The following is a 144,179-nucleotide window of genomic DNA, read 5'->3' on the forward strand; positions in this document are numbered from 1 at the left end:
AATTGGACTAAAACACATGCTTTAAATCAAGTCAGAGATATTAATTTTAATCCGAATAAGAACAATGTTAGGAATTATAAAATCCAAAAACAAACTCAACAGCATTTGTGTTTTCGTATCCTTGAATAAATAGTATTACTGTACTACTAATTTCAGTAGTAATGTTAGTACTAAAATCAAAAGAAAGTATAATTATATATATATATAATATATATAAGAAATATATAATCGTAATAAGTATAGGTAAGTAAAACAAGTACTCTTATTTGTTTATAATTCTATAAAATGAATTCGATTTTATTTTCTGGAATGTAATATTAATTTTAATTTAATTAATTCCTTTTTCTTCTTCTTACTTCCTTTATCTCCTGGTGTGGCATAGGGCCTCAATTTAATTTAATTAATTTAATTTAATTTAATTTTTATACATACATAACCTATATCTCATCCTAGTCGTACTTCCATACATTTTAACTTCTTTTAAAGGACTGCATTAAATTCTGTTGGGTTAAATTATTCATTTTTGTTTCTTAATGTCTTTTCTTTCCAAAATGACTCATTGATTTTGAAAAAAAAATACTAAACTGGAAATAAATTTATAATCCATAAAATAATTACATATGATTAAACTTTCCATGACACAAACATGGTCAGCTAATCAAAACAAAATAATTATTCGAAGAGCTTTTGCTTGTCGACCACCACAGACAATGCAATAACAAAAGGGAGCTTTTAAGCTTTTCTTCTTTTCATTGATAATTCTTCTAATCTGATTTACATATGCAAATGGAAAAGCAATTTACCAGCAAAAGCAAGTAAATGCTGTTCTCAAACTTAAAAGCGCTCGGCTTGTTGAATTATTCAAATTATTTTCGAATTAAGCATGTTTAGTATGCAAATTTAATGAATGTAAAAATAGTAAAGCAGCGAGCGAAATTAAATTTACATGCAAAAAATATAAATTAAGGAAACAATAATAAAACATTTTCAAATCAAACAATTTATTTTAGGCAATTATCATTTTACTAATATTGATACTTTTGACATTACATACAAATGTTATCTTATTGCGTTCTTTAAATAAATTAATCATCTGTTCTATTTTACACTACTATTCAAAAGTAATATGTATTGTATATATTCATTTTAGTGTGAATTTTTTGATAATAGAAATATATACGATTTATTTTAAATAAAAAAACTATCTGGAAAGTATTAAAAGTTGAAATAAAGTTAATAAGGAGTTAAATGTTAACCAGACATGAAATCCCCATATTCTTCAAAAAGATTGGAAATTCATTAAAAGAGTTGCAGGGCATCCATTTTAAAATCTGATCAAATGTCTGTTATCAGTCTAACTCTTAGCAGTCTCAACAGTCTTAAGTTAAGCTACATAGCAACTATATAATATGTGCTAACAAATAAAATTATAACTATATATTTAAATCTGAATAAATCCAGAATTTAAAAGAAAATAGATCATAGATCCAGAATTTTCTAGCAATAATAATCAAAATTATAAAATAAGAAACATGGAACAGGTGTTAAGAATCTTTTGAAAAAGCAAGTCATTGCCAACTGTTTGTTTTTATTTTCAGTTTATTTTAATAAATATTACACGATTTTTAGAAAATGCTCGAACACATGAAATACACTAATTAAATTTGTTATATACAGATAATAGCAATGGATTATAAACGAATAATTTAAACTTTTGCTTAAAATATTCAAACTGTGTTTGTGTAAGTACAGCCTTTTTATTTTATTTCTCTGACTTAATAATTGAAAAAGAACATCAAATTAAGTAATCTTTTATTTTGTCTATTGTGCTGATTAAGTAAGAGAAAGTGTGATCACAAAATGGTGTATATTCAGTGATCTCCACATAAAATCAAAAGCGATCAAGCAGAAAAGATCTTTGAGTGTTTGAAGACAAGCCTTTAAAAGACACACTACTATAAGAATGTACATAATATCCAGCTGATCACCACAACACTATAGACTAGTCATTATTTAATTTTTTAAAATTTACGATTATCTATAAAGTCTTACTATAGGATGTCATCCTTCATAGGATGCTATCAAACCTTCAATTATGTCTTACTTTTTCTGCGTGAGTTGTTTCATGTGAGCACAGATTTTTGAAATTATAATTTATTAAAGAATATTAACAATAATAGAAGCTTTTTAATTACGATTAACGATTAAGGATATAAATTGTAATGTAGTGATTAGGAAATTTATGACGCTGACGATCAGTAAAAAAATAAAATACAAATTTTGACTTAACGTCATTATAGTTTTAAATGGCATCAAATAATTTGTTTTTTCTCTTGTCACTTCTATATTGTTGTTATTATATCATATAATATCACATCATATTATATTATATCATATATCATACAATATCAAATCATATATCACATCATATCATATATATCGTCCATACAAATATTGTAAATAATTATAAAATTTAATTTTCAATTAAGTAAATTGAAATAGGTTTTAAATATACAAATTAGTTCCCATAGTACAGAAAAAAATTTTGTTTTGTAAAGTTGTTGTTTTTGTTTTTATGTATATAGTTATTGCATTTGCATTGTTGCTTCGTGTTATTTTGTGTTATTTAAAAATATCATTTCCTCAATTGAACTTAAATGTGAACATTAAGCAACGTATAGAAAACAGAAAGTAAAAGTTAAAGAAGAAAGCAAAAGAAAACAAGAAGTTATACAAAAAGTACAACAAAAAGTAAGAAATAATTTAAAATTAAAGTGGTGCTAAATTTATAATTCTCTGTAGGGTACCTCTTCATAAATATTTTTAAGAGTCGATAAACTATTACATAGTATAGTACAGATATTTTGAGGGTCAGCAAAACCAACTGAATACTGCGATATCGGTACTGGCAAACTACTGCATATTAGGAATGCATTGCAATAAGATTTGGACTACCTTAATGACTTTTGTCAATTTTTTGGTTCTGCGAATAAGGAAACTGTATTTCAACTCATACGTCAGTCTCTATTATTGGCTTAGAGAAGATTCAAAATCTTTCGAAGCTCAACTCTTAAGGATCTGATAGAGTTTTCATTTAATATTAAGGACATAGTTAAGTTTATAGACTTTGCGGTTGGTTGCCTTTTGCTAGAATGGATGCGCGATATTCTCAAAGAGATGTTGATGTTTTTTAGTTGCTTTGAACTTCTACGTTAAGAAGAGTTGTCGGATCTAGGGGCTATGATTTGCATGTGTTTAGTTATTTTTTTGTATGAATTAATTTTGAAATTTGCGAGTATTTTTATTTTATATTAAAAAGATATAACACCAAAGTTACTTCAGGGTAGTTACTTTCACAAAATGTGTTTGTTCCCTTGAAACCAAAATTTCAATGGTAAATTGTTGTTTTTAGAATACAAATTTAAATTTGCAGCTCTCAATTCTTTTAATTCATCTTTTTGTGCTTAAAACCTCTGAATTTTATCTTCGAAATTTTTTTTTGAACGAGCATTGCGAATAATTACTGATAAGAAAAATATATTTTTGCTTTGGCATATATAATGTTATTTATAGATTTGTGTTATTTAAATGTTTTTAATTTAATTGAATATTTTTAATCAACAGAGTTAAAAAATTTATTTAAAGTTAAGTTATTTATTTACAAATACATTAAAAACTGTTCTTAGTTTTTATTTTAAATTATGATTTAATTTATTTAAATATATTATAATATACATATATAAACAGTGCTACGTAAAAGCTTAAGACCATATTAAGAATTCCTAATATATTAATACCGAATGAAATAATATATAGTAATTGAATGCTTTGACTAAATAAATTTATTTTTCAAATAAAGTATACATTTCTAAAATTAAAGAACTTAAGTGTTCTTCTCTATAATTATTAGTTCTTATATCGAACTAATATATTTAAAGTAAAATGCAAAAAAGCACTAATTAAAGACCACTGTACCCCCTTAAATAATACCTTTTAATTTTAATGCAAGTTTAAATTCTGTATAGAATTGATAAAAACATTATGGAGTATATGAATGGAAATATTTCTCTACCTTTTTCGAGTAGCTTATTAACTTATTATTCCATATTTGCTGTTAAAACCAAATCAATGTGAATCAGCAAATATGAGATGTAGCGTAAAAACTAATCTGCATAGTATTATCTTCTCCTCCATAATAGGTATTAAACCAGTCCTAAGAATATCGACGTATTCATAAGATTTAATCGATTATGTTATAATATGATTATTCCAAAATATGGCTTCGCAATCTATCTATTCATACTGTACTTGCGTATGTACGCAGTGCATGTTATATTGTTTAGATGAAAGGCGCTGAATAGTTTTACGACTATTAGGAAGAAATTGAAAACTGCGTTCGTCAGAAAACATAGCATTTTTTCAACAATCAGCAGAAACAAGCAGTAGCTGATACTTTATGATACTTTATGTAGCTTTGTTAGTAGCGGTTTCTTAATAGCATTTCAGAATTTTAATCCCACCTGACAAAGCAACCTGTGAAAATATCAATGGGATATGGATGTATCTGTTGCTCGGTTTAATTTGTCAGCCAGTTTGTTACTGCTAGCTTATCATTAAGTTTGAAAAATCTATATATTATACGTCTTATTTTCGCTAGAACTTTTTGAGTCAATTATTTGGATGCGTTAGGAAAATAGAGTCAGTTTATAAAGCAGGCGTGGTGTATTGAATGCATGATTTGCTGATATGCAATCGGTGTTCAGTGTCGCGTTGATATTATTTATTATTTTTTATTACTAAACAACCGAAAATAATCTACTTTCAACAATATTTCAGCAGAAATAGCGCTTTTTTAAGAAAAAGGAACATGCTTCTTCCTATTTATATGTAACTTTTCTGAGTTCTAGATAACTCAGGATATAACTAAGAACTGTGCTTTAGCTATACGTAACTTTCCACTAATGGTTAAGGCACAATTGTAAGTAATATTAAAGATCAGCATTGTCCAGACCAGATAAGATCGCGGATCAATTTAAATCACTGAAAAAGGTGAGATATTAGATATGTATTAGTCTTTATCAATTAACTAAATTAACGTCAAGTGTGATAAATTATTTAAAATATTTTAATTTATTTATTTGGGATGCCATAAAATAATGTAATATTATCAAAATATAACACAGAAAAATGTGTCTAATTTTGGTAGATTAGAAACACATCACGTGGGCCGCGTTTAGATAGCCGTATTATAGATAATCAAAAAATTCAATAATCGATAAACGAAATTGAAAAATATTCAGGTGTTCCTAAACTTTTGCACCGCACTGTACATCTAAGATTTTAGCTGTTTAAAGAAAAAATTAATTTAAATCACATTGATATGAATTACTTGTTTGATACATTTATCACTCAAGTTAACATATTGTTTCGTGTTGTCACACTTTTAACATTTCTCATATAATAATTAGATATTAATAGTAATTAATAATAAATAAAACAGATTGCAAAGTATAAAACTGAGAATGTTTATTTCCTCGAAGCAATACCCTATCTCCTACTACTAGACATGACACGCACGAGTAATTTATATCAGTAATTTATGTTGTGGAGGTCAATTACACTACGCTGGCGTGCAATGGTCACTTAACAATCAAATAAAATAAACTTTAACCAATTAATTATTACATTAACCAAATATATATACGTGTAATGTCAGAGCATGTGAAATGTTGAGGTGATTGAACGTAGGGTGTTAAAATTAGTGTAACCACTTGTTGCATATTTTACTTAAGAAGTTTCTTCAACATATTTCAAAATCTTGAGTTTATTTTTAAGTTACAGAACACCAAGAATCCATCCCACAACACTTTCGAGAGATTTATCAAAATATTATGAACCATATTCTTTACTTCTTAAAGAAAGCATGCAGACACTGATAAAATTAACCATAGACACGCCGAATGTGTAAATGTAAATACTAGGAATGCCACGGCTAATACAAATAATAGAGCACAGTTTTCGATTTCGATGAGAAAGTCATACCACAGTGCGCTACAAAAACACATATGCGGCCTCCTTGCCGTTCAGTGTTGTCGAATACTTCGTGGCGTCGTGTAATGATCGTGTGTCTGAAGTCAACACGCATTTCGTATGAAAAATTACATTTGTGATATATGATTTTATATATAATTTAAATTTCAAAATTATTTGTTCAAAATTCAAGAGTGTTAAATAAGAATATAATATATTTATGCAAATTAATAAAAAAAAATTTAATGTGAAAATTTAAAAAAAAATTACAAAATTAAAAAAAATTCTAAAATAATCTATAAAGTCTGCAGCTGCAAGTGTGCATATAACAAAATTTATTTTTAAAATTATTATATAAAAAGGTATTACTGCATATAAAATATTGAATAATATTCACAAAAAAATATTATTTTTTTTCAAAATAATTCTTAATATTTCAATTTCTCTACATAGAAAAAAATTAATTATTTATAAAAAAAATTGATGAAATAAATTTTTCTATTCAGAAATCAAAAATAAAAAATTTTCCATTGTATAAATTAAATATTTCCAGTAGCTTGAGAATGTATACTTATATAAATAAAATTCTAAAAATAATGTTTGTACTGAACCAAAAGAAATGTTTTCCTTATCAGTGTTGTTTTTTTAACATGAATTAAAAAAAAATTTTTTTTTACATTTCTTATTTATTATTTATTTTTTATATTGTTTATATATGCACAATTTTTTTTATAAAACGAAATTTAGTTTTCATGTGATTTGACTGGCATTTGTGTACTTCGAAAGAAAACTAAAAAGTGCAAATTGTTTTAAAATGTTCACATATTTCATTGTGGGCATTTTAAGTTTTTGCTTAGGTTTATTTTTATAACTAACATTTTTATTTTCTTAACATTTTCACCTTGACACTGAAACAATTTCTAGTCACTTGCATTTTTAATACATTCGCTATTAGGGCTTGGTTAAATGCCGATAATTCAAATTAGCCTGTTAGGCTAGTCTAATAAAAATTTCGCTACCACGAGAAAAAAATTAGCAATTCAATTAAAATATTAAAAAATAAAAAAATATTAACAAAATGTATATTATTTTATAATTTCACGCTTTTAATTATCGATTGAAGTGGCTATAGCAAATATATATATAATAATAAGAAAGTCAGTTTAATAGGGATTTAGGCTATGAGCGGAGCAGAGTCTACATCAGTTTTTTTAAGTGAATCAGGGTTGTTTGTCGATTATCAAATAGGTATTTTGGCTACTAATGGAGCAGGAACCATAGTAATTCCTTTCTGCTGATTTTTTTATTAAATGATAAAGATCTTGTAATCAAAATATATATATATATATATATATATATATATATATACTGACTGCTTACAAATGATTCTTCTTGGTTTTGTCGTTTGATCAAATTAAATATTTTTTAAAGAATTTTTAAGCTTACAACAGGAACTTCTTCAAGGTTTATAGAAACATTCTCAATGTTCTCCAAAATGCTTTACTCTCTAGTATATTGCTTAATAAAACTTGACATAAAAACTATTTCGAACTTTAAATAAAGATATTTTAAAGACTCAAGATATTTTTTAAGCAGAGGTCATGTAGCTGTATAAGCAAAATATAGTGTCTAGCGTATTTAATATATACATTGTGACCGAAAAGTTTTCGGGAAATTTTAAATAAAACGCAAAATTCTTAACCTTCATCAATATTTATTTTATCTCCTTCAAAATATGCTCCATTAGAAGCGATACACAAATGCCAACGTTTCTTCCAATCATCAAAACATTTTTTATAGGCGCTTTCCGGTATGGCTTTGAGTTCCCTCTGCGAATTCTGTTTTACGTCTTATATGGATTCAAAACGCGTTCCTCTGAGTGGTAATTTGAGTTTGGGAAACAGGAAAAAGTCACACGGTGCAAGATCAGGTGAATACGGTGGCTGTTCGATGGTATTTATTGAATTTTTGGCCTTAAAATCGTTGATAATGTTGGCTCGGTGCGAGGGAGCATTATCGTCATGAAAAATCCATGAATTATCCTTCCACAATTGAGGCCGTTTACGGCGGATAGCTCTCACGACCGATGCCTAGCTCTCGTGCTATCTCTCTAACACTCACATGAGGATTTTGGAACACGATTTCCTTTGCCTTTTCAATGTTTTCGTCGGTGGTAGAGGCCGAAGGTCGTCCAGAACGCGGCATGTCTTCGACGGTCGTACGACCGTCCTGAAAGGCTTTGTACCACTCATAAACTTGAGTTTTCGATAAAACTGATTCCCCATAAGCCTTTTGTAGCATTCGCAACGATTCTGCACACGAAATTTCGTTCGAAACACAAAATTTGATGCAAACTCTTTGTTCAATATTTTTTTCCATTGTTTTTTTCGCAACGCACTACTGAGGGGAACTGGTTTCAACAGCTGCCGTAAACGAACTGTCTGACAGATCGCGCTCATTTTTGGCATAGTAATTAAGGACAGTGCTGCCAAACTACATAAACTTAAAATATCGAAAAATATACAGCGCGCGAATTTTAAATGAGAATTTCCGAAAACCTTTCGGTCTTAATGTAAGTTACATATGCGATGGACAGAAGCTAACAGATGTACAGCTTCACTTTTAATTGATTATAAAATTAAAAGAAGTTATATCCGTTTTTGTGTACCTTCAATGTTCTACACACAGATAGTCTTCTTAAAAATTTATTTTGTAAAATCCATATTCGTTATAATTTGAAATAAAAAAATAAACAAACTAATTTTTAAAAATTTCAAAGAGCAAAACCAATTTAGAGAATAAACTTGATTGATATGAAAATCTCTATTCAAAATATTTTTCGATGATATCAAAAACTTAAGAATTTGCTAAATATATACTCTATCCAAGATATATATAATATACATTAAGATCAGCTTATAGATCAATTTTAAATTATTAGAAATAATATTGCACATATTTTTTCACTCATGAAATTGACAGACAGACTTTAATGTATTTAAAATCGTATATCAAAATTTAATTATCTAATCAAGAATTTTTTGTTTTCTGAAAAGAAATTAATTTCAAATAGAAAATGGGGTAATAGTGAGGACATTTTCAAATCCAATGAACTTCTAGGGGTCATATCTGAAGAGTATGTTGGGTGGAAAAGGGTACCTCATTTAATTTACCCATCATTTTTATCAACTTGTGACTTGTTGTTTGTTGAATTTACAAACCACTTACGCATGCTCAAATTCCGCTTAAAATTAGAAACTCTACTACTACTACTATTGTCCACTTCCACCAGTGGGGCGAAGGGTCTCAATAATTCTTCTAAATCTGGCTCTATTTGGTGCTTCCCTGTTGATGTCATTGCATGTATATCGTGCTTCAGCACCAGGCTATTTAAGCGTTTGCTGGAGTATATCGTTTGTTAGAGCACCAGGCTATCTAATCGTATTGTCTATCCACTTCAATTTTCTCATTTTTATCTCATGGTGTGCTGCTTTTTGCATCGTTTGGTTCAGCAGGTGTTCATTTGATGTTTGAACCTTTCGCTTCACAATTTCCGAAAATTTATTTTCGGGAGCGATCAGAGCGTTTAGCATTATCGATCTTTATACAACCGTGTTATTCATATCGATACGAGCTAACTCTAGTTGGTTTCTTTAGTGGAGGATTTCCATAGAGCTTAACAAGCTACTGTTTTATTTTAACAGTATTTTTTTGAGCAAAAAACAATGTTTAATCCAAATTTTTTATGTGATATTTTTTAAAAATTACAAAACTGCAGTCAATAAAACTACTATTACTCCCAAAACAATTATTAGAATATTGTGAAATTTTGTGAAGAATACTAATCTCCAGAAACCGTTTCGGTTTGTTAACAGTGTTACTATATATGTGTCAGATCGTAGACTTAGTGAGTGATGTTATAAATTTAGAAGTAGAATACTTAATATATTACATATATTTTTTACAGATCTATAAAATATATTAGTTAGTTTTTTAGTCTGTAGAAGATAAAGCAATATTATTTTAGTTTTTAAACTTATTTCTATGTTAAATTTACTAATTTTCTTATAGATATTTTTAAATTTACCGTGTTGTGCTACGCTCCGGCCAGCCGTCTGCTTCTTATATGTGTATTCCCTACGTTTCTTCATTTATAAGTGTTGCAAGTCAATTTGTCATTTGTATCTATTTTTATAATTTGAATTCTCATACATCTTTTGTTTTAGTTTTTCATTTTATCAACAAAATTATTTGTTCATTTAATAGGTATAACCTAAAAAGTTACAAAATGAAAAAATGTTTTGTTATTAGTCTTGTAACATAATTTTTGTATTATAAATTTTTATATAATATAAAATATTTGCTTATATATATTTTTGCATTGAAGTGAAATTTTCAATAAATTAACATATATATGCATTTTGTTTATATCTCATTTAAGCATCAAAAATTTGACTGACTTATACAAGTACATGTCATACTGTCATAGAAAACAATTTTTTAATTTGACTGCAATGGAATATACGTATATGACATCTACCACATTTCACTGAGGGATATTTAGTACACGACAACGACTTCAAAATATGGAGTTTCCCAACCATACCATACTTCCATTATTTAACCAAATCTGTGTTATAAATTTTTATTGATATTGCAAAAATTTGTTTATTTATTTTTGTCGCTTGACATGTCGTTTTTTGATAATCAAACATCAAATTTTTTGACTTCAGTTGATGTGTTTACGTTAAAATTTTGCCAAAAATGTTCAGAGATAAAAAAGTGATAAATAAAATGTTTTTAAAATTATACATAGTGTTATTATATCTTCTCTGTATTTGTTCACATATGTACGTAAACAATCGGTCTTAAAGGTTATTGCTTTCAAGTATATTTTTCATATTAATCCATCAAATTTTGAGTAGTTTTTTGAAAAACGGTAAATAGATAAAGGTACGTTATCGATACCAAATTTAGACAATATTAATATGCATCGCATAGGCAAATTGTTGCTTTAAGTCTAATTCTACTTCACATTTAGTTAATTATTTAGTTTAGTAGCAAACTATTCAGTTTTAAGACTACTCTTAAGACAACCTTAAAGAGCCCAATAGGCCTTTATTTTTTTCAATGATTAAGTAATAAGTAATATTTGATTTTAAATGCATGAACTAGCCGTTCATCCTTTTAATCCTTTTATTCATTGTAATATCTAGAGTTTTCATTTTGCAATCAAAGGTATTAATTATTTCATTGTTTAAAAAAAATATATTTATTCAAATTAAAATATTATTTAAAGTAAAATATGATGAGAAAAACTATTTTCTTGAACAGAAGTGAAGTTCAACATCTCAAATTTTAGTCTTATTTAATTAAATTTTTGGCTGACCATGCAACAGTTTCTAGAATTGTCATATACTCAATACCCATTACCAGTGGTCTTTGGGAATATTTGCAATGGTTGAACTTTAACTCTCTCAAATTTGTAACTAAGAGTCTTTGATTAACTAACTGACCCGAAATTATCATTTATTGTTCAAATTTGTTAATTTATTGTTAATATTTACCAACACATTCACTTGCTATATTATATTAGAATGAAATCTTAAACCAGCCGTACAATAATTGAATTAACTAATTATCATTTTTGGTGTTTGATTTAAGTATTATCTCTCTTCTGCGTCTGATTTTTAAAGAGACATTGTTTATAGCCTTATTTATACTTCTTTCTTATTTGTGTATAGTCGATTTAAAAAAAAATATATATATAAATATATACCTTGCTTTTATTTTTGTTGTGTAATAAGGTTTCGAAAACCTATCTATATAACTATATCTATATTAAAGAAAAAGAATCGTTTTAATGAGGAAAATTGTATCGAACGCATTTATAGAAATACATATATATGAATCTATACAAATCCGTCTATATCTATATTAATCAAAATTTCATATACTTATTATAATGTAATAAAAAAAGTGATTACAATATAAAGATAGAAATATGGTTCTTAAATGTTTTAGAAAGATATTATTTAAAAATTAATACCTTTCCTAGGGCGTTAAATTTGTGTAAATATGACATTTAGTGCTTAATAAGCAAAGCAAAAAGGTTCTTAAAATAGAAAAAAGAAAGACCACTTCGTTTTTAATCACTTACGGACGCATTCTTAGAAGGGCTTTGGATCTATATCTTTTTATATAATACATTACATTACATTTTCTAAAATCACAAAATGTTTCCATAAGCAGTGAGGTTGCCCATTTCCTGGCAAATTTGGTTGCAACCTTTTATCTGATTGTTTTTGCTAAAGAATGTTTAGTTTTTTGAGACTGTATCTCCAGCTCCATCACTAATCCTTAAAATATCTGATAGGAATTGAGTGCATATTAGAAATTAAAACATAACGCGGTGGATATAATATAACTTAATTATTCGGAATTATAATTTAGCAATGATCTTCACACCTTTCTAATGAATAGAAACACTTATAACTAACAATAATAATAAAATTTTATTTAACTTTTCTACAAGCCAAAATCGGAAACGTTTTCCTCAGTTCAATTAAAAAATTCCAAATTTTTGAAATTGAATTTTGTTTTTTCAATTTCAATAAATCCATACCCTACTGGGTCGCCACAATAATATTATAAATCACAAATGATATTATAGGCCGCGGCATGTTATTCTCTCCTCTAACAAAGATATAGCATGATGTATTTTGGCTAGGTATGAATTATTATTTCTTGTGGCAGCCTGTCTAAGAGAAAGAATGGAGAAAGAATGTCCCGATATAAGATCTTTTTTAATTTTTCAACGGTTTTAGGTTAATTGATTGGCAGACTCAAATTAAGTGTCACGCAGTGTTATTATTGCTATATAAAATTTTTATATAATATATGCGTTTTAATATATATATAAAATAGAGTAATGCGTAAGTTAATCAATCTTTTATAAAAAATATATTTCAAATAGAAACAAATGAATTGAAATTGAATTACAATTATCATTAAAGTTTTTTTACGCGATCTGGTTATCACTTCACAAATTAAATTACTCAAAATGATATCATGCAATATTTTTTATAAATACAAAAATAAATTAAAAACAGAAAGTATACTATGCTTAAGTCTACCACAACTGCAAAAAATTGTTTATAGATTTTTATTTATTCGTTTATTTCATTTTGTTTTTTATGTATAATTTTATAAAATTTTTATTTATTCAGATTTTTTTAAATTCTTTATTAAATTGTTCAGCAGAGTGGAACAACGTTTTAAAAAATAATGTAAACGTTTTGTATTTTTGTATGTCAATGAGTCTACAAAACAATCAAATATGTATCTTTTCACAAAAAAGAAAAAACGTAAACAATATTAGATAAAAGTTTTTTTTTTCACAAAAGATTTAAAAATATTGTTAAAAAATTGTTGATGTCGCGTGCGAATAAAACACATAAATATTTTGTTTTTTTTTGAGTGTATTACTGTGTTTCTTATTTGAATGAATTTATTATTAAAATTTGCAACACTAAGCTGTTTATTGTTTACTTTATACTTTTAATAAAGAAATTTTTTTCAATATATATAAAAAATACATATATATGCATAACAGTTCTATAAAAAGAAAACGTAATAATCGCGAACTTCAAATGATTAGAATATTAATTGACAGTGTCTTTGTTAAAAATCTTTTTTAAAAATCAACTATATTTTTTTAATAAAATTGTATTAAAACGTAGTATATCCGCTCCACAAAATTAAAATGGAAATAGATTTTATATATTATTAATACTTATCAGTACATTGCCTTTTTGAAATCTATCGAGTCTTTTAAAATTTAATTATTATGAAGTTTTAAAAAAAATTCAAAAATTCCAAAATCGGCTTAAGAGACAAAAGATATTTCTTTGTCATTCTCAATATCTTTGTTTAGAATACTAAATTATTAAGGTAACGAAAACTACAATTCTACTTTCCTAATTTATCAGAGCTAGTAAAAGACAAATTTTTTGATTGGTTAGCAACAAAATGTTTTGTGTTAGTAATTACTTATATATATAAACATTTATTATATTCATTTAATTATATTAATTATTTATTTTGTCGAAAAATTAAATAGTTGCATACTACATACTTTCAGTTGACAATTTTTTATCAAAATGCAAATACTGATATTATTTACTTTATTTTTAAAATAAAATAATAAAGCAAGTAGTGTATATATATGAAATGGAATTTAAGTATAAATAAATAACATAATCCATAAATTCTAGTTGCTTTTCACATGTGTTTATTTAATTTATATTATTATAGTGAGATATTAACTTCAATACTTTTATAATTATATTTTAAAAGTATATAGTAATACATATTTTTACTCATTTAAATAATATTAAAACAAAAACTAATTTAATCTTCTTTAATACTACCAACTTATAATCCATTTAACACTATTTAACATTAAGTATAAGTAGCGCAATAAATATATCTGATCATAGTATATTTACAGAAGGAACTATATGGTGACGTAGTCACTAATGACCCAAGGAATACCTATATACACATATAAGTAAAATGTTTTGAATTAGCACAAGTTTTATTTATATATATAGCCATATGTATATAATATATATATGTTTTGAGTTAGTACTAGTTTTATTTATATATACAGCGTTATGTTTATAAATATACATATATTTTTATAAAACAAGCTTTATTCTTCTTAGTATTATTTTTAAAAGCTTTATTTAAACACACTCTTTGGTTTAAAACAAAAATCAATTTTTATTATACCCTATACACAAAAAAGTTTAAAAAGTGTATATTAAGTTTGTTAACATTTTTTTGACGTATTGAAGGAAACATCGTAGATCCCACAAAACTAATAAATTCTTGATCAGCTTTGTCCGTCTAGCTGTTTGACTGTTTTATCCCAAACCACTCTATCATCAGTTTTTGAGCTATTTGAATGAAATTTGAATCTCTTGAGCAAATTTTTCACCAGAGAAATTGTTAATTATGAACAGAAACAAATAGTAATCACATGGTGCTAGGTCTGTTACCCAAAAATGAGCCAAAAATGGCAGATTCTGGACGGTTACTTCTTTCAAACGGTGTAATTATTTACAGTACAGTTCAGAATGATTCGACCACAACTGTTTTCGCTTGACATTGTCGAAAGGTTCATCATTAGTCACGAGCCGCTTAAGAAATGGGTCGTTTTTATTGTGATTCGGTAGTGATTCGTAGATGAAAATTTGGTCCACGATATTTTTTTGCGTCAACATGTGTGGCACTTATATATCGAGCTTCTTTTTTGTATTCTGCCTCATTTAAATGGTTCTACATAGTTTTTTGTGCAATCTTTAGCTCTTGGGCAATAGAAATAGTGCTTACATGACGATCGGTTGTCGTACTGGACAATTTCAATGATTTTATCGACATTTTTAACAATTGGGCTTCTAGTGCTTGGTGCATCTTTGACATTGAAATTACCGAAAAGGAATCGACGAAATCAAAATTGCGCATGATTGGCTGTTACAGTATTAGGACCATAAACACTATTCACATTTTTATCCGCCTGAACTGCGTTTACGCCTTTATCAAAGAAAAACTTGCGTGTTTTCTTTTTGCCAGTGTTCATTTTTGATGCTGAGTCAACCAATTACCAAACTGTTAACAGTTTTTCTTTAGTACGAAATCTCATTTTTCTAACGCATTCTAGCGTAATCCGATCGAACTTATACAACACGGTATATAGATAACTAAAGCCATCTATTGAGAAAATAATCGGTTTCTTTTTACTAAACCTAATATTTAAATAAAATTTAGAGCAGAATTCAAATTATTCATATGAATATCCAACATTTTTTTCAATCGGTTTAGATTTAGATATAACTGTCATATATACTACCGAATCAGACACAGGTTTTTGTTAGAAAATCTTTTTTTTAGAACAACATGTAATTTTTGATTGAACGATATAATCCATAGTTGAAAGCTCGTTCAATTTTAATAGCTTTTTAATTTTATAGGTGTGAATAAAAAATTTATAGCAGCTCTTATAAGTTATATTATATGTTATAATATGTATATATATTATCATACATATCAGACATCAATGTAGATTAAAGTTTCTCAAATATCTCTAACGTTTTATTATAAAACATCATAATAAATGTTAAATTATCATTAGAGTATATCGTCAAAGGGAACAAAAAAAATTTTTATTAAAAATTTAATAGCATAATATATATTTATTTGCCTTAATTTTTTTTTTTTGTACTCATTATATGTAAATTTATAATTTTTTTATTTTTCATACCTAATTTTAGATATCACCATGTCTGCAACAGCTAATGAAAGAAGGGCCTGCTTTGCCCGCCGAGCGGAGAGTCTCGTCGAGAGGGTGAGAATATTAAAAACAATAATCGAGGTATCAAATGACCAAGCGTGAGCTAAACTTTTAAATATTAAAATTTATAAAAGTCCTGCTTTTAGCGGCATGAAGTAGTTACTCGCTTCCTTTGCAGCGAATGGGACATTATCATGCATATCATTCGTATGTGAATATGCATTCCGCAGATCATACAGATTAATTATATTTATATTGTGCTATAATTTTATCATTGATAAATTCAGAAAATATATTAGTTTAAGAAGTTCAACTATAATAGCAATTATTTTGTTAATTTATTATACTACAAAATCTTGAAAAGAGTTTTCAGATATGCTATTTTTTTTTAACAGGTGTACATGTATAAATGGAAAAGATAATTACAAAAAAAATTTTGTGAAGCGGAAATATTTACTATTCTGGAGACTGTTGTATTTATCTTATTAATATTTTAAAGTTATATAGATATTATTTAAAAAATTATATCATCCATGATTTAATTAAAAGGGTTAAGGTTAACTTAAAATTTATTGTCTAGTCACGATATCGTTTAGAAAAGATAAAAATGTGATTCAGACATGGATTTCCCTATTGGAAGGAGGAGTTCCATTGGCAGGAAAAATGTCAAGGATATAAAAAATCCTTAGTAGTTCTGTAATGCAAAATAAAAAAAACTAATTTTCGAATTTTAAGCTTTCAAGGATTTTTTGCTTTAGAAAAGCAAAAATTTAAAAGTATAAAGGAATTTCCATCATCTAATAAATAATACCACTCTTAATTTAAAATCAATGTACGAGTAATAACAACATTTGCTGTATAGTCTCATATTTCTAATTACATACAATATCCACGTAGTTAAGAAATACAGATATTCAACTTATTTATATAGTTATTTATATACCATAGTCTATATTATATTAATTATTTTATTTACAAAAATTTCAAAATATAGTTTGTATGTCTAATGAATATATTTACTCAGTGAAATAAATGCTGTATTTGTGCAATTAAAATAATTAAAACTAAGAAGACTGAAAATACATTACTATAGCCAATGCATACTACTCGTACATACATAAAAACACAGTATGACCAATTTCTTTATGGTACTCATCATTAAGACGAGGGTGGTACAAGTATCTCATAAATATTTTGAATCAAATTGAACAATCTAAATTCAGTAGTCTTGTGTCATTATGACCAACCACACTTTTGTTTGTGTGTATCTTGTTAATTCATATAATCAGAAACAAAAGCGGCTACAACGAAAATGTGTAGCTAAGATACATCTGCGCCCAACATTGAAAGTTGTGTACGTGCACATTTGTACGGGTATCTGAGAAATAGATCAATTGTATAATACTTTTAATTAATCGAAATTGTACAAGTTGAAAGAATTATTCATTGCCAATTTATATTCTTATGCTAACGAATAAGTTTCGGTGAGGTCAAGTTTAGTTGAGTTTAAATACCTCAACAAAGTCTTTTAATTAACATTTTCGATTCAATTGTAAGTGAAGTCTTACAATTCTTTATTATCATTTTATTAATTATTTTATTGCATTTACAGTTTATTTGGATTGTTTAAAGTTAGATTGATATTAGATTAGAAATTATTATTTATTCAATTTAAAAGTTTTCTCTTATTTATTCAATTTTATTTCTAATAAATTAATATAAAATGCTTAATGCTACCACATGATAAAGCCATAGCCTTTATTTATAAAATATATATGTTAGATACGTTTATGTATTCGGAGGTAGTTGGGCATTATTGAATCAAATTATTATTGTTAGATAAAATTTTTTATTTATGTAAACTAAGTTGTTTGTTTGCATCAAGAATTTATTTTAAAGCTTTTTATACAAATTTGCTTAAAAAAAAAATAAAGAAAGTTGAACTAGATATATGGTTACATATTTAAAAATAGTGACTCCATATAAAACTTAGATATTAATTATTTACTAGCCAACAGTTTGTTTTACATCGATAGCCAAATTGGTTTGCCAATTCAATACCGTTTAATTAAAACTTGAAAGAAGCTGTCCCTACTAACGTAACTCTGTATTTAATAATAACAGATCTAATATACTACTACTCTTATGATATAAATACAATGCACTGTATGCAGTTTCTTTTGGGTTGCGATAAAGTAGAAAATGTAAGTACGATCTCATGATTATTGATATTATTATTTATCATTTCCTTTATAATTATTACCTCTCTTGATAAGAATAGAAGGCGGAAATCACATTATTATAAAAATTCTATAAAATTATAGAAGAAGAAATTAAGATTAAATTAGTTCACCAAAGAATATTTACAAGAAAACTTATTTTTTTCATTCTCATTGGGTTGACTTAATTATTACACCGAAGATTATAAAATTATAGATGAAGAAATTGGGACGAATTCAGTGCGCTAAAAAATACTTAAAATAAAACTTGCTTTTTTTATTTTCTTGGTTTAAGACTCAATAAGAATATAAATCTATAGAAGAAGAAATAAGAAATAATTATCTCCACTTTTATAAACGTAAAAAGTGATGAACCAGTGGTTTTCCAAAAACAAAATAAACAATTCATACTCCATATTCGATCATACCCCAAGAAAAGATACACGAGGAATAGCTGCTTGAGTCTTAGAATGGAATCCGGCTGGATCAAGATGAAGAGGACATCTAAAGACAACATGGAGGCGAACAGTGTTCACATCACACGTAATAGAGACAACTGGAAACTTTGTAAAAAGACTAGTTCTTAGATATGCAATCAATTTCTAATTGTATGTACTTTTGGAACATGTCCTAATAATATTATGAAAGTTAATCCATATTCGTTTAACTGCAACACGTATAGTGCTGTTCACTCGATTTTCATCCAGTAGTTAACTGAGTTATTTTATTTTTTATGAGTTATTTTTATATTTTTTAATGTATAATTTATTATGTAGTTTGTTTTGTTTAGAAAGGTGGATCTATATTTTGTATTCCAAAAAGTTTGTAGTCTTTCCGTAAATAACATTTTATTATTAAAAAGTTCAGCTATCTATATCTATATCTGATAATTTTAATTTTTTTATTTTTAAAGTAATAAATTTTAATTTTAATTTAGTTCTTTTTTAAATGAAAGTTAGCATTTTTAATCAGTTCTCTAATGAGGTTATTTATACTTTTGCACTGTATTTAATTTTTTTTAACGCATAATGCCATATCGTAACTATAGTTGACTATGTATGTGTGTGTATATAATATAATTATTCTCCACTAAACTTTTATTAATTCTTTTTTTAACACATTTTATGAATTTTCTCACAATTTACATACTTCCTGCCCTAAAATAGACATAAGCTATTTTTATGGTCTGAAAACTTTAGTAATTGAGTTCAACTTCTATTTTTAGCAATTGCAGATGATTTAGATTGCATATTGCACATTCGCATGAGACATGAAGTAATCCCCTTAATACTTCCACTTGTGATTTGTTGCACAGTTTTTATTTTCACAGACACTGCCCAGTTCTCACAGTTTTTCTGCTTTTAATTTTCTGTTGAACTTTTATGTCGGTCTTCCTTCTTAATTGAAGACATCACAACAAGTGAAGGGAATAATTCTTTATTAAAAATTATCGATTCTCGGTTTTTTAACTGACTTCTACACAAAAAATTAATTCATAGATAGTTTTGATGTGGATATAGTACTTTATTGTTAAAGATATATTACAACTATTTACAATTATATAATATATAATTATTTTAATTATACTAGTAAATAAAATGATTTTACATTAATACCTTTTAAATTATACCTATTAATATAATATATAAAAAGTTTTATTTACAATATCAAATTAAAATATAAATATTTGTTAACCTTTTGTATTCGATCTAACGAACATACATATTCTAAATATTAATTTATTACACTATAATAGTGTAAAGTAATCGAAAAGTAGTGAACTACAACAACAAAAATTATTTTTTATAATATTTAATTAAAGTTTTGACTGACCTTTCAGCTGTTTCGAGTATTGCCAAATACCCATTGTCAGTGGTCTTGGAAATATTTTTTCCATATAATAATTCTAAAATATGTTAGGGCTTTGTAAGTGCATCATTTAATCCAATATATATTGTTTTAGAATATTATGAGGCATATAAATCAATTTCTTGTAGATCTACAGGATTCTCTATATAGCTCACACTCTTATTTTGGTTGCATATGCACAATCTCTCTTCTTTTTAATCTAAAATTATCTTCCTCTAGTCATATGTTGTAAAGAAAGATAAGAAACTTGATTTCCTGTTTGTGCCTATTCGGGTTTACCAGATATACCAACCACCCACCACGGAGAAAAACATATATATTTTCTCTGACAGCAAATCAGTACTCTCAGCACTCCGCTCAACTCAAGTGACTTCAAAACTAGTGTGGGAGTAACTTCAACTTTTCAAAGATCTTGATGAAAGGAACAGTGTCTACTTAATATGGATCCTAGAACGTCGTAGGGAGCTACTAGTGCTAAATAGAAAAGGTATTCGACTTTTCACAGAATTCTACTTCTTCTTATAACTTTTTATTATTTCATTGTTTTCGAAAGATTAATAAACAGTCAGATTTATTTAAACTTAGTGTGAGTTGCTTTATTATTTCATTTAATTTATGTTTTTTTAATAGATTTACAGGCATTGTTTGGTAACTAGACGTTAATTGAAATAGTTGCCGTGGTAGATATGTTTTCTTTATGTTGAAATGATATATATACTATTCTATTTACTAATCTTGTTCAAAGTATGTTACATAATTAAGTATTATATGAGTCATTATACAATATATCTGAAACTTATATGCAAAGTCTGGAAAAGATTTTATAAACATGATATTATAACATAAAAGAACATAATTTATAATTTTGTTTTGATTTAATTTTATAAACAAATCGTCGCCCTATATTGTCTGCTCCAATCAGGTGTAGCTATTCACATTTAAAAGAAACTGGCTCAGTTTTGTTATTTTTAGGCACGAATGAGCAATTTTTGGCTGTCTCTAAAATTTTATCTGCAGACTTTTTAATTTGTATTGTGGGAGATAGATGCACAAGTAGTATGTGTATATATATATTATTTTCAAAAAACATATTTTATGTATGTATAAGTCTATAATATATTCAATATGTTCAATATATTATTATATGATAATTATTTTCATTTTACTTAGTATCTATGATAAATAATATAATATAATATTGTTTAAATAAAGTAGCTATGGCCAATATTTTTATCAGTGCGTGCCAAATATTAGAATTTTTTGTTATAAAATTGTTTTCTTATTTTTATTTTACGTGAACAGATTTTGGTATCAATCAAAATTGTAAAAAATCAAAGAATTTTGTTTAACTTTTGATCAATTGTACCATACAGTCATCTGCACTGTACTAATAAAGTGAGCGTATATCTCTGTTATAGACTAAACATCGCTGCTTTAGATTTTGTCTATAACTTAATATCTTTTATATAGATACACAGACACAAATTATCTACTTTTTTATTATTTACTTGTTAAAACTGTTTTGAATCAACTATTACTTTTTAACTAACATTAAAAATATTAAAATATAGTATGGGTGCTTGATTGTACAAGTATCATCAGTCAATATATTCATTCGATATTTGATCTGCGTTAATTCACAAAGAGCCTTTGGGTTATGCTTTATTCGATTAGCTATAAATTGGAGAATTCGTTAGTATATTAACAGAGAAAATTGTAATAGATGTCTAGACAAATAGACAAATGTAACACATCACTGAATAAGTCGTGTGACTAACATACAGATGGTACTGCCATTGTCAAATCCATATGATGTTTATGAAGTACCAACCTTAAAAAGACTGTGTGTAAATTTTCATATTTCGATTAGTCAGAAAAAAAGTGACAGCCATTTAAGTGAAGTTACTTTTGTTATTTTCAAAACAATGGATTCAAAACAATTTCGTGTGTTAATTGATCATTGCTTCTTGATTAAAAAAAGTAGTGTACAAGCTCAGCAATGACTTCAAAAGTGTTATCTGGACTTTGCTCCATCGAAAGGAACCATTTGTTATTGGTTTGCTGAATTTAAACATGGTCGTACAGACACCGATGATGGTAACATTCTGGTCGTTTAATTGAGGTGGCTACTCCAGAAAACTTAAAAAAAGTCCAGAAATTGGTTATATCTGATTGTAAATTGAAATTGCGTGAGATAGCTGAAACCGTAAAGATAACAGAAGGCAGTGTGTTTACAATTATGCATAAAGATTTGACCATGAGAAAACTCTTTTCAAAGTTGGTGCCGCGTTTACGTTTGATTGCATATTATAAATTTATTTAAATATTCTAATTCTGTTTTATAATTAACTGTTCGAGGTTCGAAGCTAGACCCTTAGATAGAAATTATTTTTGCTTGCTTTATTCAGAATATTATGGAGCACTACCAAAAGTTATTAAAAAAGAATCTATCTATAGAGTCTATATTGCGTATTTTTTTAATTTTGCAGTGATGTAATTTTAACAATACGACAACTATGAATATTTATTAAAAATTTTTTATATGTGAAGTAGTTTTTATGTTCAACGGTGCGTATGAAGAATATTTCTAAATAGGTTTGATAAACTCTTACAGATATTTTTTGTTGTATATTTTTGTTTTATGTTAGATATATGACAATGACATTGATTGTTACGCACTATTATCTTAAAGAGAACTTAATTGGAATGACTGTTATACTGTTATTATAAAATTCTAATTTCAATTTTTGATTTGACGAAACTTGTTTAATGCTTTATATATTAAATACAAAGAAATATTAAGAAATGCAGAACATAACTGATAAATTGTTAAATTATTGAATTGAACAGATTGCAAAAAAAAAAAGTTTGCCATGACATTTATCACAATAGATTTCATATGGTAGATTGTAACTAAGAAAATCTTATTATAAGTAGTTAAAAATTATTTAAACGGCACCTCAGAAACACAGTTAATGTGACATTAGTATGGTGTAGTCACACCTATTTAGTATGTGTGAAAAAATTATATAAAAAATAAATATTCGTGAGAAAATTTTGAATCTCCATTCTTTTATAAGATCTCTTTTGGATTGTCGCCTTTAAATACATTAATAATAACACAATATTGTTTAAAAAGCGGTAGTTCCTTGAAGACATTTTTTTTTACTAAAATTTTATTCTTATCTTTAAATATTTTTATATTTTTTTTAATATAAATAAATTGTAACTTTTATTTAATGTATTTATGCTTTTATTGCTTTAATTTAATTTATCCAGTTAAATTTATTCAAATGTTTTAATTTTAATAATATCAGCAAAACAACTTTCATTACAATATGTCATAAAAATTAAGTGAAATCATTTAATTCTAACAAGTCAAGCATTTTTACTCATTAATATTTACTTAATATTTACTCAAAAATTTTTACTGTACTTAATGAGATTATAAATACAAACAACAACTGTTAAAGATTAAAAAAAATTATTATGTACAAATTTATTTTGCAGTGTACTTAATTTTGGCATATGCTTGCTTTTCAATTTAATGATTGACAATAAAAGAAACAAAAGCAGAAATGAATGAGTACGAGTATAAAGTAAAGCTTGCAGGGCTTTTCAGACACATTAAAGCATTGCTAGCACATTTTCGTCAATTTAAGAAAAGACAATAGACAAAACGACGCGAATAGAACGAGCAAAATAAATAATGGCAAAAGCTAAACGTGAGCAATTTAAGCCGAGAAGCAAAAATAAGTGAGAGGTGAAAAGGAGTATGACGCTGAGTGGTATGAGTTGCTATTGAAAAGTGGCGTTGTGATTTTACCTAAAATGCCTTGATATGTTGTTTGAAGTGATGTGGTGTAAATGTTTGGTGTTGTTGTTAGTATAAGTGTCTTATAAAAATACAAACTGAATTGGTCCCTTAGTAGCTTTTGCGCTTTTAACCACAAAAACTGATAAAGTAATTCGATTTGTGTTCATTCAAAAGTATTAAATAAATGCGTTTATTGGCAATTCGTGTAGATGTGTATGTGTGTGATTATCTCAACGTATACATTTAGTGTATTTGTTTACTTTTTTCGAGCATAAACTGAATAGTTTATAGTTTAGTTATTTTTATTTTGCTTGCCCAATTTGTTGCATGCGTGTTTAATGTTCTTCACACATATTTGTGTGTTTGTATGTGTTTTAGATTTTGTTATTCTAATAAAAGTTTGTTTATTTTTTTAGCTTAGCTTTGAACTTATCTGTTCTGACCTTAAGCTATTTTAATTGTGCTTCAGTTAAATCCTGCCATTTATCGTTCACTGCGACCAGAGCACAATAAAAATCACTTCATGTCAGTTACAGGCTCAAGTTGCGCAGAGGCCCAATAGAGCTCAATGATGAATGAATTTGTTACAATGTTTTCTATTTGCATGTATTCAGTTTCTTCTTTTTTAAGTTATTTTTTTCGCAATTTTCTCTTGTTTAAATGTAAATTGTGTGTCTTACGGGATTTTTGCGTTTTATTTTGTACTATCCCCTTCGTTTACTGAAATAACAAAGTAGCTTCAAATATTGAGGCTTAGTCGATTTATAAACTTAAATATTTGCTTTGGAAGAATTTAAAATTTTTTGAAAAGGAATAAAAATTATTTTAAATATTTTTTGTAACTCAATTTTTACTGTTAGTAGGTTTAATAAGAATATAAATTTCTTAAATTCATTTTTAATATCCTAATAAGGGTTTTCAAATTAAATGTTTAATGATGTGTTTACACTATCGTAACTAAATTAATAAATATGTACCAATTAAAGGCATTTCTTATACAAAATTAATATAAAAAATTATAATGAAATTGAAAAAAGTTCGGCAATAGTCATCTAATATAACGAATCTTAAATTCAGTTTTAATATCATATTAAGGGTTTTAAAATTAAATATTTAACCGTGTGTTTACACTAACGTGATTTAATCAATAAATATACAGCAATAAAACACATTTCTTATAATTATGTTAATGTATAACAGTAGTTGTCGAATATAAGGAATAGCTAATTTAACAAAGTGCTGCTATGTTAACCTAAGGACACTGCAACTTTGATATTATTCGTTACAGATAACATTAAGCAATTTATTGATTATTATTGTTTATTATTATTTGGGCAGGCGACTTAATAGTAAATGTCTTAAATAATCTAGAACACAGATTACACATTACTAAAATGTAATATAAGTTAAATGTAAAATCTGCTGTAAATATGTTATAATTTAACAATCGTAAATAAAAGAATTTACTTACTTGATTATTTATTAATTATTTACTGATTATTATTTATTATCATAATTTATTACAGTTTTTATATACTAACGTTTAAGTCTTCATAAAACCAATATTTGGATAAATGCAAAAATTAAATTTTATAAATTGTAAATTGCAGCTTGTCTTTTCCTTAATTTAATTTCTGTTCCGTCATTACGTAAATTTTTAAGTGGAAGAAGTATTTTTCATTATTTTTATCAGAATTAAACGAATTTCGCACAAATAGTACGAATACAATGTCGAATGGAGAGTAACACTCATACGCTACGTGGCGCAAATAGAAAGTTCATTATCATTCAAAAGTTAATGAAACCTATGCATCCTTTTTATTTTTTTTAAATTTTGCTGTTGTTTTTTATGTAAAACACAATTTAGTATTTTTTTTTTTTGTATTATATTTTTACATAATATTTGCACATTGCATTACTTTAGATATATATACTTTTACATATAAACTTTTGTTTTGTTTGGGTTTTTTTTGTACGCTGGGTCTTTGTTATTTTACGCATTATTTACGCCTTTCAAATTCCAAAATCGTTCACAAAGAAAACAAGATTTTCTTTTCTTTTGCAAGATAAAAGACAATAAATTAATGTAGTCGCTTTTCAATTTTGGGGATTCTTCCTGAAAGGTACAATAAAAAATAAAAATATATTCTCAGACAATAAAATAAAAGCGAAAATGTTTCTGGTCAGGTGCAATCGTCTTAAACCTTTTTTGTGTTATTTTATTTTTCTTTATTGTATTTTTGGCATAAAATAAAAATTTATTTTTAAAAATAAACCAAAAAGAAACTTAAGCGAAAGTACAGATAATTTATTTTTGTTGCTTAAAAACAAAAACATTTTAATACTAAATCCGATTGTCTTGTAGAAAATACACAAGACATTTTAATGTAAACAACTGCTGTAAATAAATTTATTTTAAAATTTAAAAAGAATTTTAGTGCAATCATTAAATTAAAAAGATTAGTTGTTTACATATATTTTAAAAATATTTTGAACAATTTTTTATCTCAGGCAAAATATACAACTATCGAGATTAATACATAACATTCCAGATACTTTTCCAGGTTAATTATATTACCCTGATTGCAACTGCTGTCTTTTTATCAACATATATGTAACTATTAAATAATGTTGGCATTACGCTAAACATGTTCGAGTGGTCCACAAAATTCGAGCAAAAATTACAGATCGAGGGCAAATCTAGATTTGTTTATCGAAAACGACATAATAATTATTGAAAAAGTAATTGTACATATTTGATTAAATAAATTTTTTTTTTTAGTATTTTGAATATTTGCTGAAGGAATATAGTAGGTAGGTTGGGTTAGTTTGGAGAGTCGGTTTTTTGACCAAAGTCTACTTGAGCTCAAAAAATGAACTGTTCTGGTACTCCATATAGGTATATTTAATAAATTATAACAACTGATAAGATACAATTATATTAATAATTGTATTTATAATATATTAATATAATTGGAATGTAATTATTAATATTAATTCATATACTTCTGTCTAAAATTTTATGTTCTCTTACGGGTTTTCATGAAGTGAATGATTTATCTATAATTGTAAAATATATTTAAACACTATAGCTTAGTAACTGTAACATTGATTTGAACATCTGATTCTTGGTTCTCTAACTATATGAAGTAATGCATTTCAATAATTATTATCTTTTTTTCGAAAAATGCATTGTTTGTAAATGAACTTCAAATGAAGTCGCTTAACTAATGTTTATTTCAATAACAATAAGTTAACTTATATTTGATAGAAAAATTCTGCATTTCTTGATTTCATACTTTGTCGATTTTGATAAAGAGAATGGAATTACATATGTTATTACATAGCCGAAGTACATTAAAAAATTGGAAATAAGTATTAATTAGTTTGGTTTCATAAGCCATACATGTTATCAAATGCTATATTTGTCACTAATAATTTTGTTAAAAATTTTTTTAAACTGATTATTTTAATATAGAATCTCTGTTTCGAAGTATATAAAAAAAATTTCATCAAAGCGATAGAATATACTTTTAGAATATTTATAATAATATAGTATAATAATAGTTGTCAGTTTCGCCACAACTAATATAAAATATAACACTTTCTACTATATTTTATTATACTTTTTCAAATAATAATATACTTAATAAATATACTTAATCAAGTGCAAATCTATAAAAATATGTACCAATATGTAACCATAAAACTGCCGGCACAAGCTTCATATAAGTTAAATATATTTTAAGTTCCCAACCAAAAAATATAATCTTATATTTAATTTTATATTCTTAAAGCTTATTAAATCTACAGTTAAACTTAAGTTCTCTTTTAACAAGAGAGAATGTAGTACATTATTTTTATATTACCACATATTACATTGCATCTATTTCATAAATATCTAATTAACAGATCTACAAATAAATACTATTTTGCCATTTCACGTTACTTTATTTATTAAAATAGAATTTGCAGCTCATAAGCAATTTAATTCAATAAATATATAATTTTGAATTTTCAAAATTTGAAAACGTTCATTACGTTGTTCATCAAATCGTCATTTTTGCTTATATTTTTCATTAGTGCAGTTTTTCAAGAAAGCCGTATTTTGGTGGTATTATTATTATTTCAAAATAATAACAAAATATTAATAACAACAATTTAAAGTAAAATAAAAATTAAAAAACTTAGCATAAGATCTCTTAAATCTTACGAAACCCTTTCTAGATTTAATTATGTTCTCTTAATAATAAGCTGCAATAAAAGTAAATCATTTTAATTATATTAAATTAATAATAATAATTTCATTTAAATTGAAATTTTTTTAATTAAAACTTTGCTAAACACAACAAATTTAGTGTGAAAATCTCTTAAATTATGAAAAGAAAATCATGACTACAATAATATTTTCATTAATAAGCCTACCTCCAACTCACGCCCATAAAAACTCTGCGTGCTATTAAGCGATACTTTTCAGATATGTACGATTGTATAGCACTATTTGTACTTAAATATCTGTATATCCGTACAATCACGCATATCTACACTAACCGATAATATGTGTTTGTAGGTGTTTTGAATAAAATAACTTTCCTGTTTTTACATATAATTTTGACGCTGTTACATTTAACTATGACCTAGGGTACTGGTACATAAAATGCGCACAATCATTTTACCAGGCTCCATACTCATCTTCTGTAAAATTTGAAACAAAACAGAACAAAAAAGCATATAAACACAGTTACTGAATATACTGAAGAACATAAGAAGAAGGGCTGCTGAATGAGTGCACAAAAACAAAAAACAATAATAATATACAAACCTAACCAGAAGATTGAATAAAAGAAGCTTTTCACATATACAAAGTAAACAATGAATCTTTGATAAAGTGTTGCCAACTAAGATAATATTATGCCTAACGATTTTTTTTCTGTAGAAAAAGCTTTTATTGTTTAGTAGTTAATTTGTACGAGGGTAGAGAGTTTAAATTGTAGTATTGACAATATTGTTGCTCGTATAAATTACTACTTAGCAATTTAAATTAATATAGTTACATGATTAAATTTAATTAAATAACTAATTTATTAAATTTAACCCAAATTAATTACCTAAAATTAGCTAAAAGCAACGAATTTTTTTTTATTTTCTTAATAAATATATTGAATAACGAAAAGAATTGTGTTAAGTAAATTATTATTAACCATTTGCATATGGGACATTCCTTTACAAATCGGAAGCGTTTTACCCCATCATCTCCATTTTGGCTGAAATTTTTGTTAATAAGTTCCTTTTATAAAATAAGAAGACTCGTATCTAGGGAAAAAATTTAGGTTTTTTTTCTAGAAGATAGACATATCTAGACATATTTTTAAATGGACATATCTCACGCTCCGTAAATGTTAGAAACTTGAAATTTAATGCGTTTTAAAGATAATTAATTGAAATTTTAAGAAATATTGTTAACAATTAAGATCGTTTATATTTAAGTACCAAAATTAATTGTAGAATTTCAAAAAAAAATTTTAATAAGTTATCTTTTATAGTTAATGTAGTTAAAGGTCTCATATAATTACATGCGATACATATAATTATTATATTGTTATGGTTTTGAAACCTAAATAATCTAAGAAATAGTTTTCTAGAATGACAGTTAGTTTAGAAATAAATTGTATTGTGGTTTGACTATTAGAGAAAATTGTGTATTGGCGACTGCTAAAATTTAGAACAATAAAAAACGATTATATACAACTAGAGTCAACTATTTAATCATTTATCGGGATCCAGCGATTTCCAACGTCTACGCCGAATTCGAAACGTACACAACAATTATATATTGTTATTAAATTAATTTTAAAACCATTTACATATATATTGTAAATTGTAGTATATGTTTGTAAATACTAATTATTCTATATTTTTACTATATTATAGGTTGTACAAAAGTAGCTTTGATTTTATAAGCATTGAAAGAGCACAGAGTTTATTAGTAAGGCTCTATATTCTAGTATTTTTTTCTTCCTACTAGTTTATGAGTGGGCTGTCAGAACTTTTTAAACAATAGAATTTATGCTTAAAAGAATATATCTATTTAATGCAAAACATGAAAATGTGATGTTTGTAGTTTTACATAGGAATTCTTTTTGATTTGATCTGTTTTTTGACTAAAATTGATTGGAGGCTTATGCGAATGGTCAATTGGCAGTATCGAATAAGTGAAGACTATAAAAACCGATCAATTAAAAAAAAATTAATTTAGAAATTCAAATATAAAGTATATAATATATAAACAGTTTTTAATTAAATAAAGGTATTTATTTAAAATATATCATGCGCATGCAAGTTTTTGTCAAAGGTGCTTCCAAATTGACAACTTCATGTTTTTTTTTAGTACTTAAAACCATATGATATAGGCAAAATTATTGAGTTACTTGAAACTAAATTATCTTACCACATCATGATTAAATTATAATAGAGAAATTTTTTTATCCGTTTAACTTACTTTACTTAAGTTATATTAACGTAACTATGCCAGAACAAAAATCAATATAGAATTTATTACTAATAAATTTATTACTAATATCTAATAAAGATCTGTAACGATAAAGATAATGATAATTTTATATCAGAGTTAGTTTTTGATCCCATTTCTCTGCATTTTGTTTGTAAGAAGTTAAAAAAATTATGCATTAAATGGCTAAATTCTTCAATTCTTTGACTTTATTTAGAAGGTACGAGGTATGTATGTGTCCATTAAAATCTACACATATACTCATCATTACATCATTTCTTAAAAACAATTCAACCAAAGAGATTGAATGGTATAACTAATTTTAGCATATATGTCTTTTTAATTGGTATATAAATTTTTGACGTACCTGAAATGATTCAGAAATTATAATAGAGTTAATTTTTTTAAAAATTATAGACCATTTTTTTCTAAAGACAGTAAATTATATAAATTATAAATAATATAATTTAAAATAAAATAACCAAGTTTTGAAAAATGGTGAAGAATAACTAACAAAATAAACTACTTAAATAAACTACTTCTAATATTATTTACAAGTAATTATTAGAATGATACTAAAAAAAAGTAGCTTCTGCAAAATAATTAACTATAAATAATTACAAATGTTAATTTTTTCTTGTCGAGGGTGACTCATCTTTATGGCGAAAAGAAACTATTTAAAAGTTAGACGGATTCGTATAGCAAAGAAAAGACAAAGACAAAAATTTTAGTAAATTTATTAATGTTTGGCTGACCATACAACTCTGTTTCGAGTATTGCTAAATTTCAATAAATTAACTAAAAATTTTTTGTCTTTTCTTTACTATTCAAATCCGAATTATTAATAATACAAAATTTTATAAAAAAATACAAAATTTAAATATATTAAATTTAAATGTTTCACCATAAAAACTAAGGTGAGTTCCCCGTTCCAGTTACAACGTTATCAAATGCAGACACATAAAAGCACAAATCAGAATAAAAAAACAAGTCTAAACTTTTAAGCTTCAAACACAACATAACACCAAACACCAATTGCAAGGGAAAGAAAAAGGAAAGAGTAAAGTTTATGTTTTCGTTTTGAAATTGTTATGCGCTACATTCGTTCGTGCTCATTGCGTATTAATGCTGAGGTAGACGTCCTATCGTTGTCAACTATCTTTGGTTAGTCTTGTAAGAGATTTCGAGCCGAGCTGTTGTGAAAATCCCGCTTCACGCATCAAATGTAAAAAAAGCATTTATATTTGAAAAATAAAAAAGAAAACATTGTGGCATCCTTCAGTGAGCATCAACAGAAAGTTGAAGAAAAGTTTAGTTGTTATTTTGTAAAGGCGCGTGTCAGTAGCAGATGCTTTCAATTGAAACGCAATAAAGACAGTTGAAACGTAATTAAAAAAATTCATTTAAAAAAACTAAAAAATATATAAAATTTCAATATAAATATAAAATAATTAAAAAAAATTTGTAAAGCGAAATGGAGAAATCACCTACAACTCCAGTAAATAGTGCAGCTCACATTGAAAAGATAAGCGTAAGTTAAGGCGCAATTTGAGTTTTAAGCTTTTTATTCCTCTTCCTTTATTTTCTTAATTTTTATTTTTTTTTTTTTGTGTTGTGTTATATTGTGTTGTGTTCGGAAAATAAAGTGGTACAGGCATAGCTATCGCACTGTTGTTGCTATTGTTGTTGTGTTGTTATTCTGTTGTTATTTTGTGTTTATTTACATTTTCTTTTGTAAACCTGCTTGCTTATGCTTCCGGATGTGCAAGCGGTTGCATTCTCTGCCGTTAATGGCACACCATTACCACTTCCAAGACATTATATAATATATACAAAAATTCTTTTGGGAATTTTGTGTGGGCGTGTATAGGTTTCATATAAAGACTGCACCAATTCTAAATAAAATCATTTACCACTACAAATAAGAAGAAAAAAAATAATAATAAATGATGTCAAAACTAATTTCACAGTTGTATTGTCAATTTTTGGCATTAAGTTAAAGATGAGGTTTTAAGGATTCTTAGCGAAATTCTGAGTGATATTGATGATCTCTAACATTTGATTTACGACTTATATAAAAATGTAAAAATAAACTAAGAAATAAGTAGAAAAATACACAATTTTTTATTGTTAATAAGTAGGGCATTGCCCTAAATAGAGATGAGCAAAAAATTGTATTGTTGCGCTAAAATAAAAATAAACCCTTACCAATGAAAAATGGCTTTTATTTCCATAGTATGGGAAATGTTTAGTTATTTCTTATTTTTGAAAAACCCAAATCAGTTACAATAAAATAATAAATCTATACATTGATTATATTTTAAAAAGAGCCAACTACCGAAGATTATTTATCATTTTATTTTTTTTCGCATAATACAGAAATAAGAGAATATTATTTTTTTTTTGAAATTTTGATAATTAAAAAAAACTTAACCTTAGCTGAGACTCGAACCTGAATCTATATGCTTTGAATGATATCCTAATTGGGTTATTGCCATTGTTTTTAATTTTACTATTCGCATTTTATTTTTCGCATAATACAGTCATAAGAAAAAAAATTTTTTTTTTTTTTTAAATTTTGAAAATTAAAAAACTTTGGCTTAGCTAAGACTCGACTCTGAATTTATATGCTTTGAATAATATCCTAATTGCGTTATTGCCATTGTTGCTAATGTATACAAAGTTCTTACATTAGGAGTGTTCACACTCAGTATTTGATAAACTTTTATGTATAATTGTATAATTTGTTGTTTTTGAGTGATAATTTTAGAATAATTTTAGAATTTTAGAAATAAATAGAATATTCAAAAAACATTACAATTTTTTGAATACTGAATTATCAAGTAACTGAGTGTTATATATAGTATTCAAGTATTCTATATATTCTATTCTATTACAAATAAACAAATTATAATATACAATTTTTTTTTACAATTTACTTTTAAATTAAAGAAATGCATTTTAATACTGTGTAATTTTTTATTTTATTAATTAATTAATATTTTATATTGTATGTTCAGCTTATGACAACTTTAATTTATTTTTTGGTATGGATCAGCAGATAGCATTTCAATATATGATTTATTTAGGTTCATATGACATTAAATTTATTGCACATTTTATATCTCACTTTTCAATCAAAACACAAAAAAATGAGAAATTCAGAGATAATTTTGTTTTTATTTGCATGAGTACACAATATTAATGATTTTTTGATTTTTTTCATTCTTGTCGATTTTAAACTATTACAATTTTTGATTTTAAAAACAAAATCGTATTTGAAAACATTTAGTAAATATTTACACTATTTCTCAAATACGAATTTAATTTTTTATTTATATTACGTCCATTTCAAAAAAATTGTTATAGTTTGTAAAAAGCAATAAAGGTAGACATTTATAAAAAAATGGATTTTAATATTTCCATAAAGGTCAGGTGCAGTAAATCCAGCTGGCCGTTAACCACGTATAGACCCATTGATCTGTAGCGATACCATATTAATTTAATAGTAGGCATTTTATTGTATTAAGTTTTTAAAAATATATTGACACACGCAGCATAGATAAAGAGGAGTTAAGTCAAAAACAAGAGAGTCAAAACATACTTACACATGTATCAACTAAAGTTAATCCCGTAAGGCACATATAGACCTATTAATTTTAAGCGAGAGCATCTCGACAATTCTTGCTGTTGCATTTTTTATCTTTTATGAATAGAAAATATTTAGGATCTATATATTTCAAGCGACATACCTTATGATATCATGTACGGGTTTCTTCAGCGGTATGTTATCATATTAAATAAGTCCTGCAACAATTTGGATGATTGAACTGACTGTGTTTTGATAAAATAATCAAAAATTCTTTTAGGGTCTTGATTTTCAAATGCAATAAATTATATATTTCATATAGATCAGCCCAAGATAGTGGAAGCTTTAAGATCTTTAACTACATTAAAGCGATGAATTAAATCGAGATATAAAACCGATTTGAAATAAAAATACATTGAATGCGGTTTTAAAATATAGAGTAGAAGGATTTTTTATGGACCTATTTCAATTATTCAGCTCTGGCTATATTTTGAAGTTACTAACATTTAACTAAAGAAAAATTGAGGCTACAAAGAACTAATATTCCATTGATATAATGAATTGCGATTAATTTGAAATAACAGATTCACGAGTATATTTTTAATATTTTTGTTACATCACTGTGATATATATTGTCTAATTACTTCGTCGTAAAGGGTAAACTTTGTGTTTCATCTATCTCACAGGAATAATTTTATAGTAGGATGCGGTATAACGTGAGTTTTCAAATTTGACATTTATTATTGTATATTTTAATATAGTGATGGTATTAAAGTTTTAGCTTATGTTAAAATATTCATGTACTTCTTCTATTCGCTCTTTTCCTTCTTTGTGAATGATTTTAGATAGAATATATGAATTTTCTCCCGTACGTCACTTTTTGTGTTGCGTTTAGGGAATTTATGTCTGTGTTTACAAATTTATTATTCCCAAACTATAGATGAGTGCTGGTATGGTATGGGTACATACATTTATTTTGTGCTTTTATTCAATTATTAAAGTTAAATGCTATATTTCACAGATAATATTTAGTATATTTTGAACTTTTTTTCTGTCATACTGCGGTTAATACTTTTTGCAATTTTTTGTTAATAATTAATAATTTTCATTCAATAATTGTTATGTATATAAAATTTAATGAATTTTTATAGATATTTTTACTAAATATTTTTATTAAGGTTGCTATTATTGATACCGCAAAACCACAATCCCTTGTATACAGTTTATTAAGTTAATTTAGATTGACTTGTTGACTTCATTTCTCTAACAGTCTTGACATTAATGATTTATAATTCTAAATTTATTTATTTTTTTAATTTAAAATTAATTATGTAAACTAAATTGTTTTTTTTAATTCATAATTTATTACCTTGTTTATTATCGTATGTTTATGAGCAAATTTACTCTTACATCCTTTAAATTAAGATAATAAAAACATATTTCTGAAATAATTAATTTGTTATGAAATCTATGCTTTGGTTATTTTATTATTATTATTCACATTAAGTTAATTTTCATATGTTTTTTCGTTACGGTGTGATAGAATCTATCATATCAGAAAATATGATTTAACACCATATTTAAGCAGTAGATTTCAAAAATCTACAATATAAATGGTTCAGTACAAGTATAATAAAATAAGTTTTCTTCTTCTTTTTGTTAACCTTATCTTATTTTGGGTCGGCTTTCTTTGTGTGATATCTCAAAGCCGCCTGCTGCGGTTTTTCTCTTCATTTAAAATTCTGCATCGCATATTGCCAGGTGTACCAGATGTTCGGTGGTTTATCTGGTTCTTTGACCTTCCCATTTATTTATTTTTATGAAGACAATAGCTCGTCTCCATTAAACGATTTTCAGTTATACTAGAAAATCATCTTAAAAAACAGTTAATATGCTACATACAAATCTGGTTTCATATAATATAAACAATTTAATGATTTGCAGATTTAAACTACAGGGTTGGGCAATCGAAGTGTTACCTATTCAAATAACCATATCTTTTTCTAATCGCTTAACCCTGCAGTTCTGGAATGTTATTAGAAATGGAAATGATTGTTACAGTAATCGCGTCCTTAATTGAGGTAACCGAACTGCAGTTAAGTCAAACGAGGTTATTAACGAAAAACAGTTGAAGATTTTTTCGTTACCGGTGAACGAAAGAATTTTCTGACTGTTGTATAAAACGAGATTGAGATTTTTTTTTGAAATTATTCAGTCAAGTACCATTCTCCTTGATCAAACAATATTTCTCCGAAATTTTTTTAACATTGTATTTCTTCTTAAACAATAGATCAATATTTTGATATGTCAATATTTTGGTAAATAATACTACATAAAATAACTACATGTTTAATGTAGTTTTTCTTCTAAAAATAAATTTTTTGAATTTTAAGAACAATTGAATACCATTTTGCCTTAAGTTTTAAATTTAATAAACTTTAAATGTTTCTGGTATATTTTTGCAATTTGATAAGATTACATTCTTTGGAATTACAATAGATGACAATTAAAGACTTACACTGAATTGCTAATGTTTCAATGGTTTCAAATTCTAACGTCCTTTCTGTACAAAATTGTACTTCATTCAAATCCTTTGTTCGTGCTTACAATAAGAAATCGAGAAAACGCGTTCATTTGAAAAGGATAATTAAATCACAGACGCTGTTATTACTGTCATTATCAATAATTTGAAATCTCTAATTTTCGTGACTTTGAAATAATTCTTGTACTTCTGTAGGAAACCCATTTGCGGTTGTCAAATGTGTTGAAAAGTCGGTTTATTAGCATAAAGTTTTGTTAAAAAAAATATTAAAAAAATTAAACAACATTTTCTAATTTCATTTTAAGTTAAACATTTTTTAATCAAACTTTTCCTTTTATAAACTTGAGGTCAAAGGGATTTTGGCTAGAAAATTTATAGAAATATAAGAAGGAAAGTAAAATGAAAAATGTTTCACGTATCAACAGAAAATATCTAAACGAAAGAAAAGTCAGACAAATCTATTTTTCCTGCTAAAGGTCATTTGTTTTAAGTTTTACCGGAAGTGCACAAACTTTGGCTCTTTTTATTTTATAAATAGCAAAACTCCTAACCTAACAAAATCAAACTACCATGAATTTTTAAGTATTCGGATGACTGAAATCATTCAGGAGAAAATAAACTTTGACCAGCACCTTTCAAAAGTAATCGAGCTCATATTAAAAGAAAAAAATTAAAAGGTTTAAAAGAAAAACAAAATATTAAAAAGGAATTTTCTAAAATTTCCATAAGTACATTAGGAAAACTTATAAAATTTTAATTAATTTGTACACTGATGAAGAATAATTATGGGTATATGAAATTGTTTTCTAGTACGTCTTTTCAATAGTTAATAATTAAAAAAGAAAAGAAACTGTCTTATACTGTACGATAATAAAAGTTACCCTTTTGAAACTTTTACCGAAATTTAGCTTAAGATAAGCTAAATAATATCATCAGAACTTCTAATTAAAAAATTACTCCAAAGATATGAACATTTCAGACATTTTTTGGGTTTTATATTCTCGTTAGCATTGCTATTGCTGTAACAAATATGATCAATTTTTTAAATACAGAATCAAATTCAACATATTAAAATAAGGAAATAGCTGAGATATAGTTAGCCCTATCAAAAAGCACAAACAATAATCAAATTTTAAACTTTATCGGTACATCAATCAGACAGAAAAAACCTGAGGGTAACGACAACAGGCTAAGCACCCCATTGTCTACATTTTCACATAGTCATGCAAATGAGGAATGATTCTCAAAAGATCGAACGGAAAGATTAAGACAAAATAGTGTCTACTGAAGGAAAATGTAAATTTCCTTCCGTTGGGACCTTTTTTGACATTTTTATCGTTTATTTAATTTTTCAATACATTATCTCAACTGCTCTTCTAATTGTAATACAAACCAGATTTATTGAAATTATGAAATTATCCCAATAATATCAATAGTATATATTTCTATGAAGTTTTGGTGACTTATTGCCAAGTGCGATAACAGTGTTGTGATGATTTAATCGATTTGTACATATTTCCTTATATAAAGTAGACACTTTTTGATCTTGCAAGATGCATAATATGTTCAGCTATTTCACAATTTGCACTTCAGATATCATGTTTCTACTAATGATTTTTTATTTTCTTACAATTTTCGAATTACTTTTCAGAACTGTTGATTTATTAACCTAAATGTTGTAATTTATATTTTTAAAGTAAAAACTGAAAATATTTGTTTTTAAAATTTTAGAACCATATCGACAAATTTCTGTATTAAATCATCAAAACCAAAGAATTTAATTATCTTATGATAAACAGTAGCTATTACTCAAATAAATTGACAGATTGTCTTGAAACTTTATTTGAGTTTATATAAAAGATGAAACATTCAAAGATAAAAATAAGTTTATATATTTTAAAATCATTTTCGTAATAGGTCATGAACTTTTCAGGCCACATTGGTTGTTTACAATATATAATTATCAAGTGAAACTAATTTGTTTGAAGCTAAACATTTATCTTAATTTTAATTTATATAAGCAAATTTTATAAAATATCGCAGTATTTTTTTAAACTTTTGTTTTCTTTCTTACACAATTTATAAAGGTCAAATTTCATAATCCTGTTTATATTTATTAATGTCATTAATAAATATCTGAGGCTTCTACATAATTCTGAACAAGTTGTTATATGCATTTTTACTTCAGTTCATACTAGATCACAATTTTATCTATTTTCTACCAAATATTTTAATATAAACGTAACAATATTACGTCTATCATACAAAGTGATTTTATAGATTAATAACTATTAAAACTACTCCCACAACAACTGCAATGTCTTTTTTGTGTTGATTAGCATTGTGTATCTCAGATTCATTTTTCCTGTATATATTTTTGGTTAATATTGATTTATTTTGATATAAGTCAACTTTTGCTTTTATTTTTACTTATTTTTTTTAAATGCCAACTTATTTGAAGTATCTATACTAATTTAATTACGAGTAAAATTGATAGGTTGCTTTTACTTTAAGTAGGATGTAATTTATGGTAAAATAGATATTAATAATATAAATTAATATTTAATAAAGTAATCAACAATCACTTACTCCTACTCAAAAAGTTAAATGTTCCGTAGTAATTACTTAAAATCACACTACAAAAAGTTTTACTCATACTTAGTAATTAAAGGACCTGTTGAGTTTTTGTAAGGACCTTCATTTTTGTAGTTTTTTATTGTTTTTTTTTTCGAAGATATAAAAAGTACCTGTTGATATTATATTAGGAATTTCCGCTATATATGTTTAACTTAAACAAGCATTAATTTTATTTAATTGCAGATTTTATTTCAATAATTTATATATTTTTATAGTGTAATTAGTATTAGAAGTTTATAACAAGTATGATATTTCTAACAGAATCAACGATATTAATTACAAAGTTTTAACAATCCTTTTTTTGATGTGCTAGTTAGTACTCTAAGCAAAGTAGAGAACTCTGACTATTGTAGATTGTTTGTGCTATAAACTGATCCAAACCGATTAGACGACTCTTACCTCTTCTACTAAAGGTCAGCATACCATCTAACATCGATTTTTTAATATCTAAGAGAGATAGAATTTCCTGAAGAGTTACAAAAAATCTGCCTAGATGTCTTATATACTTAAAAAATGTTCTAACATGCTATCCTCTCAGATAAACCTGTCTTGTTGAGCTCATGGTCATTGTGACCCGTCAGATAACTTGCCAACAAACTTTGTTTTATGGTACTAAGAAAGCACATCATATTGTAGACTAAATCAAAAACCAGTTGCACCAATATCGACTTCTTTTGGCTATAAACATTTAGAAGTTTTTGAATGATTGACCCAATCGTTATAAGACTATTCGGGAATTTATTTCTATTGATAACACAATACAGTACTAAACTCTGTCGAGACTCTCGTAGATAACTTCCAAGAGGACAATGCTCTAATTACTGCATGGTTATATATATTGATAGATACAGTCTTATTTTAAAGGAATTTCATATAAATTTCATATAATAAATATTGCTGAGTTTTGTTTTTGCATGGAAATGAATAAATTTTATAAAGTACTGAAAAGTAATTTTTTAGCTTAAGGATTGAAAAAAATTATATGATAGTGGTAACGTTTTGAATAAATAATAAGACATAGAGTGGTAAAGAAAAGTCTATAACATAACATAAAACCAAATGATTTAAGAAATCAATTCATACATTAAGTCTATTAATTATGATTTAACTTAATGATTTGATGATAAATTTTCTAATGTTTTTTGAAATTATATTTAAATTAATTTTTTTGAAAAATATTTTTGATTCATTTTTCAAAAGATAACATTGGTTTTAATATTTTGTAAATTTTTTATTATCTATTCGTACATACTTTTATTAACATTTGTTTATCGTAGTAACAAATTCACAAGAGTTTTCTTGGTTATATATATCATTTCCCTGCCATCGTCCCTTCAAAAGTTTTTTTAAGAAAAATAGCACAAATATCATCCAGAGCGTATGAGTGACAATATTTGATGTTTGATTTTTTCAAAGTTTACTATTTTTAATATTTAATTAATAATATGTAAGACTTGATATAATAGTTGAAAATATCTATAAAATTAAAACATATAGTTATTGAACTTATAACATCAGCTTTTCAAAATTTTTTTAACTTCTTTCATTCTAAAATAACCCTCACTGAGAAACGAATCTAATAAAACATATTGAAAAATTATAGGTTAGTGTTTTTATTTTTATTTCTTTTTTAATATTAGCATAAGCCTTACATATTATAAATAAAAAATATTAAATATAATCACATCATACAGTTCTTTTTTTTTTTTGAATCATGGAATTACCACCAATATGTACTTTTGATGCGAGACCCCCTGTATATATCGTATATAGCAAATAATAAATTTTTTTGTGTCTTTATTAAAATCAGAATTACTTTCTATGCCTAAATGTAATCTCTTGAGTCAAATAACAAAAATCAACAAGATACATTTTTAACAATTGAATAATATTGAAAAAATTGTACACAAATATTTTAATGTCATTAAGTACTTAGTACAAGTATACTCATATATAAATATATGTATATATATATATTTACTTTAAGTATAGTTGTTTTCCTCTTGGTGAAATGGCCAAATATTTGGAAAGTAATGCCATTAATATTGCATGATACAATAAAATCAATAAAAATAACACCACATACTCTTAAAAAAAATGTCAAAACTTTTGTTTACCAAAAAATAAAAATCGGAATATTCGGTCAGAAAATAAAAGGAAAACTCATTATTCTAATGCAATACAACACTTCGGTTACAGAAGAATTTTCTTTTTATGGGATATGTTCAATTATCGGTTTACATGAGCTTCCTAATAAAGCGAAGTGGAAAATACAACTGCAACCTACATTATTTCTTAAGTATTTTGTACTTCGACATACAAAAAAAAAATTTAATTCAATTTAAAGATAAACTGCGAAACATGTCCTTTAAATTATCTTATTTTTTATATTTTTGCAATTTATTTAGGACTTGAATAAAATATTAGCATCCTTGACAAGCATTTTTGAACAATATTGTTGATAAGAAACGTTTTTTTTAAGATGTTTAGTTTTTCAATTTTTAGTTATTCTTCATTTTTGACGACTTCCTTAGAGTTCTTTGTAATATTTTTTTTATGTTTAACATCTTACTCAAATCTTAGTTTCTGAATTAAACTTTTCTGAATGTCATTTATGGTGCTCTTAGTAATTAATTTTACTTTAAGTACAATTTTTGAAAATGTTTATATAATTAGAGTTTACTTATTAATTAAATATTAAGTAAATAAATTATAATTTACTGAATTTTAATAAATAATTTTAAATTTTTAGTTTATGTGAAAAATTATTTACAAATATTTAATATTTATTTAATGAATTATTTGAGATGTATTTTTCCATATTTTTTATTATCAAGTAGAATCTAAAGTTTACATAGAGCATATAAATATATATTAATTTCCGATAGATGTTTTGTATAAGGACTATATTTTCACTAAGTTCATAATGGTTATAACATCCATTAGTCGATTTGAGTTCTACTTGATTTCATACACAACGTTTGTTTTATGCAATATCCGTATAGTTAAACATTGGGTAACTGGTTTTCGACAAACAGAAGGAGAAATTGTATACATAATAGACATTGAGCCAGATAAATATATAGATATATAACCTGATAAATACGTAGACAAGATATTTAAGTACCCCAGACTCTCGGAGTTGAACTGATATGCAAGGAGCATCTCAATACAGTGAATAAAAAGGCACTATTATCAACGCGGTTATTTATATTATCAACGTGGTTAATAATATTATCAATTAATATAATGAGGTTACCTACATAATGTTGTAATTGGAAAGTAGGACGATTCTACAATAAATAGTCTACAATAAGTTCCTTCATGCTCTATGCAGCGGATGCAAAACCGACACGCGTAAAGAGTGTCATAGTACTGTTTCGATAAGGTAGTATTAAAGTTAGCGTGAGTATTCTGTACGGTATAGTACGATGTAATGCACCTTATAACGTGTAAATCGTCAATAGATATCTCTTAGCTCAGAAATATAAACGTATATGCGCTAATACTACCAGCGATACTATGATTACTATCAAAGAAAAACAGAGTACTGTAATTGATTATGAATATATAGGCCCATGGATATACATAGATAAACAGTAAATCTGGAGAGCTGAACTACGAATGGAGCTAAATGATCAGTGAACATGGCTGTTTCAAAATATGCTTGTTGATAATGCAAATAATGGAAATTCTCTTCAACGTGGAAAAAACTTATTGGCAGGTACTTTCAGTGTGTCGATCAAGTACATACATTATTTTTTCCAATTTGTTTTATATTGGTTCTGTAATATATCTATAACTCTGTGGCTTCGATTTTCGTCTTTTTTTCATCTAACTTTTTAAAAATCGTGATTTGGCTACTTAGGTATTTATTGGAAATACCAATCCTTTACTAATTAAAGTTTTTTAGAACGATCTTTCGGAATTGTTAAAGATTTTGTGATGGAAGATTTCACTATTCAAAATCTTCCGCCTATATTTGTTATGATTTAGTCTGAGTACTTGAATTTGGTTTATCAACTGTATAGTAAGCTTTAATCGTTGACACACATTTAGTTAATTATTAATTTGTTGATGCTGTTGTCTTCATAAATCTTAAAAATCTTAAATATTGTGCAGTGTGTAATATATCCTATACATGCTTCTAACCTATACAAGTTATACTAATTAGACTTTTCTTGTTTCCTGATTAAAAATAAATTTAATTTATTTAGTCTCAGCACTTTCTTTACTATTTTCGATACAAACATTTTGAAAAATTTTATTTTTTATTAACTATTTTTGACAAATTAGTGCAGAAAGTATATTAATATTAGAATTACAAGCTTAATTAAAATATAAATTAACCCACTGTATCTTTATACATTAAGACTGAAAAGTTTTCGGAAATTCTCATTTAAAATTCGCGCGCTGTATATTTTTCGATATTTTAAGTTTATGTAGTTTGGCAGCACTGTCCTTAATTAATATGACAAAAATGAGCGCGATCTGTCAGACAGTTCGTTTACGGCAGCTGTTGAAACCAGTTCACCTCAGTAGTGCGTTGCGAAATGTCTTCGACGGTCGTACGACCGTCCTGGAAGGCTTTGTACCACTCATAAACTTGAGTTTTCGATAAAACTGATTCCCCATAAGCCTTTTGTAGCATTCGCAACGATTCTGCACACGAAATTTCGTTCGAAACACAAAATTTGATGCAAACTCTTTGTTCAATATTTTTTTCCATTGTTTTTTTCGCAACGCCCTACTGAGGTGAACTGGTTTCAACAGCTGCCGTAAACGAACTGTCTGACAGATCGCGCTCATTTTTGGCATAGTAATTAAGGACATTGCTGCCAAACTACATAAACTTAAAATATCGAAAAATATACAGCGCGCGAATTTTAAATGAGAATTTCCGAAAACTTTTCGGTCTTAATGTATGATTCTATATATTTTTGAACATTAAAATTAAATTTCATTTAACTCATCAAAATTTATACTTGTCTTCAGGCAAATTATGTGATTTGGTTACAACTATTTCATTCAGATGTACAATAGTATTAACATTTCTTCGTAAACTTATCTTCTCATAAAATTTATGCACATTTAGTAATAAAAATAATTTAATTCGCACACAAATGCTTGCTAACAACAGATATAAATACCCAAAAACATTGACAAAATACAAATGGGAAGTAATTCCGCGTCAAAATCCAAATTTAAGACAATTATTTTTTGGCATTTCAGTTTCATAAAATATTATTATTATTAACATTCTTATTTATGCTTATTATCTTCCCTTCAGAACAGCAAGGATAGCTTATGTGTAATTTAGCATGTTGAATGCCTGTTTTGGTGAAACAATAACAAAATACGACGACAGATTGTGTCACGTATGTGGCATCCCAAAAACTAGGCAAATATTTTCAAAGATGTTCGAGCAAAGTTTTGAATTTTGATACGTGCTCTAGACAAAAGAACTGTTTGGTATCTTGTATCTGAAAGCAGATCATCACAGCAAATAACGGCTACCGCCTTAAACAGTTTATACAAAGACAATATACTTATAAGAATTATTACACTAACGAAATTATTAAAATAAATAAAATATCTCGTACATATTTCATTAGTTTGTATTTCTCTAATGAATACTCAATAATGTAAAGAATATATCAATACTTGGAATATTTGATTAGATATGCATAAGTATACTTGTCGAACTTTTGTCTGTAAATTATGCCTGCAGAAGGAAACATAATACATTGTAGAAAAACAAAATTTATCTCCGAAATTCTTTTTGAATTTAATATATTAAAGCATTAGAATATTGAATACTAAACAGAAGGAAAGCTTCTAAATCAGATCAAAACAAAAAATAAAAAAATATTGGTTTTATTCTTTGAAAAAGATTTACTACATAACTTCAGATCATTACATAGCATTTTAGAAGCTTTAAAGTGTAATTGATATATAATTATTGGATACTTTGTTGAAATATTTGATTTTACTTACCATTTAGTGTTATTTATTGTAAATACATTAAAGCTTTATATTATGTTCAGACAGCCAAATTTCCTTAATTTCTTAAAAATGAAATTACGTTAATTTCGAAAGTGTTCATACTGCTTCAAATTAAGAAAATCATATGTTTTTTGTTTACAAATCGAATGTTAAAAATGACATGCTCCAAACACCATTTGTATCTGGGAAATTTTAAAAGTTGATTATTATTTCATTTAGTACTTTTATTTGCTTTAGTGGATTTCAGGTATGCGAATTATTAAATTTCACTCCATTTTAAAATAATAAATTAATATAGAGAAAGCTCTATATCCAAATTTAAAAGTTTGCACTACTTTTAAAATATTTCCCGGTTTTATTGAAGTTAACTGTCAATAACATTTATTAAAAAAATGTCACTTTTTCGTTATCACAACTTTGTCTTTTGCTTAAAATTTGTCTTATGCATAGTTGCATTTGAAATGTCCCTTAATTTCAACCTTCGTTTCAACAATATTAAGACCATTTTCCTTAATTTCGTGCTAACCTTAATATTGAATTTTGTATGGAAAAAATAACTTAATTTCGCTGAAACGAAGATGAAATTTAGATTTGTGCGAAATTAAGGTGTATTAGACTTTATAAAAATTATTTATATGGAAAAATATTTTTTAATCTGGTCGAAACTTCAAATAACTAAGCAACTTTATTTTGATGATGTGTTTAAAATTTGATCATTGTAAAATTTTTATTATTATTTTTATGTTTTAAAAGTTTTTTACGTTTACATGAAGTACTTTTTGTTAAGTTGAAATCACTTTTAACGGCGCTGTCATGACTTCATAAAGTGTAACCTTAATAGTAATTCTTTCTGGTAAAATTCTGGTTAGATAATAAAAAATTTATGAACATATCTGATGATCCACAAAAAGAAAAATAAAATGTATTTAGTACAACCTACTGTGCTTGCGGCTCAAAGCCATTAACATATCAAGCATTTCATGTTCTGTAAGCGAACGCATTATCCCATCCACTCGCAATTAATGCTTGGTAACGTTCGTTTGCCCTCGGCTGAATGCATATGCATAAAATCCGGCAAATTCATACCTCAACATTTGATTTCTGCTTTAGTGCTTAGAAATTCATAAATGGCGTACTTATTATGAAATTTATATGCAAATGTGTATGTATACTAAGAAAAAGCTTGCATTAAACACTAACACATACGCACGCACATGACATACATTTTCTAAGATTGAATTGCATTATTGTGTTGCTACTTTTTTACCATAATGCTTTGCACACTTTTGGATTTGCTTATATGTATATACATATATGTTACCATACATTTTATATGTAGAGAATGTTTTTTATAATGTTGGTATGTGTGCCTTATTCCCTCGTTCGTCCTTTGTGCTATGTATGAGAATAATGCGCTGTGCATGAACTTTCCTATGTAGGTGCTACTGATGTGAGCTGTTGATGTTTACTGCTGACTGTTGTACTGCTTACTGCTGTACTGCTGTACTGCTGTTTGCTTAGTAGGTTTTCAGGACGAGGGGATAGTAACTCATTGACCTCAATGGAGGATTTCTTATACGTTTGTTGTTGTTTATTTGAGTTTTTTATTCGATTTTGTATCTCACAATAGCTGTAAAAAGTGCTTCTGTAATTTTTCGTTTTACATGATTAAACAGTAAAATCACGTACTAAAAATGCGAGCTTATCAAAAAATAGTAAAGTGTTAGCTTGTACATATATGTACATAGATGTATTGATATATAAGTGTATAAGTGTATAAACGCATTAGTATCTATGAGTATGAATAAAAACGAAACTGCAAGTTTTTGTTTGTTCTCATGCTTGCATAGATTTTAGTGCGTGACACTATGTGAATTTAATTTTCCATAGTTGTCAATCTTATATAAATTTTTTATGTGATTCGAGTAGTCACAGAGTAGTCACATACGAAACGAGGACTAGACTGTGTAATAATACAAGGATCTACTCAATCAACTTTCACATAAAATCGAAATGTGAAAAATCGAATATAAAGAACACTATATAACTTTAGGAGGATGATTTTGACTTTGCAATTATTTCCCTGAATAAGATATTTAAGAGTTTTATTAAACTTTATCAAGGATTACTGTCATTAAGCTGAATCGAAGTAGAAGTAGTTTGGCAATGCACTTTGTTTTTATGTTCAACACTGTTACTAAAACATACCTAAAACTAAACTCCTACTAAGTTATACTCTATAAAAATAACTATATGACCTCTCTTCATTATTATGATTTTAAAAATATTTAAGAATATGATTGTAAATTTCTGAAAAATGGTTGAAAATAAAAAATAAACTAACTTGGGGTTTTAACTACATCGAATAAAAAAATATATTATAGTGCGCTAACGTCGCACAAAGTAACTCAATTAAAATTAGATGATCAAAATTCGTTACTTTTTGAACCAGTATAGATATTAAAATAAATATTTTTCTTTATACTGTTTTTAAATTGGACCTTTTTGAACCCAATCGATTCTTCGGAATCCTTCCAAATGTGGTCACATGCATAGACAACTATAAATGAAAAAAAATTCACTGAAATATCTTTACTATTCAGAAAATAGCGAATATTGATTGTATAATTTTAATTTAGCCACACTGTGCGTCGAAGGTAATGCAACTATGCCAGTGCTTAAAACTATCCTACATACATTTCACGTAGACCGATCTATATGTATTCAACTCTTTCGTAATATGTTTAGAATGCGTTCCTCAAACCATCAGAAATAGAATAAAGTCACACATACCAAGCGAATATGTCATTTGGCCATTTAGGTATAGGTAGGTATAGGTTGGAGTGGCGGCCTTGTATCCCAAAAAGCCCACTTAAGCACAAATAAAGGCCCATTGTGGTACCACAGGAGTTACGTTATTTGTATATAGATTTTAATCAGTATACATTTAACGCCGAAGAAAGGTAACGACTCCCCTATTAGGTAAAGGAAAACCAACCTGACAGTTCTATTAACTTGGCTAGGTCCCTAACATTACAGGATAACAACTCAGTCAGGTCAGTTAAAAAGGAGATCCAAGGATTTTTTAATCTTCTTCTGGCTAGGGAAGGGCACTGACACATGAGATGGAGTACAGTCTCCTCCTCATCCTCAGAGCCAAAACCTCGACAAAAGTCGTTAAAGGGGAGACCCAGTCTCATAGCGTGCCTTCCTATTACGCAGTGTCCCGTCAGCACAGATACCGTAGTGCTGAGCAGGTTCCGTCTTAGTTGAAGTAGCTGACTGGTTCTTTTCTTGTCAAAGTTCGGCCAAGTCAACCTAGAAATCTGACATTGAGGTTCATCAGCTCAGTATTGCTTGGCTATGCTCAGGTATTTTTGTCCTATTTGGCCATTTATATATGTAGAATTATTTTTGTCAAAAATATGTTCAAATTTTGTTATTTTTTACGCTTATTTTTTAAATTATAAATTCCGAATGCTTCTTGCACAAAATATATATAAACCTAAGTTGTAAACTTGATTTAAATGAGTTAATTAAACAAACATATATATGTATATAGGCGGTTCAGCTGAACTAACATACAATGAACTTTCAAAATACTGTTGTCATAACTTCCAAAATGGTGATAATATTATATCCATGTTTCACTTATGACAGTGGACTTAATTGTTTATAAATGTACAGAAGTATTTGTGTCTCAGTTAATTGAGATTTTAAAACTTCAAATACATTAATAAATGCTTTAAATATGTACTGTGATAATGCTATGTATAAGTTGCAAACCACAATTATCTATTTTTAGTACCTTTGAACACCTCACTTTGAATAAATCATAAGAATCTTGGATTAGAAATCTACAATACTGACCGCACACTGACACTTCTGAAAAACGTTATGGTGTTGATCGAATGAATACTACATCTGTTGCAAAAGTGGTGCGAAACTCAACAAGTGATTATTCGTTAATAGATAAGATTGCGATTGATTGGTGGAAACTTGTGCAGTGTGTGGCACATTTGTCGACTGACTCAAAACCGCAGCTCACAGTTAAAATGCCTATATCGAATATTCAAATAAAACAGTAATTTCCCAAAAAATTTTTTTGCTTGCTTCAATAAAATTCAATTGCAAGAAAATAAGTAAAGTATTCTGATAAGTTGAGAGGACACATTTGGGCTAACTTTTTATTCATTTCATATACTCATAAATTTTAGTAACAAATTATAGGCAAATATTGTAATGATGCATTTCATATATGTATTGTATATTTGCTTATGTACACATATACATATAATATGTATATACTTATATAAGATTAATCAAATGGTTGTATCTCTTTTTAAACCCTATGAGACAGCTTGTCACTTGCACATTTATATTTATATATGAGTTCAAACGTTGGCTAGGTTGAGGTGGTAGTCTTGTTCGTCAAAGCGTCCTAAACACAAATAATGACTCGTTGTGATACTAAGGATGAGCCACTAAACGTACGCTAGACCTAAAGAGTCTAAAGGTAGAAGTGCCAAAAATCTAGCACTCGAACTAAGTCTCTTTGAGAAGATGCAAGCATTGGTAAGGTGGAGCATTAGTCTTGTGCACTAAAGCTTCTTAATCATAAATAGTAACCAATTACGATATCATCAATGAGACATAGTTCGTACACCAGATCTAAAGGTAGAATTTTTAAACATCTACGCACAAATGTTGTGGATCTATAAAAGTTCGTTTAAAAGTTAACAATCAATACATATAAAAATAGATATATGAAAACTTGAATATATTTTAATTAATCTTGCACTTTTCTTAATATTGGGTTATCGTTTATTAAATTGAATTATTTCTCAATAAATTTAATAACATTTTTACGCATATATGTAGCTACATACATTGCTTTTACAAAATTTAAAAAGACTTAAATTTATTTTTGGAAAAGCAGGTTTAAATTCAAAACTTTTCCTTTTACTTTGTTGTTGTCAAATGCACAACTTTGAAAATTGAATTAATACGGCGAAATTGCTAGCAACGCTTGCTGGTGGAGCAGCGAGTCTCGAAATCAAATGCCTCACAATGTTTATAATCTAATAACAACATTCGGCTGAAGAGTCCTCAAGTAGAGCACTTCAAATAAGTGAAATGTGTTCTTTAATTAAGTTCTGAGGCTTATAGAAATAAATGCTGACTTGCCAGTATGTACCGACCGCCGCCTTCCGTCTGCACATTTTGTCGTCTCTTATTTATTATTAAAAGTCAATTATATAAACAAGAAAATATAAGCTCAATAAATAAAAAATTATAAATTATCACGTCCGCTTTAATTGACTTTCATGTACGTGTAAGTATGGAAAATTCACACAACAAAACAATTTTTGTTGCTGTTTATGTTGCTGTTATTGTTGGCCTCTGTTAAGGCTTTTCTTGTTGTTGTAGACACAACGAAGACATTTTACTACACGTTTTGTATTTTGTAAGAAAAAGTTCTTTACTGCTGAGCTTAATAAGTAAATATGAAAACAAATAGCAACAGGATTATGTTCGTGTTGTCTACTTTACTGCAGAGATTGAGAAACTTAGTACTAACAGCACAGAAATATATTAGAGAGACTACATACCTACAGGTACATAGAATAAAGGAATATATTAGAAACATATTCAAATCTACTTTTTTAAGGTTAAAAATGTGCTGTAAAAACTTTAAAATGCATTTGATTATATTTTTAAAATTTTTGTTAATTAAATAGTTAATACATTTTCGAATCAACATTAATTTAGTTAAAAAATTTTTAATGAAGTAAAAATATAAATTTAGAGGGTTTTCGAATAGCAAAGAAAGAATGAAAGAACAAACAAAAAAATTTATTTAATTTTATTCAAATTTGGCTGGCCATACAACGCCGTTTCGAGTATTGCCAACTATATGTCTTGTTATTGCAAGCAGCTCATTTGGTTTGAGGTTGCCTGTCAAGTCATCAGTGCTGGACATTGGCACAATATATATACCGTTGTGTCCTTTTCTTCTAGGCATAGTCTACAAGTGTCTTCCTCAACAAGAGGATAAACGATGTTATTCAGATAGAGTTAAGCCAGTCAGTCAGTGTTCAACTAAGCACAAAGGGTTAACGAGCAGCACGAAAAAAATAATACTAATTTCACAAAAAAAGTGAGTAAAAGACTTTGTACAAAAATGTTATTAAAATAATAATATTTATAACCGTAAATTCTTATAATTTACCAACAAATAATTTTATAAATAATCACCAATTTTTGGTCAAAAATGATCTATAATAGAGCTCTTTCCAATCATATTACTTTGTAAGTCAAATTTTTAAGTAAAATGAAGTGTCTATTGTTCCTATAATATTTTATTAAGTTTTTCATCGGCACACGTTGTTAAGAGTTTCAAGTTTCTCAAGAGTAATAATTCAGAAATACGCATTGAATTATTTAAATTTTATTCCAAAAATGCTTTTCATAACTGTAGACTTATAATAGGATGATATCGTTTATATATATTTTATATGTGTTTATTATGATTTATTCTACTAAAGCAATTGATGAATTTGTTTTGTTAACTTGACCTAGATATTTATTTACATATAAAAGAGAAGACATTTAAAATCTACTGAAGTTTTTAATTTGCTTTGTTTTTTTCTTTAATATTTATAATAGTGACTTCAAAGTATCTGGTCAAATCACTAACAATATTGAGAAATAGAATATTAATATCAACTTTCATGAACTTTCAACTTATATTTTATATATTAGGTTAAGTTTGTTAGTAATACCTTCACCAAAAATTTTTTTACCAAAAATATTAATACAATGCTACACAAATTTTGGATCCAAACATAAACGTTAATAAACGAGTTTAAAAAATTATCTACATGAGAACGATTTATTGCATACCGCACAAATACAAACCTCGCTTACTATTCCTTACAAATTAAAAATAGTGCTTTATATATTATAGCAATGATTGTTAAAATCATTTTTTTTAGTTAATGAGTTATTACTATATAGTAGATTAAACCGTAGTTTGTATAATGATGAAGTGCATCTGGTTGAAATACTTATGCAAATTTATAAGAAAAGGTTTTCATTTGTAAGTCCTTTGACAATACAGTGTGTGCTTTCCATTGGTTAAATGAAAAGCATACAAGTTCTTTATTATTTAAACTAAAAGAAACATAACTTTAACATTACTTTTTTTTTAAATATTCCTGGAATGATGAAGACTAGATATTTTCTCAATTGCCTATGTAAGTCATTGAGATCCCCTAACGTTATCGCTTAAAAACATATGAGACTTTTACTTTAAATTCGTTAGAAGGTATATTAAATGATATACTTTAAAATTTAATTAAAAAACTTTTTTTTACTTAATATATTACAATTAATACTTCTTGCTTATAAGTCTATGCCTGTATATTTATAATTCCATTTGTAATCGAAAATAATTTCTTCTTTATAAATTAATCAAATTATTTAAACCAGAGTTAACCTCGTATGGGTACTACGTTAAAGAAATCCTTATGCTCTTTTTCAAAGTTTCACAATAAAAATTAAGTAGTATTCTACTGTATGCATAAAATCTCTTCAAATAATTGTATTTAAATTATAATTGAATGTCTGTATTTAAATGTGATTAACAACTCTTCTTTTTTATGTTGTTGTACTTTACCAAACAAATAATTTAATTTAATATAAATTTAATTAAGAATAAACTTGTATTGAGAAAAATAAGAAAAATTTCAAGATAAGTTCTTATGTATAATTAAACAAAAAATCTGATACTAAAAATATTGTTATTATAATGAATTAATTTAAAATTTCTTGTTTCAATAAAATACAATTAAAAAATATAGTGTAACCTACATTCCCCAAATGAATGAACCTCAAATCATTTACTAAAGTAATAATTTATATATTGAAAATATTGTCATCACAAAATTTAGGTTACCTGTAGATATTGTTCTTCCAATAAAATGTAACAAACATTTTAAGCGCTACCTAACTTCTCTGAAAACATTTGTCAAAAAATAAAAGTTGCTTAAATTTTTTACTAATACTATATTCAGACAACCAAATTTTCTTAATTTCGTGAAAATGATATTAAATTAATTTCGAAACTGTTTATACTGCTCCAAATTAAGGAAATCATATATTTTTTGCTTTCAAATCGAATGTTAAAATTACATACTCAAAAGACCATTTTTATCTGTGAAATTTTAAAAGTTGATTATTATAACTATAAACGATAGCATTCAGTAGTTTTCACTCTATTTTAAATTAATATCAGTTACAGGTTTTTCTCTTATTCAATTTAATAATTTGCACTACTTTCAAAATATTTTCCCGGATTTTCCCGAAGACAACTGTTACTGACATTTATTTAAAAAAAATGTCACTTTTTCGTTATCTCAACTTTATCTTTTACTTTAAAATAATCTGAAGCATAGTTGCATTTGAAATATCCCTTAATTGCTGCCTTCGTTTCAATGAAATTAAGGCCATTTTCCTTAATTTCGTTCTAACGTTAAAACTGAATTTTGTATGGAAAAAAACAACTTAATTTCACTGAAACGAAGATGAAATTAAGATTTTTGCGAAATTAAATTGTGTCCAAACATAATATAAAGTATTTGAGATATTGAAAATATTGTCATTACAAAACGTAGATTACTCATAGATATTCTTGTTACAACAAAATGCAACAAACAATTTACTTGATACTTAATTGCACTAAAACCAAAAAAAAAATGTATGCTAAAAAAAAATTTCTAAAATCATTTACTACACATTAAGTTCTATGTTTATAATCAGTGAAGATGTGGGGTTACTAGTAGATATTTTTGTTTAAATGAAATACAATTAAAAAATAAACCACTAGCTGTTTACACAAAACCGTACCATAAAAATATTTTGAATGTAAAATCCATAATTGTTGTTATTTGTCGCTTACACGATTATTAAATAAAACTTATATGATTGAACTTTTAAACTTTTTTTTTATTATTAAGAGTTTTTCGAAAACGGTTTTATTTTTTTTTTGTTTTTGTACTGTCTTTTACAAGAGAAGAACATTTGGCAAATACAATTTCTTGTAATGTTAAAAGTTCAAATGAGCCTATCGTTTTGCAAATAATAAAATCCGAAATGTATGGATCATTAAGTTTTTATTAAAATTTTTGTATATTTTTATCCTACACATTTATTTCATTTAATATTTTTTTCTTTGCATTTAATTGAGCACAATTGACTATGATGTTTGCTTTCCATTTTTATAAATTTCGTTCTTAAATGTTTCGCAATTTTCGTGTTGTATTGCAGATACAATTGTTGACTTCAGAGCGAACGTCAGTACACTTCATGTAATCTTCCAGTGTTTTCATCATGTTAATTAAAATGTGTAAAATGCTTCAATGATCTATGAAGAATAAATAAACGATGAAACATGCTTAACTTTCGATTGCATGCCGAACAAGTTAAAAATTTATTACTTCAATTGACAAAAAACCATTATTTTCAATTGATTTTGTATGATTGTTTTGCATTTTAATTTATGGCTAATTCCAATTTTATTGTTCTTCAATATTTTCAAATCGAATTGTTTATACATTAAGACTGAAAAGTTTTCGGAAATTCTCATTTAAAATTCGCGCGCTGTATATTTTTCGATATTTTAAGTTTATGTAGTTTGGCAGCACTGTCCTTAATTACTATGCCAAAAATGAGCTCGATCTGTCAGACAGTTCGTTTACGGCAGCTGTTGAAACCAGTTCACCTCAGTAGTGCGTTGCGAAATGTCTTCGACGGTCGTACGACCGTCCTGGAAGGCTTTGTACCACTCATAAACTTGAGTTTTCGATAAAACTGATTCCCCATAAGCCTTTTGTAGCATTCGCAACGATTCTGCACACGAAATTTCGTTCGAAACACAAAATTTGATGCAAACTCTTTGTTCAATATTTTTTTCCATTGTTTTTTTCGCAACGCCCTACTGAGGTGAACTGGTTTCAACAGCTGCCGTAAACGAACTGTCTGACAGATCGCGCTCATTTTTGGCATAGTAATTAAGGACAGTGCTGCCAAACTACATAAACTTAAAATATCGAAAAATATACAGCGCGCGAATTTTAAATGAGAATTTCCGAAAACTTTTCGGTCTTAATGTATGTACTTTGCATGCTGCATCATTTGTTTATTCTCATTAACTTTGTATCTTTGAAATACACACGAGCGCATGCAATATATGAGCGATGCTTTTATGTAGAGTTAAGCATTTTTGTATACTTTAAGATGAAAATTATGGCAAAATTATACGCTTTTGGTAGATAAATAAATCACTACAATTATTAAAAAAAGGTTTATTAGCATTTATAGCTACAATAGTATAAACAATCTAATATGTAGAAGATGATTACAATATCATATTAAAACACTTCAAGAAATCAATTTTATGCGATTTCAAAGAAAATTTATAACTATGTTTATAATAATAATAATATTGTTTACATTATCTACATAAATACTGGGGTGTTATATTAATAAAAGATTAAAAGAATCCAAACTGTTTATATTAGAAGCGATACGATGGCATGAATCAATATAGCTAACTTTAGAAAATGAGCGATTATCACTTTAACTTAATGACTTATTTGTATTAGCAGTTATATAAATGATTAAATATAATATTAAATACGAAAAACCATATATTTGTATACTTTTCTAAAAAAAAAATCTATATTAAAATATTCTGTCGAAATTCGAAAATGTTAAACATAGTAAGTAACATAAAATATTTTATCATATACTCAATACACTACACATCATTAAGGTATTTAAATAATTTTAAAAGCGTGATTAAAAAATAAAGGAGTACCCAGTTTGTAGACTTTGTTGGCAGCACTGTTTCAATGACATATGTTAAACAGAACTGTGATTCAAGATATCATAGTTTAGTTTAAAATTTGCTTTTTAAGAATATTGATCATTTAACAACCGATAATGCTAATGAACTAAAATTTAACAAATACAAAAACTATGTTAATGAACTTGCTTTTATTCAATTTAGTCAAATTAAATAAAATTATAATAATACTACATCAGTTTATTTCTATAATTTATATCATAGATCTTTCATAAATATATATCCATTCCATAGCAGAACATATGTAGTATTTTCAGTTCTTTAATCTCATAAACTTAGTATTGTAAAATTCATACCGTACGTAATAATACTAGCAAATTCATATTGTAAAACTGCATTATACTCTGCCAAATCTTTTCTCAAAAAATTATTTACCAAAATCACTTTATAAATGTATGGAATACTGGGTGTATCGATAACATATCCCACGTACCAACCTTATGCGGGTGAACCTTTAACTATTCCACAAAAACTAAAAATAGTGCTATACTATATATATAATTACAATGATTGTTAAAAGCAATTTTTCACTTTATAAATAATTTGTATAGTGCTTTGCATATGATTGATATATAAATATTTATGCGAAAAGTTTTTCATTTGCAAGTCTTTTGACAATGCTTTGTACGTTAATCATTGTTTTAATATCTATATTTATATCCTTATTTTAAGTAATATAAAATATAGAATCTGAACTATAGTATTTTCAGTTACATGATTATATAATCTCTTAATATTAATAATTCATACCCTACCCTATAATAATGTCAACAAATTCAAATATTGAAATTATACTATACTTTAAACAAAAAGTTAGTTTAAAAATTTATTTAAATATTTTTATATAAGAAATTATATTAAAAATCAATTAAAAGAAATTTAAAAATTACTTTAACTAAACTTATTACTATTTACTAACTTATAAACTATTTACTAAAATAACGTTAAAAATATATGGAATACATACTGGGTGCATCATACAATAACCCGCAATTCATGCTCATGCAGACGATGCCCTTACTGACACAAATTTAAAATAGTGCTTATATATAATTGCAATAATTGTTAGAAGCAATTTTTTTTTAGTCAGTGAATTTTTACTATATAATACATTAAGCCATGACTTCTATAATGATTATGTGAACTGGTTGATATAAACAAATTTAAGGGAAATGTTATCGTCTCGTTAAACGTTCTGTTATTTAATATTTTATATATACATTACTTCAAAAATTTTAAATAAAATGCAGATATTTATTTATAAAATATACTTCAATTATTTGGTTTAAGTATAATAAGTAAAAAAGATTTTTTCAAGGAATAACTTTCAACGTGTATATTATAGAATATTTCACAGTGCCTATTATTCTCATATAACTCTTATATACAATAACTTCAAATGAATTCTGTTTCTAATTTTATTTTGTTTAATGAACTTCTTTAAATTAAACTTAGTCAATTATTAATATTCAAGCCAAATTATAACATTATTATTGATGTATTTCTTTAATTGAAATAATAGACATTTATAAATATCTCCTTCAACATAGTAGCAGACCTATAGTATAGGTACCGACATGAATCTCTAATCTCACGAGTTATGATTGTTAATATCATACTCTTCATTGTAATTTCGGCTTATTTATATATTAATTTTTTTTTTAAATCAATTTATAAAGTTAAATATAAAATATTAACATTTACCAAAATTGCTTCAAAAAATTAACTACCAAAAATTCACTAAAAATACATGAATACATACTAAGTCAAAAATATATCACGAAATATTTCAGCTGAAATTGATGACATCTTCAACGCTATTCGGAAAAATAGGGACAATCAACCACTATATTAAATAGTATTGTCAATTAATGCACTACTTTACTTAAAAAATTAGTATGTATTCCTTTAAAATAATTTACTCATAATATTCTATAATTAAGATTAATTATTTATTAATTCTAATTATATTGTATTATTTTTTTTTTGTTTTTATCGATGCGGAATAATCAACTATTTCCTAACATTAATCAAATGTTATTAATAATATTAGTTTAGTTCTGGATATTATTCTATATGATATTATTCTATATGGCAAAGTATAAGATTTTGATTTTTTAATGCTTAGCTAAGTTGTCTACTGTTTTTAATTGACAATATTCATAATTAAATGAACATATTTAATCATTCTTTTTGTTTTTTCGCAAAATTAGCTAACGAAATACGTTTTATTCTATAGTGATTTTTCTTAAGTTCAAATATTGCATTAATAAAATTAATCACATATGGAAATATGAGATATATTGCTAATTGATGTCAAAAGTGGTTTTCAATATGAATTGCCTTTACAACAGTAAATAATGAGTCATTGAGTAAGACTCGAGTAAGTAAGAAGAAATAAACCGATTATAAAATAGGGTTATTTCATCAAATAATGCTACAAAACATTTAAATATGATCAAAAAGACATTCATAATCCACCTCATGTCAGTGATCGTTCTTGGGATCAAACTAAAGAAAGTACTATAAAATGAAGGAATTAATATTATTCATCGTTTCGTCTTTGTTGAGATAGTTTCAATCAAGTTCTAAGGACAGGCTTCTTAAAGACTCTAGTAATAAATAACAGTAAATAAGTCAACAAACATCGGAATGGGAAAAAAAATAAACTGAAACCGTAAAACTTATATCAATATAGTTCGGATATAGTTTTCTATATATATATATATATATATATATATATATATAGTTTAATATAGTTTTCTTTTACTGTCGTGATGTGATTCGTTCTGAATTTATACCGAAAAGTTAGGCAGTCATTAAAAAATATTATCTAGGTATTATACGAAAAAACAACAATAGTGCTATTCATATTATTCGGATTTCTTTAAAAACCAAAGTTCTCAGGTTGTTCGATTATTCGGATTCACCGGAAACTTCTTAAAACTGGATTTAAACAGCACTAGACAACAATTGAATTTTACATCACGCTAATACAACATAACACAAAGCTGTCATTGAGAGTGAAAAACAAACGCACGGAAAAAACTAAGGGCCATTCCGAATTCTGCCTAAAACAAGTCTATAAATATGTTAACTTGATTAATCCTAACGACATGTTTACTGTTTCAGAAGTGAACTGATTTTTAAATGAATATTTTGTGTTTTCTTAATAAAATCGAAGTCAATATTTTACAGAATCCATTTTTAATGTGTCATCACTCTGATAGTGGTGTGTTTTTACAAGAGCTATATGGCATTCAGAGGCCTGGAGTCCTGAAAACACTTTAAAAACTGTCTGGTAATGCTAACTCAGGTATAGAGCTTCGAGTGCTCATTTGAATCGAAAAATTGCTTACTAAAAATGTACACAGAGTTTAGGTTCTGGGTTAGCCAGAAACCAATAGGTCCATGGGTGGTTTACGAGTAGATAAATTAATTTAAAATAAACTATAACAAAAAATGTTACGCATTACGTATAACTAACTATATGTACTTAATATATTAATATGTGTGTGAATATGCTCTAATTAAGTGTATATATTTTAGAAATTTTTAACCTGTTTTATTTATTACTCGTATCTTTAATAATTATCTTTAATATTTATTCGCCTTATGTTGCTCACTGCTTGAGTGCGTGTGTGGCATGAAGAAATTTTCACTCAGCAATATAGTCGATACTAGACTTCATTCAATGCTTCTGTCTTCCAATACAAATGTGTGCACATTAAATGTGTATCTCCTTTATATTTGATTATATCAACCTATTTATTGGTTATTTACTTAAGTAACAAAAGCAACTGCGGCGTTGCTTTAAGAGGATTAAAAGTTTGTAGCTGCAATAAATTCAATATGTCTCAAACGCTGACATTAAACGTCAACCATCTTCAGCACCTGATAATAAAACATTGGGAAAAAGAAAAACAAAACATGAATTTATAAGAAAAAATTACAAAGCAAATAAAGTATGTCGTTTAGAACCAGGTGAACGTATTTACAACACTCAAGTAGGAAGAAATATAGGCTATTTTCAATACAATTGACACTTTTATAGTTTCTGTCAGAACAGTAAAGTACCCGTCACTTACCATATGAAACGCTTCCGATGCTCAGAAATACACAATCGTTGAAAACTTCTAGTGCAGAATTGTTATTTTTAGTCCAATGCTGAAGAAAATGGTTATTGAAGGAGTTTAAAGTATTTAAAGCTGAAATAATGATTTAAATTTTTTATAATAAAATTTAAAATGAACATAAATGTAAGCAAAGAATTTCACTTCGAATTTTCATTTTAGTTTCAGAAAATTGCTAAAATTGTAAATTTTGAATCACATTGGTCATTTCATGCCATTTTAAGCTTTAACCTTTATTGTTATTATTATTTTTATTAATTCAAATATTTTATTTTACAAAATTCCATTGTTAATTAATTTTAAAAACTTTTCCTCCTCAGAAATATGTTGTTAATACGGAAAAAAGTGGCGATTTGACTGTAACAGTACAAGTAAGTAATCGTAACTTAATTGAATTTAATTCCAAATTAATTAATCAAATTTTAATGATGTCTTCAACTAAACAATATGAAATATACTTCTCTTATAGGGGGACTTGTCGCAACAGGAAAAGCGTGCTGTTTTCTTAACTGTACATGATTTGGGATGTAATCGTAAGTGGAGTGCAATTAATATTTTTCATAAATTTATATTACTCTAACCAATAAAAATTTACTTTAAACATTCATAATAATAATGTTATGAATCCGAATGACAACGTAGATACAAAGTAAATTAGATAAAAACAAATATATTAAACATATTCCCATCATCGCTCTCTATCCACAAACTGTATTCACAAGTATTTCTTTCTTAGTAATTATGTCCATGGTTTCATTCTTGGTCAATAATTCGAGTCATATTCTTTTAAGTATATAATTTCTTAAACCATCTATATATAGAGGCAAACACACTCGTATTTGTTTAAAAGTATATACAATCAATAATAGCACTTTTAACCTTAATGGATTGAATTTAAAGTCTTTTTATAATAATTTATGAGCGAATAATTTATGATCATTTAAATTAAAATAAAAAAATTATAATTTATTATTTATATTTAACACAAATTATTTTATTAACATATTTTCCGATATTTCGACTATCTTCCATAGTCATCTTCAGGGAAACTCCCTGAAATAATAGTTATCAATTGATAAAAAACTCTATGAATATATTAATAAATCTTTATATGGAGTAGAGAAATCGCTAATATTACCTCATTAATAAACCAGCACAGTGAAATTTGAAGATCAACTACATAATTGTCAGTATTATTGGGTAAATAAAAATAAAACGGTTTAGGAAATAGGTATTTAGTAAATTTTAGTAAATTAAATATTTCCTTTTTCCTTTCAAACTGTGCAATTCAAGATTATTTTTAATTATTGTACTAAAATCAATAAATATAAGAATTAAATATAAATAATAAGTCATTATAACATATAAAAATAAAGTAACTGATTCGCCTTCATCTTTTCTTATCATCTCACTGTCTCCTACAGTGGATATAGTAATATGGCACAATCTAACTGGTATATTAACAACCAAATAATCTGATATACCATATAGTTCATTTACTGAACCACTGTCCAGCACTTTCAAAAAGTCGTCCAAACACTATGTTTTTCTAATTCCTTTAATATCTATTGCTTTACTCATCCAAACGACACAGTGATTTAGAATAAAGATATCCAAAACTGCCATACCTAACTATCGTTTCAAAGCTTCTTTCAAAGAAATTCTACAAGAAATGAATTATTTAACTTTGGACAACGTTTAATTCCTATTCCGTACGTTTTAAGTAAAAGTACAAAAAAAAAACAATCGACTGGTTTTGATATCTAGTTTTTATTATAATTTGTTGTATTTATTTATAATATTATTATCAGAGTAAGTTTATCCTTTATTTTTCATCTGATTTTAGATAATTCGTTCCAAGAGTTTGTTAGCAGTCCTTGCATGACTGAAATAAAGGAGCGTTCTTGTTTTATTCATATAGACGTGCCAGGGCATGGAGATAATGCTGATCCACTTCTTGATTCGTAAGTAAAAATACTGTATTAATATTTAGATATATATATAATTATTTAATTGCTTTCATTTCGTTACAGCTTCCAGTTTCCATCGTTACAAATGCTCGGTGAAGATCTTGTTACAGTTTTGGACTTTTTGCACGTCAAATATGTTATTGGGCTTGGTGAAGGTGCTGGTGCTAATGTTTTGGCTAGATTTGGTTTAGCACATCCAAGCCGTGTGCTTGGTTTAATACTTATAAATGCTACTGGTAGTGCTGCAACTGTACTACAATCTTTTAAAAATAAGGTAAACCTTTATCAAAAAATTTTTTTAATATCATATATTATATTATTATGATAAATCATTTTACTTAATTTCAGTTCATTTCTTGGAAGAATGACGAAGTTGCACAATCGGCTGAAAGCTTCTTAATGTATCATAAATTTGGACACGTAAGTATAACTATTATTTACTAACAATTAAATATTAAATAATTTAATAAATAAAAATACAACAGATTTTGTTTAAAATAAATGTTGTGTTTTAAATGTGAATAAATGTGATTTAAGATATTAATTAATTTTTTTGGTGTATTTTTTTCTTTTGATTTTCTTTCTTTTTAAACCAACCAATAAAAATTAAATAAAATTATAAATTTTATTATACGTGGACAACTTAAATAAAATGCATACAAAATACACTGTTAAAAACTCAAACACCGTTGACTACAAATTCAAAGGTTATCGAGGTACGATAACTTTTCATTTTCACAACTTTATACTCCCCTACCGGCAGTCCTGTCTTAACTGCTTAGAAGCCTTTTTTGTAGCATACTACTTTCCTACTACTTCTCATTTAGTAACCGCTTAGATCCGTTTTTAAATTTTGTTAATTTATTTTATTTGTTTTTATTAGCTAAACTATTGTATTTTTATACAATTTGAAAAATCAAATGAAAAATTAAAATTAAACATTCCAAGTGTAATTAAGATAATTGGAACATTTAAACACTGCTAAATTTAAATCAAAATCTGATCAAATATATCCTTTAATTTCTTTCCATTTAAAAATTTATTGTTTATTTACTTTTAAAGTATTTATTATTTTTAATATTATTTATTTAAATATTTGCATGCCATCTACTATACTAGTTCACACAGCTGTAATTTAATGCACTGCTTTTAGTACACAATAATTATGTAGAGCAGAGAACTATTTATTTAACTAATATAATCAGTTGGTACTCTATTAAAGTTTAAAGTTTAAGCTTAATCAATTAAACTGAATCTAGTTTACACCACTGCAAGTTAATGCACATTAATTACGTATTGCAGTGAATAAGTTTAATAAGTTAATTAATAAAAAATAGTCTTAATTATTTTTTAACTATTGTTAATTAAATTATAATTCTAAAATAATGTTTTTTATATTTTAATTTACTTTTTTCTTTATTCTTTTATTCTTTTTTTATTTTGTACAATATATTTATTATGTTTTTATTTATTATTATAGTATTATTACGGTATTTGCATGTGTAATTCTACTTAATTAGCTTATAATAAGTTATTATTTTTTTAAATTAAATTTACTAGATATATTACAGTACGTTTATTCTAACCCAATTATTTTGAAAAATGGGCATGAATGTGTCAGTTTTCATACAAAATCCATACAGAAATATGCCAAGGAAATTCAATATTTGTAAGAGTAAACAAAATAGCAATTCTGCATTAAGCAATTATTGCACATATAATTCAATACATGGAAACTGTAAGCCATGTTGTCCTACTAGCTGTCCTTTAAGCAAAAATGGTGGACATTATTTTGCATATACAAATTAAAATTAAATATTTTTTAGAATCCCAAAAAAATGATACATATTAATTGAACAGCAACTTACATCACTGCTACAACATCACAGCTGTGGGTAGCATAACATCGTCCATATTTCACCAAATAATGACAAACTTGAAAGAAATGCTAAATAAACGTAATAGTGTGATGTCGCTATAAACGTATAACCAGAAACGGTTATTTTTTCAGGATATCTCAATGCTAATAAATCTTACGTATTTAGAATCGGAACATAATGTTTCTAAAGGCTATTGCAATGGTTTGAAACAAATTGTATTTCCGGCAGAAGTGCTTCGGAAATTTAAGACTCAAAATGATCGGATTTCGCTCCCTAGTGGTAGGCTAATGGTAGCTTAGCTAAACGCATAGAAAATATATATTTAATCAATATTTATTGATCAGTCGCTTCAAAACGTAATGAATTCATATCTATATATGTGTATTATTTATATTTATATTTATATTTATATTTATATTTATATTTATATTTATATTTATATTTATATTTATATTTATATTTATATTAATATTTATATATTTATGATTATATTTTTATATTTATATATATGTATTTATATTTGTATATTAATATTTATGTATGTATATTTATAATTATATATTTATATTTGTATTTTTATATTTATATATTTATATTTATATTTTTATATTTATATATTTATATTTATATATTTATATTTATATTTATATTTATATTTATATTTATATTTATATTTATATATTTATTATATATCTATATATATATTTATTTATTATATATTTATATTTATTTATTATATATTTATATTTATTTATTTATTATATATTTATTTATTTATTATATATTTATTTATTTATTATATATATATATATATTCTTATTTGTACATATATACTTTTTTTTTATATATTTTATAGAATTTTTTATATATATTTTGTATATAGCAGGTGAGTATAGAAAGCAGTATATTTATAATTTATATTTATATTTATATTTATATTATATTTTTATTTAATTATATTCATATTTATTTAATTTATATATTTATATTTTATTAATTTATATTTATATTTATATTTATATTAATATTTTAATTATATTATAGTTATATTTATTATATTTATATTTATATTTTTTATATTTATTTAATATTTATATTTATATTTATATTTATATTTATATTTATATTTATATTTATATTTATATTTATATTTATATTTATATTTATATATATATTTAATTGAATTATACATTTTTATTTTATTTAATTTTTTTTTATTTAACGATGCATGCTTTTTTCTATCTACTCACTTGTAATTACAAAAATAGTTTGTGCTTTTAATGAAAAGGTATCAAAACCAACGATTTTGAAAATAAAAACGTAGTATTATTAAAATAGTATTATCCTACATACATAATTATGTTATGTATATTTAAATTGTGATATTTATATTCTAAAAAGCTTTGTATTAGACAAATTAATAAAAACTGGTAATATACCATACTGTACTTACATTGTAATCATTCGAATAGTACCAAATTGTCATCAACTAGTTACTTTATTTGAAAATATCAAAATATAATACAACTAATTTAGAATACTATATATAGGTTTTATGATATTCACACATTAAACGAACACAATTGGCACATAGAAAGTAAATAAGTCTTAAACTTAAATTTTTTCTATACCGAACAAATTTAAACTCGCCTATATATTTTTAATACTAAATTAGGAAGAAGTTATATATAGCCTTCTATAGTTATATAGAAGTTATATACAAGGTGAGATGAAAAAACTGCAACAAAGTAAAACGCCATAATTTTTTCATTTTTTTTAAATTTTATTGAATGAAAGCAAAAAATGGAAATAACATCAAATTTGAGAATCGGTTTAGATTTGTTCGAATTGGCCACCTTTGGCACGAACTATGGCCTTCAAACGGCCAATGAAACCATCACACGCTGCCCGAAAGTGGCTCTGCGGTATTTTGTCCCATTCTCGGCGAAGCGCTTGCTTGAGATGATCGACACTTTGGTATTTTTTAGTTCCAACCTTGCTTTCCAAAATACCCCAGGCACAATAGTCCAACGGATTGGCATCCGGAGATTTTGGTGGCCATTGTGCGGTGGAAATGAAGCGAGGAACCTCATTTCTTAACCATTCTTGGATGGCGCGTGCTGAGTGCGATGGTGCTGAGTCCTGTTGGAATGTCCAAGGTCTGCGGCCGAAATGTTTGCGTGCCCAGGGCTTCAGAACTCCCTCCAAAATATTTTCGCGATAGATTTGCGCATTTAATTTGACACCACGGTCGATGAATACGAGCGGCGAGCGACCATCGGCTGTTATGGCGGCCCACACCATCACCATGGCCGGCTTTTGAGTTGTGATGGCCAACCGAAGTTGCAAATTTTCAGCTGACCTCTCTGGCAAGTAAACACGATCATTTTGTTTGTTTACAAACTGCTGGATAACGAATGGTTTCTCATCGGAGAAAACCAAATTCGGCAGTTCACCACTTTCGGCCAAGCGAAACAACTCTTTAGCTTTTTCGAGTCTAACTTTTTTTTGCGCATCAGTAAGATCTTGCACTTTTTGGAACTTGAATGGCTTTAGTCCAAGCTCATTTTTCAATATTTGCCGAATGGCATATTGCGATATGTTCAGCTCACGAGCCATTTTTCGTCCACTGCGACGCGGATTTCGTTCAATTCGCTTTTTCACTTTTCGAACCATTTCTGCCGATGTTGCTGTTTTTTTTCGTCCACTTCCTTGACGTCGGGCTACGCTACCAGTATCATGGTAACGAGCGATGGTACGAGACACAAAACATTTATTCACTTCTAAATGCTGGAGGGCTCTAACGATAGCCACTTGTGGTTTTCCAGCCAAATGCAAAGCAATCACACTATCACGCTTGAATTCCATCACAAATAACTTTTTTTTTGAAAAATTCCCACCAAAATGCTTTTGTGCGCTTGTAAACAATATAATGAGCTGTCACTAGAATAAATCTGACAGCTGTGGGACGAGCGGTTTAGAAATGACAGCAGTCTGAAGTTGGTTGCAGTTTTTTCATCTCACCTTGTAGTTATAGTTTATAGCTGTTTTATATTAATTCAACATCAGTGTTGGTTTTTAAATGCATATTTATCTTACACAAGACAATGCACAATTAATATCTAAGGTGCTTTTTAAATATAGTAAACAGAGATATATAATAAAGTTGTAGTTATAGTATTGTTGTAGTACTCAAGACAATGCACAATTAATATTTAAGGTACTTTCTAAATATAGTAAACAGAGATATATAATAAAGTTGTAGTATTGTATAATAGTGTATTATTCTCTCTGATCTTCAATTTACTATTCTATACGATTGCTATTTTACAATACAGCATTGTAATGGAATTATTAGAAAATTACTAATAAATCAAGACTTATGATTTTGTTTAATGAAAATTCCTAAAAGATTGCAGGAATACCACAATTATCACCAGAGGGTGATATTGATTATCACAATTTACTTTAAAAATAAACTACATATACATATTCTTATTCTTAAGCTTATATGAGTTTATAGTACATACTTTGTTTTGAGAAATTCCAGTTTACTTCAACATTTTAATCATACACTGTGAGTTTTACAAAAATTTCAGTGAGTTTTTCCAAATTTCAGGTAGAATAAATTGAAAATCAAATTAAAAATTATTTTAACTTAAACTACAATTACTTCTCAAGACAAAAAGAGATATCTGAATCATTCAGCACAAAATTATGTGTATGAGACGAATTAATCCCTATGAAATTGGACTTTTCAATAAAGCATTTTTAACAAAGGGACAAATTGTCCCTTACGTTCCCAGTTCACGTTGAAGTATGTGAGAGAAAGCTCTTTTGAAAAATTTGAATGCTTAGTTTGGACAGTTATCTCTAGCTGCTATTTAAGGATATCACTATATAGAATATAATAACATTTTCTTTAAAATATAAATTATTTTTGATTTGCGTTTAAAAGTTTTGATACTCTTTCATTAATAATTAAACACAAATGGTAGTGCAATAACAATTAAAGTTACTAAAATAACATTGCTTACATAAGATTAGCTAAACAACTGAAATATATACATTTATTATATCATAAACTAAAAATTATAATTTTTATTACATCTCATTCGCGTCTTCAACACTTTCTTTAAAAATTCAAAAAATTAACATGAAAACACGTAACACTGTTACCACATTGCAACTCCACATAAAACATAAAAAAATATAGCAATTAGTGGGTGATAATCCGGATAAGGAAAAAATTGTAACCGAGTTTCAAAAACGTTTGCGTAGCTCTTTGAACAGCAAAAATGTTGGACTCTACGTAAAAGCCTTCATGAAGTAAGTTTTATTTACAGAAAAACATCTATAATTTTTTCTTTATACGTAATTTTTTTTTTTTTTCAAACTCAGTCGAAAGGACTTAACGTTGAAGGGCTGCAAAGTCGATGTTATTTTAATAACCGGTATGCTTAGTCCATACGCATCTATGGTTGAGAAGCTTCACCGTGATGTAGAGAAGGAGAAAGTAACAATGTTAAAGATTGAAAGAGCTGGTGATGTTTTGGCAGATGCTGTACGTATTTTCACAATCTTTAATTAAAATTTTTCCACATTATACTGAAACATTATCAATTATTTCATTTTATTTTTTTTCAGCCCGGTAAAGTAGCACAATCTATTTTGCTTTTCTGCAAAGGTCAAGGCTTGCTAACATCTGTTGTTATGCCTGGAGTCGATCGTGGTCGTGCTTACTCCACCAGTTCTGGCGGTTCTGGTGATGGTACGAATGGTACACGCAAACTATCGAGGGGGATTTCGATGGAGGATTACGATAAACCCAACATTCGTCGCTTAAGTATTATTAACAGTGAAACAGCTGTTAAGAAATAAAATAATTAAAGCACCAAATTTTTTTCAAAGCAACAAATCAAATACAATAAAAAGTTAATAACATGAAAATTGATTGTTGAGAAACTAAACTTATTTGAAATGAAACATTTACGTAAGTTGCCAAACCAAATATTATTATATAGAGAAAAAAACATAATAAATAACAAATAAAAATGCTTTGAAAGGTAGTGAAATTTATATTTAAATAATTGTTATATATTTTTGAGCTCATAACCAATATCAAAACGTTTTAAAAGTGTACCAAGTTAGTGTTTAAGTATGAGTTTAAATATTTTCTCCAGAAAGTCAATACGTATGTTCTTTTATCCTTCCTTAAATACTATAAGTAATAAAACGTTATATTTACATTAATGTTCAATGTTTATTTTAAAAACTTTTATTTTTTTGATTGATAAAAATTTTATTTATCAGAATAATAATAGTTTAACTTTGCACTTTATAACTTTTATTAGTTTCTTTAATTAAAAAATAATAATCTTAAAAATATTATTGAAAAATATTTATAATTTAATAATTTATAATTTTAATAATAGAATTTTAGTTAATATATACATACATAAGATTTTTATTTTAAAAGGAAATATTTTATTCAAATGAATTATATGTTGAACTCTTAATTAAAAAATAAAATTCATATTATAATAAAAATTTGAATTTAACATATATGCTTTGTTTAAAAATTAAATATGTAATTTTTCAGTACTCAAATAAAATAAAAAATAATTTTTTGTTTTCCAAAGTTAAATTCTTAAATTTAAAATAAATAAAAATTGTTTCACACATTTAATTGAGAATATAGATTCTTAGTTCTAAAATGAAATGTACAATTTTAATTGTAAACAATTAAAAATTATATATTTAATTAGATAATTAAATTCTTAATTTTAAATTTTAATTTTTGGTTTAAACCTTATATATAGTAACTTTATTTTTGCACGTAAATTGATGCAATTTTCAAAATAATCACATATCTACTATTTAAAGCAGACATATTATATAAAAATTGACCTTTATACTTTATTTAATAAATAAGATTTTTTAAATTTTTTTTCGAATGCATAACACACATAGTTTAGTATACCTATTATTATTCTTCTATATGCCAAACTAAAATTTTAAACCCACCCAATTGAAAAGATTTAAGAAAAGAAAAATATGTATAAAATACTAAAAAGAATAAATTTCATATCAATTTAAAATTACCACAAAAGAAGCAATCGATATATTCTGCAAAATATAGAATTAAATACCTCCGACTAGTAAATTGTACCTCTATTTAAGCAAAAATGTCTAACCACAATCATTAATCGAACAACCGTTTTGATACTGTATTAAGTTTTAATAAGTTGAATAAATAATAAAATTTTTGAAATATTTACAGAACCTATAAACAATTAACATTAAATTTTATTAGAAAAACTAATTTTCAAAATAGTATTAATTATAAATAATAAACATACATAATATGCACAAAGTTAAAAGCAAATACTTTCAAATAAAAGGCACTTAAAAGATTTTTATAAAAACATACATGAATTATACGAGTATAAATATATCGATAACATCGATCGAAAATGTAAAATAATTTTACAACAAATAAACGATAAGTGCAGTAAATTAATTTAAATGTCATTTTGAATTCCTTAATTTATAGTCAATTTGACAATTAATGACAGCTAACATTAATAACATAATAATGCTTTTTTAAAGAAACACATTGGTCATTCTATGCTTCCATATCTTTCAAAAATTTGAATAAAAGGGAATAATTGCTACTTTAGCTTCACATAGTCTATGATAAGTGCTAAACTCTTGATTAATGCATTTATCTGTAGTAAATTTCGAAAGGATTGAGTAATTTTGTAAATACATTTGAAGAACAAATAATAATGACCCCCAAACACTTATCGATTTACGATTATCATTGGTGCGATTATATCCATATATCCATATGGAACTATGAACAATAGTATCGAATTGAAATTGCTTTATATATTAATTTGAAAGGATATTTTCACCACACATATTTTCTCGTAGTGAAAATAAATACGCAAAATTAACTGATGTGTCTCACTTCAATTAACTCAACTACTTTCCTTTATTCCAATGAATGATGAATTTTCAAATAAGAAAAATTAAGTTAGCGTGATTTCTTAAAGAAGCTAAAAATCCTGTTTAATTAAAATTAAAAATAAAAATGTTTGAACTTAATGTGATTTTCTTTTATTTTTAAGCTTGACAAATTGACTCGAAATTTATAAATGAAAATAATTCACAATCACTTATCGATTAAAAAATTTATTACACCAGCGTTAACACATTTTTGGCTTTTTAATCGTTTTTTAAAAAGTTAATTGAAAAATATTTTAAATATTGAGATTATTAATTAATGCATCAAATTAAAAAAAAAACGTAGTGCTAATTTATAAAATAAAAGATTAAAAAAAAATAATTAGAAAACTTTAATGTATTACTATACTTAACATTTGAATATTGAACGAATTATCATAATAAAATAAATAAAACATAATTAGATGAAATTTGTTAAAACATTAAAAATATTTATTTATTTGTTGTTTTAATATTGATATTTAATATATTATAATAGGTAAGTAGTAACTAGAAGAACTATTATACTGTTGAGTATCCGAAAAAGCAAACTTCTCCAATGCAGCAATAACTTAATACTAATATAAAGCTTATATTACTACTTTCTACATCAGTTTGATCTTTATTTAATGAAGAAATATATTTTTCAAAAATGAACTCAAGATTATTCTTCCAAATAAAACACATTTTGAGACAGCAAAGTATACATCCGACCATTTTTCAATGTTATAGGCGGCACATAATATAGGTATGTGTCACATGTATTTCAATATTCGACTTCAATAAGCATTCTTTCGAACACTGCATGATTTCTAGTAGGTTATATATCTTAAGTAAGCCTATGTGATTTAACTCAATGTGTTTATATTAGCAGCTACCTGCAATATCAGTTATATGTCTATGATAGTCAGGAAGGACTAAAACAAAAACGTATTAAATCAGACGAAGCGCAAAGTTCCATTCTGAGATCGAATTTGTGAAATGTGGTATACGATGAAATCCCAGCCACAGAAATGCCAGATGACACATACCTCGCCACTGTGCAGATGATATCGCTGCAGTAGTTACGGCGCGAAACACGAAAAAGGCTCAACGGAAGCTCAAGATGGTGATGATACAAGTGTAATGATACTAACTAAACACTATTAAACATTAGAAAATGGATGCATGTCTGCGACAGGGCCAGAATTATGCAAAAGGCGATTACTTACTTTGGTTTGTAAAGACTGAACTCCAAGTTAACCTATTGAGCTCAAATAAAAAAGACTGCGGCAAAACTAAGCAAAGTTGTTGCGTTGCTAGAAACGCGGATGATGGCTACCGTAAGAGATGCTACTCAGAGTTAATGAAAACTATTTATGACGACCGCACACCAAATACTACTTTACAGGTACGAAACTTAAGCAGACGTTTTAAGGGAAAAAGGCTTACGCAGTTGTACAGAGAACTGTTGCCCTCCGAATAGCTCTGTGTACAGAACCGCATACAAGGAAGAAGAGGTTTTTAATCCGTATACTACACAGTGGGAGTAAGATACACCTTTCCGGCTACGGTTGGTTTGATGGTGCATCAATTATTCCACATTCTTACTCACAAAAAAGTATATATTTATATTATAGTTGCGAATTGTTTTGATGTGTATATAAACATTTAATTATTGTGCTCTTATTAATAAATAAAATACAACGGCTTCAAATAAATGGACTTGGACTGATATAGATTATTCATGACAGGTACTTATTTTGTAGATTCGGGTGAGAACCATTCAGGTCAGTAATTGGGTTATACGAGGGTCGCGTTTGATAAGTCAGTGACTTTTTGAATTTCCCGCGCAGTTACTCCAAATGCAACAGCGCTGCCGTCAGCTGTAATCTACCAGTGGGCAACTTTTAAATTTTGAGCAAGTTATGTCGTTCAGTTGGTGTTTGATAGCCGTTCAAAGCAGAAAACCTTGTGAATTTTTTCGAAAATGGAAAAAAGTGAATTTCGCCATTTCTTTAGGTTTAGAAACAAAAAATAGTCGCAGGCGGCTAAATGTGGAGAATATGCTGGATGGGGTAGCAGTTCGTATCCCAATTCGTGGATTTTGGCCACAATGCTTAATCAGCACACGAAATTCACTTTTTTTCATTTTCGTAAAAATTCACAAGGTTGTGAATTTACGACGTACGACGTAGCTTGCTCAAAATTAAAAAGTTACCCACTGGTAGATTACAGCTAACTGCAGCTGTTGCATTTGGAGTAAATGCGCGGGAAATTCAAAAAGTATAAAGACTCAAAAAAGGAATGCATTTAAAAAACATATGTTGGCAGTAATCGATATTGATTTTGCAATAGTAAGCAAGACTAATTTTTGGGGGGAGGGGGTCATAGAACTTATATTAAATTAACAAATAATAATATCATAGAAGTATAGTAGTATAGAGTAGTTTCCTTGGTTCAATATCTAGATTGGTATCGATATCAAATTAAGAGTTAAAAAAATGTTCATTGCGTTTTTTATTTAGTTTTGATGTGTAGATATAATGTTTAAAGATGTAGATATATCATTCCTCGTGTCGACTGGAAAATCCTGCGAAATTTGTTTACATACAAAAAAATATTCCTTTGTACAGTTCGACGTTTTTCTTTTGTAATTAGAACGTCATGTTATAGATGACTGCTGTGTGGTGAATAATTGATTGCCGAAATTTATTTAATGTCATTTAATAGCCTTCATTCTTGTAAAGCAGGTCTTTAGGTATTTGCATATTCCTTTTTGTCTATACATTATATATATACTTTTTCATATTTGTTGTAAATAAACAATAGTTATATCAAACTTAGTACAGTAAAATCTAATAAATAAATATAAATTTATTTGTTTATTATGCGTTTTGTTACTTATATTCAATCAAAACAAAATCGTTTTTGTTTCAAATAATTTCTTTGCATAGCCTTGCGGAATATCAATATTAAAACGAGAACCAGAATCAGTACTTTTTCCTATTTCTTCAGTGAGATGTGATATTCTCTGTTATAAAAGCTTTTCCCTATTCCTGCAAATAAGATTATATGTAAGAACTTCTAACATATTGCGATCAATCTTTGCCGTTATCTATTTGCCATTAGAAGCTTATTCTTTTAGAAAATTTTGAATTAATTAGACAAAATGGAATGAATTGGTATATAGTACGAAACTTTTTCAATCTTACTAAAAGTAGTAAAAAAAATAATAACATTAAAATGTGTTGTTATGGTATTGGATATAATAATTTAAACATTTATTATGTTATTACAGAAATAACAGCTTTCCACACAAAGGACTATTACAACGCCAAAATTTCAAATAGAGAAAAGTCAAAAATAAACATCAACAATATAGTTAAAAGTAAATAACTTGGGGACTTTTATAATAAAACATAATTTTATTAATAAACAGTTCTGATTCAATGATTGCAAGATTCGTTTTTATAACATTCTGTGATTATGAAGAAGTCAATGGGCATATTTCCACTATCATGAACATGAACTTGAAAACCGGTTGCTTATTGATGAATGAGGAAAGAGAGTGTGATGTGAGTTCATGAATTTCACGCAATGAAATTTGCTGCGTTATGTTTATGTTTACCTTTTAATGCTGAATACTCTAAATTTCTGTGCTATGCACTACAAACAAGTATTTTATAAGTTTACATAAAAGAAAACAAATTTCGCTCTCATGAGAGTTCATGATATTGTAAACTGAACTGACAGTTCATGTTGTCGTCAAGTTCATCTCACGTTCATGATAGTGTAAATAGGCCCAATAACTTTCGAAACGTTGGCAATTATTTATGTAGGAAAAACCTATATATAATAATATATATTCATATAAAAACATAAACTACCTTAATATTTCTTTTCCTTAGCGATTTAGAAAATCTATTTTTATGGATTGTGGTTACTAATGATAACTGTTTCTTACGTTATTGTATTACATATGCAGTAACTACGACAAATATACTTATTTTTCACATAAATCTTGTTATATATCTTAAATTACAAGTTATGAAGACAGACGATAATTACTATAAGTACTACTATAAGTAAAAATTCATATATTAATAATTTCGAATTTCAACTGAGAATAACTATCACAATAAAAACTGTTTTTATTTAAAAATAATTCAGAAAAAATCTTAAAAGTATACACATAAAATAATAAATCGTGAAAAATAGTGAAAAAATACTACAAAGGTTTAAAAAATGCAGCCGTGCTAAAAATATTTTGTAAGTATATGGCATCACTGTTCTCAGTCAACTATTTTTCTAAATAAATAAAAGTGAAGTATGAACGTAGATCCACCAACAAAACCTCCCCGCGGAGTAAAATATGGAAAAGATGAGGTAAATTGCACTAAAAACTAATATCTTCAAATTGCAATAAATAAAAAGTGTAATAAATAAATAAGTCAGTCAAAAAAATTCAATAGAAATTTTGCTTGCTATAGTGTAATGTGTCGTCAGCCTCGATGACAAGTCTAATGTGCGGGAGGTCAATTATTTAAAAAAAATCTGGGCGTTTTTTATATTAACTTTTGTAGAATAAGATAATATCAAGATATATAATTCGTTTCTAAATTTGTTTAATTTTTATTTCATCAAGCCTGGATGCGGTTTTCTAGTCAATGTCATAAAATCACTTGGATTTAGTGAAACAAATGAAGAGCGACAAAAGGAGAAACTTAAAATTGAAAAGGAATTCAAACGTTCCGATCAGAGACTGAATGAGCTAGTATCGAAATATGATCAACAGCTTACACAAGTCTTGCCGCTTTTTAGCCAAGTATCTACTGAGATAGCATCAAGTAGAGAAAGAATACATGCCGTTAAAGAAAACTTAGGAGCATGCAAGAGATTGCTGCAATGTCGTCGTGATGAGTTAAAAAAAATGTGGACAGATGCAGTACAGCATAAATATGTGCTGGAAATGTTGGAACAAATGTAAGAACAAAATTTTATTTTATTTAAATTAATGTATTTAAAAACCTCTTTAATTAGCAACGAATTACGCAAAGTGCCTCAACGTGTAGTAGCTTACACTGCTAAACGTCAATATTTGCATGCCAGCAAAGCCTTAACAGATGCCTTAGCTTTAATACAAGGTCCCTTACAGGGTGTAGAGGGTTTAAATGATTTACGTACTGATTTACAAGCACGCCGTCAACAGCTGTATTATCGGTTGCATGAAGAACTTGTAACGCAATTGTATAAGAATTCTGCATCAGAAGCACTTTCAACATTTCAAAGAAATAACTCTAGTAGATTAAACGGTAGCTTTACGCGTGGTATTATTGCGAGACGTTCAACAGATCGCATTGAAGCAAATGCACGTGTACGTAAAGCTTTAACTGAAATGGCACAGGGATTTGATCTGGAGAAATCTGAAATTATTCAAGATACTGATCTTATTGATAATGAGCTAAGTATGACATATTTCATATCAATAATTGTCGAGTGTTTCGGTATGTTAGGTAAAGTACCAGATTCGTTGGAAAAGTTACGTGTGCAAATACAAGACGAATTATTGCATGTGGTCAGGAATACAACACAAGAACTAATTTCACTTAATCTAACAGCAAATAATCGTTACCCATTGTTAGCACTATTAGAAGTAATATACGAACAGTTCAAATCAATTGCAAAAACACATACATTATTGCTTAAGAACTATTTAGCAGTTGTACAAAAGTATTCTGTAGTCGGACCGCAGCCATACGATTTAACTGATTTTTGGGCGCAAGCACAATCAGTAGTATGTTTTAATACACATTAGAGTTTAGTGTAATAATGAGTATAAGTAATATTTCTTTTTATTAATATTTTTTAGCTGCAATTGTTACTCACGGACTATTTGGATATTCAAAATTCAGCCGCAGATGAATCCTCACAATCTGCATTTTCTGAACCAACGAGTAATATAAATTTCTTTTTTCTAAGACGAAAAGTTCCAAGGTAAATATACATAGAAAGTTGTATCAGTGAAAGATAATTTTACTTTAAATACAAAATTAGAAATAAAGAAAGAGGCGGTTTTATATTATTTTATTTACAAAATAAAACTCTATTATGTGTAGTCATCTTTCTCCCAGTGGAACAGGGTCTGTCTTTTTTGTAATAACTATATATATGAATTTATATATTGTATATATATTTGTATAGATATATATAAATATATGGATGTGCATAAATTATCTACACGAAAATTATATGATCTTGTAATTGTATATATTTTATATATAAAAACTAATTGCTTATTGAAGGGATATATTAATCTTATTAGACTTTTGGTAAATATTATGTGTATTATTATTTGTAAATATTTAATGAATGTAGTCATAGTTTATGCTGAAGGCTAAAGCATATAAGTAATATTCACAATATCTAGTGATGGACACAAAAATCGTCATAGTACCTTAGTATTTAACATAATAATATAGTACCACTGTAAAGCGAACACAACAATCTATATTAACTTACTTCTTACTTGAATTATATTCTATTACTATGTTATTGGTTCACCGAGTCTCCGTTACTTTAGATTATGAATACCACTTTTGTATATAAAAGTCGATTATATGAAAGTTTGTAATATTAACTATATATTTTTATATTTGTTATTAATTTCTTTTTTGAAGGGATCGTTCTAACTACGCCAGGCGTTGGTTGGTATTATTCAATATTTTATTTAAAAATCCTCTTTATTACTAGTTGGGCTAAAACCTTGTTTTATATAAATATTTAACGTAGAATTATAGCTTAAAAGAAATTAGGCATATATTCCATTAATTTTTTAAACAAATTACAGCACAAAGAAGACACTTTTTAAACTTGATAAAGCAGCACATGTTACAACGCAGCAAACATCATCCAATGGATCATTTAAAGAGCATCGACGAAATGCTTCAGATGTCTCAACAGATGACAATTTAGCTGGGTCATTGAATAATAGTGGAAGTGGCAAAGGCAGTAACATAGTACCTAATGAAAAGCAACGTGAAAAAATTTTAATTTGTACACCAGATCAGAATGTTATAACAAAGGTGTATCTACCACTCATGAGTTACATACAAGAAATAGAAAGCTTTATGAAGTGTAAGCCTGGGTAGGTACAACGCCTTATAATACAAGCCATAAATATTGAATTATTTTTTTATAAATATATATGATATTCTAGACAACCTTGTAGTTTGCATGACTTTATAGACAACTACATAAAAGATACATTCCTCTTAAAAGGTCATAATCGTAATTTAAATATGACAATAGAATCGCTTTCGAAAAATCAAGATGCTTGGCGTGCAATTATCAGTCCGGAAGACATGAAAACATACAATTTAACACGACCATTGTTACAATCTACAGCCATGGTTGAACGTCGCTTATCAGAGACAAAAACTCTTATACAGGACTTGCCATGTTATTCCGAAGAACTTTTAAAAATGGTCTGTGCTCTATTAAAAACATATCGTGAAATATGTCAAGCCGCGTATCGAGGCATTGTACAACCTGACTCTGAAGACAAACGCATATATAGTGTAGCATGGTTAAAGGATGAGGATATAAGTCGATTTTTAAAGTATAAAATACATTTTTAAAAATTGTATTATAACATTTTTAAATATTTACAAAAATATTTTTATAGAACTTTGCCCAATTGGACTGATCTTAAAAGTTCCAATCAGCGCCCGAAGCATGGCAAAAAATTGCAACGTAACCATTTTGAGCCATCAGAAGAAGAGAGCCCTTTACAAGTACAACAACGAAATATACGCGAAGCTGAGATGCTGACTAGTAATTTAGGCGAAGGTGGCATAACACAACAAGAAATACTTGGAGATATCAGTGTGTTGAAAGAATTGGCTATATTGCAGGAGAGTATGGAGTGGTTTTCTTGTCGTGTTTCGGAATTTGCAAATGATTTACGCAGGCCACTTGTAAATGGTTTGAATATAGTAGCAAATGAGTGCGTATCTGATATAACCATTAAAGATGGCACCATCAAAGTCCTTACAAATTTAGCATTAGAATTCGACGAGCTATCAAATACCTGTTTACTAGTGTTACATTTAGAGGTAAAGCACGTTACTTTAACATTTTTATTAAAGACTTGAAATAATTAATAATTAATATTAGGTGCGAGTACAATGTTTTCACTATTTACGTTCAAAACCGAAACATAGGTCAAATAATTTTATTGACACCAAAGAGGATGTTCTAGAACCGGATACACAAGTTCAAATGTTAACAAAACGTTTGTCAGAAATGGACGAAGCATTCAGTTCGACATTACATCCGAGAAAGACTAGGGTTTGTAATTTTTATTTTATTGAATTTTATTTGTAAATTAACATATGTTAAATATTATTTTTAGTATATATTTGAAGGTCTAGCACACTTAGCTGCACGCATACTAATACAAGCGTCTAATTATTTGGAAAACATTGATCAAGTAACTGTGCAACGTATGTGCAGAAATTCAATAGCTTTACAACAAACTTTGAGTAATATTACAGCGTCAAGAGAAGTAGCATTGGATCAAGCCAAAAGCTTCTATGAACTTCTATGCATGGAACCCGATGTAAGTATACAAACATTTATCCATATTTAAAGTTTACCAAAATAAATCATTGAGCTGCATAAAGAAGGATCATTCTCTTGCTTCCTTTCAATCATATATTTATTTTAAAATACAATTAACATTGTATTCTCTAAAAACGAAAAACCATTATAAAAATATCTGCTATTGAGCAATTCTAACTTTTAACTGAATTTATAAATTACAATCCTACGATTATAAATTCAATTTAAATAATTTAATGTCGTAATGGCAAAGTTATCTATTTTTGTATATAGAATTTTTCATATTGAAGAACACTTTATAAATACAAAAATATATTTTTCAATTAAATTTTAGTTAAATTAAATTTTGAAAAAATATTACTTTTTCATTTATTTAACTTCTTCATATATGTAACTTCATTTACAAAATAACAAAATAATTTAGAAAACTGTATCCAAATTCTACATATTTCAATATAAATTCTTTGTAGTATTACAACGTTTCTTCAGATAATTTTAATTTATTGAAAAGCTTATCTCTTACAATTGAATATGTATATATATTAATATATATATAAAATACATACATGTATGTATATAACAACGAAATATAAATTCTTATATGTTATGTTTTGCTCATAAACATTATATTGTCTTAATCACAAATGGTATATAATAAATGAAATGAACTTTTTTTATTATTCTATTTTGTGGTGAATAAGTAAAAATATATATTTATGTAATATCATTTATTATATATTTATAATATCATATATTATATATTTATAATATCATGTATTATATATTTATTATTATACGTATATTATCTGACCTTTTCTAATTTGATCATATTTTTATGCAAATTTTCTACAAAAAATATCTACTTTTAGAAGCGATATAATATTTCGCATGCTTAACTGCAAACTAAAAACAATAGTTTTGTTTGCAGTTGCAATTATAATAGTTTAGATTATTTATTAAAAAATTAGATATGCTCTTGATATAAGCACATTTTGAAGAGATGAGTCCATAATTACACTTCCTTCCAATTCTGTAGGTTATTTCTGTGTCTACCGTCTCTATAGTCTTCAGAAGGCCTTTTATTTTCTTACCGCGAAATTTAAATTATAAAAAATAAAGAATTCGTAAATTCAATGACTACTTATCACGAACATTTTAAAATTTGTTCATGTACGTGATATTCATAGAATTTATTTTTATGTTTAGTCCTGCAAATATCGTCCACTGCATGTCTTATTGTTCCCATTGCATTTCATGAAATAATCCACAAACTTCCTAGCCCTTCAGTTATTATATATTACTTTCTTTGTATACAGGAAATTCTTACTGCAATTGTCGAGAAAGGTCCACAATTTACTGAGATGCAATATTTAAATGCATTACACTTATCGTGCAAAGCACGTGGAATTACTGATTCAAACGCTTTAGCATCCTATCAACAAAAGCTGTCCGATATTTTGGGAGCCAAACCCTCCACTGGTGTTGTTGTTTAGTAATAGAAACAAAATTGTAACTCAATTTAGCGTTTAAGACTGTTTTGCTAAAAATTATATATATTTATTATTATAAATACACTTGCTATGCAAATATGTAGTTTTCACTGTATTATTAAAAATTAACAAAAATAAAATATGTAAAGCTTAATTTTAAAAAACAAAAATATTCATGTCTAAATATTTGTAAAACTCAATTATCTAATTAATAAGTAGGCATCAGGATATCAGTGTTTATATCCTCATATAGTATTTGAAAATTGAATCTCTTGGATGCAACTAACAGACTGATTATAAATTGTAATATTGTTGTTGTAGTAGTCAAACGCTGACTTAAAAGCCAGTAAATAAAAGGGTGAGTAGACACTGCACCCTTTTATAATATCTGGTGTAAAATAGGAGTAAGTATTAGGAAGTAAGTAGGGATTTTAATCCAGATCTTTACCTGAAACGCTGCCAACTAAACGGGACGGAACTAAATAGGACTCAAATTTGTATGCGCATTTCGGCTTTCAAATTTGTTGGTGAAAAAGACGTATTTATCTGTGGCAAGTAATTATTTAACAAGTGCCTGAGGTGAGAACTTAATTGGGCAGAAGAGTTTCTTTTGCGCGAGACAAACCACTTTCAGACAAAGACCTGCTAAGAAGTTTGATGTTAAACAGCTAAGATTTGGAAGGGGCAATCGCCTCGATATAGAAGACAGAAAGCCGTTGCTTATAGTTGCAATGTTTGTATTTGACAAATAAAAATTATAGTCAAAAGAATCAGTGGTCTTATTATAACGTAAAAAAATTCCTAAAACTATTCAAAATTAGCAATATTATATATAGCATCTGAAGGATGTTTCTTATATATAGGTACAACAATACATGTGTGTGTTTTAGCAAACGATGACATGCATCTCTTTGCTCAAACTGTAGAGATCGTAAATAAAAGTAGTTGGAAACGTATTATGTTTGTCAGCTGTTTATTTCAAATGTGTTTTACTCTATATATGTAATATTAACCGTAAAAATGTACTGTAAGCTCCTCTTGTTTATTTGTTTGAATTTTAACTATGCACTTAACTTCATTATTTTTAATTGTCTGTATATTTTATACTTATGACATTTTACAATTTATACATAAAGGTCTTATTTGCAAGATTTTTTTATAATTTAACATATTTTCCGTGTAAATATATCAACAAGAAATGTTAAAATCTTTTAAATAGCATATTATGGTTACGGTAAAAGTCACCATTTGTTGCTTTGAATATAAAATAAATAATTAAGAATGGCAACATGGTGCTCATATGAATACTACGTATATATGTTTCTGCAATTCCTCGTGTTTTGTTTTTATTGAAATTTGCTTTTCAGTGTGATTCGCTGTCGTATTTTTTGTTTGTTTATGTACTTGCAAACGTAATGCCACATTATAGCATTGACAGACGAGCGCGCTTAATTATCATTAAGCAACCTCAAATGATCATTTTAAAAATACCTTGACAGACGGTATAAATTATCATTAAGAAGTTCCTGTATCATATCATATCATGTTTTTTGTTATTGAAAAAACGAGGGAATTTTAAATTCAAAATGGATAAGCAAGAAAAATTAAAGAAACTCGTTTTAATTTGGTTAAAATACGCCGTTCGTTCAATTTAAAACTAAAAATGTTATTATTGAAAGTAATAAAAAATCATGAAACTATAAATATACGTTTTACTATGAAAACTAAATTCATAGCAAGAAGAACATTGTTCGCAAATCTGTGTTGTTTATACTTTGGCAACCAAACAACCACTTGAAATTTGTTCCAATTTTTATTTCGTTTCACTTGCAGCATTACCATTTCTAAAAACCTAAACGAGAAATAAATTGGGTTAAATTCGGTCATTTAAACACCATAAATAATCATTTAAATCTAATAAATGAGCAAATAAATTATAATTTAGCCCTTTAATGATAATTTAGCTTCCGTTTGTCAATGTTATTAGAATGTTTGGAGGCAGTATTCAATTTGTGCATGTGTGAGTTAAAGCATTGACTTTACGGCCGTGTGCGAGTTCGAGTGAATTGAAGTAAAGTAACTTGAAATTTCCTAGGGTTTTTTTTCACTGCACTTATGTAAATATTTATTTAAAAGTTTTAAAATTTATTTATTTATTTGTTTAACATCTTATAAAATTTTCACAATGGCAACATCTAATTTTTATCTAATTTACTCTACTCGAAATTCTGGTAAATATCAACATTCGCTGGCATACCGACATAATTTAATATGATATTTCCGTCAATTTACCATCAATTTACTCGAACTCGCACACGGCCTACAACTCAAATGAAGTTTGGGGAATATATTATTTAATATAGTACGAACCCATTGTTAAATTATTATGAATAATTGATTTGTAAATAAAAACTCTATGGAATAAAACTGCATTAAAATTTCTGCAAATTTTGTTATACAAAATGAATTTTTCAATTATACTAAACCAAAAAAATTCGCTAACTTTAATAATAAAGACAGAATTGGTTTTGGAGTACAAGTAATCGCTACTATGTTTCGTCATTTTTTATATTTAATGCTAAGTTGTAAAGACTTACAACTGTTTTGATTTGAATATTTCATTTATGTTTCCCTTTTCATTAAAAAATTCAATTACACTTCATTTTCTGATTTACTTAAATAAAAATTTATTTCTGCATATAAATGACGGGTTTTGTCGATAATAACATTATTAAATAGTCATGTTTATTATAATTATACTCATCAGATTTATTTGACTTTACTTAAACGTAAGTTTCTACGAAATTCAAGTAAATTTTGCACGTCACAAAACGACACAGAAAATTTGATCTCACAAACTCTGTTATATTAGGGCTCACTTAGTCAGTACACATCGTAAGAACTTGAGCGGACTTAAGCCAAAGCGAAATGCACAACCAACCATACCTGTGTATTTGATAGGAACAATATAAATAAAGTTCGCCGCTTTTGTTTATTTCATTTCTATCAAATACATAGGTGTGGTTGGTTGTGCATTTCGTATTAAGGACGTGTGCGAGTTAGGCTAAGTTGCGTTCTAAATGAGGGAAATTCTAAGTTGAGCCGATAATGTAGGGATGTGTCGATACGTGTTGATAAATGGCTAAATGTGTGCAGTGCAAAAAATCCCAAAAAAACTCCCATTTGGTTTAGCATCAACTTAGCCTAACTCGCACACGACCTAAATTAAGTTCTTACGATACGTATCGACTTACTGTGCCTTGAGCCTTTACAAGATTTCGGGTACGGAAAAGGAAAAATTTCGAAGGGGAACATACCTTTTATGTGAGAATTTTGTTGAACCACGTTGTCAACAAGTGCATCGATAAATTTTTATAAAGTTTTTTTAATCGATCTGGCAGCATTTCAAAATAATTTTGATTGCCGCCGTAAAGAAATACTAAAATGATTGAGGAAACTGTTTCTATTAATGTAAACGAAAAGATTTCAACAAAGGAAACTATACAGGATGATGTGAAAAACAGCTCCGTGTCAGAATTAAAAGATGATAAGGAAGTGAAATCACCTCAGTATAATTTACAGAAATTCAAGCTTACGCGAATTTTACAAAACAATACAGTGCGAAAAAGCATTGCACTACTCGGTACATTTCCAGACTTATCTGAATCGGACCAAGCGATCGTATTATTTGAAAAGGAAGTATTTAGAGAAAAGGATGTTCAAACAGAGGCTACTAATGACGAAATTGCTACGAAAGGTGCAGAAGAAAAAAAAGCCGCTAAGAAGCTTACTTACTTTAATGATGACCTTCAAGTAAAAACTGAATTTATAAACAATATTTACGGCAGTTTTCAGTGTGTAGCAAGCTCCGAATTAAATGGTAAATCTTAAGTTATGAACTTGGCCGTTGTAATAATGAAATTCAATTTAGGTTTGAAAACGACGGTTGTATATCCGGCAACAGAGAAACACATTGAAAAATATTCCATAAATCTAAAATATGTCGTTACCGAAACACCAGAATTGTATAAAAACATAACACTGCCTTTTCTGGAAAGCAGCCAGTTTTCCTTAGAGGTAAATTGATGACAATATTAAATTAAACAATAAATACAAATGTGTAATTTCAAATAGTGGGTGTATAACATACTTGAACATAAACAAGAAACCGAACGCATCATTTTTGAAGACAAAGATCCAGATGAAGGATTTATACTGTTGCCAGATCTCAAGTGGGATGGACGTAATGTTGAAACATTGTATTTGATTGCTTTACCTCATAAACGGAATATAAAATCTTTACGCGATTTAACCGGTGAACATTTACCTTTGTTGAGAAATATTCGTAAGTTAGCTGTTGAAAAAATTGAGGAACTTTATGGTATCTCAGGCAGTCAATTACGTATGTATTTCCACTATCAGCCATCATTTTATCATTTACATGTACACATAAATCTTTTGCGCAACGATGCACCTGGCATTTGGTGCGAAAAATCTCATATGCTCGACACTGTTATTAATAATTTGGAATTAGTACCTGATTATTACAGCCGGGCTACGATTCCGTTTGTGTTGTACAGTGGAAATAAATTATTAGACCAGTATTCTGATACTTTGAAGCTATGTAGTAGTAAACGAAAGTCTTTAGAAAACACAGATGTGGAAACTAAACGACAGAAATTGTCTGACAATTAAATAATTGTGGTTAAAAAGTAAATTAAAATTACATTTGATTTTCTACTTTAAAATCTTGATAAAATAAAGTATAATTTGTTAATTTAAAATACTAATAAACTTAAAATTTTTATGCCGCAAATCTATGAGTTTTAAAAATGAAATATTTTTCAGTTTAAAGCATATTTTTTTTATTCAATAGTTTTTTCTTTAAACTGTTTTCTTTTCACTAACGGTTATCAACGTATTTTAGGAATATTTGTTATTAAACAGTGATATTATTCAATATTAATTATCGACATGTCTGTTACATTTTTTTATTATCATTTGACAAATGTATTCATTTACATACATCATTTCTTATATAAGATGATTGTAATTGATATTTAATTTTAATTTTTTTTATAAATGAATGCATTATAATGTTTTAATACATTTTCCTGGAATTTCAAATTGCTGAAGAATTCTTAATATTATAGGCTTTGTGATGTACTAAATTTTCATTCAGATATGATGTGATTGCTTGTGTTCTGTTGTGAAACTTGCAAATAAGATTCCTTTTAATTTTTTTATAAATATTTTTCCTATTAAACATAAATTTGAAATCTTTAAAAGGAATATATTCTAAATTTTAATATATATATTTGTATCAAAGATTACAACTACTATTATTTATACCTAATAATAACAGGTATTTTATAATAACATTGTGTGTGTGTATATTTAAGTAACTAAAGTAATAAAATTTTAAGACGTATAATCAACTATATGTAGAAATTTTAACAGTGACCAATGAATCACTGGTCCATAAAATAAATATGCAATCACAAATCACATTGGAGTGGATATGCGATTTTGTGTAAACATTGTACGACAAGCGCTTAGATGAAATCTCCAATATTATGCCCGTTAAGCCGGGATTTCAATGTGGATGCTATGAGTAATTATTGATGCTGAAATACTGGCAACGAACGATTTTTTACTGCCATCAGGTTCTATTTGGATCGAATGATAATTAAAAAGTAGTAGAGCATTGTAGTATAATGTATAGTTTATGTATTAATTTTAATAAAATTTATATACATTTGAAACTCCAATAAATGTAATTTGATTATAAAATTTATATTTACGAATTCAATTATTTATTACAGAAATTTATTTTTTTAATTATGTTAATATTTGGGCTCACCATACAACTATTCCAAATATCCAGCAATTGTCTTTGGACATTTTATTCTTTACCATGAACCGATTATCTGTTTAGTCATTGATTCATTATTTAGTACATAAGAATAATTAAATAATGAGTGTACATTGATAAATTTTCTAAAACTGATGATGAGTGAGATACTATTTTTATTAGCTTGAACTTTAATTACTCTTAAAATTCTAAATAACAATTTGTAATTTATTTTGCAAAACACACCACATATTTTGGTCATCGTATTGCCAGGAATTTAAATGGATAAGAAATAATATGTTATAGAAAAACTTGGCATCTTCTATATATACTTACATATTATAGACACTTTTACCAATCTGAAATAATTAAGTTTAAAGATCCTTAACTCTGTTTTAACTTTTATTGTTTACTTGAGCTGGTTATTTATTGATAATAATTTTATGATAATTATGTGAAATTATAACATGTATTTATTTATTTATTTAATGCTATTTCTCATTTCATTATTCCATTCAGAATCTTATTTTAAGGTTATACGTGAAGTATATTATGTTCTCTCTATTCGCCATTTCTCTATACAGAATTGGCCTTTATCGATTTAAGGTGCCGGAACTTTCGGTCCTGTATTGTTACATTTTTTTTTTACATCCTTCATTAGTAAACATACTAACTTAGACTACTTTCTTCTAGCTTATCAATGCTGATTGAAGTGGCGGCCTTGTGCCTAAAACCCACTTTGTGATACGCGATTGGGGCAACTTTCATAATATTTCTAAAGTCTACCTAATCTATAAGTAAACAAATTAGATATATACAATATATTGTGGCTTTTAACAATTGACTCTTGAGTACTACTAATTTTTTAATCATTTCGAATAGTTCCTTCGGTCTTAAATAAAACAGAACTTTTTCGCCTTTGTCTTCTTGAGATGATAATTTTATTTTTTTTTTTCAAAGTTTTATTTTATGTAATAAATATCAGTGTCTTGTAATATTCAGTGTATTTATTATATGAAATACCGTAAGCATTTAAATTATTCATAATTTGCTATTAAACGCCTTTTCAATATGTATACAGAAATTATAGACATATATATGTATATATAATTTATAATTGAAGTTTTTTCATGCAAAAAATTTTGAATTTTATTTTACTATTTTACAAAATCAACTTATAAATTTAAATCAAAATTTCTTTGAGTTAAAATATTGCAATATGTGTTGTTTTATGTGAAGCATTTAGCTTTTTTAATGATTATTTAAAAAAACAGTTTTTATTCTCAATTTTTTAGTAGACTAAATATATAAGTATATATATATACTTATATATATATATAAATATATAAATAATAATAATAATAATTATGATCATAATTTATAAAAACAATTGTCTGACTCACACAATTGCGCTGTGGCAATTGTGTTTGTAATAACATTTAAAATTTTTAATATTTTTAAATTTAAATAGCATATTTAAAATAATTTTAATTCTACTTATTTATAGTGGCTGTGGCAGAGGGGGAGGAGGTTGTAGTGGATGTCCCTAGTAAAGGATCAAGTTTCGGTAGCATATCAAGCTGAGTTTGTTGTATCTCTTGTAACAACTCCAATTGATGTTGTTCTATTTGTTGTTCCTCTAGCAGTCGATCTTGTTGCCGTAAAGTAAAATCCAGTATCAACTGCTCTTGTGGAACAGGTGTACTTATATTATGTTCTACTGGAATATTTTGTTCAATAGGGACAGTAGCATTTGTTTCGGCCACGGACCAACTTCGATCTAATTGATTCAACTCACTCGCCGCTGCTTCAGCAATATCAGTCCTACTAGTTGCATCAGTATCTGGCTCCACATTTGTAGGCTCACTCATAATTGTATTGTAAGGAAGTGGTTCTACATCTTGCTCCTGATCTCCAAGCCCGAAACTTCCACTTAGTGTTTCCTCAAGCAATATTTCAATTTTTTCTTTATCTTCTATATGAACAAAACCAAGACGTACGAGTTCATTGGTTAAATCTACAGCAGTATCTTCTTCTGTTACTTGGCATGTTAATTGCCGATTCATTTTGTCATCCATACGTAACAATATAGTCATCGATATGTCTCTACTATCCTCCCTCAATTTTTTTACACTGCACATCATATTTACAATTCGTCGGGATTCAATGTCTATAGGTTCAGGCGTAACTGATTTTATAGAATCTGCACGAACGGGGGACGCAGCTCTGGATCGAAAATGTGGCGGCTTTTTGCCACCTAATGCGGTAAGCGGATACACACCATATTTCACATCTTCAACAAATTTTTCCAGTTTATCAGCTGTTGGAACATCTGCCAAACGATATTCTCTGCTATCACCAGACTGAGTTATTCTTGCCATTATTACATCCGGCCTGTTGTACCGCTGCATCATGGCATCCACTACTGTTTCAGAGAAATTTGTTCGATTTCTGGGCGAGAAGACTAAACAATGTGCGGACAGCAGTTTAAGTGAATGTACCTGTGAGAGAAAATAAATCAGTATGTATAAGAAAACAAATTTTTAACAATATTAATTCACAATTATTAATGACCGACACTACGCATGCAATTGCCTCTAGTTCATAATTCCAATGTTGTACATTTAGCTATCAAATGCCAAATGCGTTGTATGCAAGATGCAATTAATGGATTTTTAATTAACCTTGACCAGTACGGTAGTCCGTACGTTGAAATCTGAGACTATTGATCATCAGCGTTTCCAGATGTGAAGAACAATCAATGCTCACTAATGACAATGTGATTTAAGAAAGGTTTGGAATTTTAGTCATACGAAATCTATTTTTATTAGTATACTTTTAGGTTTTAGTTCTTTTGTTATTTAGCATTCAAAAAACTCAAAATTAATCACAATCAAAATTATGAAACACATTTACTATTGATAAAACAGATTACAAAACAAATGGCAAATATCAAATACCAAACTCATTTCAATGAGAATATGTATGGAATAATGTAGAAAATTCAGGTAAATAATTTTATTATCCATTTAATTATATTCGCACCTCAAATAACAATGGGTGAAATAACAAATCGCTCGCACTTGGCCTCTCAGCTGGATTACGGCGTAAACATTTGAATATCAAATCCCGCTGCAGATCATGTTCCAAACTATTAATAGTTCGTAATATGGTTTCGTCATCGATGGAGTCTGTTACTTCAGTACCACTTGTTGGTTGTATTTCAAGTGCAGCCATTTCTAACGCACACATGCCAAAGGCGTAAATGTCAGCAGCAGCCGTCAGTTGTTCAGCAGCACCATATTCTGGAGCGATAAAATATTGCGATCCGTGATCTACGAATTCAGCTTTATGCTGCCGTACACTGTAGTGCACTGCGTCTGGTACTACAGAACCAATTTTGACCAGACCATTGTGCTGGATAAAAATGCTATCACAGGTAAGGTTGCCGTGAATAACGGGCGGCGTACAGGAATGCAAGTAATTAAGCGCGGAGAGTATTTGCGTGCACCATCGTCGCCATGCTTCTAAAGGTAGTCGTTTTGCATTGCGTTTAGTACGCTTCAGGAACTGTTTTAATGACCCCGATGACATATATTCTGTTATAAATATAACTCGCGGCCTGTCTGAATTTGTTGTATCTGTCCAATAACGATGAAATTTGACTATATTTTGATGATCCAATAATAACAGATTATCGAACACCTGTCGCATTTTGTCTTCTTGACTCTTAAGCTCCTGTAAATTAGCATATTGCACCTCGTTCCACACGACTTCAACACCTTCTTCTGTGTCCATTGCTAAATGCACACAATCAATGCCCGGTACGTCGCGCTGATCAACTTCTTCACGTCGTTTAAGCCATCTTCCACATGGCGATTCTTCCAAAATTTCACTTTCATCTTCCGAATCATCGCCTGATTCCCTCGGCGAATTATCTGCTGCTATATTAGAACCATCTGTAGAAGGTATTTTTAAACCAGAACTGTTTGATACACCAACAACAGGTAAAGTTTGTTGTGTAGGTGCTTGAGAATTACTGCCTCCACTACTAGCGCCGCTGCCGCTGCCACCGGCACCACCGCCGCCACCAATATTTACTTGGTTGTTCGACATAAAATTTACTGCCGAACAATTTAGTTATATTACAGAAAGAAACTGATTTCTTTCTGAGATAAAGGTGTTGCGGTGTGTGCGGGGCGCGGTCTGGCCTTGGATTGTTTGCTGCTAGATACTGTCGCCGCTGCCGCTTATATTTACAAATCAAATTTAATTTGCTTTTATTTGTTTTTGTTCTATTTACTCGTTCGTATGTTCGTTCGTTTCCTTGTTATTTAAAGGCGTTTAATTTATTTATGTTCGCTTCTTTGCTTCTCTGTTATGTCGTGTTATTTTGTCTACTTTTACTTCAATTTCCTTCTCACAATACAGCCGCAGCCCAATTTTAATTTTACTTTTGTTTAATTTCCTTACACAATCGCATTAATTTATATATTATATGTATTTCGTTTTACGTAAAATGCCACCGGTAATCGTAAATCATTACTTTTTGCAAACTTTGTGCAAATAAATGGTTTTTTTATGTTGCAAATTTGCACGTCGAATTAGCCTCACATCGACGACAGAACTTTTGTGGATAACACTGACAGCAGCAATCGATGACTGACCGCTGATTGTTCGTCATAGATGATATCTACTGGCTAAAATAGTAAGCATAAATATTATAACTTGCACTTCAGCTTATAAGTGCAGTGATTTATTTACGAGTTTTTTATAAGTAATCTAAAATGAATTGTTTACATTATAACAATTGCATACACAAAAAATTAATGTGCCAATATAATTTCTTTCGTTTATTGCAACCCTGTTGATGATTAATATTAGGGATGTAGAACATTGTTGGTATCAAACAAAGTAAAGAAACGCACATTTCGGTGCATATACATATTTTGTTTTTGTATGACATATACAAAAAATTATATTCGGGTACTCATATGTAATCATTGCATGCAATATTTACGTTATGTACTTATATGCTAACACATTCCAAAATCGTCAAATAAAATAAAAAAGTAATAAAACTGAAAGAAATCGATATTTATATATTATACATGATTATTTATATTTATTATATATTATTTATAAAAAAAATTGATAACTTATAGTTGTAGCTTAATTGAGCAATAGGTTGAATTTAAAAAGAAAACCAAATTCACTCATTTTAAGAACTACTAGCTTTAGTTATTGAAGAATTTTAAATAATTTTAAATTTTTTCAATTTTAAATTGATTTTTAAATAGATTTTTTTATGCCATTTTAATAATTAATTTAAATTAATATACATAGTGCCATTCAGTAGAGCATGATTATATGATTATGATACCAAGGAATATAAACAAGGAGAGTGAGTACTTGTTTTTAAATAAAAATGTTCAATATAACAGTTTACTACATATTTTTTAAATAGTAGCTCCCAGATCACTCGTGAGCACCTTACTCACAGTGAGCTAGTTTTAGGTCGTTCTGTCACATTAGTATATTAGCACAGCCTTGTTAATACCCCACATGTGTGATTATTAGTCAAAAAAAATGTTTTAAAAAAAAATCGTATAACATTCAATAGCGGTTCTAAATTTTATATAACGTGTATTAAATGTTGGTTTCGCATTGCGTAAGTATATAAATTTAATAAAAACTTTCCGAATCTGTTAAATAAAAAACTAACAGTTTTTTATTCTTATGTATTTTATGTAATTTGAAATGATGATGAAATGATGCAGAAACTATATAATTATATATTATAAATCAATACAAAAAATAAATACATTTAGTTCAAGTGTATATGAGGATCTTTGATGATAAAAACTTCTAAATTTATATACATGTGGCAGCACCAAAAAATATAAACAAAAGAACTGTCAACAAGGCACAAAGGAGACAACAATATCCGCAGTTCCCGCCAGTAGTAGTTTGGAAAAAGACAAAGCAGGACGTGAATAAAACGTAAAAACACAAATCTTAACTTTAAGAATATTTTATAATAACTAAGTATAAGAAATAAATAAACTTATCCATTACCAATACGGAGTGTTCAATTCGAAATAAAACCCAACATAACAAACCACTACATACACAAGATATGACGCAATACAAATTCATTGTCAAATAAAGAAATATATACATCTTTTTTTATTTAACAATATGTTTTTATTGAATCGTTTTTATTTAAGACCTAACAATAAGTTTTAGAAACTTAAAGACTAATAACAGTACATTACGTATCATATTATATATATATACATATATACACTTCAGTGAATTGTATAATATTTTAAGGGGCCTCTAAATAAGTAGCCAGGGAATGTCTATTAAAAAATATATATAACATTGGTATATTTTTACATTGCTATTAAGAAATAAATATTAAAATAGCATAATAATAATTAATTACTACGGCTGTGTACGGCTTCGAGTAAATTGAGGTAAAGTTAATTAAAATTTTCTACAGATTTTTTGCACTGCACTTATGTAAATATTTATTTATTGCACTTGTTAATTATTTTTGGTTAAAAGTTTTCAAAGACCTAATTAACCTAATTTTTATCTAATTTACCCTATTCGAAATATTTGAAAACATACACTGCCATACCGACATAATTTATTATTTCCCTTAATTTACTCGAACACGCACACTACCTACGTAGTTTCTATATGTTACTATAGTAAGGACGTGTGCGAGTTAGGCTAAGTTGATGCTAAACCAAATGGGAAATTTTTTAGGATTTTCTGCACTGCACACATTTAGCCATTGATCAACACGTATTGACACATCACTACATTATCGGCACAACTTAGAATTTCCCTCATTTAGAACGCAACTTAGCCTAACTCGCACACGACCTAAATTATGCATAAAATATTTTGTATGGGCCGCTTGAGTAATTGTTGTATATTAAAAATAACCATTTTGTTTCTATATATTCGAAATACAACACTGTATTTCAATCAAACGAATTTTTTTTCTATATATTCTCCGGTCTTTCGTTACTTACGTGCATAACATAATCTGAAGTCGAATAATATTTATTCAATATTTTAATTTTTTGAACAAGAATTCCGCAATAATGGACGGAATTATTGGACGCAGTCAGTTCTTAGGTGACGCCGCCAACTTATTTATGAATGAGGAAACGGTTAACGCGCGTTCCAAAGTAAGTTTCCGTTCGCTTTTATTTATTTAAGAACAATATTTCTCACAAGGTAAACTTTAGATTGTAAGCTGGTTAAATGAATTAGGCACTCAAACGGATAGTAAAATTAAGTGTGAACTTCTTGCAAAAATACAAGAAATAATATTGGGTGCTGGAGTTGAATTGCTGGATGAATTCCTGGACCACATTCTATCCTTATCACAAGACTCAAATGTAGATGTTCGAAAACAAGTTATAAATTTTATTGAAAAAGCATGGTATTTATTAGTTAAATTATTGGGTATTTTAATACTAATTCATACATTTTGCAGCAAAGTAAAAATCAATTTATTGCCACAATTTATAAATGTTATACCATTACTACTGCGCGACCGGTCGCCTCATGTCATTAAGCGTATGATACAAGTTAGTGGTATGATATATAAAAATGGTTTGCAGTGGATATGCCATAATACAGAGTATAGCGACAGTATCGAGCAAGCTTGGAATATGTTAAGTTTAGTGAAAGCTCAAGTACTTGATTTTATTGATAACGACAACGAAGGTGTACGCACTAATGCTATCAAATTTCTTGAAAACGTCATTGTTGCTCAAAGCTATAAAGATGAAGATACTCAAAAGAGAGAAGGTGATTTTTCGTTAGAAGATATCCCAGAAAATTTAAAAATAATCAAACACCAAAAACTGGAGGATGAGGCATTGAACATATTTAGTATAATATTGCAATATCATGCTGCTACACATATTTCAGCTGTTAACTTAAATACTTGTACTGGAAGTTTATGCACTATAGCCAAATTGAGACCTTGCTTTATGGGTCCGGTTATAAAAGCTTTCAAAAACTTGAGCGCTAACTTCCCACCAACGTTGTCAGATTCCCAAATAAATTCTGTACGCAAAAGTCTTAAAATGCAAGCTCTAATGTTACTTAAGAACCGTGGCTCCTATGAATATCAGGTCATACTGCGTCAATTGCTACTGGATTTAGGGGCATCGCAAAATGAAATACAACGATCAATACCAAAAATGGACAAACAAGAACAACAGCGACGTCAAAAACGTATATTAGAAAATGCAACGTCCAGTTTAAGCAAACGAATGCGTAGAATTGAAGAGCATGAAAATATGGATATTAATAAAAATGCAAGTAATCAAGTAGAAATGGAAGTCGATGAAGAGGAAGTGGAAAAACAACGTACAAAGTGTATACGTGTTAATGAAAAATTTTTAGCAGAACAGTTACGTTCTGTAGATACCGTTGTAAATTTAATAATTCGATTCTTACCAAATATTCCCGGTGAAGTTCCAGAACATTTTCTAAATGAATATGAGCCCATACGAGATATGTCAACACAGTTACAAGTTGCTAACATATCGAAAGCAATGGCCTTGCAAATGACAGCTCATAAAGTTGGTCCAGGAGCCGCAGCTTTTACAAAGGAGCTGCCAATGAGACCTGTGGAGTTACAGACACAAATGGAATCCTTAGCAGTTAATGACAACATAAATGAATCCTTGTAAGTAAATGTGTTAAGCTCAGGTTAGCATAATTGTGCTTAGCATATAAATGCAGCTACTCAGCTGTAAGCATATTTCAGAGCATACTATTTTATTATATTTTTACATTATCGTTTCAATAATTCTGTTTGTATGTTCTAATTTAGGGATCAACCTATGTCATCTGTAGATGAAGATCAGTTGCGTAAAGAGGAAGCTACTAAAAAATTGCGCGAAAATATGGAACGGCTTAAAGGCGAGCAAGAACTGATAGAGCGCATGAAACAACGTGCAAAAACTTTAAAACTGCAAGAAATCACCAAGCCATTTTCACGTTCCGTTAAAGAGAAATTTTTACTTGATGCTGTTAAGCGAATACTTTATGCTGAACGCCAGTGTATATCAGGTGGTGTATCTGCTAAGCGACGCAAAATCGTTACTGTTATTGCGGCCACTTTTCCGGATAATGTGCGCTATTTTATATTTGAATTCATTATGATGGATATTAAACAACGTATTGATTTAGCATTCTCATGGTTATATGAGGAGTACTGCCTGTTACAGGGTTTCACGCGTCATTGTTATGTGAAATCTGAAAATCGTCCAGATTATGCTTACAACGAATTGTTAAGTCAAATTGTTGAACGAATTATTACAAACTGTGATTTTAAAGACAAAATACTTTTGCTACGTCGGTTCTTCTTAGAAGCTCCTATGCTACCAGATGATGCACTTAATAAACTGATACAAATGTCTTTTACTGAAGAATATACGAATTATTCCATGGAATTGCTGAAGGATTTAGCTATATGGCGACCGCCCCGTAAAAATAAACTGATAAATGTTTTATTAGGATTTTGTGTACATGAGCGAGTAGATGTACGTGAACGGGCAATGGATCAAATAATTGTCCTATATCAGCAACATAAAGTATTGCCAAATCGTATTGAAGATTTTGCATTGCAATGGATATCTCATCTAGAAAAAGAGACTCCTCCTGCAAGTATATTTTTAACTGAATATGGGCGGCCAGAAGTAGAAGTAGCCTGGAAGGAAGAAACAGCTAAGATTTGTTTGGGTGTACTACTAAAATTGCTTCCATGTAACACAAAACGTAAGGGCTTCAAATCTAAAAATAAAAACTATATAAATATTTATTATTATTACAGTTTTCCTGAAGAAATTGAGTGAAGTCTTCGCTATAACCACGCAGGATTTAAAACGTACCATACTGCGTAGTATAGATTCGGCTATAAAAAAATTAGGACCTGAGAATCAGGAACTGCTTAATCTAATTGAGCAGTGCCCGAAAGGTGTTGAAACACTTTTGATACGCATGATATATATTTTGACAGATCGCGTTTATCCAATCAACACAGAACTTGTAAGACATGCAAGGGACATGTACAGTAATAAAGTTAAGGATGCACGCGTACTTATACCTGTTTTGAGTGGTCTTACGAGGCAGGAAATTCTTATTGCTTTACCAAAGTTTTTAAAACTGAATCAAGTTGTAGTAAGGGAAGTATTTAACCGTTTGTTGGGTATTGGCGCGGAATATGCTAATCAACGTGTAGCCACCACACCACCGGAAATTTTAGTTGCACTACATACAATCGACTTAAGTGTTTGTGATTTAAAGTCAGTCTTAAGAGGTACATCAATATGCTTGTCCGAAAAAGATGTTTACACTCAGGAGGTAATGATTGGAGTGTTACAACAGTTAGTGGAAGTAGTACCACTTCCTACATTGTTAATGCGCACAATTATACAAAGTTTAACGCTATATCCAACGTTAGCTAATTTTGTTTTAAATTTATTACAACGTTTAATATTAAAACAAGTTTGGCGACAAAAGGTTATCTGGGAAGGATTCTTAAAATGTATACAACGTCTTAAACCGCAATCATTACCAGTATTATTACACTTACCGGCTAAGCAACTGGTTGATGCCTTACAGCAATGCCCGGATTTGCGGGTCCCACTGTTAGAATATGCTGAGAGTATACAAGATGAGCCCATGAGTGGTATAACTCCACAAATAATGGATATAATCACTGGAAAAACAGTTGATGTTTTTGTGACGGTAAAAAAAATATAAAATGAAATTTTATTTTATTTTATTATGAAATTTTATTTTTTTTTATTTACAATTTATGACATATGTTTATTTAATTTTTACTTAAAAAATTTCTTACTATTTTAGGATGAAACTGGTGGATATATAACAATTGATAATATAAAAAAAGAAAAGGAAGAACCCGATGAACCTATTGCAATAAGTACAGTGTCTTCGTTTACATTAGTACAGCCTGCGCGTGTTGGATATTCAGACCCTTCGCAACCGCTGCCTCCGGGAGAAGATTAACAGATCTTCTTTCCTTACTTTTAATAATAAGGAACTTCAAAAAATTGTAGACTTCAAACCTGAAATATTTTTGTTATTATTTTAACACTTTTGTTAAACTATCTGGTCTAACATATATATGTTAGTCTAGATAACTAGAATAAGTTTAAATCTCAAGGATTTTTGTAAAATTATTAATTAATTTTATATGTTATCAATTGTTCAATTTAAATGAGCACAAAAAATTTGAAAATATATGACGACAAATTATTTGTTGTTTAATTTTTATTTTTGATCAACTTTGAACGGATCTTTCACACAGATATGTAATATGTATATTTATGTCCTTCGTTCACGGTAACAGATTCGATCATATACGATGCAATAAAGGGTTTTATATTCAATTTTAAATCTATGTACAAATTAAGCATAGAATAGAATATCCTATTATAAAATACTTCTGCTACGATTTATTTATTTATATTTATATATAATTATGTAGTAATTTAGTAATATTTGTTTTCCTACTATTTTAAAATAATGCAGACATTCTAAGAAAAACTTCTGGATTGTTTTTTGTTACATTCTAGCTTCACGTTCTGTAAGTTGTTTTAAGGTCCAAATAATTTAAATGAGATAAATGAATATATGTATGATTAGAAAGATATTGGGTATTATACTAAGAAGTTTATATATTTCTTCGTTTTGAGATAAGAGGGTTTTTCTTTTAATTTAGCTGTTAATCTGGAAAATTATTAGATGATATTAAGCACTATTTAATGTTTAAAGTGAAGAATTTGATCAATTCTGCGGCTTTTCTTATAAAAATGTCAGCAAACGTATTCAAAATCCAATTACATATATTTTTATTAAATTCATTTCGCAAATCTTTTAATTACATTTTCATATGTACAGTTTTTAAATAAAAATTAAATGCGAATGCTTTGAAAAATTTGTTTAAATTTGAACTTCTGCAATCATTTTATCACCACTGAATGCAGCCAAAATGTTGCAGGCTGTTATCCGCGACATTTCGATCCGAGTATTGACATCAGCACTGCCGATATGCGGCAATATAACAGCATTGTTAAGTGTAAGTAGTGGGTCGTCCAAGGGTAATGGTTCAGGTGTCGTCACATCAAGTCCAGCACCAAGTATTCGCTGCTCCTGCAGTGCTTCACGTAAAGCGGATTGCTCTACAACACCACCACGTGCAGTATTAATAAAAATAGCATTCTTTTTCATTTTAGCAAAAGCTTCTCTATTGAATATTTCCTTCGTTTCTGGGGTTAGAGCACAGCATGCAATTATAAAATCAGATTCACGTAACATCTCATCGAAACTAACAAAAGCTGCTGAAATCGCAGAAGCTGCCTCCGGTTTTTCTGTGCGTGATGTATATGTTATTTTTGCTGGTTTAAATGGTACTATACGAGCGGCAATTTCCTGTCCAATTCGACCAAAACCGAAAAGACCTACACGTGAACCTTTCAAACCATTACCACACATCCAAAATGGTGCCCATGACTTCCAACCGCCATTGTAGACTTCCTTGTTTGCCTCAAAAAGTCTACGACTAGTGGCTAATAGTAAAGCTAGCGTCAGCTCAGCAGTTGCATCGGTCAATACATCTGGCGTATAACCAACGCGTATACCACGTTTATTACATGCAGCCAAATCAATGTGCTCATACCCAACAGACATTGTCGATATGCATTTAAGTTGTGGGCCTGCTTTTTCTATTACTTCATTATCAATCTTATCCGACAACGTGCAAAAAAGAGCATCTTTTCCAACCACATGATCAAGCAAATCTTTTCTTGCTATAGGATAGCTGCCACTCCATGTTTCTACATTACAACTGTTCATAAACAAAATAAACTAAAATAATTATAATAAAATTATACAGATTACTCTCACCTTTCTTTTAAAAGCTTTAAACCTATGTCAGGTACATCAGCCCGAGTGATAAATACGTTCTTAGGTTGATTGTTCATCTTACGAGATAAGTTCCGATTATGCTTACTGCCATAAAATATCGCTGACGTGTGAAAGGTGTTCCATTTAGGGAGCAACTGGTGCATTCCTATGCAAAATAACTGGTTTTGTTTTGAATTTAAGAAAGTTTTTGAGAACATATGTTCTAATCATTTTTACAGAGTTACATTAGACTTTAATGATTAGAAGTAATTAGTACAAAACATTTGGTACTCTGGAACATGGCAAATACTATATTCCACGCAGTAATAATATTCTGGTATTCTCTATAATAAATTAGGATTGAAAATGTCCTTATAAAACCAAGTGTTTATGCGTTAGGAATACGATTATTTAATATAAAACTACATAACGGACATTTTTCGTTACGGCTATTACAAAATATATTGGTTTGATTACCATTTTCGCACTGGTATCGGTTAATTTTAGTTTAGTTCTGGAAGAATTAATTTATGTAATTAAATTACAAATTAGTTTTTTGCCATGATTAAAATCATTTTATTTATAAATCGTTGACTATATCAAAGCATATAGTTAATGAATCTACTTAATAGAAAACAAATTTTCAAGTTTTAATAACTAAAGAGAATTAATTGATAGTGAACTATAAAATGCTGAACCAAGATAAACCGATTTATCTATAACTAAATATGAATAATTATTTCTTTTTTTTCGGTAGATGGAAAGCATCGAAAGCGACAGAAATGAGCGAAATTTCAGCCATTGGACCGTAAAGGTCAATCCTCAAACCTAATTCCAGTAATCAAGAGAAAGGCAGACATTACAATACATTGTAAACAAGAAAGGAGGATGTTCTTGTTAGGTAGTAACTGTTGACGATTGTAAAGCGGGATTACACGAGCGACATGTACAATGTCGTCCAATTGAGTTGGGTAAAAAATATCAGGGAGAATTCTGTAGTGCTTAGTAAATAGTCTTTGCGCCAGAGATAACATAATGTCATATAATTGATAGATATTAGAAAATTTGTAGATAGAATTGCGATAGAATTAAAATAAATATTATTAATGCGCTTTTATTTAATTCTTAATATAAATTATTTTCTACAATAAAAATTATACGCATAAATATATGCGTTGCTAATAAAATAAAGTTGTTATATATGCATAAATAAAGAAAATATTAATAAATTGTTAACTACAAAATATGCAGCATATATAATAATAATAATTTAAAGTAACTTTAGGTGTAATAATTGATATATATGAGAATTATGATATAAACCAAATAACTTATTAATTGCAATCTTGTAAATTTATTTAAATTTCCATTATGCGATAAATTTGGTATCATTATTAAAAATTTGTAAATGTTGGCAACTCTAATCAGCTGTATTAGCATGTGTTTGTAAAAAAAACAATAACAAAGTTTTGTTGGCTTATTCTGACTTCCAAAGTTATATGTTTTTATTAATAAGTTCAAGAAGTTATGCGAAGAATTTTAATTAGTAGCAATCGTATCATTCAAAGACAGTTTAAACAATATCAAACTAATTTGACAAGTTCTGAATTTATAGCACCTAAAACCATGGATGTGAAATTACAACCAATGGGGGTAGCCACTCGAATGCGAGAGAACCCGGCTTTTACAAAAATTGATTCTCCAGAATTTCGAAGTATATTTACACCGGAACTAAATGCGCTTATAGAAATTTTTACGAAATATAATTATGAAATACGCATTGCTGGTGGTGCAGTGAGGGATATTTTGATGCATATTCAACCAAAAGATGTGGACTTGGCCACCACTGCAACACCTGAGCAAATGAAAAAAATGTTCGAAGAGGAAAATGTACGTTTGATAAACGCAAAAGGCGAACGCCATGGCACAATTACACCACGTATTAACAACAAGGAAAATTTTGAGGTCACAACACTACGTATCGATGTACGCACTGATGGACGCCATGCGGAAGTGCAGTTTACAAAAGATTGGCAATTAGACGCCAATAGACGCGATCTTACAATAAATTCTTTATTTTTGGGATTTGATGGCACTTTATATGATTATTTTTATGGTTACGATGATTTACAGCAGCGGCGTGTAGTATTTGTGGGAGATGCCAGTGTACGTATACAGGAGGACTATTTGCGGATTTTGCGTTATTTCCGTTTCTATGGTCGTATTGCTGCAGAAGCACATAAACATGATCAAGAAACTTTAAGTGCAATAAGTGCAAATGTTGATGGTTTGAAACGTATAAGTGGTGAACGAATCTGGACAGAGCTACAAAAAATTGTGGTTGGTAATTTTAGTGAAGAATTAGTTTTGGAGATGATAAACTGTGGCGTAATAGCTCACTGTGGTCTACCACTCAATCCTAATGTTGTTGAATTTCAACGACTTTGTAGAGATCTCAAAGGATTCAGTACGCCGCATTATCCTATTTTGTATCTAATTAGTTTGTTACATACGCACGAAGATGCAATAAGTTTACATGAGCGATTAAAATTGTCCGCATATGAGAGAGACCTTGCTTTTTTCATAACACAACAAAGACATAAGGTGAACTAGTATAACAAATAGTTTTCATTTTTTAAAATAATTTGTTCTTCTCGCACAGGTTGACACAGAATTAGTAACGTTACAGGATTACCAAAAACTGTGCGTTCATGCATTTGCTAAACGAGATTTTGTTGAAGAATTGTTGAAATACTGCAACAAGAAGAATTTGTACGAATCACTAAAGGCATGGAAAATGCCCAATTTTCCAATTAATGGCAATTTATTAAAGGAACGCGGATGTCCGCTTGGTAAAAAAATGGGTTCTGTAATGCTACAGTTGAAAGTGATATGGGCTGATCATGATTTCTCAATATCCACTGAAGAATTACTTGATAAACATCTTCCAGAAATATTAGCAAAGATTACTCCGCCAACTACGCCAGCAAAAAAAATGAGACAGTCATAGCGATGATAAATATAGACGAATGTGATTAATTTATTATTTTAAAAAAATAAACAATTTATTTAAAAATACTAAATGTATTATTATAGTAGCTCTGCCTAAATTATAATTTTGTAAATATCTGTATTGGTCTTTTGAAGCCCGCGGTACAATCGTCAGGTACGCCCATCAATTCCATATAATTGAAACCCACCTCTTCGCTAAGCAAATAGTCAGTAAATTGTTTAGGAAAGAATTTTATACTTTTATAATTTGACGCAATTTCTTCCTGAAAGATATAATAATAATTTATCAATGTATTATTCACATATTAAGTATATAACTTACACTTAAGCTTTGTCGTTTAGCGTAATTCTTAAAGGTTTGCGCTTCCAATATTAATTTACCGCCACTATGTAGTTGTAGAAACATACGTCGGAAAGCTTGCTTTAAGCCGGCATCACCGAAGTTTAACTGAATCCATTTCGTAACCGAAAGGCATAATATCACATCAAATTGTTGTTTTTCAATTTCTAGCAATATATCGTCCCTCAGCACGTAATTGCCATGCAGGAAGTGTACATTAAACGGAAAGTCTTGTCTCTTGACTGCGTTTTGTTTAGTTCCAGCATAATTTTTCTTTTTCACAATATTCTTAATTGCTTTGTTTATGAGACTTCGGTCAATGTCAAGTCCAACAATACTCTTAACGTTAAATAATTCTGCAACTTTTGTTGTTATGAAGCCACTATTGCATCCAATATCCAATACTGTTTTATTAGTAAATAAATGACTATCGTTTTGAAAAACTGCTAGACGTCGATCAAAAGTTGCGTTATTGCGATAGCCGTAATAGTTTGTGTAATTTCCGTAAATGAACTTTTTATTTGCATCTTTGTATGCTACATTTTTTGTATTTGAGATTTCCAGTCGTTTTTTAGGACTTTTACTTACAAGTGCATTCAGATGATTGTTCTTAAATCCTGAAGGTTCTTGCTCAGACTGTCCATCATCTTTGGATTTTGATGCAACTATTGTTTCATCCAATTTTTGTACTTTAATTACATCGTGACAAGTTGAGACTTTTCGTTTGCTGCCTTTTATTTCATTTGCATTTTCCTCTAAACACATTTCAATAACATCCTCCATTTTATCGTACATATTAAATATATTCTAAACCGCATTTTACTGACGAAATAAACAATGCGATTTTAAACATTTGTCACATAATTCACCACGCTCACATTGACTGACCACAAATCAAAACAAACATGTGGTGAATATTAATTCGCTGAGTGCACACGAAAATATATGTGCGATGTTGCTTATTTCTTGCCGGTAGAGTCGTTTGAATCGCAGCGAGTTCTCTGATAGTAGCGAGTTTTTGTTGGGTTGCTAGCACATTTACATTAATTATTAATGAAGTTAAATAAAGTATATGCAAAAAATTTTAATTAATGTAATTATTACATTAATGTAATTATTACTAGAATAGTCTTTTCAAGTCAAAAATTATTTTAATTAAATACAAATATATTTATAAATATTCTACTGTATTTATACTATTATACTATTATTAAATGTTTTTCATAATTTCAAAAATTATTTTAATTAATAATTATTTAAAAGTTCTTGTTCAGTTGATACTTAATATCTTATTTGGGATACTCATCAAACTCCTTATTGACTTAGACTATAAACCTTGTAACTGCCTTAATACAAAACAATTTACATAGAAATTTAAAAACAAAATCTTATTGCAAAATTAACATTACGTTTACACCGGATAGAATTCAGCAAGATTTTTGAATTCTCACACACTCTCACATTTTCACTAACACATACAAATGATTTCTAATTCTAGACATAATTCTAAAATAATACGTATTTGCAATTGAAACTTGAAAAAGTTTAGTCAGTATAGACTTCAAGTACAATAAATTTTATTAGCACAATAAATGAGATCGAGAAAAAAAAATATTGTCATCCTTTACCAAAAAAATTTAATGTTTCTATGCAAAATGCTATTTTAAGTTATCTAAATCATATAATTTGCACATTAATGAGAGCAACTAAAGAAATGTGATAAAAAATCGTATATAAGAACTTACTCTTTCTACGTTAATGGTAATCAATTAGTTTTTGATTTTAGATGTTAAATCTTAAATCAAAAACTAATTTTTTAAGTAATTTCTTTAATTTAATACAACATCATTGCCTATTTATATTGCAGCCAAGCATGGTTTCAAGCCCGTAGTGATACGGTCTTTGGTTGTTTTAACATACAATTTTTACGTTATTGAAAGAGTAAGATATAAATAAAGACACAGTAAGTGACGCCATCTACAGCCTGAAATTATGCTATGAACTGCAAAGACCGTAATATTGCGAAAACGATAAAATCCGCTTAAAAATGCTGCGTTATTGGATGTTTTCGATAACATAATGTTTTTGTTTAAATTTGTTTTTATTTTTAATTGTTACCCTAATTATTGTTAACATTATAGTTTCTTGTTATAGAGGTAATGTAAGCATTACCATTGCTTACATTGGTAAACAATGCATCTATAGTAATGCATTTTGCATTGCTATAGCAGTATTTGAAAGTGCCCTTTTCTCAACTTTTATATAAAAAATTAGAAAATATTTATATAAATTTTATTGATACATTGATTTGAATGCTTTTAAATAAGGAATTAAATGTTCCAATTAATGATGCAGTAATATATTTAAATTGTGTAAGATAGTTTGTTCATGCATTCTGCGAGCCATTGCAGAATTTATGTTGGTAATTTTTATTAGCATTTTATGTATGTTTATGTTTATGGATTGACAACAGTACTATACAACTTTTAAAGAAATATATCTATTTTAGCTATAGGTTTTGTGCGAAAAATGTTGAGTTCAATATGAGAGCACACTTCAACATGCCAAGAGACATGACATATCTTTTACTATAATAGCATTTGTTGGTGTTGTAACTTTGCAGTTAGGGACTTAATATCTTTAAGACGCCTTTTCTTACCGACCTGACCTGCAATATTAAGAAAATAGTATACGTAAAAAGCAATGGTGTTATGCGTAAAAGAAATGGTGCACAAGCCACTCCAACCTTACAAATCTTCAAGTTTTAAGATGGTAGTGGTAGATTAGAAATAACGTTTGTGTTCACGAAATAACTTTCGTGAACTGAACAACTTTCAGATATTTAAGAACGATTGAATACACATAGCTGCATCTTAACATCTTACTTACCTCCATTATGTCACCCTCATTTGATCCTTATTACGACAACAATATGATAATTTTGAAGATAAATAGAAAATTAAATTTCAAAATAATTTTAAGCTACATAAATTAAGCTGACCCTCAATTGAAAACATATATATTAACACACAAAATAAAATTATGCTGTGTCGATGAACTTCAAGCCTTTTTCCAAAAACTTGGCATACGTGTTCTTTACATCTAACTTAAGTGGAATCTTCTCTTTTGTGCCAAAAACAGTAATGCCTTTATAGTACATATTGTCGTTGCTGACTCTTCTCTGTCTAAAATTCGGAGAATCCAATCTGGACACGAATATGTAAATTGCCTACTGCATTATACCATAGAGTACGTAAACATATGAAACAGAATAGATCGTAAAAACTTTCGAATACTTGAAAATAATATTCCTTCTCATCAGTATCTTTAATCCTTTTAAAAGTTGCGAAACCATGAAAGTATTTGATGAAGAAGATTATACAGGTAATGACGACTGCCATATATAAAATTAAAATACTTGTAAACGAAAAATGCGTTATAATCCATTCATAATTTTGGATGGATCTTCTACCGAAAAATTAGATGGAATTGAATAAATTTTTCTTGCAAAAAAATTTGTGAAAACTAAATTTAATTTTGTTAGAGGATTGTAGGAGAAAGAATATTTAAAAACCATTACTTTTGTGTTGTAGCATCTTAGTAGAGGAATAAATACTGATCTCATTGAAAGATGTTTAAAAATATATCCATAATTAGGTTTTAAAAGTAATAGACGAAAACGATTATAAGAAATCCAAATCAAACCCAAATCTATTGTGAATTAAAATCCTATTTGGCAGAGCCAAGATTGAAATAACAATTGGATTCAGTGCTAATAGGTGACTGGCCAATTGACACCAATGTCGAGAAATTGTACGTTTCTTTAAACCAAATTTGAAACAAAACTGTAGAGAAGAAAAGGAAACAATTGAACATGAACACTTCCTTTGCATATGCCCAATCCCGGCAATATTGAGACATTCTACTATGGAAGTATATAAACTAATGAGCCTAGTGGACGTACTAGGCTAAAGAAACTAAAGAAAAATAATTTTCTTTATCAAAAGTTTTGTTTTTAAAACTATTATATTCACGACCGGGTTTGTGGTAACAAAAACCAACTAAGCAATCATTATAAATAAATATGAGAATATGGGCATAAAAAATAATTTGTGAAAACATGGAGTGAAAGTGGTTTCATAATGTATAAAACTTATAGCATATCATATTTGTTGACTAAATATACCGAATACATGTATATGTTTAATTATGTGTTACAACTATACTTTATATTTCGCTTATTGTGATGTCATATGGTTGACCGTAGGGTGCTATTTATTTCTAAAAATTTTTATTCATTTAATGTTCACAAGAACCTTTTGGTCAACCGGTTTTTAAATAAACAATTCTTAAAATGCAACGGTCTTTTCATCTATGAAAGCATTTGTCTTTGGTCCAGCACCATCAACCCCTTTTGTAGAATTTAGGAATAAAATTTTTGTATTTGAGACGGATGATGCATCATATGTAATATGTATAATAATAACTTTTTTTGAGAATTGTTTTTAAATTATAAAATATAAAATATAATTACTATATAATAATAAAATTAAAAAATATAATATAAAATATGTAAATAAAACTTTATAAAATTTGTGTCCCATAATATACATTTTTTTTGAGTACTAAGCAATAATTTAATATTTTCGTTCTAAATTTTCTTATCTTTCTTATTATATATATTATAAATAAATACTATAGGTTATACTATAGGGTTATCCATTTTGAGTTTATGAAAGTAAACACAAATAATACACTTAGGATTGTGATTTTGACCAATTTCTTACTTTTATTTATTGTTTGGACTTTACCATAATATGTAAAATAATATGTATCTCAATATGAAATGTATCTCAGGGGCCATCTAACAGTAATGGATCCTTATGGCGATATTTTTAATGACTTCTTGGTACATAGTTGGCAATAGATCGGCCAACTATGGTAGCAAATCGCCCGATCTTGTTGACTAATTAATGTTAACAAAACGTGAAATTACACGTCTGTAATATTTCACACTCAACAATAAGTACATGTTGTGTGGCTTGCGTCCTGTTAAACTATGACATTCTATGTCTATATCATTTATTTCGAACCAAAAAAGTTAAAAACCATATAGATGTAGCAATCAAAATAGAAGGTTTATATCACACCCTTGTTATATTTAAAAGCACACATCTCCGCATGCAACTCTATATAGTGTATGTTCAATGGTCTTTCGAATGCCTGGAGAATTTACTGGAAGGGAATTACAGGAAGCAAAATAGATGACTGGATAATTTGTTGACATATCTACTAAGCTAAAAATGAGAGTCATTTTTCAAAGCACTGTTTTTGTCCAACCAATCAATTAACTTATAGACCATGTATTACATGGTATATGTTGTAAAATGGTAAACTTTTTATGAAATATATGATATTTTGAAAGACAATTTGTTTAACATATGTCGCTGAAAAAAACCTACCAAATCAGAACTATTAAATGTACACTCCTTAATTTTTTGAAGTTCTGTACTTTTCTGGGGTAAAAAGTTTTTTTTATTATGTGATTTTTAATTGTATTGCAACAGATATAGTCCTCCGATTGCTGGAGCTGGACTATACTGGATATGTTCCTAATACTTTTCTTTTCAATGTGATATTTTTGCTGCAGTCATTGTCAAAAATTTAATTTCTTGCATTAGTTTTGTTCTTATCAATGATTGATATATTTTACGGAAGAGTGTTCTGATATTTTCCATGTAAAACTATATATAAATCTATTCATTTAATGTTTTAATGCATACTTGATATTAAGATAATAAATTTTAAAGGTAATTTGTGTCAATTTTTGTACGTATTTTTATTGACAAAGTGGAACAAAGGTTTAGGATATTGTTGTGGATAAGGTATTACAGTGTTTTACTTCCGTTGTTATTTGGATGAGTTTAGATGTTAATTATTACTTAATTGCTTTTATTTTGATATATGTTAAAGTGGTCAGTTAGTCCGCGAGACTGGTATCTCTCTACGAGACTGAAGAAGGCACGTACTAATTTACTCCGTTTAGTGCTCCCCCAACTTGATCACTCCACCGGAGATATGGTATACCTCAATGTCTTCTCCCTGCAACTACCGTTTTAAATACCTTTTTCGTTAGCGAAGACTATCGCATTTGAATTTTAATAATTTATTTATAAAATTAGAAGTTACTAGGAAGTTTTTGGTATATTTTGTTGTTGATTAATGCATTGGTAAACTTTTTGACCATGTAACATAACGTATTGTAGTTAAGGTCGATACGCCATTCGATTTCAATTAAAACATTTTGATTTTGATATGGTTAAATTACTTTTAAATATTTTAAGGAATTATGTTATTTTTCTGAACCTTGTTTTTTCTAACAATGAGTCTTTATTTTTAGTATGTTTAAGGTCAAAGTTCAAATAAAAATGGTTAAATATCAGAAAATAGAAGACGAAATAAATACAAATCAGAAGTGTTTTGAACCTTTTTCCCCAGTTTTGCTTTCTCTGAAGTTCGTCTTTAAAATCTATGCCTTAACATGGAATTCCTTACTCACCAATTGATCAGTGCATTAAAGGTTGTTTTTGAGATTTGGCAGAGGAAGTATTATTTATTAAGGGTTGTATTGATTTTAAAATTTATATCCTTGCTAAACGTATACAAGACCCATAAAATTGATATTTTTAAAAAGAAAATTCATTAAAAGATGTGATGGTTTTTTATATTTTCGAATTCCGTTGCATAGTCATTAGTTTTGATATAAAAATTGTAATTTTTCGTATTTATAAAGGCTTCGATGATTTTGCACCCTTTGATACCTGCCTGGATTTGCAATGGGCGATATTTGATCACCTCATAAATTAAATGTATATTCTTTTAAACGCAATGTTACTTCAAGAATCAAAAAACTTTTATAACCATAAATGACATCTTCGGTGAAGCTGTGGGAATTTTTTTATATTTTGTGCAAAAGGTCAGGCGACAGATACTCGGAAGTTACGCACGCACATCCTTTATGTAATATTTGCAAAAGAATGATCGATGGAAGGATTAAATTTTGTATGTGACCTTTTTTGAATATGAAGGGTTTACGCCGAGAAGAATTTCATTTAAATCGATTGATTGAAATTTCTGTTGGTTGTGATTTTTTATTTTATACATTAGTCGCAAATTTGCTATAAGAAATATTTTACTTTTACTTTTAATGAAATCCGATATTTTGCAAAAAGGGTTGAAATAATTTTTTTTAATATGATTTCTCACCCATTTTATAGATATTTTCTGTGATAATATAGAATGGCATCTTCATTGTTCCTCATTTTATAACTGAAGCGTTTAGAATATAATTTATTCAAGGGAACGAAAATATTTATTTTATCTTGTGAATATTTTTAGTCAAAATTTGGATAAAATGTGATTGCATTTTTTCTGCTTATTTATATTAAGTATTTTTTTCGATAATTTTTATTAAATATTTTTGTGCCAAACTATTTCCGATCAAATAGCCATTATTAATATTAGACAAGAAATGTATTAAAGGCATTAGGTATTAACTCTTCAATAAACCCTCTAGTATCAACCAATATTATATAGTATTGTTCTTAATATAATATATTAAATTATATTATATATAAAATAATTTATCATTTAAATTTATAAATAATTAATTTATAATAAATACATAAATTATCCCAAGGATTAACCTAGGTGTATTAGTTCACTATGTTATCGTATAATACTCGAAGGTTAAGACTTCATTTAATAAGATAATCAGAGTAAGGTCAACATAGTAGATATTGCACCGAATATTGACTTTATATTGAAAATAAATATTTATCTTTATTATTTTTATTATTATGTTGAAGCTAGCTGAGTTAGTGCACTTGAGCAGTTTTACTCTCCATTAACTGCGACGTTTCATTAAAACCCCACTCTACGCCTTGACTGGACTATTATTTATCACTTCATCAGATTAAGCAATAATTGACCTCAGACCTGCGTACCTCCCCGGGGCGCCTGTAATCATTTTGAGATTCGATAACGCGGTGTTGGTAAGTCTGTCAGTTTTCGTAAATAATTTCAGGGCTCTATCCTTTATGTATTTTTGATTGGATCAATCTTGAGGTCCCTGAGCATGATTTATAATGCATTTATTTTTTTGTTGTTACAATAAAGCATGCTAACTGTAAAGATTTCTGCTGTTAAACTTATAATAGTTAAATTAATTTAAATTTTTTTTCTATTATTAATACTTATTTTACATTATCTATTTAATAAAAAAAATCTCAATCCTCAATTCTATTTAAAAAACATATAATAATTACTCAACGCATATTTATGGTTAAATTTTTTCCACAATTATATTTTTGAAAAACAAACAAGTCCTGCCTCAAATGGAAATATTACTTCTATTGTTAACCACACGTGCCGCAAATATCCTTTTGCTGACCCTGTCCAAACTGACCAATTTTAAGTATTCATTTAACAAGCAGATCATCCTTTTGTTATGTTGTTGTTTTCATTAAAAAGTTATCCTGTGGAACGTGCGTGGACACTGGTCAGTAATTTTATTTTGCTTTAGGGTTGTTGACTATCATACATTTCTGTTGAAATAAAAATTTTGACCTTTATGGTTTTAGTTAAATTTTTCCAGAAATTTAATTTAATTTAATTATAAGGTAATTTTGGATTTTAAAAAAAAATAAATATTCTGAAATTGGAAATTATTTCTAAATTAATTTATATGAAGTAGTGGAGTAACCGCAATACTAGAAAATATTTTTTTGACAGTGTTCCTGTAGTGTGTGAACTGATAATCTATTCTCTACTGCTACTCTGTATACTTCACTAATATGAAGTACATATTAGTATCACATATTTTCTTTCAATTTACTAAGCTTAGTTATATTTAGGACCGTTCACAGTTATTTGAATAGAAATATTTTTACACATTCTCGTATAGATAATAATCTGTAAAAATAATGTTCATGTGTAATTAGAAGAATGTAACCATAAAGTAACCATTTAGTTGTTAAGATGTCCATGTCTTCGTATGTGGATATAGAGATGGAACAAGACTTTTGATTTAAAAAACTTTAATTACGATCCCTATGGCCGCCACATAATTGCAAATTTTTTTTATCCTAAAATATTAAATGTGGGTGTAAAAGATATGTTTTTCAAGAGAACGCCTTCAATACTCACATAACATGTCCTGTTTTGATTTTGTTGCCGAGAAATGGATGGATGTGTAACATACCTTTTTGGTGTAGAAACCTGATGAATTGACGCACAAGATCATTGGATTTATCACCACTGACATTTTGGTGTGATTATGAGAAGGACAATGTTCATGTGTCCTGATGTGTATTTATATGGACAATCCTTGTACTCTTAATTAAATGAAAACAAATTAATAAGTTGCGGCTGAGGTGTTATCAGTTATGTGACGACAAATTGTCGAAAACTACCTCATAAACATCCAGTATTGTAAGATGTATCGTGTCGAACATTGATATGAAGTTGAATTTTATATCTAATGTAAAGGTATATATATTCTAATATTCTTTATATATAAGAATATATTCTTTATATATTAAAATGAATATTTGATAGAAATCTCTACCATTTTCGTAAGGAACTACAAAATGAATAATCATGTACCCCATCATTTACAACCATCATGAGATAAAGAAGTAAAATATTTTGAAAAATGTTACGTTAGGTTACACTGGAGATCCTAATGATTCTTAGGCATATTGACTCATTGTGTTACTGTACAAGAATTCAAAGGTTTAAATGCCACCTTGAACCTTTAATATTGCTATATATATCTCTATGAACGAAACAACACATTAATTTCATATGAAATACTCTATATACATGTGTAAAGTTATTTCGTAAGTTAAATTAAATTGCATTTACAAAATTGCATAAGAATTGCACCAGAAATTATTTTATTATCATTTAAACCATATTTTAATTATTTTAATTTAAAACTCTAAGCACTCTCTTCGAGAAGTTATCTTAGGAAAGCACCAGGTGTGTTGGTTATATTGACTCAGCATTTTGTAGCTCAATTCGTAGAAAGAAGTTTGAGGTAGTAATACCAAATCCTGTTGAATCATCACATCAAAATATTGCCTGCTTAGTTTTAAAGGTCATTTTAATCCTTTTTTTTAAAAGTTGCATGTTCAGTTTGTGTCTTTTGTGCAGCATCCCCTTGTTTTGGTACAAATTTTAGCTGACAAAAGATACGCTCAAACTGTTCACAAATCAAATTTTATTATGAAGCTTAATAAACCAAATTTCATAGTGCGTACTAATATTTGAAAGGGTTATCTGATGATATTTTTAAATATTTTTTAGCAAATTTACGCACAATTCCTTATAAATTTTTCATTTGGGTGCTTTCGTTTTGCTGGTAATAAAAAAAGGAAGAGCAATGAATCCGAGGGAAGAGAATACACAACCGATATATAAAATTGATTACATGTTTTTACAGGATTACTCCACGTCTTACTGAGTTCAGTTTATAAGAATTTGATATTTTCTTAAAATTGTTTATACCTATATTTAAACGTCGAATAAAATCATGTACTTGTTCGGTTTTATATTAAAGTTTCTATTAGCCGTGTTTAATACGTTCTTTTATTATTATTATAAATTCACAAAGTAATATTAAAATATATAAAAGAGAGCATTGCAGTTATGTTTAATTTTTAAATGTCTATAAATGTAGGATAATGATTAAAGAAAAACCTATAAGATATGTGGAGCTATTAAGCAAGAGCTTAGTTTACAACGTTCCACACATTATCAATTCGTTAGTCAAATAGTCAAATAATTTATATATGAGATTATATATATCGTATACATACATGATCACTGGTTAATCATATGGATACATAAGTATACATTTCTTAAATGGTGATATTTAAAACTCTAATCTAAAGGTTCCATAAGGTTTTTTGCAATATCCTATGTTTTATTCAATTTATATAGCTGATATTCCAAAAATAGAACATAATTTATTATCCTCACACTCTGATGACACATGCATTCTGTTTTTTGATTTATGTACAATTAAAATTTCAAACTCTGAACAAGTGTATATTGATAATGTAGTCAATTGCTTTCAGAAGATCTAACTAAATTGTGAAAAAATAAAAGCTAGTTTTATCACTCGTAAGTGTTATCAGAATCCAAGAGTCAATCAATAATGTTATTATAGAATTCGGAGTGGAGTGAAACAATGAAATACCTAGGTCTCACTTTTGACAAAAAGTTGATTTGTACATATCACAACAAAACAAATCAGGCAATCTCTATACAAACTCTGAATCAGTTTTAACCTTTCTTCAAAAGCAAAAGGCTTAATTGAAAAAATGGAATGTTCAAACCATCTGGGCACCTTTACTGTATGATTGTCTCGCTTTTTGTTAGGCAAATCATTTTATTCCATATTTGACTATATAAGTTGCAACAGTTCGGTTTGAGGTTTAGAGGTTTCACAAGTTTCCTATAATAAGTATAACAAAAAAGTTATTGAAACCAGAGCAAGTTTTTTTAACCAAAAAATATTTTTTAGAATAATAATTTAATATTTATAAATACCTTAAGATAGTTTATGATGATATTTATATCTCTTATATTTATATCTTACTTACCTATAATATATGGATTAAAAAATATAAAAATCAATATATATCAATATACATGGTAAATGTTATCAACTTTATTGCATATCTTGTAATTTGATTCCTTTTACATATATATTTTCAAATATTTGTAGTACTCTAACTTGTAATTACATGCTATGTTAACAAAGTATTAAGTCTTATCCTTTTTAAATAATTACATTCGCATGTATATATATAATTTATGCTAAATATTCGCACTTTTCTAAATTTTCCCATACATTTTAATTTGTGGTATTGTATGCCAGAGTTTTTGAAAAACTCTGTCAAGAGAAAGGATTAAAATTTCCATTCATGATCGATCCTTCACGCTTTAGTTTCATCCTTCGAAAATTATTGCAAAAATTATTTAATCACCAAAGCGTTGCAAAATTCTCACATTTTTAATTTATTCATTGGCAGTTTTCCTGAAGGGTTGCACCTTGTGCAATTATGCATTTTCCTTCTAATTTGCAAAACAGTTCCGTTATGGAATGCATATTAAGGAGGATATCCTTTTCTTTGTTAGGTTACTGAACCCTTTTCATTATTCACTATTTCTTTAACAGAGTTAAATAAATATAAAAAAGACTTCTAATATCAAATGCTATCAACCAATGCAACAGATACAATACTACAAAATCATTACGAAGTTTGCCAATAAAACGAATAGTTTTCCTTAACGAATTAGTATGTGTTATTTTAATTTCCTATATATATATAATTTATTACAAATAAATTTTTATATATTTCATATATAAAAAGAAAATTATGGGAAAAGTTGAATGAAAAATTGAATGAAGTAATAATATTAATCCAATGAATTTTTACATATCATATGGGTAATCTGGATAAAACCAATATTACAAAGAAAGATTATTATTGAGTTACTAATTTTAATAAATTTATTGATGTATGGGAAAAATAACCAAATAGACTTTTAATTCCAAACAAATGAAAAACTAAACTCTTTTCCAAAATATAAAACTGTAAATTATTTTCTAGTAGAATTTACTGTTTTTTTTATTGAGAATATATTGAAATCTTATATTATATTAAAATTAAAATTTATTTAAGTAGGAATCAGATATATTTGTCAGTGTTTGATTTCTCCGAGTTTCAAAGCATTGACAATATATTGGGAGTAATTTTTCAGTTTGAATTGTCTACAAGTATGTGATAGACCTGTGACCTTACCTATTAGTAGTGGTATTGGTTACAAGTATGTTTTCTTATAAGTCTAAAAATTGGCATGTGGATGGAAAGAGACCAATTAGACGGTACTTTAGTTTCACTGTATCTAATAAAATGTGGGAACATGTTACAGATGTATATAAACAAAATTTTTTATAAAAAAAAAATGCGATAATAGGTAGTTCAGGCAAACTAGTTAGCATGACGCAGTTCTTAGACTAGAGAGCTTTATACTCTATACCTATATTTAAACGGTTTTATCTATATTCAGAGATTAATTTAGATGTACATTTTTTAAAGTAAAAAGCGTCCAGGCCATATGCTACAAATAGGAGCTAAAGGAACTAATAGAGAAAGATATAGATACATAATTCAAGTTTTTCCTGTATTAATTTTTATATCAATTTATGCAGCAGCTGTAAATACAATAGGATAAATTTGCAAAAATAATCGGAAAATGGTGCTACTTTGATTATACAGACTGTCACATAGTTAGTTACTTTAAAAGCAATATACGCACATACTTTATGGTCTTTACTTAACAGTCCAAATGTCCTTAATTTGGATATTTGGACCGTTTATCTCAACATACATGGCTTTGTTCAAAAGGTAAAAACTTATATGAGGACAATATAACAAAAAACGTATTTTCTTGTCTGGGTGTATTGTTTCGATGGATTTAATTTACAAACAAGTGGTGATTTTTTGCATTTATATCTAAGGGTAATTTGTACATCTCGTACATTTTATAAATATTTTTTGCTTAATGCAAAAATTTGATTTTTAAAAATTATTTTCTTATCGAAAACTACTCTTCCCAGACATAAATTTTAGAACAAAGTACATATAATTATAATAATATAATATTTATATATTAATATAATTATAATAATGTTATATAGTTTAAAACACTGTTTTCGTGATTTCTATTTTTTATACACTTTTATGTATACATATTGAAATGTTACGAAGTTCTCAATGGTTTTATAAACAAAAAAAATTATTGTAGTAAATTTGAATTTTTCTTTTATTTATTTTTTTTTTGTTTTGAATATGTGTCTATATTTATTTCAAGTACTTCGTCCTGATTTCTTATCACAACAAAATCGATTGAAAGTAAATTTTTTTAAACTCAAACAATTTTAAAAATTGTGAGAAAATTTTATATCTTGATGAAGAAACGAGATGCTTAAGTGCCTAAGGCAATTTTTGCTTGTAAAAAGAAAATAATTTTGTGAAAATACGTAAAAACAAACGTAAATACTTTTTATCACAGAAAAGGACATTTTAACACTTATTTCAGGTATTTAAGTATTTCTCCATGTTAAACATAAGGGAAGATATTATTTTTATATTGACAAGATATTTTTATACTGATGCTGATAGACCGATAGAGATCAATTAAATCCTTTGGAATAAATTGTAAAGGTAGTATATGTTTTTATTGAATAAATACAAACAATGACATTTATTTAGAGTTTTTTTCGCGCCTTTGATGTTTTCATCATTACTTTGATTAAAAGTAAATATGCCTTTATAATTTATTATTTAATTTTATTATCAGATAGATGTAGATATCACATAATGCACTTGATCTAAATGTCTCTGTATTTAGATCTTGCATAAAGAGTTTTTTTTTATTTTTGGATATATAATTTTTTAATTCTTATAATTGTTTTTGTGTAGGGAGAAATGTATTCCAGCATTTAAATGTTTATATGATAGTTCTATTAGATTTTAAAGTTAATTCTTAAAAGTTTGGCACCATTATTAGAAAAAAATTTAAAATTGAGTTATTAAACGTAAGTCGTTTCTAAAGTAGTTTCTTGCATATCACGAAAACGTGTGTATGCTAAATTGAAGGGAGTTAAGAAACGTTTTTATGAGATGAGTAAACAGTAACTATCTATCAAACAGTCTTTTTGCCACATGCCCTTTGTAAAATTGAAAAAATGATAGATGATTTTAAAAACAGCAGGAGACATTGTCAACTGAAAATACTTGGTTAATTTATAAAATTATGATATGGCGATACTACTTGATATCTTACATACTCAGACGCTAGATCGATATAAATATGGTTTATAAGGTATTTCTGTCTCTTTACTTCTAAAACACAACATCTTGTTGGGCTTGATATAATCTAACTGTATGCAAGATTCTATACTTAAATGTACCCTAAAAATAAAGGTTACTTTACAATCAATCTTATATGATTTTTATTTAGATAAAATAAAAACTTTTAATGTTAATTTTTTCTTGCCGAGAGTGATGCGTTTTTATGACAAAAAGAAACTATTTAAAAGTTAGACGGATTCAAAAAGCAAAGAAAAGACAAAGCAGTCTAAACAAATAATATATGTATAACTATAAACTAATTAAAAAGAAAATATTTCCTAAGACCACTGATGATGAGTACTTGACAATACTCGAAACAGCTTTGTATGGTCAGCCAAATCAATAAATTAATTAAATTTTTTTCTTTGTCTTTTCTTTACTATTCGAATACGTCTAACTTGTAAAAACTTTTATTTGAAGAATTCAATTTAGAAAATGCATTACATGTCGATCCATAATTGTGAGTAAATAGATAAACATATACTTTAAAAAATAAAAAGAATAAAAAAAGTTGAAAAGTATATAGCCAGATTACTATTGAGATAAAAGCGGTATTGAGACTTGTTCCGTTCCTTTCGTTTTGTCAGAAAGTGGTAGTGGATAAATTTTTAACATAAGGCAAAGAATCAGAGAATGAGGTTCTATTAAAAATGTATGGACTAGTTACTGGCAGTTCACTTAAAATTTCGATACGTTTTATATCAGCGAAAATAGAAATATAGTATAATCCGGAATTATTTTCGAAGTTGTAACTACAAATTTAATGATCCAATCATTTTTGGTTTATTGAATTATTAACTGTTGAAATATCTGAGTAATTATTGATATTAATTTTCGCATCAACAAGATCAAGGTCTGTGTGATAAAATATACATTTCCACCTTAAACTTTACGCTCAAGAATATGTCACCTTTCTTATAAATGATATAAACGTTATATATGTACAATGTCAATAATCAACATCGCTACTTATATTCATTTCACACAATGTATTGGTCAGTAAGCTACCCTTTTTATGCATAATGATTAATTAAAGTGCTTAGCGATCTTGACAAGACACACACGCTTCAATCTATTCTCTCCGATTTTCCAGTAATCTGAATCGTTTTTTTACGCAGTGGTCATTTAAAATAAAATTTAGTAAATAGAAGATAAGTAAGTCGTCTTTTGCTTCAACGGGGCATCATGGCTAGTGATTTTTATATGCAACGGTCAGTTTAGGGTTAAAGAAAAGCACGCGCTGAATATAATTCTTTTTATATTGTGATCGCCTTAACAAAATTAGAAGGGTAGGGATTGTTATTTTTATTTGTTAGGTGACCAGTGGTCAATTATAGTATATAAGATAAGTATTCCCTTTGAAATACTATAGACATCAAAGATAAGTTATTTTTTCATACACGTACATTCAAGATTTTATTTAGGTACAAAAATGGGGTAAGGGGTAGGTTAGCATTGTTTGATAAACTAATGGTCAGATCAAAATCATGTGTAAGGATTATGAAAGGCACGAGTTAGAATTATATCTATCTAATGCTTTGGTCATTTCAGTTATGTTATTTTCTTATGAAAGCATAATCAAAGTTAAGTAATAAGTATAACTTCTTCATAGATCATAGATTAAGTAATTATTTACCAATTTCAGTAGCAAAATAAATAAAAAATAGCATTTTTAGAGAGGAGTTTTTGGAATGAGAAATTTTTTGAACTACTTATAAATAAAACTTTATTTAATATTTATTTCTATTACGAATTTGACTTTTATTAAAAATTAAAGATCTCATTTCGATATACTTATATAATACTGACATTATTTTATGAAAATGTTGAAATTCAAGTTTGCGGACCATTTAAAATATTATTGTTACTCACTTGGATATATTACAAATATTATGTCTATATATTTCCTTTTTCAAACACTCTATTGTCGTATACGACGTATGATCTACAAACTACATATCTTAGATTTTAACGGCTTTTTGGTGTCATATGTGAAGAAAGTGTTGGTAAATAAAAATCGTGTTTCATAATACATAAAGCATCAAATAGAAAAATTCTATAAGTTATTTAAAAAAAAGGGATGCAATTCTTTCAGCAAGGAATAGCCGCTCTTCACAAGAGAATCTTTGCGAAGGGCAATCTCATAAAAGAAGAAAAACCGGTTTGGACACTAACATTAATTTAAATCCTCAAACATGACTTAACCCTTTTCAAAATTTTTTCAAAAAGGATGCATACGATGCTGGCGATTTGGTCAATAATAAAAAAAATTATAAATAGACAAGGATCATTTATCCTCTGAAGTTTAAATTATTTTTTATTCAAAAAATTTAAATGTTTTAGATTGGTCCTTTTAAAGTTCAGACGAAGCTGGCTTACACATTTGCCTGCAGGACACCCATCTTTTATCTTTCTATTTAGCATAATATTGAAAGGGTTTAATGGTCATACTACGAAGGGATACATTTTAGCACGCTCATCTTTATTTATTTTCCATGTTTCGGCATTTGCAGATCGGCCATATTTTGATAAAACTGAAACCTTTGAACTTAAACGTGTTTTCAAATTAACGTATATTTTTGAGGTTTTTTTGTTCTTATCTTAAAGATTGAAGTTCAAGTAAACACAATATGCAATTAAATTATAAAAAAACATGGGAAGAAGCTGGGAAATTACGTGACTACAAAAGAGTTTATAACAAATGAGAATAATTAGATATTTTAACAGTTACATATGTAGTTATAAATTTAAATAAAAACTAAAAAGTTTGTATAATTTCTTATATCTTATCTTAAATTACAATAACTTTGGTTTAAGATATAATAGAAATAAAATATTGAAATTCGTATGCAGATATTATTACTCTTAAGAAAAATCTATTCGTTATTATGAGCTGCAAACGCCTTACAACCCACTTCAAACAGGCTAGAAAATATTACATTCTATCCGCTACTATATTAAGGAACAGTAGGCAATTGGGAAGCAGAGCTCTCTCACGACAAACGAAACTTGCGCTCTATACGTTGCTCATCTTTCCTCTGCTTATGTATGGCGCGAAGTTTAGACGTTATCACAAAATTATGAAGCAGCATTGGGAGTGTTCCAGAAAAAAGTTCTTCGTAATAAGAAGACCAAAATTCTATGGCTTCTATGGCTTGGTCATGTCGTGAGAATGGATGAAAATGCTCTGGCGAAAAAGGTGTTTTAAGCAGTAGTTGGAGGAAGAAGTCTACGCCTTCTAGACTATAGACTGTATCTCTAGTGGAGCGATCAAGTTGAGAGAGCACTAACCGGACTTGATGTACAAGGCTGGAGACGGCGCGCACACAGCAGAGGTGCCTAGAGAGGCATGCTGCTTCAGGCCGAAATCCGGTAACGGGTTGTTATGACCAAACAAGCAAGTAAGTAAATAACGTAATTGTTGACGAGGTCAACAATGATCAGTAACTTTTTCTGACATAGTGTAAGTTCATAAGCCATCATATATAGTGTAAGTAAGGAATCATATTAAATGTGACTAGAAGTATTACTTTTTTATAGATATATTTTTTTGTATAATATATTCCATTAAGCCACCTATATTTGTCAATTGCTGAAGGATAATTACAAAATTTTTTATGTTTAATACAAATATTGCTAATAAGAGTTTTTTTAATAACATCTATAAAACATAGGTTAAAATGCAGTTTTATATAATAGTTGGAAGTTTTATCCTATTATTCCTATCAATATTGATAAGTAGCCCCATCAAGTTGATATCAATATCAATTTATAGAAAGTCATTATTATATTTCAAATGGGCTTTATACTATAAATAATTCGAACTCTTGTTTGAGTGTGCTTTAAAGATCTACAAGTAATATCAACAAGTAAAAATAAAACAGTGTTCAGATAGCTATTAAATTATGTTAGTTTATATTTGTTTGACCGACACTACCTTTCAAAATTACCTCTCCCTATTCATGATGTATTATATGATATATCATTTTGTAGGTATATTCTTTTCATCAATTTTAAAATTGTTAAGATCTGCAAAGAATCAATCAGTTAAAGAAAATATATGAAGTCTTAGACCACACAATAAAATGAAGGACATAACAATGTACTCGTAAGAAAAGAATATAAATTTTTAATTAATTTTATTCAACCACGCGCCGATGTCATGTTTCTACAAATAACTTGACCATTTTCAGAGATTAAACGAAGAAGTTAAAAATCACCCTTCTACTTTCTATAGAGGTAATATAATTATTTTATGTATGGTCAAGCAGGAGTGGTCAGTTTCTTATTAAAATGCGAAAGCAAGGTTTTTTGGCACGCGTCTGCATCTTATTTGATTAATGAAAAAAATGCTTTAATGTATTAACATTAAGTAACATAAAAAATAATAATATTATGAAATCTTTTTCAACAACTTGTTCAAACATATATAAGAAATGACAAAAGTTATTCGATATTTATTTTGATAAATGTCTACATATGCCCTGCTTTCGTAAGACATTGACTTCTTACTTAGGGTGGCACTTTTTCAATTCACTAAGTGAGCTAAATTCTATTTTCCTAGCTCATGTCAGTGGCTTTGTAGCCAGTACTAAATGGTTATAGTGACTGGTGTCAAATTCTAAAGGGTATCACAATGGACCTCATGGTCTAAGTGCGTCTTTGGACGGCCCCAGTAACCTTACCTAACCTACCTACATCTAAGAATAATTATAGTGTATATAATTAATATATTAATAGAAATTAATAAACTAGGAGGAGGTTCTCCAAATTGGAGAAGTCATATATAAAAAAACAATTCATAACTTATAATTACACTTATAAATAAATACCTTTACTTTTAATGAAAGAAACATGCTAGAGTATTTTCAAAGTTTGACAATGGCGTCCTACTTGTATTCACTACGTAACATTATTTTGTATTAATACAAGAGTTATATATGCAAAAAAAAGTATATATATGTATATATATTACTATTACTATGTATAAGTAATTTTCCATATAATTACGCACATCCGTTCTCGCTGCTTTTACTGACCGTTGTTGAAACATCTGCTTTATTAGGAGCAACAAGGAAAAGTTCTAACAAAAATTTTTAGTTGCGTTAAAATGTACTGAAAGTTGACCCTAAATTAAAATATTCAAATACCTAAAAAATTTTTAATATGATATAAGTCCAACCCTTTCATTAATGGCGGTGTTTTTTCCCATACGCTCTGTAGTTTATGGACCTTCATCGGACTTTTTCACACATTGGAGTAGAATTACACAACCAGTAAGAGTATGTATGCGGTTTTACCTTGATAACCGTTGGTTACTCTTTTCGGTTATTAGCATACGAATGCATTGTCCAAAAATAACAAAGTTAATCTGGTCCGCGTGATAAAATCCATAGTTTTTTTTCATTCACTAAAAAGCAAATTGCTAAATGATATTAAAAGATCACCAACATTTTCATTTTAAAGGAAAATTTGTTTGTTGTGAAAAGCTGTATTTTCGTAAGCTACTTATTGAAAGAATTTTAAATTTTAATTCTGAAACTTAATTATTTTACAAATGTATTTAATGCTATATATGTATATAATATATGTATGTATAACATATAACATAAGAACACTGATGTATATAGAAAAACCCACAAAATATTTATTATGAAATATGTTAGTTAGTTTGCAGTGCCTTCCTCATGTGCCTATGAAATATAAATATATTTTGTCAATAAATCTATTAATGTTTTTGGGCAATTAAAATAAAAATTAAATTTTATAATATTATAAAAGTATTATGACTTTGTTGTATAATAACATATCTCAAATTTAAACAAATTGTTAACATAGACTATTCACAAAGTATTTCTATCAAACCTTTGTGTTTAAGATATTTGTAGTAGAATCAGATTTTTTATTCTTTGGATTTTATAAATGTTGGATGTACAAGCAGAGCTGTATGGTTCTATACCATAGATACAAATTGGTTTATTAACAGCATTCTACAGCAATATTCTATTGTAAACACTGAGTTTAGAGTTACAATTTAAACATTAATAATGTTGTTGATACCTCATTTTTACTTAGGCTTTTTTATTGTCAATATGTTTTTTGTACTTTAAACCTCTGTCTAGGTTAATGGTTTCCTACTGGTGGTTCCCGAGATGTTTCAAAATGATTCGTGAATCAAATTTAACAGGTATGTATATATAACTTGTAGTTTTTTCACTGCGACCTCACTTATTACAAAATAAGCACAAAAACTAATTAAGTACCTATTTAACGTACCTATGCTCTTATACAATTCATTATATGTTATACCAGAAATGCATACTTAGAGTAAATTAAAATAATCAAACAGTTTATTATTGTTAAATATTGTGGTCCGTTTTAAAAACAAAAATATTATAGTAGTTCTTGGTCAAAAAAAGGTGGGGAACTGGTGAATGCACAAGAATTTGGTAAATACGAATGTAATTTATTTTACGTAGAGTGTAAATTACTTATTCAAGAGAGAATTTTTTTTTAAGTTACTTCTTTATTTTGATATAGCTATGTATTCATACTACGCTAACAACTTTCGGCAATGACTGATATAGTCATCTATGTATCGAGGTTGATGAAAGGTTTATAAATATCAACTTTCTTCACTTACTTTACTAAATTAATATTTTCCCTTCAAATACCAGAATAAACTTAAAAACAAATACTATATTAGGATAAGTATTTTGTATACTATTCAACCTTTTTACTGAAATCAATGAAAACAATGATGGATACGTTAGTATGTATACGTAATAATAAATTTTCAATATGCTATATATTATATTTTAGCTCTTCAAAACTAATAGATATTTTTATAATGTTGCAAAATATCTGCCATAATATTAGTTTTAAATATTTCCTTTTCACACTGTGAATAAGTATTTAGTGTGTATAAATAATTACATAGAAAAGCAACACAACCAATTTCATATATAAACATTATATATACAAATTGTTATTATCAAAATGTTGATTATATCAAAGAACAAATACGAGTATATAAAAGAGCATTCCAGAGTAAAAAGAATTTTATAAAATAAAAGTTGAAAATAATGATTTATAGTAAGGCCATCTATTAGTAGGTTAAAATATGTCGGAAAGAATATAGTTTCCATATTTTACCTTCTTTAACATGCTGTACTATTTTTGCAAATTTTTGTCTATTTCATATTTTGCATTGTAGTTAGTAATTTTTATATTGATAAGTAAAGTCTAATCTATAGTTAGATATTTCATAACTAGTAATAAGACATTTTCACATATGTGATAATGGACAATAAATTTTACACATTAAAAATGAATTATTATAATTATATTTATTGTAGTTATGATTATGACTCAATTAAATTGTAATGTCTCATAGGATTTCTTATTAAATGATTTTCTATCTTTAATTTAAAAAGAATTATCTTAATTTTTGTTAAAACTTCCACTGCGTATGAGCAACAAAACAATTGACTTTTCTTGAGTTTTTTGGGTTGATGTCAATCTGCGTCTCTGTTCAATTGTGGGTGGATCTGTCTTTGATAAATCATTTATGCCATGGTATCTGGAACGCACTATAACAATAATCTTTCTAAGATCGTTCAATATATTAACAACTTTTTTCTCGTCACTTCCCGCACTTGTTAGATATTAATTGCAATTACAATTGAAATAAATATACACGATTAATATTTATAAAACTTATTTCGTATATACTTACACATATTATTATATATCTAAAATATAATCAATACAAATCTAAAACGCACTAATTTACATAATTTTGGCATTTTTGCATTGTGGTTATTTTTGACTTGTGCCAATGTTATGCTAATTTTCTTCATAAGATATCAGATCTTCATTACCTAAACCGTGTGAAATATTTGAATTAAGAGATGAAAAATCTTAGATAAGAATGTAAGCTAGTATTTTCTTTACATAAATTAACATTTATTTGGGTTTTCAAGTGCTTACAAAAGACGCAGAATACTTATAAGATGTTACCAATACCAATAAATAAAATATAGTTCTATTTGTAATTATATTGTTTTTTAATTTTTTGCTACAGAGCACAGTCCATTCATGTTGAGTCTTTTTCGAATTATGCATATTGGCACTTTTACTTTTTAATAGCTAGTGAGTTTCTGCAGTATTCTTCAAAAGCTTCGTGATTATGACTGATTTTAGATCTTCGTTCCGCCCCGTGCGGCTGGAGATTATTCTGAGATTAGATAGTGCTAACTAGGGCAGCCTGTCGATTTTCCCGAATAGTTTCAGGGATCTCTCCCTTATGTATTTTTTGGACGGTTCTATGCTATCTATTCTAAGGTAGTCTATGCTAAGCATGTCATTTGTGCGGATGTACCAATGCACTTTGAAGAGTCTTTGGAGAGCCTGACTTTGAGCAACTTGCTGCTTCTGAATAGTAGAGTTGACAACTTTGCTATGTTATATGGACAGATAGTCCATTCAAGACCACAATAATTTTAAGTATTTAGCCACTTACACTTAAATATTGTTCATTGTCTATTCTTAAGTGATAGATCCAATTAAAGGAAAATTAATTTAAAAAAAAAATTTTTTAAGTATTATTTAATTCGTTTCAATGAAATGTGAACTATGAATATCAGTATATTTGTAAACAGCCAGACAAACTGAATATAGAAGATTAGTTCGAGGATTGTATTAAAATATCGCACCTCACTAATGAACACGAGGATCACGAGGTGTCGCTTGGTGGAATAAAGAGGTATGAAAATAGGCAATAATTGGGCTGATATCTCATACAAAACCCGATATGCAAACTGTTTTGGAGCATGGATGAATTTAAAATAGTGGTGATAAACGACTTATGGACAAATTACGAATTTGTTAGGTCATTAAATCACCATTGTCTAAGAACAAAACGTGCAGCTCGTCTGCTGACTAGAGCTATTGACTTACATAGCACTCTGCTATTACATTGATGGCTCACCAGTGGCACATTCCAACAAGTTGCTTATGCAGAAGTTGCTGATTTAAAATCCGCCAATTACTTTTTGTGTCTTTAATGTCATATACGATTATTAACAAAGTGGTTTAAATGCCTAGTAGATCGTTTCTTAATTAGTTTGTCAGATAACTAAGATAGAATCGTCGGATAGCCTTAATTTATCTTGAAAACTAAATGACTTAATAAGGATAACACAAAAAGTCATATTCAAAAGAATGGTTAGTATACCTCGATTCCTTATGCCTCCGAGTGAAAGTAACGATGTTTTTATTAATACGCAATCTAATCTGCGTAATCAGTCTAATCTAACTATGTAACTTGCAAATTTTTTCTTATAAACTAAAGAACAATTTTTAACTGTAATACATATGTAGGTGTATATGTTACTCATATATATTTATTATAGAAGCTCACTATGATAATCACTTCAAAAGTGATTTTCGCTTGATTATTGAATTCTATCAAATGTACATATAACATATACATTAAAAGTTTTTTGTGTGAAATTATAATTCAAAATATCGATCAAACCTTTAAAAATATTTTTTCCAAATATTACAAACATATGGATTAAGTTTTTTTTATTTAATTTCAATTGATTTTTTTTTGCTATTATATTTGCACATTTGCATTTTCTAATTTTCCCATACTTTTCAATTTGTGGTATCATGTGTCGGAATTGGCAAAAAATTATCAAAAAAAGGGTTACTACAGAATTTCATAAGTCTTGCTGGTTTGGTTACTACTCTAGAAGTTTTTGGCGAAAATCTCTAAATCACCTAACCGTTGCAAAATTCTCACAATTTTTAATTTATTCATTGGCAGTTTTCCTAAAGGGTTGCACCTTGTGCAATTATGCATTTTCCTTCTAATTTGCAAAACAGTTCCGTTATGGAGTGCATATTGAGTACTACATGGATTTTCTTATAATAACATTGAACAACCCTAAAAATTTTTCACGGTTTCTTTAATCATATTAGATAAACATAAAAAAGAGTATCACCAATATGTTATTCCTCGCCCATCGATGCATGCAGATTTTACAAGTAAAAAAGACTATTGAATAATGATTAAACATTTCTTACCTTAAGGTATACCGCATGATGTATTTTCACACTAAATGAGGTGTTAATGAAATCAAGCACTACTTGAAATAATATTCGCTCTTTTAATCATTTTTCGACCAAACAATTCTTTAAGGATTTTTTCTATTTACTCTTTTTAGTAAAAAATGATTTACAATTATAAATTAAATTAATATTTGTATTCGCTACTTATTTCGTTTGAATACTGGCATATATAGATCTTCAGTACCCAAATTCGAATATTACCATTTAACGTCAGACTTGTATATAAGACGACTTCACCACTTACCTACTCTGTATGTATTTAACAAATTTTCAATTTTCCTTAATTCTTCTTTTATTCGTTCTACAGAACAGAATAAAAAAGGAGCATCGCGATTATGACTTATCTTTTGTTCTGCAATTTTTCTAATCGATCCTAATTGAAAGAAGACACTCTGCTTTTGTCATCTGTTGAAGATTTTCTACTATTAATCTGCACTAGTTAGCATTATATATCCTGTAGATACGTTACTAAAAATATTTGTGGACACTTACATAGCAGTACAAAACCCTTCAATGTTATAAACTAGTAACTTAATTTAACCAGGTACTTGATCATCAGTAGTGAAGATTACATTTAATAATTATTGTTATTCACATGATTCTTTTAACTAACTATTATATTACTATCAATTCTATTTTTCTCCACTAGAGTATAGATATACTTCCCTTCGTAACCGACTGAAACTGTATTCTACTTGATATCATTAATTAAACCATATGTATACAAAATTGGTGAATTCTCGATCTTTCATTGTACGCATTGTTACCATGTCTAGTAAAGTTATTTGCTGATACACGATCTTTTGCGCCTTGATATTTCTAGAATTATTAACAGTTGATCTGTCCTTGTTGAATATTTTGTTAGACAAGCGTATTTCCAAAATCTATAGTCGCAATTGGTTCACGAACACTTGCAATTGTTTTTCAATTTTATTTAAGCTTTTCTATGATTATTTGAATTAAATACATATACGGAATTTTGAAATTGACTTTCATACATTAAGGAATTAACTAAAAGATAGTCTGGTTTTGTTTACATCAATTTCATATTCCCGATAAATGCGGTTTTATGCATACCAATGCTACCTAAGTTATCCATTTCGTTCCGTCATTATCAAAATAGATCCTTAAATTTTCGTTTCTCCTTACGTCGATATATATATAGTTTTTGGATTTACATTACTGGGTCTACAACCGCAGACCCCGATCGCAGACTCTACTGCTAGTGTTTCCGAGCTGCGCAATAACCCCAACCTCTTCAGAATAACGCTATCTCCTTAAATTAACATATGATCTTGCTTTCTGGCTTAGATTAATTTAGTTTTGCCCAAATATTAAACCTCTCGCTCTTATCTTTCTCCCTTGATTATTGGAGTGGGGTAGTGTCCGGGGCACGTGGCTTCAATCTTCCATGCTCATTACTAAGAGGTGGGTTCAAGTTTCGCACGTTGGTTTTCGATGCTGTTCACCTACTGCAAAAACAAAAATTACATTATTGGTAAAAATTTTAAGAGCAGGTTAAATTTTGATTCTAATTATCCTGAGTGAACGATGACAATGCCTAGAACGTTTTTCGTTTGATGGACACGACCTTAAACTTGACCTACACATAAAACTGTTGATAGTTTTTGTTTTTTCATTGAAAATATAATCTTTTGTTTCTGTTATTGTTGTATGTACATTCGGGTATAAATTAATTTGTATTATTTTATAATGTTTTAGTAAAAATCAAAAGATTTGTGAGAAAATATTGCAATAATTGTGATTTTTTCTTTAATCAATTATCTAACACTGATATAGGATATTTCGAATGTTTCTAAAGTGAAATGTCAAAATACCCCAAAAATAATTTAATCTAGCAAAGATTTGAAACCAGGTAAACCGCTATAAATTACTTTAAGCTATAGTTCAGTTATTAGTATCTCGTAATGTAATCTTTAGCAATTGTCATCCTAATTTGACCTAATGGACCCTGGCCTACAGATAGGCAATTACGTTAAGCTGTGGCGAAATGTCTTTACGGGTGAATTGTTTTATTTATTTTTCCTATTTTATTTTATGATTAAATGCCGAAAATAGTTTGTAATTTTTTGACTGGGGGAAATTTTTTACAGAGCTAAAGTATAATAAATAAGGGTGTGGAATGTTTAGGTATAAGTAGGTAGATCTTCTTTGTTGCCGGTATAAATTTTTATAAAATTAAGATAATATAGTATAAAATATTATCATAAATTTAAAAGTTGATTCCAAATAAATATTATAAGTATATACACAACGTTTCTGCAAAGATAATGATTGAAATATGAATATATGGATAGTTCATACACATCTACCTCAATACTGTCAAATATCTGTAGATATTTTACGGACCGATAAGGTTTTTATTATAATCATTTATTTTTATTTTGTTTTATTTTTATTTAGTGTTATTTTCATATTTTTTATTGTTATTTTTGCATTGATATCTTTTTAGATATTTACTTTTACATGTTCATATACATATTTTAATTATAATAGTTTATTAGCGGGTTAATTGGTCTTTTAAATAGAAATAAAAAAAATTATGATTTATTATTTATATTAATTTTCTAATATTTCGACTATCTTCGGTAGTCATCTTCAAGGAAACTAACAAAATATAAAATGTTCAATTTTATGGTGGAAAATTATAAAGAAAAATCATATAATAAATACAATAATAATAATGACAATAAGAAAAACAATAAGGGGAAAAGAGAAAAAAATTATAAAAAATATATATACAACATCCTGTGTCATTTGTTTATAATATTCGTATATTCCTATATATTTTAATTAGATATTTATATACCTATTTATATTAATTTTTTATTTTTAATTTATCTAATTATATATTCATGGGGGCAATTTATGCCATGGTAAGGTTAAGTATATATAAAAAATGCAGTGAATTGCCTTTACTGTGTCCCGATATTGTCATTTGGAAATACAATGCGGGCTTGGCTCCATAACCATAAAAATGATTATGTAGCCATGACAGTGGCAAAGCTCCAGTTAGCATTTAACTAGAGGTTTGGACTCATTTATTTATGAGAAATAATAGGTTTTAATTTTACAAATTTCTGAATAATTCTTATTTATAAGAAAATTAGTATCAATTATTTGCTCTACCTCTACCGTTTTTATAAAAATTTAATTAGCAAAACTGACCATCCAAACAGATAAAGAGACTTAAAAATATATTTTTACTTTTTTTGAATACTTCAAATATCTACATATACATATAAAATAAACAGCAGTTCCCCAGTGATTTCTTCAAAAAAAAGCATGTAGTTGAACTCCTACAGCTGCTTTAAAATTGCGCACCAGACTTGGATTTTTTTTAATCAACATTTGTTCCTAATTTTGAAAGTAATATAAAAATAAAACCCCAAAAATTTTTTTTATATTTAAAGAACTACAATCGTTTTGACATGTAACGTGCCTTACAGAAAGGATTATGCATTCTAGTTATTACAAAGCATTTCATTATTTTCTCAAGAATAAAGAAAAATATATTTTTTTCCTACTCATGCTCTATTTCAGACAATTCAAAATAAAAATTATTTTTCTATGAGGGTTATTCATCGTCTTTTTCGTTTAAGTAGTTTTATATTTTTTTTTATATTAATCAATTTATTTTTTTCTTTTAAATTAAGGCCATCCAATATATTTAATCATGTGTATAACGCCAACACTATTACTATGACTACGATAGAATTTCATATGATGTAGTTATTGTGTCACTCAGGTTGATTTAGCCACTTTTTAATTGTTTAAACATTTCTGACAATATTTTACAATAACAAATATTAAATATTAAGAAGTAAGTGGCATGGCATCCATAAATCGTCAATATAATCTTGATCGCACTTTACCTCACTGATCCTGCTCGCAATTTAGATACTTTAAATCTAATACAAATAAAAGTATTTGTTTTAGTATTTGTTGTATCTATGTTAGTAAATTGGTATTACGACCGATATTTAATTAGTTTTTTATATATTTTTACCGGGCTTAGGTCGTTTATTCAACACATAAGTTTATAAAAATGTTTTTTAAAATATATAAAAAATTACACTTTATAAATTGTAAATTTGTGCAAGACCCTCTGTGTCTTTTTTGTAGTTTAGTCTCTGATTGTCCGGAACTTCAATAATATGTAACATTTCAAGCATTAATCTACGTCTATAATTTGGCTCTTTGTTGATGATCTGTACTTCTTCAAAATTTGGAGTATGGTTCATCATAGAGCAATAGGTTGCTAATGCTGTCTTTTGGTCAACGGGAGTTGTTCTGCTCTTTATGTCGTGTCTGTGACCAACGATTCTCGTCCTGAGTTTGTTTTTTGTTGTACCGACATATACCTGCTGCCATTGTTACCCATTTAAAAAATATTCTCGTTTTTTTGATTTTAATTTTAAATTTTATTGTTTTTTTCAAATTAATGTATCTATGCTGTAAAGACATTTTGAGATTGTAAGGAAGATTGTATAACTTAAGAAAAGTAATACAAACTTGTGTAACTACTATCTTAAGAGACTATTTTTTATATTAGTTATCTTTAATTTTAGATTTAAAAGGGTTTATTATTCATATCAGTACTGTACACGGTCGATTAATACTGACTACCCAATTTATTAAACTGGTCCCCATAGCAGTAAGAATATAACTTTTATTGTTACTATGGCTCCCATAACAGTATATATACTAACTAAATAAAAACCAGTCCTTATATTACTAAGGACTGCAAAAGTTTTATACGAAAGGTATTAAACGGATCTGTATGCTATGTATTCTTCTATTTTTTTAAATACATATACATATTGTGTTGAATAAATTATTTACAGAAGTTTGCAGTTCAGCTTCATACAGTCTTAAATGATAAAAAAATAACGAAAAAAAATACATTTTATATTCCATTTGTTGTTTCACTAGCTTTTGTGGAATGAACTAAAATAGTATTGAATCTTGTCAGTACTCAGCACCGTCAATTACCATAAAATACTTTGTACATATGTATGTTCATTGCATGTAGACTATCAAAGATGATGATATCTGTAAAATTGATATATATTCCGTTATATTAATTTCTCCATTAAGTTGTTATGCTTGATGACACATATGGTACAGATTTTCTTCTTAGACAGACAATTTCAGCAATGATATTTTTATTTGTTATATCTGCTATTGACACAAATTTATTGACTTTAATAGTTATAGATTTTTACAATTCCCATGAATAATACGTAACCGGTCTGTAGACACCTGATTTCAGCAAAAAAGACGGATGTTTAACGTAATAGGAAATTGATGATCACCACTTGAGACTAAAGTCGAAATATTAAGTAACTAAAAATTGTTGTAAAATTAAATTAGCCTGAAAAGATAACACTTTATCAAAATTGTTTGACCAAAAATAATTAATATTATAAATTACCTTTAACAGTTGTTTGGGCCATGAATAACTTTGAAGCAGTAGATACACTAGCAACTGCCTCCTCTGTTATACTTTCGCCAAATTCTTCTTGCATGGCTTTTCTTACCTTGATTTTTGAAAAAGTACAAGTCTTATAGGTTTCGAATTGACTCAACTGGTCATCTGATAATTGAAATAATAAAAAACTGTAAATACTCCTACATAGTTTTTGTTTTATAAACTTTTCAAGTGTATAATAAGAAATTTACGAAAACTTTTCGTTCTCCTTCATTATTGCTTTCTTCAAAAGTTTATGATCTTCACCGCTGTCTTCCTTTTCTTTTACTTGTGTGGATCTATTGTCAACAGAGTTCGAGCAGTATGGTTGGTTATTCAAGCCGCCAATACTTTGTTTATTACCCCGTATTAATCCCGTATTTTAACCCCGTATTTTAGTTTACGGCATAGTAATTTTGTTTTCTTACGCTTAAATAGTTTAATAGTACTTTACAGCTTTTTTTTCTGCTGCCGATTCTACTGATATTAAACGGCGTTGGGTTTCCTTGCTTGAATAAATACAAATACCAAGCACTGATGTATCTTTTACGCTCCAAAAAACCACAGGTTTTTGTCAAAATTTATATTAACCAAATTACGATATACTTTTCTTTTAAACATTTTTTAGATATAAATAAACATCATTTTAGGAAATGATTTTTGGCCTTCTAAGAAAAATACCAAAAAAATCATACCCCGTCATTTTTTATATATATTATTATTATTTAAATACTAATTTTATAATGTTAATTTTTTCTTGGTGAGAGTGACGCGTTTTTATGACGAAAAGAAACTCTTTAAAAGTTAGTCGGATTCGAATAGCAAAGAAAATACATTGACAAAAATTTTAGTTAATTTATTGAAATTTCGTTGACCATACAACGCTATTTCAAGTATTGCCAAGTATTCATCATCAGTCGTCTTAGGAAATATTCTAATTTTTTTTCTTTTTAATTAGTTTATAGTCTGTATATAATTTGTTTGTTTTCTTTGCTATTCGAATCCGTCTAATAAATTTTATATTTTATTTAAATTTAATTTGATTTATTACTATTTTGTTTTAGATATGTATTTTTTACGTATGTTTTTATATTTTACATTGCGAAGAAATTATTATCTCTAAAAGTTTATTATATAATAAGGGGAAAAAAATCTGTAAATTTTCAGTATAGTACATAAACCAATAATACCGATAGTAAAGAAATATATTTGTAGATATTTTTAAGAAAATATCAAGTTTCCGAATTATAAATATCCAAAGTATCAAAATTTTGTTATAAATGATGTAAAAAATAAATTAAAAATAATGAAATTTGTGTCGATCAATAAAAGATATTTAAAATGCAAGTGTTTTCAATGCATTTATCATTTTTCTGTATATATAATACCACTGCAAGATATAAGTTTGTTTCTTAATACTAGCTGAATTTTGTGGAAAAATTGAAAAATTCTCACAGTCCTAACATCCTATTATATTTTCATTTCTTTCTTAAAAAATGAAAGTTTAACCCTTGCAAAATAAAACCCTTGCAATTTGCTAAACCTATGAGTGATCATATATCTGTCTTATGTGTATCATTGTACACAGATATCGAAGGGTGCAAAAATCAGTAAAAACTGCACAAAAGTATAACTAAATTCCTTACAGCAAAAGATTTCAGAGATAATATGTCACTAATTTTGACGATATTTCTTTGAAAATGAAATTCTTAACGGATGCACACGGGTGAATGTACACTAACAGAGAATCGATGCAACCCCAAGAAAACGCGTTCGTTTTTCAGTTTTTGGAATAAAATAATAAGATTGATAGTCATCGAGTTTACAGTAAATTGCATTAATGGATGAAATACAAACAAATCGTAAAATGTGTAGAAAGGTTCACAGCATTTGTGATCTTTTAAATTTTTTCAAATATTCTTGTTTCGTATTCGTTTTTATATTAAATTTAATGGTTTTTACCTCAAAATTGACGCATTTTGATACGAACCCGCTTAAAAAGAATCCTTAGTTTCTTTTAAGTAATGTAAAGATATGTCTCAGCTTTAGAGTGAAAGAGCCTATATAAATTTTTTAAAATCTATTAAGAAAATAAATTATATAAAGTTTAAAAAGATTATGTTCACAATTTCTTTGGAAATGTATTAATCATTCATATGTTATATCATTAATTTATATTTTATTTTGTATTAATTTTTATATTACTGAATTACATTAACTGGAAGATTTTTTCATTATTATACTTTCCAAACTTTAGTTTTGTGTTATTATTTAAATGTTTTAAAATTGATGTTAGAGGAGTTAGTATATTAATCACTGTAATAGCCAAGATGAGATCAGAGCTGAACTTATAAAGTGTGGAGGAGAACAGCTTGTGAAAAGTTTACATAGGCTTATCAGGGATATTTGGTAGTAGGAAACTATGCCGAAAGAATGGTATAGAGATATCATTATACCGCTGCACAAAAAAGGGAGTAAACTAGAATGCAGTAACTAGAGAGACGTTACCCTGTTAAGCGTAGCATACAAGATACTTGCATCAAACTTTTCATCGATTTATGCCTTTGCTGATTATATAGACATGACAGCACGAAGCATATCAACACTAAGCGAAAGTTACAGCAGTTTTAAACAATCAGTTAAATCGGTGGGCTTAAAAATAAATAATGAAAAAACGAAATACTTAAGAAATCGTCAATCCACAAATCACCTAATTTAAATAGATGATATTAGTAATAAACCCAACCAATAACTGCAGCCAAGAAATAAATGAAAGAATAAAGGCTGCAAATAAAATATTTGGTGTCCTATATAAAGCAATAGGTTAAAATATGCTTACTGAAAAGTCAAAATTAAGAATAATAAAACACTGATATCTTCAATATTAATGTTTCAGAGATTTGGACTATGAAAATAAGATAGATATCTTCGAACGCACGATTATATGTCGCATACTTGGTCTAATTAGAGAAGAAGACGGCACCTATCGGCTAAGCTTTAATGACGCATGTCAAAAAGAGTAAGGACAACTAGCAATAAGCAAGAGACTAAAACTAAAGCAATTACAATAAGCTGGACATATTCAAAGAATGAGAATGAGAACAAAAAAATATTTCAATATGCACCAGAAGGAAGAGAGAAAAGAGGGCGTCCGGAAGAAGAAACTAGACAATGATAGAAAACGACAGAGATACGTGGAGGAATTTTCAAAGAGACGCCAAGATTCAACTAGGATTGTTGCACCACTAATTTATCGAATTTTATTGCTCAATCGAACATTTTAAGAGTAATCGAACATTTTTGTATATTGAATCAAATCGCACTTTATCTGCTAAATCATATAAAACAGCTGTTTATTTTAGGATAATCTTGACACTCTTATAAAACATCTAGATTGTTATAAATTAATATCGAGTGTCATACATTTTTCCCCAGATTTGCGTTAAAAGAGCATTTCGATTAAAATACCAACCCAAGATTTACCAATAGAAAATGCTAACATATAAGAGTATTTATTTTCGGTTACATTTTTTATGTTTAAATTTGATCTCTTATTTTTATATGAAATGAATCTTTAATAGCACAGATGTTTCCTTCACTGCAGTCCAGAATTATTCAGTGTTTCTTTTTGTTTAAGAAGATTGACTAACCAATGGTTAAAAAATTTATGCATGCACATTTCGCAATTTTTCCATATGAACGCGTAAAGCCAACTTAAAGATTTGCCGCCAATTAAGGATATGAGCTTAAGGAATGGGGTTGGAATTCATTTTGTATTCAAATGAGCTCTTAAATTGGGAATAACATTTTACTTATATTTTTTAGGGTCAAATTTTGCAAATGTAGTAAAGACGTTAGAATTTACTATTTCAATGGCAATTTTCAGCATGTGGAATACATTTTTGGAATAAATATTTATGTATCTAAATACACACATATTCCTGAAATTCAGACGATATACTGTAAAAAGTACCTAATTAATTTAGCATTAAAAGTTTTATGACTTTTTGATGTTATAATTTTTTAAATAATTATTAATAATTTTTGAAGAAATAATATTAGAATTTTGGTGACCCGTCAATTTAATATTTCAAATTAAATAATTTAGATTATTTTGACAATCGGCAATTATACCGTTTCACTTAGTTGCTGGCTTTTAAATATTTTTTCCAGCATATAACTGTTGTTTTTAGTATATAATAAAAACATAATAAAAACATAAATGTTTCAACATAAATAATTAATAACAATAAATAATAACTTTCATTAGAATTATTATTATTATTATTATACCATTATTTTTAGTATATAATAAAGACATTTTCTTACATTAATGTTTCAACTGTTGTGTCCACCTTGTTATTATCATCGTGTTTTCTAATGCCCTCCATGGCACGGTGGCAAGCCCGGAATTCTCGCCGGTATCAGTATTACACAGTCGACATCAACAAAAAAATCCTTGTGCCATGTATTTGGTTGTTATCATCGGTCTTAATATCTTCCTCCCAATGTCACTGTCCGTGACTTAGTCCATTTGGTTAAGTTCTTTAGTAAATGTTAGGTCTTAATATCTCCCTCCCAATGTCACCGTCCGTTACTTAGTCCATTTGGTTAAGTTCTTTAGTAAATGTTAAGACATATCTTACCGTTTCGTACCACCCTTTAGAAACTTATTATTCTAGCATACTGATTATAACAAAACCTACAGTATTCATAATAGATGTATCTTATTTTATTTTCAATTAAAGTATATAAAAAAAATAGAATTTCTAAATTTTTTTTGTTGTTATTAATAACAAGGTGAACACAACTCAGCATAAATAGTTTATAATAATAAATAATAACTTTCAATAGTATTATTGTATATGTTCAGTATATACATTTTTGCACGCTTATATCTTTAGGTTTTTAATATTGATCGATATTATTATATTATATTAGGCTTTTCTTAAATTTAAATTGTATAATTTAGTTACTTCTCGCAGATATCTATAGTTTAAAAATTATTTCAACAACCCTTGGCAAATTAACATTGATTTTAATACAATTACCATAAAACATCATTTTACCTAAAAACCACATAATTTCGAATAGCAGGCAATCAGTTATTGTATCTAAGCTTTACCATAAAAAGGTGTCAGTTTAAACACAAATTAAGGATTATTCTTATTCATTTTCTTAATGTTGATATTTGTTTATTATTTGAATAACATACTCGTATTATGTAGGCTTTATAGATTATATTGTTAAAGTAGATAATTTGGGTGATATAATCATTACAGAGCATGACGTGGCGTTAGGAACTTATGTGGTGCAATGGCCAGTAAAAGGATCAACAAGGAATAATAATAAATGGCACGTGGTCATTCATAGGTAAATTATAAGGATTATAAGGAATTATATTAAGTTGAATTCAAAGTTTGAGTATATACTGAAATTATTAAATGAATATTATCAGTACATATATAGATAGAATTTCATTTTTACTGTTTAACACATTAACTTTAAACTATGAAACATTTTACATTATAATTTTAATTATATCATAAATTTGGGAATTACATTTGTTGGTAATAATCAAAATAATAATAGTATACTTGTTATAATCTATACAAAAAGAGGTTCATTCCATTGGTCTTCATCTACACTAAATACACCTATATTAATACTATACAATAGGACTGCTGTTAGACAATAAGAGAGTAGAGAAACGAGAGTCTTTAATTTTATTGCATTGTCAAAGGCGTTGTAGCAAACCCTATAATAAAATATCTTATATATTTGATGAAACTGAATGTGATATTGATGATAAAACACATAACAATGAAATTAGTCGTTTTAATCTAAATGAATATAGTAACAACTAAAACTTAATTACTTGTAAAAAATAAGTTATTTGTAAATATATATACATATTTGTAAAATACATTTATATCTACACTAAATGTATGTTTAATAAATTATTAAAAAAAATGTTTTAATACACTTTAATGTCTCAAATACAGTTGACTTGATTTTATGAAATTTTTCTGCAAAAACCTCTACCAAATGATTTTGACATTTTTGTGTGTAAATTGATAAAAAATTTCTAAATATATATTAATATTAAATGCCATAAATCACTATGTGAATGTCTGATTAACCCCTAAGCAGGGTTTCAAGAAGCCAGCCAAATCTACCTACCTGCCCTAATGATTTTATACGATTTCTGGAATTACAAATAATAGCAAATATTTACTCAAGATATTTACGTTTTTTTTCTTTAATTTACTTAGTAAAATATAGTTTTTGATTTTTTTGATAAATAATATTTTATGAAGATATTGGGATAAAGTGATTAATGTAGTTTGACATATGTAAAAAACTTTTTAAACACTTAGGTTTAAATATAATCTTTTGTTTCATTAATAAGTTCTCAAATTTCAATATTTTTATAATTAAATTTTAAAGGATTTTTCTCACACTTTCTTCTTTCAATTAAGAAAGTTTTCCTACATAAAAAATGTTTTGTTAAATTAATGACAAAATTAAAATAAATGATCTCTTGCCGCAAATAAAATATCAAATTTTCTGATAAATTCACCCTTTCTCCTTCATATTATAGAATTTTCGAAGATGAACTTCACAATTATGAAATTTGTAAAATTGTTTTATAGAATGACAATATATAAAGAGGATAATAAATGTAATAATGGAAGTTTGCAATGTTTGTCAAAGATCATTAATTTAATTTTTATATCTGTTACTCGTACTTAAATTGAGGATATGAAAATAGCTGTTGAGAAGGTTTTTAGCTGATAGTTTTTATAACCCAATAAAGAGAAATCAAAATTTGCACTATAGTAAATTCAAAAAAAAAAAATGTATACCACATTTAAAAAAATTGTATCAAAGTATCAATGTGCAATCATTGCAAAATTTTTATTAAAGGGTTAAATACTTAATCATTTACACGTAATGTCAATAAGATTAATATGAGAGTACTTGAAAGCTAGTGGTCTACAAAATGGGAAAATCTATTTTCTCTATAGGAAAAGCAGTATTTGAATTGGTTGTGTTATGAGCAGCTTATGCTTGTAATTTTTGAAAATTGATTTCAGGCAATAAAAATCAAGCTTAATTTATGTAGATAAATTATCAGTTGCCTTCAGTGCGGTAGTCTATCATTATCAAAGTTAAATACTTTTCACGCTTTGCTGATTCTGTATATAAAATATATAGAAAGAACAGAACTATTATAAATTTTTTCATATTTGTATATAGACATCCTATTTAAAATTTCAATTTACAAAAAAAAGAATATACGGTAATATAGATTTCTCAATATATCAAAGTTATTAAATAAATAAATTAAAAGTACTCTTTAATACCAAACTCTTCCAGAGTTTATGTGAAATATAATAATAATATGGAGCAATATGGTATTGGTTTTCGAAACTATGTTAAAGCTGATATTATCCAATCCAACAAGTATATAATAAAATGATTCTTTTGTTTTTCATTTAAAACATTTAAATACTTTTTTCTGTTATATGTATTGTATTTATTTGTATTCATATATGGTATATCCATATTGCTATCCAAACTTGTAAACATCTTTCATGAACGAGAATGTCCTACTTCAATTTTAACTTTCCGTTCGAGTTATTAACTAGTGATTTTAATGAGGTGAGAGTGTTGCCACTAAGTCCAACCATATACTAAAATATGTAAAAATCGATATGATAATTGGAATATTCAAAACAGTTGTACAAGAATTACTCTCTTAGATCTTAGATTAACAAAATCGTACAATACCGACCTGGCGACCGATAACGTTACAAAGTTGGCCACACAATCAGAGTGCATTCAAATGCAATTTTTCAGGTACCTTGGATTAAATGTCGCAGTTTATAATAATATGGTTAAACATATATGCGAGTGGAGTGTTGTAAAAATCCAACAATATCCATTTTAATCTGTCTAGGCTCTTATCATAACATCCAAGTTATTGCTAGGGTGGTAAGCAAAAAGAACAGTGTTTTTTTGAAGGAAGCGTTGTTTATAAAATTAAGAAGAGCAATTCCGGAGACTTTACAACCATGAGCTGAAAGCTATCTGCTCAGGAGCAGATGTATTGATAGAAGTAAAATATAAACTTCAGAGGATAAAGCACATAGTTTGTATAAGCAGCGAGAACATGTTCGGCAGAATTCCTATTATATAATAGCGAAATGGACTCGTGCTACGATGGGATAGATCGAAACGCTTAGACTCTTGGATCATTCAATTGGATGATATTGGTTCGAAATTGGGATGATACCGTGACCAAGACCGGGAACCGGATTTGGGTTCAATGATGATGATGTTTTTTTTTGAGGGTTTTTGTAATCAAATAGTATCTTTTAGAAATTTTAAATGATCAAATAAAACTATTTCTCAAGTGCCTTCTATATTTGGTGCTTCTTTTTATCTTTTCCTTTTTATGTTTGTGTTTAAAAAGATTTCTCCATGAGTGTACGTTTTGAAAACATAAATCCATTTCAATAATAGATAGTTTGTTTTAGATGGCTATGTATATCATCTTTCTGATTTTTCTATGATTTGCATTAATATAAAATTGGAAGTAATGTCTAATTACTAGAAAAAATTTTCAGATCTACATAGTCTATATGAGGCAGTACATATTATTGAAGAATAAAATTCAATGTAGTATTTAGCTAAGTAAATAATTTCATTTATTGTAGGGGTTGCTCTATATATTGTCCACTTGAGAATTATAAAAACTTCAAATGTAATAAAAATGTAAAATAGTTCATTATTACCAGATGGTATATTAATATATTAATAATCGTATATCCTTCTGTTTATATACAATATATTCGTACAAATTACATAAATGCATTAATACACATTTAACAAATGTACTCAAAAATAATTGCTTTTTTAAGAGTATCGGTGTTGACAACTCTGTGATAATATATCTCCCATTTTTAATAAACGAATCATCAATCATTATTTTGCAATCATTATATAATTCTTCAAGATGCACTCTTACCTATATATAGTATGTACAAACTGTTACGAAATAAATTATTAGAAAATTAATGATGTTTGTTAATTTCGTTTTATTTATTTTTATTAAATTTTCATGATTTGAAAATAATTTTACTGATAAATAAAAAATTTCAGAATTCTCTTCAAAAAAACTTAAGTCTTCTATTATAAAAAATACGTAAATAATTTGCCTTAAGATTTGATTCAAGATCCTTTGGGTTTTTTTTGCAGCTGTAGTTTTTATATTCATTTAATATAGTATTTGCTTTGCCATTATATTGTATAATTAACATAATATTTGCATTTTTCTATTTGGCGTATTTCTGACTTGTGCCAATGTTATGCAAATTTAAAGAAGACCTACAAAGGATAGGCAGGATCAAAAGGTAAATAATAAATTTATATTCCGCAAACCATGCGAAATGGAAAAACTTTTGAACGTAAGTATTGAAAAAGAGATTTCAATAAAATAATTAACATATAATGTTATTAAAATATATTTTTATTGATGTTCGGATTCGGTGGGGAGGAATGGAATGGAATTGAATTGTAATTGTTTTGTAAATGTTTTGATATCACTAGAGATTTTATTTCATAATCATGTCGAATGACAGTCGATTTCTTAACACCTAATACTTTGAAGCTTACTTTAAGAGTAAGCACAACCAACATCTTCTAGCAAAATTAAGTCGTGACGTTTCTTCTAACCACACATATAATTAATATTCAGGATTTTATTTTAC

General features: G+C 27.7%; 8 protein-coding genes and 1 pseudogene across 12 annotated transcripts; 5 read left to right on the forward strand and 4 right to left on the reverse strand.

The window, feature by feature from the left end:
* The first annotated feature begins 6,254 nt into the window (after positions 1 to 6,254).
* LOC119680510 (uncharacterized protein ZK1073.1) lies at positions 6,255 to 69,412 on the forward strand. Of its 5 annotated transcripts, none has more exons than XM_038093345.1 (11): positions 6,256 to 6,392; positions 16,368 to 16,468; positions 60,958 to 61,008; positions 61,107 to 61,170; positions 62,484 to 62,601; positions 62,671 to 62,881; positions 62,956 to 63,027; positions 63,315 to 63,323; positions 68,704 to 68,816; positions 68,889 to 69,051; positions 69,135 to 69,412. In XM_038093345.1, the coding sequence occupies exons 2-11, from the start codon at positions 16,376 to 16,378 to the stop codon at positions 69,366 to 69,368; spliced, it is 1,128 nt and encodes a 375-aa protein (XP_037949273.1). In that variant the 5' UTR covers positions 6,256 to 6,392; positions 16,368 to 16,375; the 3' UTR covers positions 69,369 to 69,412. The 5 variants fall into 5 exon arrangements, with proteins under 5 accessions (XP_037949274.1, XP_037949278.1, XP_037949273.1 ...); XM_038093347.1 differs by having other exon boundaries at positions 16,368 to 16,441; XM_038093346.1 differs by lacking the exon at positions 63,315 to 63,323 and having other exon boundaries at positions 6,255 to 6,392.
* On the reverse strand, positions 15,153 to 15,676 carry LOC119676004 (annotated as a pseudogene).
* Positions 69,413 to 75,739: 6,327 nt separating the features above from the next.
* LOC119679009 (exocyst complex component 4) lies at positions 75,740 to 81,730 on the forward strand. The gene is made up of 10 exons (XM_038091146.1): positions 75,740 to 75,866; positions 76,126 to 76,463; positions 76,521 to 77,274; positions 77,350 to 77,474; positions 78,328 to 78,624; positions 78,697 to 79,098; positions 79,165 to 79,594; positions 79,656 to 79,829; positions 79,894 to 80,100; positions 81,419 to 81,730. Exons 1-10 carry the CDS (start codon positions 75,810 to 75,812, stop codon positions 81,593 to 81,595), a joined length of 2,961 nt encoding a protein of 986 aa, XP_037947074.1. The 5' UTR covers positions 75,740 to 75,809; the 3' UTR covers positions 81,596 to 81,730.
* Positions 81,731 to 85,007: 3,277 nt separating this feature from the next.
* LOC119684907 (m7GpppX diphosphatase) lies at positions 85,008 to 86,402 on the forward strand. Its single transcript, XM_038099044.1, has 3 exons — positions 85,008 to 85,472; positions 85,524 to 85,669; positions 85,727 to 86,402. Exons 1-3 carry the CDS (start codon positions 85,037 to 85,039, stop codon positions 86,285 to 86,287), a joined length of 1,143 nt encoding a protein of 380 aa, XP_037954972.1. The 5' UTR covers positions 85,008 to 85,036; the 3' UTR covers positions 86,288 to 86,402.
* A 2,404-nt stretch (positions 86,403 to 88,806) lies between these two features.
* LOC119684696 (nuclear receptor-binding protein homolog) lies at positions 88,807 to 92,383 on the reverse strand. The gene is made up of 2 exons (XM_038098794.1): positions 90,492 to 92,383; positions 88,807 to 89,947 (listed from the first exon to the last, which is right to left on the reverse strand). Exons 1-2 carry the CDS (start codon positions 91,560 to 91,562, stop codon positions 88,940 to 88,942), a joined length of 2,079 nt encoding a protein of 692 aa, XP_037954722.1. The 5' UTR covers positions 91,563 to 92,383; the 3' UTR covers positions 88,807 to 88,939.
* A 2,075-nt stretch (positions 92,384 to 94,458) lies between these two features.
* On the forward strand, positions 94,459 to 98,746 carry LOC119684695 (symplekin). The gene is made up of 6 exons (XM_038098793.1): positions 94,459 to 94,657; positions 94,718 to 94,914; positions 94,969 to 96,174; positions 96,322 to 97,268; positions 97,324 to 98,240; positions 98,361 to 98,746. Exons 1-6 carry the CDS (start codon positions 94,571 to 94,573, stop codon positions 98,520 to 98,522), a joined length of 3,516 nt encoding a protein of 1,171 aa, XP_037954721.1. The 5' UTR covers positions 94,459 to 94,570; the 3' UTR covers positions 98,523 to 98,746.
* Positions 98,747 to 99,407: 661 nt separating this feature from the next.
* On the reverse strand, positions 99,408 to 100,693 carry LOC119684467 (glyoxylate reductase/hydroxypyruvate reductase). The gene is made up of 2 exons (XM_038098512.1): positions 100,422 to 100,693; positions 99,408 to 100,362 (listed from the first exon to the last, which is right to left on the reverse strand). The coding sequence occupies exons 1-2, from the start codon at positions 100,637 to 100,639 to the stop codon at positions 99,459 to 99,461; spliced, it is 1,122 nt and encodes a 373-aa protein (XP_037954440.1). The 5' UTR covers positions 100,640 to 100,693; the 3' UTR covers positions 99,408 to 99,458.
* Positions 100,694 to 101,893: 1,200 nt separating this feature from the next.
* Positions 101,894 to 103,491, forward strand: LOC119680557 (CCA tRNA nucleotidyltransferase 1, mitochondrial). The gene is made up of 2 exons (XM_038093451.1): positions 101,894 to 103,025; positions 103,084 to 103,491. Exons 1-2 carry the CDS (start codon positions 101,949 to 101,951, stop codon positions 103,429 to 103,431), a joined length of 1,425 nt encoding a protein of 474 aa, XP_037949379.1. The 5' UTR covers positions 101,894 to 101,948; the 3' UTR covers positions 103,432 to 103,491.
* Positions 103,473 to 104,652, reverse strand: LOC119680558 (probable RNA methyltransferase CG1239). The gene is made up of 2 exons (XM_038093452.1): positions 103,756 to 104,652; positions 103,473 to 103,696 (listed from the first exon to the last, which is right to left on the reverse strand). The coding sequence occupies exons 1-2, from the start codon at positions 104,566 to 104,568 to the stop codon at positions 103,532 to 103,534; spliced, it is 978 nt and encodes a 325-aa protein (XP_037949380.1). The 5' UTR covers positions 104,569 to 104,652; the 3' UTR covers positions 103,473 to 103,531.
* Positions 104,653 to 144,179: the final 39,527 nt, after the last annotated feature.

The sequence above is a fragment of the Teleopsis dalmanni genome, chromosome 2 (genome assembly GCF_002237135.1).
Source record: "Teleopsis dalmanni isolate 2A chromosome 2, ASM223713v2, whole genome shotgun sequence".
NCBI lineage: Eukaryota > Metazoa > Arthropoda > Insecta > Diptera > Diopsidae > Teleopsis > Teleopsis dalmanni.

What these genes read in the sequence shown, in the direction of transcription:
- LOC119684695 (XM_038098793.1), top strand. Translation starts at nt 94,571, where the DNA reads ATGGACGGAATTATTGGACGCAGTCAGTTCTTAGGTGACGCCGCCAAC. An exon ending in CGGTTAACGCGCGTTCCAAA is followed by an intron (nt 94,658 to 94,717) that starts GTAAGTTTCCGT and finishes GGTAAACTTTAG; the next exon opens with ATTGTAAGCTGGTTAAATGA. An exon ending in GCTTCCATGTAACACAAAAC is followed by an intron (nt 97,269 to 97,323) that starts GTAAGGGCTTCA and finishes TTATTATTACAG; the next exon opens with TTTTCCTGAAGAAATTGAGT.
- LOC119684467 (XM_038098512.1), bottom strand. Translation starts at nt 100,639, where the DNA reads ATGTTCTCAAAAACTTTCTTAAATTCAAAACAAAACCAGTTATTTTGC. An exon ending in TTAAAGCTTTTAAAAGAAAG is followed by an intron (nt 100,363 to 100,421) that starts GTGAGAGTAATC and finishes GTTTATGAACAG; the next exon opens with TTGTAATGTAGAAACATGGA.
- LOC119684696 (XM_038098794.1), bottom strand. Translation starts at nt 91,562, where the DNA reads ATGTCGAACAACCAAGTAAATATTGGTGGCGGCGGTGGTGCCGGTGGC. An exon ending in TTCACCCATTGTTATTTGAG is followed by an intron (nt 89,948 to 90,491) that starts GTGCGAATATAA and finishes TTTCTCTCACAG; the next exon opens with GTACATTCACTTAAACTGCT.
- LOC119679009 (XM_038091146.1), top strand. Translation starts at nt 75,810, where the DNA reads ATGAACGTAGATCCACCAACAAAACCTCCCCGCGGAGTAAAATATGGA. An exon ending in GGGCGCAAGCACAATCAGTA is followed by an intron (nt 77,275 to 77,349) that starts GTATGTTTTAAT and finishes AATATTTTTTAG; the next exon opens with CTGCAATTGTTACTCACGGA. An exon ending in TACATCCGAGAAAGACTAGG is followed by an intron (nt 79,830 to 79,893) that starts GTTTGTAATTTT and finishes TATTATTTTTAG; the next exon opens with TATATATTTGAAGGTCTAGC.
- LOC119680558 (XM_038093452.1), bottom strand. Translation starts at nt 104,568, where the DNA reads ATGTACGATAAAATGGAGGATGTTATTGAAATGTGTTTAGAGGAAAAT. An exon ending in CTAAACGACAAAGCTTAAGT is followed by an intron (nt 103,697 to 103,755) that starts GTAAGTTATATA and finishes TATATCTTTCAG; the next exon opens with GAAGAAATTGCGTCAAATTA.
- LOC119680557 (XM_038093451.1), top strand. Translation starts at nt 101,949, where the DNA reads ATGCGAAGAATTTTAATTAGTAGCAATCGTATCATTCAAAGACAGTTT. An exon ending in TAACACAACAAAGACATAAG is followed by an intron (nt 103,026 to 103,083) that starts GTGAACTAGTAT and finishes CTTCTCGCACAG; the next exon opens with GTTGACACAGAATTAGTAAC.
- LOC119684907 (XM_038099044.1), top strand. Translation starts at nt 85,037, where the DNA reads ATGATTGAGGAAACTGTTTCTATTAATGTAAACGAAAAGATTTCAACA. An exon ending in AGCAAGCTCCGAATTAAATG is followed by an intron (nt 85,473 to 85,523) that starts GTAAATCTTAAG and finishes AATTCAATTTAG; the next exon opens with GTTTGAAAACGACGGTTGTA. An exon ending in GCAGCCAGTTTTCCTTAGAG is followed by an intron (nt 85,670 to 85,726) that starts GTAAATTGATGA and finishes AATTTCAAATAG; the next exon opens with TGGGTGTATAACATACTTGA.
- LOC119680510 (XM_038093345.1), top strand. Translation starts at nt 16,376, where the DNA reads ATGTCTGCAACAGCTAATGAAAGAAGGGCCTGCTTTGCCCGCCGAGCG. An exon ending in TACGTAAAAGCCTTCATGAA is followed by an intron (nt 68,817 to 68,888) that starts GTAAGTTTTATT and finishes TTTCAAACTCAG; the next exon opens with TCGAAAGGACTTAACGTTGA. An exon ending in GTGATGTTTTGGCAGATGCT is followed by an intron (nt 69,052 to 69,134) that starts GTACGTATTTTC and finishes ATTTTTTTTCAG; the next exon opens with CCCGGTAAAGTAGCACAATC.